Source organism: Panonychus citri, unplaced genomic scaffold (genome assembly GCF_014898815.1).
Source record: "Panonychus citri isolate SS breed McGregor unplaced genomic scaffold, ASM1489881v1 Contig00007, whole genome shotgun sequence".
Lineage (NCBI taxonomy): Eukaryota > Metazoa > Arthropoda > Arachnida > Trombidiformes > Tetranychidae > Panonychus > Panonychus citri.
Window position 1 is genome coordinate 1 of NW_026515412.1, and position 115,287 is coordinate 115,287.

Below are 115,287 nucleotides of genomic sequence, written 5' to 3' on the forward strand. Positions count from 1 at the left end.
ATGAATTGTCGGTCTCCCCTTTTTAGTTGGACGAAGTACTTATGGACCATCTCTTGTCTGATATGGACAAACGTTCAGCTCGTGTGGATGATTAGGGAGCATTTGAAAGATGCGGTGGCCTCAAGCAGCGGCATTTCCTTGGCCTGCAATCGGTCGGTTGAAGAGATTAAGTAAAATGCTAAAGAGGAAATGTCATCATCTCCTTGTGGATTTCGATCTGTCTCATTTTGATTTTCCGAGAGATGAATTATCATCGTTGGTTCTTACTCGAATTACATTCAGATGAACTGTCACTTCAATCGTTTCCATCACCACCAGAGTCATTTAATTGATGAAATGTTCATGATCTGAGAATTTCAATCACAAAAATTAAATAGAAACAATGTGATTGATTAAATATCATATTCGAAAAGAATTTATTGATTATTTAAATCGGCATAGAATTGGACTCAAGTTTCCTTTATAAATTTTTCTTTTATTCTTTCAAGTCAATTCTTTGACCTCGAGATTGAGTTTTGAGCTTTTTCTTTAAGTTTAAACAAACAATTTGTTTAAATGTTGCCTTGGATTGTTGTAAAATATTCTTTGATCAATTAATTTTATAAACTCGATTAGATTTGGATTTCATTATCAATATTAATAATAATAGTTCATTATACAAATTTTATTATTTTGCTTTCGAGTTAAATTTGCCCGTATGATCAATTTAGGCTCGGCCTGAGAGATGATGATTTCAAGTGGAAAGTTTGTGCGAGTAAAGGAATAGTAGATTGTGTTATATAAAAATCGATGAGCAGTTAAATGTGATTACATGAATGAATTAAAATAAGTCTCATCGTGTAAACAAATAGATTTCATTTAACTTTACTTATCGAGTGGGTTGTTAACTTTATCGCATGCACTTCCTTAAATCCTGTACAGAGCTACTTTGATGTTCCTCACACACGCGTTGGTGTTTTAATTAGACATCGTCATCGTCATCATTTTCAGTCCATTCTTCATCACTTGTATCTGAACCGCTCAGTTTACGTTTTTTACTTGTTTCATATTCTTCCTCCTCTTCGTCTGATGTAAACTCCTTGTAACTGACACGTTTTCTAGCTGCGGTTCTAGTTCGAGATCGTCCACCAGCTTCATATTCACTGTCATCAGAATCAACGACAAAATCGTCTCGTCGATATCCTCCTTTTTTACTTCCTCTGACACGTCTACCTTTAGATTTTTTTGATATTCTAAACTTTTTCCAAGAGCCGTTACTTTCTTCTTCTTCTTCGTCTAAAGATTCTTCCAAAGTTTCTTCCGACGCATCTTCTACTTCGGTATCAGATCCACCTTTGAAAGATTCGTCCGAATCGTCCTCTGAAGGAGCTTCCAGGTCGTTTAAACGTCGTTTTTTCGCTTGTCTTCTTACTTTTTTTCGCTTCTGAGGCTCAAAGTCAGAATCTTCATCAACCACCTCTTCTTCCTTTTCTTCTTCATTGTTAACTGGTTCTGCTTTCTCATCCACTTCAGGTTGCACGAGATCTTCTGATTTTGAGTCTACTTCATTTTCGATATTAAATTGTTCTGGTTCCATTTCGTTCTCCTTTTCTTCAGCTTCTTGTTGTTTCAAGGCTTGTTCGATCGTAGCCATATCTTTACCTCTTGATTGACCGAAAGGTACATCTTGTGGCACTTCATCGTAACCTTCATCTTGGATAGCTGAATTAATCATTGCATCGTACTCAGTAAATTGATAACTGATCTTTTTACGACTTCTAGCTGATCGTAATAATAAATATTCACTTTCGTCACTTTCTCCATCTGACTCATTATCACTTCTTTCCATATCAGATTCTTCATCAGAAAATCGTTTAGAATATTTTTTAACCGGTTTTTCTTCGTATTCTCTTTCTTCAGTCGATTTCCTGTGGTTTTCAACGGGCTTGGGTTTGAAAAGTTGGTTCAGACTAAGTTCTACTTGTTTCAATCGTTGTTTACGCATCTCTTCAAGTTCCTTCTTTTCGAGAGCCTTTGATAAAACTTCAAAGCGCTCTTGTAGTTTTTCAATTAATAGTTTCTGTTAAAATTAAATGATGAAAAAAAAACGTTAGAAAATACAAAAATTGATATAAATTTTGGTCACTTACATTTTCACATGGTGGACAAAACCAATCCCCTTCAGGAATTGACATTAGTGGAGGCCTAAGGCATGCAGTATGGAAACCGACGTCACATTTGTCACAAAGAAGAATCTATAAAAACGAGATCATTACAAAGGTAAGTCTTAATGTAATTAAATAGCTGAAATAGTGATTTGGTCAAAAATACGATAACTAACCCAATCTGGATGGTCATATTTGCCACAACGTTGACAAGGTGTATCATCATTAATCTCTTCTGATTCACTACTTGACTCTTGGTCGGGAGCTTTTTCTTTGACTGTAAAAAAGGTAAACAAACATTACGATTAAAATAAAGTCTTGATTAAAAAGCTAGACCATTAAAATTTTAAATAGAAAATCCATCTCTTGGGTTTAGATTTACCTTTTTTAGCTGTTCTTGCTCTTTTGAGAATAATTGGTTCAGCATCAGGCTCAGGTTCTTCGCAAGCGAATTCGTCTTCATTTTCATCAAATTGGAGTATTTCGTCTTCTTCTTCTTCTATCTCTTCTTCCTCTTCCTCTTCACTCGGCTCACTCGAAGAGTCGGCACTATCCCATGGACAGCCTTTCTTTCCGGGGATTCCTTTCTTCTTCTTTTTTCTTTTTTTCTTAGATCGATTTTTTTCGGAAACTTGATCACTTTCACTCGAACTTTCTTCAGTATTGTAACTGCTTTTTCGAGAGTCTTTACTTTTGAAGCTATCACAGCTATTTTCCTGAGATTTAACTTTATTTGCTTGCATTTTCTTTGCCATTTCTTCTAGATGTTGTTGTTCCCGCTTCACTTTCTCAGCGAGTTCAGCATTTTTCTTCTCCTGAAGCGCTTGTATCCTACGACTTTGACGTTTGATTGGTTGTGGCGATGGAGATCTTTCGGCATTTTCGATAATTTGAAGCTCTGGAATTGAGACCCTACGACCTCTACCCCTACCAGCTCCTCCCCTCCCTCTACCACTTTGAGGTTTTGCTTCAATTGGAACTTGTACTTCGGTTGCATTTTGACTCTCTGATTCAGATTTTTCGTCAAAACTTCGATTATTTTGGTTTTGTGTTTTTCTTCCTCCTCTTCTTGATTTTCTTCCTCTTTTTTTACTAGAAAATGTCGATCTTGATGGTGTTAAATCTTCATCTTCACTTTGCTCCTTGTTTCCTGATTCTTGTCCATTAGATGCTTCAATTAAATTTGTGGATGGCGAAGACTCGAGTAAATTGATTGGCTTTTGTTCATCAAGATCTTCATTTGTATATTTTGATGAGATAGGTTGTTGGAAGCTCGAACAAACTTGATCTAAGAGTTGATTGCATAAATCTGTTATATCTTGAAGGTTCACTTCCAAATGCTTTTTTTGTGATGAGAATTGATCTTTAGTTGATATTTTGTCTAAAAGGTTATTGAGAACTGTATGAACTTCGGAGTCGATTTCAGCGGGGGCACTTGATTTTTGGAAGTTAATGTCTGGTAAGAAAAGTTTAGGAAGTTGATGACTTTGCTGTTTACAATCTTGACCGATTGATTTTAAATCAATTTTAGAAAGATTATCATTTTCTGATTCACTTTTCACGATGCACTGGGTGGGATGATGATTATCATGAGATAATGTCACTTCATCTTTAATGTAATCAGTTAATTCACTAGAGTTTTCACTTTTCAATTCTTCAGTGGGAATAAGCTTTTGGTCGAATGAGAAAGTGGACCTTTCTTTTTCATATTGTTCATCTTTTATACTGTTGATTGGAAAAATTAAATTGCTATCATCATTTTCTCTTGTATGCTCGCTCGTTGGTGTAGAATCTTTAAGTTGGTCAAGAGTTTGTGTTTGTAGGCTTGAGATTAAAAACTCGAGATCAACTTTATTTCTGAAGAAAAAAAAGAAAAGAAAAGAAAAATAAATTAATGGTTCCAATTAAACATCAAAAGCTATTCAAACTTACTTGCAAATAAGAATCCAAGACTTTTCATCATCCGGCTCTTCGCGGTAAAGTCTTAAACAAAATTCAGAATCAAGTTGAAACCAATATTGGTTACCATGAATATCCCTTCCTATGGGAGCCAAACGGAGAGATTGAGCTTCCATAGCATTGATACCGGTTTTAAATTTGGCATTGTAATCAAATTGAGCTTCAAGGAGATTCTAAAATAACGAGTAACAGTGAAACAGTAGGTATAAAAATTTTGTCACATAAATTGTCAGATAACCAAATTAAAGAGACGAAAAAAGGCTTAAAATCTCACCTTGAAAGCAGCGAGTCTGATACCGAGATTGACATTTTTGTATCCATATCTTTCGAGTTCCCAAGCATCGACATTAGAATATTCTGAGATAAATTTAACTAATGCTCTTTCCCATTTGTCCCGTTGAATATATTTACGTCTTTTTCTGAGAAGTTTAATGTGTAACTCGACTAATTCTTCTGGAGCTGTAAAGAGATGATAAAAAAAAGAGAATAATTAATAAATAACGTAATGATACTTTCCATGTATTGAAAGAAAAATGACAGGAGAAAATAATTTGAAGAAATAAACAACATGTATAAGTCCCAGAGAATATGTAATAATAAACACACAAGAGAATGAGAAATGCATCAAGAGTTATTAACTTACTTTTCTCATTGGTTTCTAACATAGATTTTAATTGGGCTATGTCCAAATGTAGATCAAGAGATGAACCAAATTGTTCAATGAATGAACAAATAACTGCAAAATTAGGATCACTTTCACAGATTGGTATCTCAGTGGTATCAAGTTTACTCTCCACTTGTTCCAATTTGACAGGAGAATTCATGTCTACATCAACACAAGCCATGATTGTTTAACGAAAAATAAAAAATAAGATTTACAATTGACAGATGAAAGATGACAGCTAATTAAATTAAAATGATGGTGATGATCATGAACACAGGGTTAACTTGAAAAAATTCACTTTATCACCTCTCTCTCTCTCTCTCTCTCTCTCTTTCTCTTGTTTTCTTTAATCTCTGGGTCAGGGGTTGGTATTGATAAATAAATTGCGAGATCTTTTTCTTTGCCCCTTGGAGAAAATTTTATATACACAAGGTGACGGGTTTTCTTTTAGTCGCCAAAAAAAGCCAAATTCTCGGTGGTAACTCTAGAGACACTTGAATAATTCACAATGTAAAAGAAAAAACTGTGAATTTATTCTGCCGACAAACAAAAAAAAAACATGAGAGAAGAAAGAAAAATGTAAAAAAAGAAAGATAGAGAAAGAGAGCAAATGAATTAAATGAAAGGTAAAAGGAAAGTAAAAAGAAAGAGAGAAAGAGAGACAGAGAAACACAAACAATAAATCCTTTTATTTTTTGGATAAAACTCTTTGATTCTTTAAACTGCTAACAGACGAAAAGAAATTAATTGTCCAATGATCATTGATAATGAGTAAATTGTTCATATTGTCAGGATAAAATTTAAAATAGATCAATACAATTAATGAGTAATAAAAAATGATAAAAATTTTCTTTCCACTTTTAGAATACAAATTTTATTTAGAAGAAATAATTTTCTCTTTGAGAAAAATACGTCATCAGCCAATTAGAATTCATCATAATATGGAAGCGCCTTTTTCGAATTGAGAGAAGAGAATAAAATTCAAATTCTATTGATAATTTTTCTTTTCTTTTTTGTCCTCAAATCCAATTAATTCTCAAACAATTTGTCATCTCTAATCTTGTAATTCTTTAATTAATTGACAAATATTGAAATTCTCTTCTTCTTAATTGTGACCACCCAATCATTTAGATTATTTTCTCTTCTTTCACTCCAATAATCAGCTGATAATCTTTAAAATAATCTCAACGTGTTTGCTTTTTTTTGATTGTCTTTTTTTTTGCTTGTTAATTGTTGATTGTTTTTTTTAATTATTTATTCATTTTGTTAATTGTTTTCTCTAATTGTTTGTTTTCTGCATTTTGCTTTTATTCTTGTTGCACTTGGACTTGTTTCTGTTTGGTTGTTGTGTTAATCTTTTTAACGTTGTGTTGAAACCTCATTGTAATGGCTTCTGATGCAATTAGGGTTTATCGTCATGCCTATTTGAAAAGTGCTGAGATCGTTGATACTGAATATAATTTACTAATCCATGTACAACCTTTACACCATTTAATCGCCTCTCTATGTGGCTCTCACCTTATCTGGAAGGTGGAAACACTATTACCCACCCTTACCCGGCATCCGAGGATGAGTCAGGATCACGTTTTCCATATAATCTGTTGCCTTATGTCAACCGAAATGAGTTACAATCTATTTAAACTAAATGACATTTGGTCTTTTCTATTGAAAAATTTTTTCCAATCCTGTTGTATTAAATATGAAATTCTAGCCGATTTCATGACCAACCTTATTGGCAATGGTTTCTACAAGGAGGCCAAAAGTGAATACAATTCAGTTTGGGCAAAAAGGACCATGACTTATGTAACCGAAGACATTTTTGAACAAATTGCCAACTCTTGTGTGGCTCTTTGTGATTATATGGTTTGTGTTGATGAATTAAGCTCTTCATATCAACCATCACAACAAAATTACATGATTTTGGATCAAGTTGTTAACATTTGGAAAACAATTCTAAAAAACAAACCCGGTCCTTTAGATTTTTTAATTCCTCGTATTCTTGACATTTATATTCATAATAATGAGATTGATGAAGCTCTCGAATGTCTAATTGCCTACAAAGATCTTAACAGTGACAATTTAAACGCTTATATTTACATATTCAAGTTCTTAGGTTTGTATTTGTTTTTTTTTCCTGTTTTTCTCTTCTCGAAATGTTTCTAATTCATCTTGTCTTTTCTTATTTCTTCCATTTACAGTAAAATATAAAAAAGCCGATCCAAAATCAGAGAAAATTATTGAGGATTGTTTTCATAAAGTTGCTCAACTTTCACCTTGTTCACCTTTAATCATTGAAATGTTGGATTACTGTAAAGTTGGTTCTCGTTATACTTGTACTATCCTCATGGAATTTGTTGATTTCTTTCATAACAAAGAAAATCTTGAAGCATGGAAAAAGTTGTGTATTCACCTTGAAAGATTGGACATTTTGGAATGGGATACAATCAAAGAGTCTTACAAATCAATTTATTCGAGTTATTGGCCTGAATATCATTGGAAATCACTTGAATCTCGAGAATCATCTGAGTTATTAGAATGGAAAGAAAAAGTTTATCAAATGTTAGTCAGTAAACCGAAAAATCTAAAGCATAGAAAAAATTCTTTCAAAGTACCATTTCGTCAGAAGAAAATTAAATACGAAGAAAAAAGATAATTTAAAGACAATCAAGGTATGAAATTAAATTTTCTATCAAACAAATTCGCTCACAATTTGTTCATCTTCTAATCAGAAATAGAGGATTTGCAAATCAATTCTAATTTGCATGCATCTTAAAATTACTAATTAATGACTCAAAAAATTTCTTTGCTAATTGTTTTTCTCTCTATTCATCTCTTTAGCATCCAATCGACAATCTACAAACTGTAACAGTTTAACTGTTACTTCAAGTTGGACTTACAAAACTTATCGCTCAGGTTACCTGTTTGTTTCCCTCATTTTAACCATGGTAACTGAGTGACCGGGAAATGTCAACATATCACCACCTTCAAAGGAGGAGGAGGAGGAAAGAGACAGAGAGAGGAGTCGATAGACTCGGAAGTAATACAGAGAATAGCCAAAGGTGGGATTATTAAAATAATCATTCTAATAACAGGAACACAGAGAAAATAGAAAGAGAGAGAGAGAGAGAGAAAAGAAAGAAATTGGAGGTGGACAAGGAAGAAATAACAGAATTGGTGGCAATAAATAGGGAGAAAAAAGAAAACTGATTTACCTGTAATTTACCTGATAGTCCATTCTAAATGTGAATAACCCTTATCGTTTTCTTATATTCTTCAAGTGATTATTTTTTTTTCTTCTTTCATCATTATCATCATAAACATCAGAATAATATATTCATCTATTGATATATCATCTACATGCACACTCACAAATACGAGCCAAAGGTGGAAAAGAATAGAGATTTTTTTTTTCTTTTTCTCCCTTTTCTTTTTTCTACTCTTTCAATATTTTTTTCATCTCTTTCTCTCCCTCTCTCTCTCTCTTTCGTGTTGCTCACTCTCACAAAATATATTACCTTTTGTTTATAGATATTTTATCTAACTCAATTCAATAATTCAATTCGTCTTATTTTCCTTTACCAGATTTGATTACCTCTTGATCGGTGGATTTTGTTTCTCTCTTATTGTTCAACCAATTCTGGTCTCAATCAAAGTTTTTTAGTTGATTTATTTTGTAATTCGCGTGGTAATTACTTAATTTAATCAATTTCCTTTTTTTTTGTGCATCGTTCACCAAGCGGATTAATCAGTTACAAAGAATTGGTGAAACTTTCTCAATATTCTTAAAGTGAAACTTTTTGTTCTTGATTTAACTTTTAATTTTGATTCATTGTTTGCTACTCGGATTTAATCACACAAATGGGTTGTGGAGCAGCAAAAGCCACTCAAACATCAGAAGGACCTCAAAATAGTATCAATGAAAAGAACAAAATTCTGGACTCAATAGCCCAAGAAGACAATAATAATAAAGTATCCGATCGACCACCAACTCCAGGTAACAGTGAGTTAAATTTTTCAACTTTTCTATCGAATTAGATTTGGTCCGTTTTTGATTGTATTGTCTTTTGTTTTGTTCTAGTGCCCAAACCAGTTGCATTCGAGATACCAATCGATCCATCGGTGACCGATGGCGGCGGAGATGAAGAATCAATTGTTAAGAAACATCCACCAAAACGATTGGCACGATTAGAGGAGCAAAGGGCTTCGATTCCGACAGTTGATGATATTAAAGAAAAAATAGCGAAAGCGGAAGAAAGGAGACAAGAAATAATAGAGGAAAAAGTTGCTAAAGCTCGAGCTGTTCAGGCCAAAGCTCAAGGAGAAAAGGTAAATGACCGAAATTATAATATATTGATGAAATTTGTAATTTAATTAACTAATTGTTTCCATCTTACAGTCTAGTCAAAAAAGTAGCAGTAGTGATGATACAACAGGTTCCAATAGTAATAAGAGTGAGGACAAAAAAACTACTGATGAATCAAAAGACAAAGCCAAAGAAAGTGATGGAAATACTAATGATACCAATAATAATGACACAATTAACAGTAACAATTCAAATTCAGTTGATAAAAACAGCACCAATGGTAAGGATAAAGTGGAAACCAAAAGCAACGATTCTAAAAGTGATGATAAATCTAATGACAGTTCATCAAAAGAAGCAACATCAATTAAGGATAAAGTCGATTCTTGAAGAGAAATCAAAAACAATCAATTGATTCTTGAGCTCTCGGACAAACAATTTCAATCAACTAATATACTTAATCAAGGATTATTACAATTATTATTATCAATATTATTAATACCTTAAATTGATCAATCATTTTCATTGTGTACAGTATTTGAACAGTTTTTTTCATCTCCTAACCAAGTCAATTGCCTCCTTTTGAACATTAACCCCAACTACTAATTAATTATAATAATTACGACATTTTTAAACTTCCAAGTAATTTAAAATATCATGTTGATAACTATGAACTCCCAGGAATCAGGATAAACTTTTATTATAATTAGACAATAATGTCTCTTGAATGTGCGTGAGACAAATATCATCAACATTAATGATGATGTTTATGATAACCATAAACGAGACAAAATTGATGACAACAATCAACGAATTTCAAGCGAAAAAAAATCAAATTTAATCGTAACAATTAAACGAAAATAAAACTCCCTTTGTAATCTCATACTAAAAATTTTTTCCATTCTTGTCCTATTAAAATAATCATTTCTTTTTTTTTCCACAAAAGAATTAACTCTTTTTCTAGACAATCAATTACTTACAGATAATTAAGCAATCCATTGACAATTTAAATGTCTTCTTACAGTTAATCACAATCAATAATCGAGAGAAAAAAATTCGATTCTCTTTGTTTGTTTTCCATTTTTTTTTCCAAGAACTTAAATCATTAAGGTTTTTGTTTCTCTCTCACTCGCTCATTGATTAGTGAGAAATCAAATTTAATCATTGGTTAATTTTCTCAATGAAATTGGTCACCATTTCCTACTAATTAGAATAACTAACCAAATGATCAATTGATCAGAAAAAGTAATCACAGTTAAAGGGATTGATTGAGATGGAAAAAGGTAACAATCGGACAATAGCGTTGGGGAACAATTTAAGTTACTAACAAGACTTTTGATTGATTTCTCATCTAATGATTAACATTAACAATCGATTTTTTTTTCTCTCTCTTCATCATCAATTGATATTATTTATCAATGGAAATATAATATACATTTGATTGTTGATAATCTATTCAGTTAACTTCTTATATTTCTTTCTCACTCTCAGTTAATCAATTCTGTGGACATTTTTCTCGGAAGGAGAAAATATTATTTTATCGTAATAATTTATTCGTAATAATAATGATTAGAATAAAAAAAATATTATCAATCGATATGAAAGATTTTACCTTTTATTTAAATTGATCCAATTTGTTGGCCAACAATTTAGATACAGAGCACATTTTAAATATTAACAATATACTTGCTTTTTGATCAAAAATATTGACAAGTAATTGCTTTAATCCAACATTAATAGGAACAAATTAATTATGATTGTTTGGATGTTAACATTGATTAGATTTGGTTGTTGTTTTCAGTTAATTTAGGATTTATATGAATTACAGGAAGTATATATGTTTTATCAAAATTGGAAGTTTAAATTGTACACAAATTTTATTGACTCAATTGTAGACAATTAGTTAATAAGTTAGATGAGTGGTTAAAGATTGGTCTTGGGTTGTGATTGATGATGAGGGAGATTCAATCAAATTTGATTACGATCAACTCGATAGCTGGTTATTGGTGTGATTGTGATTGTGATGAGGTGATGAAAATTAAAAGTTTTGATGGTGTTTTTAACTAATACAATAAATCATTTGGATAATATATTCAACAGGAGCATCTTTGTTCAGATGGGAATAAATTTATCAATTAAATTAATGGGAAATGATTAGAGGGAGATGTTAATTGTTCAGGGTGATTTCCATGGGACTAATTTGCCGTCCATCCAGCGTTTACATGGTGCCTCTTCAAACCACCATTCAGATAAATGATCCCACGTTTTAGTTGATTGTTTGGGTTGATTGAGAGCTGAACAAATTTTACAACCATAATGAGAGTATGTTTGATAATGATATCGTTTCCAATTAAAGTAAACATCATATTCCTCTGGAGTTTGAATCAAATGGACCAGATAATCAGCCAATTTGGCTGGGGAATCGTAAGAAAGAGCATCAATATAAGAATTAGGTGGTGCTATTCGAGAGTAATCAGCACCACCGAAAACAATTGGTACAATTGGATAGTTCAAGATTGAGAAAAATTTCTCTGTTACATAATCGGGACACAATGAATTCTCAAAGGAAAGGTAGAAATAATATTTTTGGCTCAAAGTATCGTAACATTGATCGGACATTTTCGGCAAACAGGTAAGGTTACCACAGGTTCCAAAGATATCAACGCGTATGTATTTCTTAAGCTCATCTACATAAGATTCGCGATTTGAAGGTGTTTTACAATTTGAGACAAACCAGGCGACCTTTCCAGGTCGATAATGGTTAATGGATAACTCGGGTTTCACCGATTCGAGCGGAAGGAAAACTGGAGATAACGAAAAGTCCGAATCGAGGCGATAGGTAACAGTCCAGTTAATCAACCCATTGAGAGCGGCTACTGGTTGGAAGACGGTGTGAGACGGTGATTCGTGATTAAGATAAATCCATCGCTGTTGAGGATCTCTGGTTCCTGTTGGTAAATCAGAGGTTTTTATATCTGCTGAATGAAACATCAGAGCATCAGCTTCATGATAAGAATCACGATTAGATGTGAATTGGCAATTAGTGTAATCACAATTAGACTGCCAGTTTTGGATGTAATCCTTGGTTTGGAAGAAATCAGTCCAAAGAATTATCGTAAATTCCTTTGATTTGGAAGCCAATTTAGCTTTTTCACCAATTTCGAGCTCATTTTCTAGTCTAATTTGTGGTTTACTTTCTGGTCCAATTTCTGGTTCAATTTCTGGTTTAATATCTGGTTTGTTTTCCTGGAGGTTTACCTTAGGTAACTCTACTGGTTTCTCATTGGTTTCCTTGGATTCAGATTTCTTTTCATCAATGAAACCATCTTGTAAAATTTGGGAAACATTTAGTTGATCAATTACAATTGAAGATTGATCAGATTGGTGGATTAATGATTTATCCTCATCATGGACAACTAAATCCTCTTCCATTTGACTCTGAATGGGTTCATCGGGTATAACTGGTTCTCCTTTGCTTATTTCTTTCATGTTATTGTTATTATTTTGATCATCAACAACATCTTCAACTACCATTGGATTTTCACTGCTTTTCAATTCTAATGGTTCGGAAATGAGAGATGCAGGTAATTGGGGAATAAGATTTGTCCGTTGGAAGATGAATTGAATCAAGATGAATATTGTTATCACGAGAATGGACATTGCCAGTAAGATCTTTGATCTTTTCTTACTCATTATGATTATTTCAATATGGAGACACAGTGAGATAGGAAACAGAGGAAAATAATTTAGATGAATCAACCCAATCAGAGGTAATTAGAGGCACTTCTAAGGGTCACCAGTCGATGAGAGTGGGAATTACACCTGAGGAAATTGTTAACTGTCCATTAATTAAATCACATGGAAAATAAGTAACACAAAACAACGTAAATTGATGATAGACAATCGAGAACTTGTTTACATTGATGGTTGAGAAGAGGAAAAAGTTACAGCTGATCAAGACCTTTGTTCATTTCAATCTGAATGTGAGAATAGATTAATTGAAGAAACTGTTTAATTGTTCAACTTGATTATCCGATATTTACATGTGAACAATGTGGATGTTTAATTAGTTTAGTTTGTTTAATTTTCTATTGGAAAATTTTTATTATTTGTAACTGTTAATGATACGCATCAAGTGTGGCACTTTCAATCTTGAACTTTCACCTTGATTTTGGACTTGGATTAGTCTTTAAACCTGCTAATTAAATACAAATCGAATATGATAATTAACTGAATTACTATTGAAATTTTTCTCATGAGTAATTTGGCTGATTCACTAAATGAAATTCTTAGATCCTTAAGGAATCGAATCGAAAACGAAATTTGAGTGTCTTCGAATCCTTAGTAAGTTTTTCGATCTATTAACTTGCGAAAACTGTTCAAGTTTTTTGTATCGACTGTTAATTGTTCAATTCGATTAGATTACAATCAAAATAGTTCTTTTATTCTTTTAATTTTTCCAAAAGAGTACATTAATTGTAACGAACAGAGAAGGAAAATATTTAATTAGGATAATTTGATTGTCGACGAGATCTTTTTCCGTCTTCTTTTTAATGAAAAAAAAAGTTCTGAGTGTTGAAAGAGATAAAGAAAACCGGAAGAGTGAGAAGGTGAGGAAGTAAACAGGAAACAGATAATTAGACAAGATGAATTAAAACCTGAGTATTATGAGTGAGAATCAAGAGTTTTTATCAAATGGTCAATAAGTTTATCCATGGTATCCACCTGATCGTGAACCACCACCATAACCTCCTCGTGATCCACCATGACCACCACCGTAACCTCCTCGAGAACCTCCACCGTATCCACCTCTGGATCCACCACCGTGTCCACCACCGTAACCACCTCGAGATCCACCTCCGTATCCACCTCGAGAACCACCTCGGTGTCCACCACCATAACCTCCTCTAGATCCACCACCGTGTCCGCCACCATATCCACCTCGTGAGCCACCATAAGCTAAGTAAAAAAAAAGATTAAAACAAAGAGAAAATTAAAATTTAAATGGAAACAATTTAGAACAATTAACTAATCACTTACATCGAGACTCAGCGGCTTGAAGAGTATCCTCTTCACCGTAAACTGAGGCGACGGTTAACATGACGATAAGAGCACAGGCGATGATAAAAGTCTTCATGGTTGATTAGGAATAGAAATTGATTTCTCAAAATTAAGAATAGAATTAAATTGTTCAAGTTAACTGTTGATGGTTAGAATTGAATCTGATGAATTTCAACTGAATTTCAATCTCTTTTTATACTAAATCCAAAGTCTATTAATCTTTTCTCACCCTCGTCATCAATTCTCTCTCACTCACTCACTCACACTCTCTCTCTCTCCCCTTCGCACCATTGGAGATAAAAATGAACGAAATCAACAATTAGAATTGAATTGCGACCCTGATTCATCCTAATTAACTCCCGCCTATTTGTCCTCTCTTTCTAATTCTCTTTCTTTTCTTCCAATTTCACCTTATTCCAGTTCTCCCTTCCTCTTATCTTCATCATTCTCATCCTTTTGATTGTTCATTGAATTAATTTTTCGTTGCTGTAATTATCATATATTAACATTGGTGAGAATCACTGATTAGCTTGAGAACTAAAGAAACAAGGAAACATTTTTAAGAGAGTTAATCATCAATAATTAACTAATTGTCTTGAACCATTAAACCTGTTTACTAATTTTACCAATAACTTATATTTGTTTTCTATTGTTGATTAATTCATTTTTTTTCTTTTTCTCTTTAGAACTTTTTTCTTCTTAATATCTTCTTTTCTGGTTTTACCTCTCTCTCTCTCTCTCTCTCTCTCTCTCTCTCTCTCTCTCTCTCTCTCTCTCTCTCTCTCTCTCTAATTTCTTCCTTGGTCAGTTGATTGCTTCTTATTAAATTCAATTACGATAAATCGGACAAGGTAATTTTTCGCAATACTTTTAAATCGTGATGATTTATTTTTAATTATCCTCAAGCCCTTTAATCATCATCATCGAAAAAGGTAACTTCATATTTACACTTCGATAACAAATTAGGCCTCCAAATCTTTGTGTTCACATTTAAATCTTCATCTCAATTGACTATTTGTTGTCCAAAACTCATTAGAGTTAATTGTTCTATGGAATATCTAATCATCTTCGATTTTTTCGATTTCATCGGTCCTTCGATTAACAAACTTCGCCTACATCCCAACAACACCAACGCCGTTACTTGACCAGTTGAGAGAATCAAATTAACAATGGAAAATAATGACGATCATCTCTCGAACTGTCCAAGGTCAAATCAAGATATTCTTCAATAGTCCTTAATCAACAATTAATCAGCAATTAAGCTTTCAAGATGATTTTAGTTATCATTTCTTTCGCCTTCTTACAACATTAACTTAATTTCAATGACATTCGACTATTTATTTACCTATTGCTACCTTTAAATAGCTTCTTTTCATTTGGTCAACAATTGGAAATGATTAATAATCGAATCGAAAATTTTCAACTGACCTTTACATTCATTATTATCGGCAATTTAATTGAATTTTAATCGACATTGATTTGGATGGTCAGTTTCTCTTTCAGTAAACTTTTGACCATTTGTTTTGTTTTCCATGTCAAACTTAGTGAAAGTTTTTTCTTTCATTATTATAAAGACAATTAATGTTGATTTGATCGGGAAAAAAAGTGGCCTCATCAAAGTTTTACCATTGAATAAAACGATGCTAATGATTTAACTACAAATAGAAGACGATTGTTATGTTATAATCAACATCATTAACCCAAAGTAATCAAAACAATCAAAGGACAATCAGGTAATATAATAATTGTTACTTTCTTAGATTGAAATTCATTAATACAAAAAAAAGATACAAAGATTATAAATCAAGATAATTACAACAACAACAATTAGCGAGAGTTAAAACCTTGGACAGGAAAACTATTCCTTAAATTGGTCAACCCTTGAAATAGAAACTAAATTAAACTACAATTAACTAATCAAGATGAAAAGGAAAGAGAGAGAAGATTAAAATGATAAACAATAGTGTTACAATTAAGGAGAAATATTCTTTTCTCTTTTTTGATTGTTATTAACTTAAATTTTCTGTTAATTTCGATTAGTAACAACAAAATGACCACTAATTATGACCACTCAATTTGTATTTTTCTTTACAATTTAAAGTTTCATCTGAAAAGTGAAAGTAAACAATTTCGGCCAAGGTTGATGCTAAAAACTCACCTTCACTTTTGCTGATTCAATTGTTGTTATTTTGATGATAATTAACTTGTCTGGACCAATCAAATTAACTAAAATCAAATAACGAACAATATATTATCTTGTTAATGATTAATCAAAGATTAGTTGATTTATCCGAAATTAACAATTGATTGGAAGAAGAAATGAAAAGTTAACAAATTGTTAAAATTTTCACTTTTTCGAAAATTTGATTTTTTTTTCTCGTTCGTTTCGTGTTTCAATTCATTGCCATTGGAATTAACAATTAATCAATTGCTTCTAATCGAACTATATTTATATTCTTATACGATATTATCGTCATATAACTGATGTAATCAATTTAATCTTTTAATTACTTTATTCTTCCTACCTTGTTAACTATTTGATTACTTTGATTATCTTTTGCTACTTCCTTGAAGACCTAATCAATTGAACTTGATTGCAAGATCATCATCGTTTTATTATTATTAATTTTTTTATCGTTCATTCATATATATGGTTAATTTTTTGTTTCTCTTAATTGTAAACACTAAATGAAGGTCGATTGAGAAAAAAAAACAACGACGATAATATAAATTTTATATGAAGAGCGATTAAATTGTTTATAACAATTAACAGAAACAAGAAATTTACTTTATAACAAGTAATTTGTCATATGAATAAAAAAAAAATATTAACAACTTATTCAAATCAACATGATGATAATTTAAATAATTAAATATTTGTTCTTGACCAAATTGAATTGAAAGTTTTCATTTCAAAACAATCAAATTAATCAAATTTGAGTAATTTCTTAATCCTCGAGATGATTTCATGTTAAAGACTATGAATTAACCTCCTCATTTAATTCAATAGGCAATTATTCATGAAAAGAGATTCAATTAAGTTCAGGATTATCATGTTGATGATTAACGATTAAGAACTTGTTTATATTGATGATTGAGAAGAGGAAAAAGTTACAGCTGATCATTGGACCTTTGTTCATTTCAATTTGAATGTGCGAATAGATTAATTGAAGAAACTGTTTGATTGTTCAATTTGATTGTCCGATATTTGCATGTGAACGATATGGATGTTTAATTAGTTTGATTTGTACTTTGTTCATATGGAAAATTGTTATTGTTAACCTGCTAATGGATTTGCATGAATTGTGACACTTTTAATCTTGATCTCGATTGTGGGTCGATATTTTTTCGTATTATTAACAGGAATCTTTTCCAATGCATCTAAAGTATCAAATCCATCAATTACTCTGAAAGAGATCATCAAAATGATTAGTAAATTGTTTGTTAGTGTTGCGTGACATTTACTGATATGGTAAAGGGTAATACTCACTTTCCAAATATTGTGTACTTCATATCGAGATGTGATTGTTTATCATAAGTGATAAAGAATTGAGATGCATTTGAATTCGGTCCACTATTGGCCATGGAAACGATTCCACGAACATTATGAGTAAGTGAATCAACTAATTCATCTTCAAATTTTCCTCCCCAAATAGATGTTCCTCCTTTACCAGAATTCGTTGGGTCACCAGTTTGAACCATGAAACCTTTGATATTTCTATGGAAAAGACAATTATTGTAATAATCAGAAGCACAAAGGGCCAAAAAATTCTGAAAAAGAACAACGAAAAAAAAAACAAAAACAATTAATGTTATTTAAGAAAAGTAAACAAACCGAATCAACAGAAAAACAATAACATCAGAAATCATTGATTCTAAAAACAAAAAGAAAACAAAGAAACCATTTCAAAATTACCTCACATGTTTTCGGGCAAAGGTCACAGAACAGTTCGATCTTTAAATCACCCAAATCGGTGTGAATTGTCACCGCCATAAAAATAGAAACAAATTAAAATAATTAACAATCAACCCAAAGAAAGTTAAACAACATCAAGAGCAGAAAAAATTATCAGTGAAAATAAGCAAATGTTATTTTCACAAAAGTCGCTATTCAAATAGACTTTGTTTTGGTTCAAAAATGTGAGAATTTGTTTTCCAACAATCAGTTAATTGTAATTTTATTTCGTTTTTAACACAATTTACTATTAATTTAACCGGTGAACATTTACCTTTACTAATTTAATGTAAGTATTTTGATTTTTAAAGTCGATCAAAACTCTAATTTCATTAAATCTTTTTGTTCTCTGTTTTTTTTTGTTCTCATCTCAGTTTGACTTGTAAAAGTCAGTAATTAGTTAATCGTAATGTCTGATACTGGCAATAATCCAAGTCGTTCTAGGAAAATATTCAATGTAGCTTTAACTCTTATACAACCACCCGAACCTCGATTCGACAAAGAATGGCCGAAAAAACCACCTTTCTGGCAAATCTATGGAACTCCGGTCACTAAGATTTATTGGAAAATGATCCTAGGGTTTGGTGCTTTTTCTGCTTTTCTGATGGGTGCAACGGCTTATATTCAACCCAAGGTTAGCTTAGGAATTTTCGATCGATATTTTCTTCCGGAAATGTTTTACACTGGTGAGCAAAAGGAAAAATGGATTGAACAACAATATGAAAGGTTAGCTTTTCCGCCGATAACATATGATTCCTACACTCGAGATGGATCATTCGAAGAGACCACAAAACAATATCGAGAAAGATTGGAATCTCTAGACACAGCCTTGAATTCACAGAAAGTTTTCCGATCCGCTGCTTTATAAATTGATAAAATTGTTCTAGAAACTGTTAATTCTTATGTATAATAATACTATAATTAGTCTTGTAAGCATCTTGATAAATAATCACATGGAAAATTGTTCAATCATTTGAATAGCCATTCAGTTGATTTTACAATGAAAATCAACATTTTATTATTTTTCTGTTTATTGTATCAAATTACAATACATTTAAAGTAAATTACTTTCGTTTTCTCACTGAAAATGAACACAATACAAAACAATAATTACTCTAATAGATTAATTGTTGTCCCATAGAAAATACATTTCAATTAATTGTAACAGAAAACGAAAAAGCGTCTATTACAATTGATAATTAGCGCAATTTAATCGTATAATAAGAGTTGCAATTAGTTTAAGTTCAGTAACTTGTTTTTTTTTTTGCTTAACGAAAAGAAACCAAATCAATCATGATTCTTAACAATTAATTTTACGCAAAATTAAACTCCAAGATTTTAAAATTAATTCACAATTTGAGGCAAATAAAAGTAGATTAGTTTTCCTTATAACTGTTGACATAGCGATTAGATTATGATCAATGAAGAAATGAGATGATAACGATTAAATTTTGTATCGATAATCATTGATTATGAGCAGATTTTGTGATTATAAGAAATATTGACAATCCAATCAATCCAATTGATTAGCATTAATTACATAGATGATCCAGAAAGACGAGAACGATAAATGTTACACTTTGGCGTTAATCTTAATCCATCCTATTGAAACTTTTCAAATCCACTGAAAAAACTGCTTCCTGCAAACTGAATTAACAAAGAGGAAAAGGAAAAACAATTGATTAGTTGAAGATTAATTAGAGAAAATTAAAAGTTACGTCATTGTATTGATTGATTGTTGATAAAAAAAAGGATTTAGTGTCAATCTACTAGAGAGACAAAATTTCAAGTGGATCAATAGGAATGAGAAGATGAAGAAAAGGGTTTCCTTTCGTAAAAAGAAAGAGATTATCTTCCTCTTAGGATGATGAGAATGATGATATTTACTGAAAGGATGTGGAGCATGATTCCTGAAAATTCATCTTCTAGTGCGTGGGTTTTATTTCCTCCTCTTATCTTCATCTCTCTCTCTCTATTTTCCACCCTCAATGTTATTTCCTTCATCGCCCTTTGAATATCTGAACTTTAGATTATAACGGTTTCATTTATCATTAGATTATCATGGAAAAATCAGTTGAAACCTTGACTTTACTTGGAAATTAAATTGTTGTTGTTACTCGTTCAATGTCAATTGTTATGAGACAGAGAGAGAGAGAGAGAGAGAGAGAGAGAGACAGGGAGAGATTGAGTTCTCATGGTGGTAGAAATCATTAGGAATCATAATCACAATTCTAATCATTTGGTTTTCCACCATAAATCATTGATCTTCATGGTGATAAGACTTGATGATTGTCCATCATCATGAATAGTTGATTGTTTATGTTTAACATGATCATTAAAACGGAAACTGTATCTTTTTCCGTTCTATTATTATTTACCCACCGCCCAAGAAATTAACCATCGATAATCAAAACTAAATCAATGATCAAAACTAAATTAGGTTATTCAACTGTGAACACAAACAAATTATTCAAATATAAATCAATCCTGATGCTTATATGATGATGATGAATATAAGACAAGTAAATCATTGGAGATTACAATATAAATAAACAGAATATAAGTTTGAACTAAAAACTACAATCAGAATGAAACAATTAAGCTAAATTTTACAATTACAACAACAAACCGCTAAAGTAAATAAACAGAAACGATAATTATAATAATCACTTGAAAGTAAACCAAATTTAGATAGAGATGAAAATATAATCAGATTAAAGTAAATGAAAGATAATTATTGACTCATGAACCATAATAATCAATAGACAATCAAACAGGGGACCTAATCATAAATCATCATATTAACCATAAATCCATAATTAATATTAAACCAACTGATCAATGATGATGACATGGGATGTAATTTATTTATCTGTTTATCGTTGATGTAAAAATCAATAGTTAATGTCAACAATATGTTCAACTCAGATTATTGATTAGCTTTCATGTCTCAACAATCAACACATAAACATCACTCACAGATTGTTAATTGTTAACACAATTTATCTCAATGAACCATCAAAATGAATTAATAGTAAACAGCAACATTGTCAACAATCAACGAGAGATTGTCATGTACTTACTTTATAAAGAAGAATATGATCAAAAGACGATTGGACATTCGTTAGGTGCTTTTTGGCCAATTTTTTGAGATCTCGAAAAACCCGATTGACTGATAATGAGGCGGATGAATATTTGGCTCGTTTCGATTTCGACAAATCTTGTTTGAATTCTCGTCTTAATCGGGCGATTCTTTCCTTTTCCTTGTCTCGATTATCCTTTTTCACCTTAGCAATTATATCAGCATCGATATTCAGATTGGGCTGGTAATTGTAATAGTAATTAGAGTAAACAGTTGATGTAGAATTCAAATGTTTCTTAACCACATCCTTAGAGTCTAAAGGTAACATTTTCCTTTTTTTTTGTGTCGAATTTTCGATTTTAAAAACGAAACAATTAACTCGCAAAAGAGGCTGAAAAAAGCTTAACGTAAAGGGAAATCACAACAAACACTCAGTCGGTTTGTTTATCAATTCTTACCCGGAAAGTATATAAAGATGAACACAATATCGAAAACACAATTAGAACTCAGAATGACAACAATTTTGTTAGAATATCGATTTAAATCTACAAACACTTACAAACGAACAAAATTAAATCTTTCATTCATCATCTTCCATTCACATCACCTTAGTCTTTTCTATTCTCTAGTGAAAATAAGCATCTCATCGACTCACCGGCCTCTTGCTCTCTCTCTCTTCTCATTCTCTCTCTCTCTCTCTCTCTTTGAGTCGTCTCTCTTTCTTTTCTTACAGAGAATATCATTTTCTCTCTTTTCTCCCGCTTTCTCTCTTGTTCCACCACCACCCTCCCTGTCTCCATCTTCCACCCCACCTCTTCCTCTCAAATTCAACGGACTTTTTAAGGCTAACCCAAGATTCAAACTGAAGAGAAACCAAAATCCGTTGAATTGTCTGGTAACCAATATGTTCATTATTTATTATCAACTAACCTTTTAAATTTTAACTCCAACTGACAAACTGAATTTAAATTGTTCACCATCAATAACAACAACAAACATTGTAAATTATTATTATTACGTAAATATCACTAATCATTTTCATTGATAATTATCACTGAATTGATTTCATTTCTTTTATTTCATGATATTATTAAGTGTCAACTGATTCTTGATACTAACCAGATGAAATCAATTGTTTATTATCACATCAAACTAATATCAACATTTAACAAATTGACATTGATTATTAGATTAAATGATGAAAAGATTATATTCACGACAATTAAAATGACACAAAACAAATTAATAAATCACAGTGTTGATTAAACGACCAAAGGAAATAAAATAATTGTTCCCACAAAAAAAGTTGACATTTAAATTTTCAATTCTTGTTAGTTTATTTTAATTGTGATCCATTTTTTGTGGGTACAATTATCTTAACCCTGATTGATCTAGATAACAATTAGATGAATTTCACAATTAACTGATATTCACAGAGGAAAGAAACACAATCAACTAATCATTTAAGAATAAAAAAACTCTTTTTAAATTGTTAACCAGAATCTTCATTGATACTGCTCATTGGTTTCTCTTTTCATTTCTCAGTTAATTGTTGTAATTATTTCCATAACTGTTAATCATCTCTTTTTCTCTTCCTAATTGTGATAATTAAGGTGAATTTTCACTCCTAAATGATACTAAACTAAACTATTAAAGTACAATTTAGCTCAACTCAATTTAATTAACAAACATGTACGAAACAGTTAAGATGTTGGATTGTCTCGCAAGGGTGGAAATTAATTTTTCCCATTAAACCATTAATTAACCATTTGAACACCTTAATAGAGTCTCAACTAATCAATCAACTTAAACAATTACCAAGTTAGTATTTTAATCAATAGAATCACTAATCAATAGAGATCATCTGAATCTATCAATAATCATTCACCATCTAAATGATAGGAAGATTGTTTTAAATTTTAAAAATCAGTACAATTGAAAATGAAATGATTACTTTTTATTGATTATCGGTTCATCATCGGAACAATTAACAGATTGGTCTAATGAAAAGATTCTTATTGAAGAATTAGTTGGAATGGTATTTTAGTTGCATCTTTTCAATGGTAAACAACTTTGTTTCTTTTGTCGGGTTAAAGTGACCTAAAGGACCAGTTTACAATGACCAATGTCCATTGAGAATTGGCCTTACCTTACCAGAATCTTCCAGAATGAACCGATTTGAAATTAAGAATCTCTTGTGAAATTTCATAGTAACAATTAGAATCAATTGCAGTTACAGTGATACGATTATCATTGTTACTGAATAAATTAGAGATCCTTTGAACATAATCATGATTCAATTAACTTTTAGCTAATCAATTTTAACTAATACAATTGTATTGGTTTATCCATCTTGTTTGTTACCTTAATAAGCTTGATAAGCTTAATTAGCGTTTCAAAGCTCGAAAATGAGATCATCGCTCAGACCGATGGCTTTAATTAGCTACTATGATTCCAATTAATTGGCCCAATATAAAAAGAGAGACACTTTCCAAGATTGGTCAGTTTAATTTTCTATCACTTTCAATCCAATAAAACTATCAAATTATAATTTCAACACTTGTAATTAGCCATCATGTCCAATCCTAAATTTCATGTCGATATGATATTTATTCGTGAAAAGTATACCGATGAATTACTTTCCAAGGTACCACCGGTTAGATTGTACCGATTAATGGATCTGTTTCTGGTGAGTGTTTACTTAATTTTTCGTGTCATCAGTAAATTCTAAATAGTCAATCGTTTCTTTTATTTGTGTTATTAGGTACAAGGGAAAAAGTGTCTCAAAGAATTCATGAATCCAGAGACTGGTCAAGCATTTATGAAGCTGACCCCTAGTTATGATATAACTATTAACACCGGTAAGGGATTGGCTCCGACGGATCTCACTTTTGGCCGATTGACCTGTTTACTTGGAGAAATCAATCGTCGGGCTTTCATAGAGTAAGTAAATTAACCAAATGAAACAAATTAATAACATTTAATGTGAACATTAATTAATCGAATTTTTTTTCTCTTTTTAATATTTAAATCTCTTTAGGAATGGGAATTGTCTCTCAACCAGCTTATCCAAGTATGTGAAACCGGTGGAGGACATACAAACGTTTTTCAAATCGTTTCTCCACCATGGTGTCCATTTCTCTTGGGACTTGGAGGACAATAACGCACCGGTTAATCAATACATTTACTTGGCCATAAAAACGTTGGACCTGATCTTTGTCAACATTGACCGAGCCAAGACAAACCAACCGTTTCTTTCTCGGGCCTCAATGTTGCACATCATCCCAAGTGATAAAAAGACATGGTCTCTAGACCTAATTAAATACATTGGTGTTGACCGGTTAAGTGATTTTGAAAAGGCCCACAGGAAATTAATCAAACAAAAATTGGAGTTGATCCAATTTAATGTGGCCGATTTAAAAATCACCGGTAAAGTTATCTACATTTAGATAACCTAAGTCATAACACCAATTGTATAAAAATAAAAACGTTTTAAGACCGGTATTAAATAAAAATGTTTCAACCGGTAAAATAATAAAAATTTAATCAATTATTTCATTTAAATATTAACCAAAGACGTTAAGAAATTAACAATTAACAGAAGCCTCCATCTATGAGATCTTTTTATTACCAAAATTTGTTTCCAAGAGAAACAGAAAAAGTGATTTTGTTTATTTACTTTTCAACTGATGTCGATTCTTAATTGTTACCGGTTTCCATTAATCTCTTTCTTAGTTGTTGTTATTTAATTTTAAATTTTTTGGTCATTACTTTAAATGGAAACTTCATGTTTAGACGATTTAACTCAGATTAGCTCTTCAAGCATCGTAAGTATAAACACATTTACTATTGTAATGATTCAATTACAGATTTCAATGGGAATTCAAATTTAATTTAATGATTTTCATCGTTAAACTGTCGCTCGGTAATCTCAAGTTGATTTGGATCAATTTTCCTCATTGATTTTTCTGCTCTTTTGCTTATTTAATCTGTATTTGGATTTTCTATTCTCTTTCTCTATTTAGATGTCTTGACTTCAACAATGGTAATGGTCAGTCCAACTCTTGGAACTACATGTATTAATAGATGATCCGATTTTTTGGTCTTATATTCTGGTCACAAATTCAAGGTTACAAAAACAATTTATCCAATCGGAAAAGATTTGTAATCTTTCCTGTGCCCTCATCACTTAATCAACCTTGATGGATTTACCCTCATCTCCACAAATATCAAGTTCATTTCATTGAACATCGACTTCAAAGGAAATCATTTTTTTCTATCATTTAAATTATTCCAATTATCAGTATTAATGTCAATCGGATTGCGATTAGCGTCACGATTGCTTCTCTTTTTCAAGAAACGCTTAATTTCACTATGGAGCGTTCCTGTAACGAGAGTTTCCCGTTTTTGGTACATCACAAAATTGACCTTGAAGAGTTTATTTTATAATCATCATTTGGACTTTGGTTATGCTGCTGATACCCTTTTGGAACCAATTTTCTGGTTCGTTGATCATTTCACCTCTTCCTTGGGACCTTTTTTCGTTAGTATGGTCATCATTTTCTTAACAATTTTCGTGGTCATCGCTTATGCAATTGGTTTACCTTGGTGGTGGAATCAGAGTGTACCCGTTACTCTATTAGCTTTAACCATTGGAAATTATTTATTAGTCAATGTCATTTTCCATTATTACATGGCATTAACTACTCCTCCTGGTCAACCACCTCATGTAAGATTTACCTTAATGGAAAATATTGAATTTTTCTATTCTAAATTAACTCTTCTAATAACTTACAGGATCGTTTACTTATTGAAGTCGTTTCGATATGTAAAAAGTGTATGACACCAAAGCCTCCACGAACTCATCATTGTTCAGTCTGTGATAAATGTATTCTTAAGATGGACCATCACTGTCCATGGCTCAACAATTGTATTGGTCATTTTAACCATCGATTCTTTTTCTCTTTCTGCTTTTTTACTTGGCTTGGGACTATTTTCGTTATGATTTTCGGTTCTTTCATCGCATATGAACATTTCTTTCTAACAACTGATGATCATCTCGATGTTTCAATAGAAAAGGTAATTTTTATCATGCTAACTATCTTTATGATCATTTAATTACAACGTTAATGTTTTACTCCTTAATAATTAATCTCTTCTCATTTGTCTCAGACCAAAATCTCTAAGGAAATAACTAAAGATTCCTTATTGGATTCGGTGATAAATAATTTGGCTTCCATGAAAAATGGAGCAATCATATTTGAATTGCTTCTTACTGTTGGTGTTTTTCTCGCTATCGGTGCTCTTGGTGGTTGGCACGCTAAATTAATCACGAGAGGAGAGACTTGTGTGGAAACTTACATTAATAAAAAGGAGAAGGAGAAATCACTTAAACAGAATACAAAGTTTATCAATCCCTACGACAAAGGTCCCAGAGAAAATTGGAAAATATTTCTTGGTCTAAATAGATCGGACATAAGTATTAGACACATTCTATTACCATCTAAACATTTACCATTGGATGATGGACTTCGGTCACATTAACGGAAAAATCAACTTTACGATTCAATTAATTGTGCCATCAATTCACAAGAAAACAAATCTACATGTATAATCAAACCTTTCACATGCCCAATACTTGGCTGTTTTTTATGTAATCAAGTTAATTTTATATAAGTTTATTCTTCTTCCATATTAAATAAAGTTCATGGATTAACAAATTATACCGTGACTTTTTTACTCCAACACGATTTCAATCTAATTTAATCAAATTTAATTTCATTAGAGTAGAAAGACATCACTAATCTGTTAATTGTAAATACAATGTATCATTTTCTAGTCTATTTCTCTTTTCCATCTTTTTCCATCTCTTTACAGCTCCAGAAGAATTAGTCGAGTTACACATTAAACTTCTCAGAAAAAGACGTAAATATATTCAACGGGACAAATGGGAAAGAGCATTAGTTAAATTTATCTCAGAATATTCTAATGTCGATGCTTAAGAACTCGAAAGATATGGATACAAAAATGTCAATCTCGGTATCAGACTCGCTGCTTTCAAGGTGAGATTTTAAGCCTTTTTCGTCTCTTTAATTTGGTTATCTGACAATTTATGTGACAAAATTTTTATACCTACTGTTTCACTGTTACTCGTTATTTTAGAATCTCCTTGAAGCTCAATTTGATTACAATGCCAAATTTAAAACCGGTATCAATGCTATGGAAGCTCAATCTCTCCGTTTGGCTCCCATAGGAAGGGATATTCATGGTAACCAATATTGGTTTCAACTTGATTCTGAATTTTGTTTAAGACTTTACCGCGAAGAGCCGGATGATGAAAAGTCTTGGATTCTTATTTGCAAGTAAGTTTGAATAGCTTTTGATGTTTAATTGGAACCATTAATTTATTATTCTTTTCTTTTCTTTTTTCTTTTTCTTCAGAAACAAAGTTGATCTCGAGTTTTTAATCTCAAGCCTACAAACACAAACTCTTGACCAACTTAAAGATTCTGCACCAACGGCCGATACGGAGCATAAGGTCCACTTTCTCATTCGACCATAAGCTTATTCCCATTGAAGAATTGAATTGAATTTAACCGATTAAATTAAAGATGAAGTGACATTATCTCATGATAATCATCATTGCCCTCAGTACATCGAGAAAAGAACAGCAATGGACATTCGAAAATACTAAACTGAAAATAAGAACCAAAGATGCAATAGATAATCCAGATAATAGAAAAATTGAAGGAGTAACAAGATAATGGAGAGTTATGGGCTCAAATGAAGGGTCGATTTCGAATTCTCTATTAATACATGAAAATGGTGGTTTGTCGATTTTCAAGCATCTAAATCTGATTTTGTACATAATTCGATTATATATAAGTCCAGCTTCGAAGCTTTGATAGCTTCGATCAGTTATAATTTTGTTTATTATCGGCTGATTTTTTTTATTTATTAGAAAAATCGATTTTGATTTGTATAATGGGCTATTAGATATATGATATGATATAGAGTGTATCTAAAGATCCATCCAAACAGCCAGAATTTTTAACTATTTCCAGAGATGGTTGGTGGTTTATTTCGACCGCTTGGTCAAGCTGCGAAACAGATATTTTTTTCTCAATAGAATCCAGGGTGATTAATTTAGGTGAAAGTTCCCTCGCAGTTGGATGGGGGTCGTTTTGTAAATCGGATAAGCATAGAGAAGTTTCTGGAGCGAAAGGTTTATAATCGTACTTGATAATATCCTCAAGTGTCTCTAATTTCAAGTAATTTATTTGAGCTACTAATCCAGTTTTCAATGACGATGATAATAGTGTACCAAACAATAACAATGAGATCATGAAAAGAACCGAAACTTGAAATGATCCTGGAATGAGAATCAGCGGATTGAAATTCTGAAGCAAAATACATTCGATCTGCATCCAGATAACATCAATAATATTGGTTGATGGTGTTTTTTGTTTAATGGCCAAGACGAAAATAAATGGGAAAATACTGAAAAGGGACAATAATGATAACCAGAACCATGGACCAAATTCAAATATAAATCCAAAGAAAGTTGAATAATCGACATTGACTTTCAATTTATTCTTGTAACCCAAATAACAACCATCTTCACCATCCGTCGAAGCCGTTGTCAAATTAATACCAACACAGTCCAAAGTACTTAAAGGTGTTGGTAAGATAAAATCGACATCACCCACTTGAAGATTGTGTATCGTTTGAGTACATATTCCGTTGTCTGAACATTTAGATCCGATTCGACTATCGATAGGTATATATGTTAAATGAATCTTATTGAAAATAGATGCTAATATCTCTAAAACGTAAGGAGCAAAAATACCTTCAATTGTATTAGATTTTGTTAGATACCAATATGGAATATAATCCCAAGAACCGACTCTTATCGTAACGTTCATAATTGTAATCGATTGTCAATCAATATTATAATAGCACTGGATAGTAACTCAACGATAAAAACTTAAAAACTCAAAATCTGTTAAGAATTACTTTTAATACATGTATTTTTTAAATTTCATTCTAAAAAATGATAACATCAAAGCGTCGATTGTCAAAGCTATTTGATCAATGTAAGTTCGTATGTATATTTTGTCTTCGTGGGTCCATCTCTCAATTCATTAGGTATATTTAATGAATATTGTGTATTAAATTTTGGAATAATATATCAAGTGGATTCATTAATTTTATAGTTTATAAATATATTATTTTATATTTTAATTTTCGTAAGTAATTAACTAATAGTTTTTACTTTGATTGATAAATTGATAATATCATTTGTCATTAAATATACAAAATTTGCTTGATACTCTCCATAAATTATTCAACTCGCTATCGGTTTTGACAACTTAAATCGTTTCACTAGTCAAAAGTAGAGATTTTCATATCTCAAAGTAATTATAATTATTAATACTTTGGAATCAATATATTAATATTAATATCAATATTTTAAATATTGATCTTGATAAACTATGAAGGGTAAATAGGTAAATGTTTTGCCAATAGTTAATGTAAGAAATCTTTATATTAATTTCAAATTGGCGATGTTGATTATATACACTCATAATCTTTGACTCGAAATCCAAAAATGAAAATTCAGATTGCCATTCTCTAGGTAATCAATTTCACTTATTATTTCATATATTTTGATTGACCTGAGGTCAATCAAGTCGATTTTAGCCAATTTAAAAGGTCCGATTTTGACCAAAATCGTCAAAAATTAAGTTAATTAATTCAACAATTAAAAAAATTTTAATTGACGCACTAATTGTTGATTATCATTGTTGATAGTCGACTTAATCATTTAGTCAAAAAAATTAAATTAAAATCTTTTAGAATCATTGAGATGATTAAAATCAAAGATTCGATAATCAAAAACGGACACTAATTATTACTCAACCTAATAATTAACATTACATAGCGATCAACTCGTCAAAAGTTTAAGGACGAAAGGCTTTTTGGGTCTAACTTTTTGGTGAAAGGGTCAATTTTATTTTTTTTGGATAGTCCATTGTTCAAGGTTATACAAAAATACGAATTTAAGGTTCGATTTATCATTATTTCGTTTTTTGGCCTTAAAAATGACCCTCAACAGGAAAAAATCAACAAAAATCTAATGCATAACTTTGAACATTCGAAAATATTAAACTGAAAACCATAATTAAAGATGCAATAGATAATCCAGATAGTAGAAAAATGAATGGAGTAACCAGATAATGGAATGTTATTGGCTCGAATGAAGGGTCGATTTCGAAGTCTCTATTCATGCATGAGAATGGTACTTTGTCGATTTTCAAGCATCTCAATCTGATTTTGTACATGATTCGATTATATATAAGTCCAGCTTCGAAACTTTGATAGCTTCGATTGATTATAATTTTGTTGATTGTTGGTTCGTTATTCTTGTTTATCAAAAACTAGATCTCGATTTGTAGACCGGCCAGTTAGATATGTGGAATGGTTCATGATTTTTTGCTAAGAGTTCGTTCAAACAGCCAAAACTTTTCACTACTCCAAGTGCAGGTTGATAGTTTATCTCAACAGATTGATCTTCTCTTGGCATCACATAGGTTTTCTCAAAAGAGTCTAAAAGTGTCACTTTAGACAAAATTTTGCGCGCCATTGGAGATTTATCGTTCTGAATATCAGGTAAACATTGAGAAATTTCTTGTATGAGTGGTTTATAACCATACTTGATAATGTCTTCAAATGTCTCTAATTTCAAGTAATTTATTTGAGCTACTAAACCAGTTTTCAATGACGATGATAATAGTGTACCAAATAATAACAATGAGAACATGAAAAGAACCGAAACTTGAAATGATCCTGGAATGAAAATCAGCGGATTGAAATTCTGAAACAAAATACATTCGATTTGCATCCAGATAACATCAAAAATATTGATTGATTGTGTTTTGCTTTTAATTGCCAAAAACAAACTGATTGGAAAAATACCAAGAAGAAACAATAATGATAACCAGAACCATGGACCAAATTCAAATATGAATCCAAAGAAAGTTGAATAATCGACATTGACTTTCAATTTCTTCTTGTAACCCAAATAACAACCATCTTCACCATCCGTCGAAGCCGTTGTCAAATTAATACCAACACAGTCCAAAGTACTTAAAGGTGTTGGTAAGATAAAATCGACATCACCAACTTGAAGATTGTGTATCGCTTGGGTACATATTCCGTTGGCTGGACATTTAGATCCTATTCGACTATCTATCGCTACAAATGTCAGATTGATCCCATTCAAAGTTGACGATAACGTCTCTAAAACGAAAGGTGCTAGAATACCTTTAATGGTATTAGATTTCGTCAAGTACCAATAAGGCTTATAATCCCAAGCACCGACTCTTATTGTAAAGACCATTGTAATATTTTCGAAATAATATTATTGTATCTTTGAATCTAATGTCAGTGGTAAAAGTTATTAAGTGAATGTGATTGTCTTTTTCTATCTGTAGATATTTTTTCCATGGGCTCATCTTCCAAGTCATTAAAAACTAATCTATCGATATAACAAATCTCAGAATATGTATCATGCACGAAATTGATTGTATTTAGAAAATATAGGGAAATATTTTTGCACTCTAGTTGATGAATTTATTATTTTTTGGCTACTATCAAGCTCTTACATGGATACATTGTACTAATTAGAAGTTTAAAACTTTAATATACCAAATCAAATGTAATGATATTGATAAACTTTTAGCTGAATAGCCATGCGAACTTACAAAATTTATTTAGGATCTTATTCATTAGTTACAAAACATTAGCTGTATCATTAAAGTTCTTATCAAATTAATTCTGAGAAACTAAAATGGTAATTATCAATACCCTTCCTTTCATAGAGTAATTTTATGAATGTTGATGATGATCCCAATTAGAATTGGTGTCTATAATCTTTCGCAGTTTTGGTCACTATCAAATTACAATAGTATTGAAGGTCCATTGTCTCCTTACCTTCTAGAGATATTATCATCAACGTTCAATGGTCTTAATCTGACATTCGTACCAATCCAAGATGCAATTGGAGGTAAATGTTTCACAAATGGTTCATGTACGAAATCTTTACATTACCTTCAAATTGGTGATGTCGATTATATACTCGCAACATCTCTTAGTGATTTAGACAGTATTGGTATTAATTTGACATCTGCATCAATCGCAGATGAAGCTGGATGTTATTTAGGACATAAAAAGGAGCTAAAATTTAACACTATTCACTCGACATTTTTTGACTTTGTATCTGTATTTGGTCCTTGGTTCTGGTTAACGATATTCTTTCTGATGAGTATCCTAATAAGTATCCTTTACTTTAAGACCAAGCGATCATCCCCATCAATACATATTAGAGACATTTTATGGTCACATTTCGAGCTAATTTCCTGTCAAAATTTAAACTCAACGATTTCATCTCTCAATTCATCTCAATCCCTTTCGCTTATTCTATTTACAATTCTTTTAACTATTGGAATATTTTTTTCTTGTTCATTAAAAACTGATCTAGTAAATTATGTGGATTATTTGCAATTAGAGACACTCGAAGATATTATAAAATATGATTATAATCCTTTTGTCCAAGACACATCTCAATGCTTGATAGAGATTCGAAATGACCCGCGTCAGATATCTCGCACGATCTCAGAAAAATTGTCTGTTTTTAAATGGGACCAAGATAATCATATATATAATTATATCTCGCAGAAAAAGTTTGTAGAGATAAACTTCAGACCGATTCTAGAACTAACTAAAAGCTACATTTGCGTGTCTCAAAGTAAAGATCAACAAAAAGAGCCATATGATGTATCTGATGTTTCGATGTTCAAATCCATTTATATTTTCCTAATCAACAAACAAAAACGTAAAAGTTTTAGTCGAATTATATTTCGACGGAGCTATCGTGCATTTGAAGGAGGTCTTATGTACAATCGAATCGTATATCAAGTACGAATGAAATGTTTTGATCTTCATCGAGCACCTTTAACATGTTTGAATCATGAAAACCAAGTCCAAACTTTAGTCACACCGATAGAATTGAGTTATCATTCAATTTCATTCATTTTTCTGTTATCAGGTATGTTCATCTCGTTCGGTGTCATGTTGTTCGATATTTAGTAAATATAATCATTCTTCTAGATTATCTAAAAGTGATGGATTAACAGGAATTCTAATTGCTTTCATTGGTTTTTTACTTTCACAATTTCATCTCGCGAATGATTGAAGAGAATACAAGTGCATCAAATCATCATCATGTTTAATCATTTATTTTATTAATTGTACACAATTCCCATCATATGACAAGTCCGACAATGTAATCTATTATTGTCAGTGACTCTCAGCTTTCAAGCGTTTTATGAAACAAATCTGTTAATATAACGTAATTACCCTGTACATTAAAGTGTGAAGGAAAAACTTTATTACAATTGTAAAATCAGAAACAAGAAAAACAGAATACAAAGTTTATCAATCCCTACGACAAAGGTCCCAGAGAAAATTGGAAAATATTTCTTGGTCTAAATAGATCGGACATAAGTATTAGACACATTCTATTACCATCTAAACATTTACCACTGGATGATGGACTTCGATCACATTAACGGAAAAATCAACTTTACGATTCAATTAATTGTGCCATCAATTGACAAGAAAACAAATCTACATGTATACCCGGGAATAAAAAAAGCCCATTAAACGCAAGTTAAATGCTTTAATGCAAACGCCATAATTATTCATGTTTTGAATGTAATTAATAGCATAAAATATTGGTAAATAGCATCAAAATTTAGTTGAATATGTCAATATTTGATGTTTCACGCGTAGATTTCTTCAGATTTCGTGTTTTCAGTAATGACCAGATAAATAAAATAAGTGTGAATATGTACGGAAAAAGTGAGTCGGAGCATTTAAAAACTTTAATTCATGCATGAAAATTAATTTCAATTTTCTGAATTTGAGTCGAATTAATCATATTTCATCAAAATAAGCATGATTTCATTGCAAGAATATTTAAAATAAATGGTCAAAACAAGAGAATCATGGTTGGTATTGCTTAAACTTTTTTAATTTGAAAATAAAGAAAATTTTAGACTTGTAACATAAATGAAACTTAACATTTATACTCTTATTGCGGTATTTTTGCACATATCGTAGATGAAGAGGATACGTTTAGTTAATGTTTGATATAATAATAATTAGTTTTGAAGTTGTAAATGAATAAAAAAATTGGATATTTGATAATTTTTGATATGAATGATGAATTTCATGTATGAAAAATATTTGTTGATTGGATTTCATGTAAGAATTGGATATGAAATATTTGAAAATTAACATTTTGAACTTTGCAGATAAATTTTTGGATAGAGATCATGTATGGAAATGTTTTAGGATTAGATTTCATGAGAGAATTTTAAATTTGAGGGATTAGGTGTTAACATTTTGTACTCTGGATTCAGAATGAACAGTTATTATCATATATGGCGCTTGTATTATTCAGGTGATGGTTCTTTTGATAGCAGTGAAATCATCATCTGATTCTGGATCTGGCATGTTGTTTATGCATATAGTTGCGGCTGACAATGGCAGATCTGATAAACTTTGATCTTTCATGGATGAATGATACTTGCTAACGTATTTTACTTGAGTTTGATCCAAATTTATCGTCATTGGTATTCCAAGTTCACGCTGCTTTTGAGCTAAGAGCTCGCGCTGAGCTTTAAGTCTCAACTCTTCTTCTAAAAGTTCTTTCTGTTTTCTTGTATGTTCAGCTCTTTCAAAAGCTTTCCGCTGATTTTCATCCATGATAGTGCCACTTTCAGTTTGTCTTTGTTTTTCTTGTTCATCTTGTTTTTCTTTTTCACATCTTTTCTCTTCTTGTAGTTTCTTTTCCTCTTCATCCTTTTGCCTCTTTTTATGCTCTTTTTGCAGTTTTCGCATATTTTCTTCCTCTTCTTTTTCTTTTCTTTCTTTTTCCCTGGACCGCTCTTCACTTGTAGATACTTGGTTTTGCACCTCACTTTCACTTTTATCTTCATTTTCATCCATGACGAAGTTTGTTTCATTTATGGGAAGATCTAAATCCCATGGTGATCTGATATCTCTGGTAGCCTGGTTGATAGCGTCTTGTACGAACCATTTCCAATTGTTTCCGTCAAGAAACTTTCTTGTAAACACTTTCAAACAGTCTGAAAAAGAAAAACAAGTGAGAATCATGTATGCAAATCGAATGATAGCGAAATTTACCTCTGAGCCGCTGTTCTTCATATTGTGGTAACTCATTACATCTATCTTTTTTCCTGTTTGTTGTTTTCGGGCCAACTAAATAGCGAGAAATAAAGTTTCTACTCCATAACAATCGGCCGATTTCAGTTGCAAGTTTACGTGGCTTTACAATGGAACCAAAATAAATATCTTTCAACTTTGACAATCTTTCCTTGGTCAGGTCATTTACTTTGAAATTTCTGACAGTTTTTCTCCACTGTTCATGCATGGAAAAACAATATTATTAGTTTGTTGCCTGACTTTCATGCGTGAAAACTACTTACCCCATCATTTTCACGTTTCTTTTTGATTGCCTCTACAATTTCATCTTCTGCGATTTTCTTTGAATCTTTTGGCATTTTTTCTTCTTTTACGTTTTTTCCTAACTTTTTCTCGATTTTTTCAACTGATTTCAATATTTTATACATGATTTTTCTGTTTTGTGATAGTTCTTTGAGTATCTGGTCATCTGAATTGGTATCTTTTTTCCTACTTTTGCTTTTCGAAACACTTTCATCTATGAAAAATGAATGAGAAAAAAAAGAATTACGAATTGACCATAAATTTTGAAAACATACCTGAATCATAATCTGAAGATGAGGACGCAATTGAATAAGTAGACGGAGAACTCTCTGAATCTAATAAAAGAATCATGATTAATAAAAAAAAGTAAAATTCAGGCAACAAATGAATAAAATTTACCTGATGATAATTGCTCTGTTTCCAACTTCCGCTTCTTTGCATGAGATACTTTTGCATTTTTAACTTTTGCCATTTTAAACTGATATTCACGAATGTTTTGAACAAGATTGTCACAAATTAACAAAAATACTATCACAATTTTATTGTTGACAAAACTAATTAACAAATTTAATAAATGAATTTATAATTAAACAAAATAAATCAATATGAAAATGGCGACTTCCGATTTCTTTTGATTGATTTCAAGAAAGGAACACATGTTTTTTGCGCATGCTTAGTAGTGATATTGATCTGCGCATGACTGATAAACATACATGAATAATTCATTCATGTATGATAATAAAGAAAGTAAGGTTATTCCGATATTAACGCCAATACATGGATGAAATTAACCAGTTCATATTTTCATCCATGAGTTTTCAATTTATTACTGATTTTCATTCAAAAAATCATCGTTGACATCGGAATCGTTTGTGGTTTTTGTCTTAGTGACTTTTTGTATCTTTCGTTTCTCGTCAATTGGTTAACAACATCACGTACCAACACTCTCCAGATCGCGTTTTCGTTATATTTATTTGTAATTTTCTTCAGAATATCTATGAATCATGCAATTATTATTAGTTTCAGTCATGAACTAGCGTTGATTTAGTTAAACATTTACCTCTTAGCTTAGTTTCCTCTTCATTTGGAATATATTGATTTCTTTCATGCGTGTGTGATGATCTTAACACTGGACCGAGTAAATGTTTAGAACGATATTCCTCGTCCCAAAGTAATTCGGCAATTTTCCTTGGAGGTCCTGTTGCATTGTGTGGCAAATCGCATAGAAACTGTCTGATTTTGGTCATTTTTTCATCATCAACACCATTCACTGTGAATGTTCTGGTACTTCTGACCCACTTATGAAAGAAAGAAAACTTTATTTTCCATGGATGAAATTGTATCTACTTACTTGTCGATCAGATCTCCGTTTCATGATCTTTTCTTCTATGAGTTTTTCCATTTCTTTTTTCCCCTGGCGACTATCATGAATGTTAGTTGTACTTGATTGAAAATTCACAGATCCATCATTCATAACTCTATCAAGCTTTTCATTAACAAACTCGAGTGTTTTGGTGTTTTCACTTATTTTTTTTGAAATCTCAGTCATGAAACGTAAAATTTCATTCATGAAATTTGGGTCACTCTGGGTTTGTTGTTGGGTTATTCCTTGACTACGAAGTTCACGGATGTCATCAATAAGGCGCTTTCCTTAATATATATAAGAACATTATAAAAAACAAATATTGGTGATAAAAACAATGATACTCACTTTGTCGTGGAATCGATACATTAGATGACTGAGAACTTTCAGTGTCAGAATCTTGTATGAAAATAAAAAGACAACGGTTACATTCATGTAATTAACATTATAAAACTTATCTCACCTATTAAAGAGGGCTGTTTCCGTTTCCGTCTTTGCATTATTAGATTAAATTCAACACAATCAAGTCAATTTTTCACTCAAAAATCAATTTATTTTAATGTTTATGTTAAATTATCTCAACTGGAAATTAAATTCAAGATCCGTTTAAGATAATTTTATCTCAGTGTTTATCAAACTCTTATCAAAATGTCCAGTTATGATAAGAGATACAAATTTTTAAAGTTTTTTCGAGATTCCATGCATGAATCATCTTCTGACAGTGAAAACTCAGTGCAAGAAAATGACTACCAGGAAGATTTATCATTTAATTGTGCAAGTTCAGACCATGATCATGAATGTAATTCATTATTTGATGATGAAGTTGAATTAAATGAGACACCTGTCAACGAATTGAAAGATAAAGTCGTTTATGTGACAATTATGAAAATATTAATGACTTCAGGATTATCAGCTAAAAAACGTGAAACTATTTATCAACTAATACGCTTCGTTGAGAAATCACAAATGGAAAAAGAATTACCGAAAACATTCAAAAAGTTACGCAAAGTTATAGATGTGGAGCCAATGGATTACTTGTGTAAGAAATTTTGCTCAAAGGAAAATGACTTCATAGAAAATGATGAAGATTCATGTATGGAAACACATGGTGATTTATTCGTTTTCAATATGAAAAAAACTTTAGAGCTCCTTCTCAGAAGAAATTATGAAATTCTACAGAGTGTTTCATGTATGAAACAACCATTTACCCAATCTGATTTCTATCGAAAGCTATGGTCTGACTTTGAGGAAGATGTTGATTTTAAAGTAACACTTATCATCAACAATGATGATGCACGATTAACTAAATCAACTAAGACGTTCATCACACCTTTGTCTTTTCAATTGGCTGAACTTCCAATGAAACATAGATGTAACTCAAGAAACATTGGTCTTTCTGCTTTCTGGTGTGGCGAAGCTAAAATTTCACATGAACAACTTTGGCAACACGGTTTCATGCATGAATTGCAAGGTTTATTAGACAGAGTTAATCATTTCATGTACGAGCAATTAGAGTACACATATGCAGTAAAAGTGGGCCTGATAGTAATGGATAGTGTAGCGAAAGCCAAATCGCTAAATATAAAACAATTCAATGGCTTTTTTGGCTGTCCATATTGCTTTGAGCCTGGAAAGACTGTCATAATCAATGATAGATCACGTAAACATGTTTATCCATATAAAGATCCGTCTGAATTCATTATGAGAACTCATGATTCATACATGACTAATGCAAGAAAAGCGGTTAGACATAATCGTCCAGTTAAAGGAATCAAAGGCCCTACAATCCTTACGCGAGTAATTGACTTGCCATCCCAGGTACCCATCGATTGGATGCACTGTGTTTTACTAGGAGTTTTTAAGCAACTTCTATCAACCAAGCCGTTCTGCGACAAAAAAGTAATTGAAAACACTTCGAGAAAACTCAAAAGTATAAATTTCCCGCATGATTTTAAGCGAAAACCTGATACCTTGTATGAATTGAAGCTGTTTAAAGCAAGTGTGTTCAAAATATGGCTTTTTCTCTTACCACCATTGTTCAAACATGAATTATCGTCCGAATATTTAATTCTCTTATTGACTCTTTCAGTTGGAGTAAAAACACTTTGCAAAGAAAGAGTCAATCTGCATGATATCAGGCTTTCTCACACACTTCTCAATGCTTACATTTTGACACACCAAGAAGTCTTTTCACTTTCATCTATGAATCCCAATCTTCATTTCTTGCAACATTTATCATCCATGGCTGCAGAATTAGGGCCAATCACAAATTTTTCTGCGTTTCCATTTGAAGGATTCATATATGAATTGAAAAAACCAATAAATGGGACTAGAGGATTCGGTCAACAAATAGTAAATGCATATATAGATCAGAAGCAAAGAGAACATTTTGATTCATACATGGAATTTAACAGTAGCAAAATTCCAGAAAGTCTTCATAGAAGAATCACAGGTTATTCATGTTTGATAGATGAATTGACTCAATATACAGAAAATGATCAAATGAGGATAAGACTGCTGAATTCGAGAGATATTTCACCTACACAAAGTAATATCTATTATACCACGAGTAGATTAAGGTATAAAAATTGTGTTTATCATGCTCGAGATTACAAGAAAAAAAGAAAATCAGCTAGTTTTATTGTATCTTTCACGGATGAACATGATCAAAAACAGTTTGGAACAATCGAAAAATTTATCATTTCTGATAATGATTCAATTAACCTCAGTGACTGCTTTGCTATTGTGAAAACATACAAAAAACATAAGCGACCGAGTTTAACAACATCTGAAAATCCATCGTCCGCTCTATTAACTTCAATTATCCCTACATTGTCAGACATGTACCCTCTTGTTTCTTCTCAAGAAATTACCAATGTAATACATGTTTGCCAAATTAATTGTAAAATCATTTTAATTCCAGTCACTGATCAGCCGAATAATTTTTGGGTGTCAGAAATCGATTTCAATTTTGAGCATAATTAAAAGCTACTTCTCATTCATGAATTCCAAGTTTTCCTTGAACTATTTTACCTTCAACGCGTATGTGTAAGCTTGAAAATTGTACATTTCTATTCTTTTTCATATATGAATTTCTACAGAATTGTGAGGAAAAATACATGAAAGATTGAAAAATTTTCAAAGCATTAAACTCAATTCAAATCCCGTTTCATATTATGTATCAAGCATTCAGAAATGTGTCTTAATACGTTAATATTCAAACGGCGTTTAATGTGACTTTCTGTTACCCGGGTAATCAAACCTTTCACATGCCCAATACTTGGCTGTTTAATTTTGTATAAGTTAATAATTCTTCCAGATTACAAATAAAATTCATAGATTAACAGGTCGAGTTATTTTCATCTCTTTACAGCTCCAGAAGAAATGTTCGAGTTACACATTAAACTTTTCAGAAAAAGACATAATAAATTCAACGGGACAAATGGGAAAGAGAATTAGTTAAATTTATCTCAGAATATTCTAATGTCCATGCTATGGAAGCTCAATCTCTCCGTTTGGCTCCCATAGGAAGGGATATTCATGGTAACCAATATTGGTTTCAACTTGATTCTGAATTTTGTTTAAGACTTTACCGCGAAGAGCCGGATGATGAAAAGTCTTGGATTCTTATTTGCAAGTAAGTTTGAATAGCTCTCGGTGTTTAATTGTAACCATTAATTTATTTTTCTTTTCTTTTGTTTTCTTCAGAACCAAAGTTGATCTCGAGTTTTTAATCTCAAGCCTACAAACACAAACTCTTGACCAACTTAAAGATTCTGTACCAACGAGCGCTACGGAGCATACAAGAGAAAATGATGATAGAAATTTCATTTTTCCAATCAACAGTATAAAAGATGAACAATATGAAAAAGAAAGGTCCACTTTCTCATTCGACCAAAATTCCCACTGAAGAATTGAAAAGTGAAAACTCTAGTGAATTAACTGATTACATTAGAGATGAAGTGACATTATCTCATGATAATCATCATTGCACCCAAAGCATCGTGAAAAGTTAATCATTCGAAAATATTAAGCTGAAAATCAGAACCAAAGATGCAATAGATAATCCAGATAATAGAAAAATTGAAGGAGTAACAAGATAATGGAAAGTTATTGGCTCGAACGAAGGGTCGATTTCGAATTCTCTATTCATACATGAGAATGGTAGCTTGTCGATTTTCAAGCATCCCAGTCTGATTTTGTACATAATTGGATTAAATATAAGTCCAGCTTCGAAACTTTGATAGCTTCGATCAGTTATAATCTTGTTTATTGTCGGCTGATTTTGCTTATTTATTAGAAAAATCGATTTTGATTTGTATATTGGGCTATCAGATATATGGTATGATATAGAATGTGTGTCAAAAGATCAATCCAAACAACCCGTCATTTTAACTGCTTCTAAAGCTGGTCGGTAGTTTATTTCGACCGCTTGGTCGAGCTGTGAAACAGAAAATGTTTTCTCAAGTGAATCCAGAATGGTTAATTTAGATGAAATTTCCCTTGCACTTGGATGAGGATCGTTTTGTGTATCGGATAAACATTGAGAAGTTTCTTGAACAAAAGGTTTATAATCGTACTTGATAATATCCTCAAATGTCTCTAATTTCAAATAATCTATTTGAGCTACTAATCCGGTTTTCAATGATGATGATAGTAATATACCACACAATAACAATGAGAACATGAAAAGAGCCGAAACTTGAAATGATCCTGGAATGAGAATCAGCGGATTGAAATTCTGAAGCAAAATACATTCGATCTGCATCCAGATAACATCAATAATATTGGTTGATTGTGTTTTGTGTTTAATGGTCAAGACGAAAATAAATGGGAAAATACTGAAGAGGGACAATAATGATAACCAGAACCATGGACCAAATTCAAATATAAATCCAAAGAAAGTTGAATAATCGACATTGACTTTCAATTTCTTCTTGTAGCCCAAATAACAACCATCTTCAATTTCAATAGCAGCGGTGGTCAGGTTAGTACCAATACTGTCCAAAGCGCTCAAAGGTGTTGGTAAGATAAAATCGACATCACCAACTTGAAGATTGTGTATCGCTTGAGTACATATTCCGTTGTCTGAACATTTAGATCCGATTCGACTATCGATAGGTACATATGTTTGATGAATCTTATGTAAAATGGATGCTACCATCTCTAAAACGTAAGGAGCAAAAATACCTTCAATTGTATTAGATTTTGTTAGATACCAATAAGGAATATAATCCCAAGCACCGACTCTTATCGTAACGTTCATAATTGTAATCGATTCTAAATCAATATTAGAACTGGATAGTAGCGCAAAACTATTCACCTTAGTAATTTTAAAGTTTCATTCTAAATCACGTTAATATCAAAGTGACGACAATCAAAGCTATTTCAGTAATGTATTGATGCTATCAATAGTTTAGTTGAAAGTTCGTATTTATTATTAATACATTTTGTCTTCCAAATTACATTTTTATTCGTGGGTCCATCTCTTAGGTCATTAAGAAATATTTTATAAATTAATTTTTGGAATATATCATTCAAGTTTTCAACTGGATTGTATTCATTAATCTTATTTAGAGTAATTAACTAATAGTTTTGTACTTAGATTGATAAATTGATAGTATCATTTGTCATCAAATGTCCAAAATTTGATTGATATTCTCCATATATTATTCAGTTTCGGTTATATCGGTTTTGATAACTTATATTGTATCACTATTAGTGATTCACTAATCAAAAGTAGCAACTATCAAAGTAATTAAATATTGATCTTGATAAACTTTTATTTAGCTAAAAGTTTGTTATAGTGCGAAAGAAACTTGCTAATTAGAAATTTTGTAATTAACTAGTATTAAAAAAATTAGATGAATCAATCAGTATTGTATCAATTTTTCATTCAATAAATTTAGAAAACGAGATATAGTAAGTGTCATTAAATTTTAACAAGTTAAGTGGTATGAGTTTAATTAAAAAGATTTTCTAATGATTCCACTTAGAATTGATGTTTACAATAATGCGAAATTTTTGACATTATCCAATTCAAACACTATTAACGGTTCTGCGGCTCCTTATCTTCTAGAGATATTATCATCAACGTTCAATGGACTAAATATGACATTCGTACCAATCCAAGATCCAATTGGAGGTAAATGTTTCGCCAATGGTTCATGTACAAAATCTTTACATTACCTTCAAATTGGTGATGTCGATTATATACTCGCAACATCTCTTAATGATTTGGATAGTATTGGTACTAATTTGACATCTGCATCAATCGCAGATGAAGCTGGATGTTATTTAGGACATAAAAAGGAGCTAAAATTTAACACTATTCACTCGACATTTTTTGACTTTGTATCTGTATTTGGTCCTTGGTTCTGGTTAACGATATTCTTTCTGATGAGTATCCTAATAAGTATCCTTTACTTCAAGACCAAGCGATCATCCCCATCAATACATATTAGTGAAATTTTATGGTCACATTTCGAGCTAATTTCCTGTCAAAATTTAAACTCAACGATTTCATCTCTCAATTTATCTCAATCCCTTTCGCTTATTCTATTTACAATTCTTTTAACTATTGGAATATTTTTTTCTTGTTCATTAAAAACTGATCTAGTAAATTATGTTGATTATTTACAATTAGAGACACTTGAAGATATTATAAGATATGATTATAATCCTTTTGTCCAAGAAATATCTCAATGAAGGAATGAAATTCAAAACGACCAGCATCAAATCTCTCGCACGATCTCAGAAAAATTATCTGTTTTCAAATGGGAAGATAAAAGCATATCTGACTTGTATCGATACATTAATAATAGTATTTCCCGGAAAAGGTTAGTGGAATTAAACTTCCAACCGATTTTAAAAATAGTTAAAAATTATGGTTGCAAACATGGGAGCAAATATGAACTAGCTGAGCCATATGATATATCTCAAGTCCCTTTGTTCAAATCAAGATATATTTTCCTGATCAACAAACCGAAACGGCCAAGCATCAGTCGAATGATATTTCAACGGAGCTATCGTGCATTTGAAGGAGGTCTTATGTACAATCGGATCGTCTATCAAGTAAGATTGAAATGCTTTGGTCTTCATCGAGCACCTTTAACATGTTTGAATCATGAAAACCAAGTCCAAACTTTAGTCAATTGAAATTGAGTTATCACTCAATTTCATTCCTTTTTCTATTATCAGGTATATTCATCTCGTTTGGTGTCATGTTGTTCAATATTCAGTAAATATAATTATTCTTCTAGATTATCTAAAAGTCTTGGATTAACAGGAATTCTAATTGCTTTCATTGGTTCTTTACTCTCACAATTTCATCTCTCGAATGATTGAAGAGAATACAAGTGCATCGAATCATCATCATGTTTACTTGTGTTTATTTGATCAATTGTACATAATTCCCATAATATGACAAGTCCAACAATCTAACCTATTCTTGTCAATGACTTGATTTTGGAAACAAATCTGTTAATATAACGTGCTCGCCCTGTACATTGAAATGTCAAGGAGAAACTTTATTAAAATCAGAAATCGATTTTGATTGAAATTAACTTTTTGGGACTAAGAATCAATAGAAGATCTTTGAATGCAACTGAGCCTAGAACTTGAATTAACTCGCGTCCAAGATTGATGACCTTTTGTTTGGCGATTTTAGGTCTGACACCTTTCTTTCGGTTAACTACTCCATCGGAAGGAGCCGGTTGTTTGTAAATGTAGACATGATTATTTGAATCAACAATGAAAGAATAATCAAAATCAAGTGAACAGTTAAAAAATCTTTTCGATTCCTTGGAAGCTTGAACATAACCCAAGGCTGAAAATGTAGCGATATGTTCAATATGAAATCGAGATCCTTTAACCTTTGGTTGCCAAATACAAGCATCAACATCATGTCGCAGTGAGAAACAGGGTAATAAACGATTGTCCAGTTTACGACTAAATAACCATTGATGTCCAGTAAGATAAGATTGATGAGTGATAATATGTCGATGACAATTAATACGGTAAAGAGTTAAATCTTCAGCAACTTCATCACATTGTTCATTACCAAAGATTGAAGGAATATCACTTGATTCATTTATCTCGGAGTAGCGAACAATCAATGAATTCAACCCTTCTAACGTTCTTAATTGTTCACTTTCAATTGGTAAATGAGATCCTTGTTCTTTTCCTTTAAACAGCTGATCCCAAATTTGATTCTTATTCTTTTTGATTAGATATATTTCGATAATGGGAATGTCATCTTTCCTCAATCTTTCATATTTCCAGCAACTTAATTCTTTGTCGATTTGTGCCCAAAGAGTTTCCTTAAAGACTGTTTCTCCTTTTACTCGAATTTCAATCTCATCGATTCCCAAAGTAACTTCTATGTGTTTCACTTGAATATCCAGAGGAAATTTGAAATTAACTGTTAACTCTTTTTCATCCTGAAAATAGAAATAAATATTTTCTCTCTCATCGTCTTTGTCCATCTCATCTTGACCATCACAATTTGCTGCTGGTTTATCAAGAGAGTCAAATGTTAATCGGAATGGATTTGGAGATACAATTGTCATGAACAATACTCCATTTTTATCAGTATCAACACCGATATATGATGGGTAAGATGGTCCAGTTAATTGTTGAAATCTCTCAATTGTCCAGTTTGATGATCCATTTGTGTCCATCTTTTGATTAGCTAAATGTAAACAATTCAATCGACATTCAAATTTTTCTTGATCATTTTTTTCAACTGTAAGGATAATCACTTTCAATTTATCTGAATCATCTCTTGAATGGAAATTACTGTCAATTAATTTAGCAGGACAAGTTAATTGTTTGGCTAATTGATCTCCATTCTTCCAGCATAATCCAAATGAAGCTTCATGGGACAAATTGATTGTTTTAACAACAGTCCAATTGTGAGCCTGTATTTGTCGGTGGCCAGTGGAAACAATCAACAAGGATAAATGTCCATCAGCTTGACCAACAGTTGAGCTTAAATGAGAAGCACAATTAAAATACCAATCAATAAACTAAACCATCTTAATTAACTTACCATGTAGAAACCAGAATCAAAACAAACTCTTCAGATGGGAATGATAATGTTACCATACATTCATTGGCTTGGTAATTGTTGGTTGGTACTTTGAATACACAAACCGGTGGATTAATCAAATTACTCGATTGATCAATTTCAACACTTAAGACATTAAGTTGATTGTCAACATAATAACACTCTGATTGTAGACCATTAAAAGGATCAGTGAACAAACAATTGAAATCATTTGAAAAAGCGGAAAAATGGAGGAAACTGTAAAGTTGTTTATCGGGTAAAGTAAATTCACTGGCAGAATTTGGCAAATCAATAGATTGTTGATTAACCTCTTGATTAGCTAAATAGTAAGTCTCAAATTTTGGGTCAATTAAAGCCCTGTTAACATCTAATTTAATTGTTTCTGTCATGATGATGATTAGATGGAAACATTAACAGTTAACTTTGTTAAACAAAGTTTGTTTACTAAATTCAAACAGAAAAATCTAGTTACCAAGGCAACCGAGTAGAAATTGTTTCTAATTTAAATTTTGATTGTGACGCTTCATTTTCCTTTAATTGTTGAAAAGTTTTCACAATTCATCCAATCTGAATTGGCTCAGAATTCAATTTTCACCGATATCATGATATGGACGTTTGTAGTTATATAATAGAAAATGAAAACAAAGTAATTTCAACGAGCAAAGTTTAACTTTATTATTGAAAATTTACTCTGATTACACTTAAAGTATCAGAATATCAATTACATGTAATTTGATTAACTGTTTATCATCGAGAATATCAAACGGGTGCAATGGTTGGTGCTTGTGTTAGTTTACAATCGCCTCGGGTGATTTCAACTTGGTTATTTAGTGGTACTAAGATTCTGTAAGTACATTCCTCTGGAATTGTCTGTTAACAATTAAATTGAGTCAAATAAAATAAATTTTGTGATGAACATTTTGTTTAATTAGGTAGATAATTAACTTACGTTTGCTGATAAATTACAAGTTTTTCCGGTAATATTGGACTTGGCACAATCGGTGAAACCAACGATAAAAGTGATCTCATAATTAGATCCAGCGACAACTTGAGCTTGAGCATTTTGAATTCTAACTAATTTCTTATAATTAGCGCTGTTGGAAATTTGATTGTGATATTCAACAGCCTTGGAGGTTAAATTAACTACCTGAGGATCATCTATAGACACGGGGAAGAAACCACCGGGCACAAAACAATTGGCTGCACCAATAAGACACAAAGCGATAATGATAATATTTTTCATTCTAAATGAATAAAGTTTCAACAAAGAGTATAAGTTAATTGTTACTAGTAAATTGATTGATAATTAAGTAGCTTTTGGTAATATTAACAGGTAAATATAAAGGGTTTACTTTATCAGTCAATCAGTGAGTTTTGCGTTTAGTAAACTCTTATTGCGATATTATAACGAGAGAGTTTTGTTTGTCTCGTCAATCATAAAGGTAAATTACCTTGATTAATTAACCTTGATTAACTAATCATCGATGGTAACACATCAAGTATTGGAAATTTCAAGTGATCGGATGATCAATTAAGACGAAACCAAACAGTTTTTACACTTGAAAACATATCGAATTGATAATTATTGTCAACAACTATTATTAATAGTATCATGTTGTTGATTCTTTATTAAATTATCACCATTGACTCAAAAATGTTTGTTAGTCATTCTAGTCTCGTTATTGCTATTCAGAAAAGAAAATAAAACTTATTTAAACATGCATCTTGGAATGAAAGATGAATGATTATTACTCAATTCTTAGCCTTTTCGAACCTTTCTGAATGACAATGATGCATAAGATAAACACTTAGATTAAGGATAAAAAACGACGGATAAATTATACTGTCTCAATTACTATGAGACTCGAGATATTAAATATACGAGTTAATGAATATGAGCAATTCTCAGTTGTGTTTTTGAGAGGTCAAGGTAATTGAGAATCTCGAGAACGGGTTTTCAACAAAAAGAAACTGAAAGTCAATGTCGATTATTCAAATTTCTTTGCGTTCAAATCTGAATTTTGTACTGGTAATTTTTCCTTCCCTCAGTATTTTCGTCTTTACAGTCAAACAACAGTTACCATGTTGATGTGTGAAGGAAGACAAAGAAGACAAATAAATAAAGGAGACACTTCGAGCTTTGTCTGAGGAATAATTCTGATTACAGAACAATTAGAAAAATACAGGGCTATTCAACTATCACTCGGCAACCATGATCCCTAGAAACTCAAAACTTGAATGAAATGCTCGATTGAAAGACCGAGGGCCTTGATCCAAGATCATTGAAATCATTTAGTTCCTGGATTATTATATTAATATTGTTGGTTTTAGTTGGAAAAACACAATTAAATCTAATTAAAACTGTTAATCAAATTAACTCTTCTTCTTGTTATAAGAAGGAAACACTCAGATCTAAACAAAGAAAATGAAAAATACACTAAGAGATGTTATCTCTTCAATTGTCATCAACTAAAGACAAGGTTTATTAGTTTGGGTTCGGTTTAAATACTGTGGATTGGTCGTTACAAAGATTTGAATCAAATGACCCAATTGGTCAATATTTGGGTTTGGTTATTTTTGGCGGTTGAAAGTGTTGTTTGTGTGTGTGTACGTGAGAGAGATGAGAGGAGATGAAGAGAAAGAAGATAAGATGAGAGAGAGTAACGTGAGTGACAGTTTGGGGCACAAAAGAAAAGAATAAGTAAAATGGTAAAACTTAGTTTACCCTTTGTCGGTCAGCTAATGGGCAGGGATGGTCATTAGTTGGTTGATCATCTCAATAATTATTGGTAATTATAATAATAATAATAATATAAAATAATAATTAGGTTAGAAAGAAAGAGATGAAAGTAATTAAGAAAAAATGATTAACTTAATTGTTGGGAATCGACCAAATGTTAAGGCTCATATCTCAGAGACTAATCAACTCATATTAATGATTAGTATGTTGGTCGATTCTATGTTTAATTGTCTTTCTAACGATACCCTATTCATGTCTTAATTGTAATGATTTCATCAAAATTATCGTGTGTGCGAAAAGTTTACTTGAAGCTAAATTATTAATGAAAATTTAAGGTTTTTGGTTAATTGCTCGAGAACCAAATGATCAATCAATTATCTTAATATACGAATCGATTGCAATTAATGAGCTCTACAAGATGATTACATTACAACAAGTGAAAAGCTAATGGGCGCGAAAAGATGGCGACAAACTAATGAGTTCCCATGTTAAGTGAATGGGAGAAAATCGAAAAGTTAAAAACGTTTAAATTAATATAATAAACGATTAAATTGTTAATAATTAAGCTTAAATAAGCGCGAATTAAGCTTATATAACCAACACTTCCCCTTGCACCAAACGTAACTCAATTAATATTTAAAAAGTCACAACACTTTCTTAATGAAGGTGAACACAAACACTTTGTTAGCATATCAGCAGGTTGTTTATCGGTGGGGATGAACTGAACTTTTATCTCTCCTCTTTCCTGATGATCTCTGATGAAGTGGTAACGGACATCGATGTGTTTGGTCCTCTTATGAAAAACTGAATTTTTTGTTAATTTGATTGCTCCTTGGTTGTCACTCATTATCTTTACTGGAGAATCAATTGGAACTTTTAACTCTTTCATTAATTGACGATACCAAATAACGTCTTTAAGACAATCAGCGATAGCAACATATTCAGCTTCGGTTGTCGACTGAGCGACACTTCGTTGTAACCTCGAAGCCCATGAAATTGGTGAGTTGCCAAGAGTAACACAAAAACCAGAGGTCGACTTCCTGGTATCAATATCGGCGGCATAATCAGCATCACAGTAGCCAATTAACTGTAAATTTGAAGTCGTGGCTGAATAGGTTATCCCACAATTAATTGTTCCTTTTAAATAACGAAAAATTCGTTTGATTGCTTTCCAGTGACTTTCGTCGTAGCAGCAATTAAATTGGCTCGATTTATTTACCATGAATGTAATATCTGGTCGACTGATGATCGACAAGTACAAGAGAGCACCAACAGCTTCTTGATATGGAAAATTAGTATCAGGTGGTTGATTTGATGATGATAGTTTATGATTAGTATCACCTGGTGTTGATAACGGTTTACACTGATCCATTTTGAATCTTTTTAAAAGATCATTAATGTAACTTGATTGTTTAATCTTAATTGTTGATTTATCATCACTCTGATGTATTTCCATCCCAACGAAAACTTTAGGGGGATGAACTTTAACTTCAAAAGTTTCTTTTAGTTTATTAATTAACCTTGTTAATTGTTGTTGATTATTACTCGCAATCAAACCATCGTCAACATATACAACACAAATTGTTATTCCATCATTAAAATTAACAAAGCAACATTTATCAGCATCACATTGGTGAAAATTTAAGGTTTTGAAGAAATTGTTTACCTTCTCGTTCCACTGACGAGGTGCTTGTTTTAAGCCGTAAAGACCTTTTTTCAATTTTAAAACTCGATTGGTTCCATCTTCGAATCCGGGTGGTTGAGCCATGTAAATTTCTTCATTTAATTCACCATAAAGAAAAGCTGTTTTAATATCGAACTGCAGTAGCTCCATTTTATAAGCAGTAGCAATTGCTAGAATAGCTCGAATCGTATCATAACGAGCAACGGGACTAAAAGTTTCGAAGTAATCGATTCCCGCCTTTTGCGAAAAACCTTTGGCTACAAGTCGAGCCTTGTAATGGTCAACTGTACCGTCCAAATTTCTTTTAATACGATAAACCCAACGACATGATATTGATCTTTTCCCTTCAGGTAAATCCATTAACTCATAAGTATCGTTGCTTTTAATTGAAGACATTTCATCTTTCATCGCATTTATCCAATCAACATTATCAGGTGAATTAATTGCTTCTTCATAATTAACAGGTTCACAATTAGTAACTATTGATTGAAATACAACATTTTTTATCCAATCATTTAAGTCAACATCATCAGGTGGATGTTCATAAATTTCAGTTGTTTCACTACAATTATCATCAAAATCAATTTCTTTTTCATTTTCATCAATTGAACACTTTTCTTCCAGATCAATTGGTTCATCATCAACAATTTCATCTATCATTTTCTCAGCATCATAATCATCATCTATGAATTTAATATTAGCTGTAACATTAACTTTGTTTGTTACAGGGTCATAGACACGGAAATTGTTACTCGTTTTAGTGTAACCAACGAAGATACACTTTTTGGCTTTCGGATCCCACTTCTTCCGGAAACTATCGGGAATTTTGATCCAACAGATACTACCAAAGGGTCGAAGGTGAGTAAATTTTGCTTTTTCTTTTGTGAACATTTCAAGGGGAGTCAATTTGCGTTGACCTTTACTCGGAATCATATTCAGCACATATACAGCAGTAGCCATTGCTTCTGCCCAAAGGAATTTAGGTAAGTTATTAGCTAACAACATTGATCTAGCTAATTCGGTGATAGTTCGATTCTCTCTCTCAATACGACCATTTTGTTCTGGTGTATAAGGTGCACTCAGCTCATGTGTAATATTATTATTGTTAAATAAAATTTTTACTCTAGAATCGATAAACTCTTTACCATTATCAGTTCTGATAATCTTCACCTTGTTTCCAGTCATTTTCTGTGAAGTTTTCAAATGAATCAGATTTAAATCGTTGAAAATAAACACCTCTAAATGAACTTCGTTCATCTTTAATAACTAATGCTAATTTACTTCCATTCAGTGATGGTTCACTCATTGGTCCCTGTAAATCACAATGTAAAGCTTGACCAACTTCAACCTCTCTCGGTGTTACCGATTTAAATGATTTCTTAATCATCTTACCCTTAATACAACCTTCACAGGTAAACTCACTTGGCTCATAATCCAACTTAATCTTCGGTAAGATTCCATCTTTCGACATTTGGATTATCTTATAAACATTAACATGAGCTAACTTCTTATGCCAAGAACTCAAAGTATCAACTTTGGCAACATTAACAACATTTTCATCAATTTCTCTTAATTTAATCATCAATTTAAAAGTATTACCAAATTTCTGAGCAACAATTACGATCTTATCAGTTTTAATATCGAAAATTACTGTTGATTTTGGGGTTGATTTCAAACCGAAACCTTTAGTTACAGTTTGTCCCCATGAAAACAAATTGAAGTTCCCAAGTTTAGGAACAAACAAAACGTTTTCTAATTTACATGGAATCCATTGTAATCCATTATAACAATCAACTAACACATCACCTTTCGCTTGTCAATTGAATTGGTTCATCTAAATAACTAAAATTAGTTAAGCAATTAATATTACCGGTAAGGTGATAAGAAGACCCGGTATCGAGAAGCCACTGATCACAATTAACTTTTTCTTCCTTAATTGTTAAAGAAAAATTATCACTCTTTTCATTTGAATCTTCATCAACTTTTTCATTAACATTATTAGCATAATAAGATCTGTTAGATTTACCTTGATTGTTACAATTATTATTACTTTGATTGTTGTTGTAATTGTTGTTGCTATTGAACTTGTTGAAATGTTTCTTGTGGTGATTTTGTTTTTGATTATTATTATTATTATTAACTGAACTGTTCATGTTGTTACCGTTGTTACTATTGCTACTATTATCATTAGTATTATTATTCTGGTTGAAATTATTTCTGTTTCTATTTCGTCGACATCTATTGGCTAGATGATTTTTACCACCACAAATGTAACATCTCTTACCATGAAACTTTCTATTCATATTTTTACTCACAAGAGCTTCACCATGTTTTGGTTCATTTTCATTTTGATTTCTTTTCTCATTGATCATTAATTGAGTTTTCAAATTACCTAAAGTAATTTTTTGACCTGCAGTAATCGCTATTTCAATAGCTTGTCTGAATGATTGGAAACAATTGGGAAGATCATCTAAAACTTTAACCATGAGCGAGTTATCATCAACATTAATTCCTAAATCTTTCATCTGTTTAACTGTTGATTCGAGTTCAGCAAAATAACCACTAACTGAATGTGCCGAAGTAAATCTGAGATCGGTCAACTTACGTCTTATCCTCCATTCCTTGTGTTGTTGTCCGTTGTTCACGATGATTGACGATGTTATTATACATCTCAGAAGATGAGGCACAATTAATGATGAGATTCACATGTTCTTTATCAATCGAGTTGATGATGAGCATTCTCGCTAAAGCATCACTTGTATTCCAATCAGCTATTGCCTTGTTTCTTTTAGCGACTTCAGTTGCTCTTTCAGTTGAAGCTTCTTCGGCGGTGAAGGCAACTGGACGAACATCAGCTCCATTAACAATGTTCCATACATTTTTAGCCTGAAGAACGGCTTGTATATATGCCTTCCAGTGAAGGTAATTATCATTAGAAAGTTTAATTGAAAGTAGTTCAGAAGAATCAATCATGATGCTTATTGATGTTCAATTGTTACAACTTGTTGATCAAGAAAAATGGAAATTTTTATTTTTAATAATATTAATATGTTAATTCAGTTGTTGGTTGATTGAAAGAGACACAAAAAAAAACACCACAAACACAAAGAAAAACAATCGTTACAAACACAACAAATTGTTGGTAATTTTTATTTGAGAGAAAGAGAGAAAAAGAGACAAACAGAAAATTCAATCAAATCAAATTTGTTGTTTCAAATATCAGTAGAGAAACAGGAAGGTGACTGAGCCCATAACCTGTTGGTTTTAGTTGGAAAAACACAATTAAATCTAATTAAAACTGTTAATCAAATTAACTCTTCTTCTTGTTATAAGAAGGAAACACTCAGATCTAAACAAAGAAAATGAAAAATACACTAAGAGATGTTATCTCTTCAATTGTCATCAACTAAAGACAAGGTTTATTAGTTTGGGTTCGGTTTAAATACTGTGGATTGGTCGTTACAAAGATTTGAATCAAATGACCCAATTGGTCAATATTTGGGTTTGGTTATTTTTGGCGGTTGAAAGTGTTGTTTGTGTGTGTGTACGTGAGAGAGATGAGAGGAGATGAAGAGAAAGAAGATAAGATGAGAGAGAGTAACGTGAGTGACAGTTTGGGGCATAAAAGAAAAGAATAAGGAAAATGGTAAAACTTGGTTTACCCTTTGTCGGTCAACTAATGGGCAGGGATGGTCATTAGTTGGTTGATCATCTCAATAATTATTGATAATAATGGTAATAATAATAATATAAAATAATAATTAGCATAGAAAGAAAGAGATGAAAGTAATTAAGAAAAAATGATTAACTTAATTGTTGGGAATCGACCAAATGTTAAGGCTCATATCTCAGAGACTAATCAACTCATATTAATGATTAGTATGTTGGTCGATTCTATGTTTAATTGTCTTTCTAACGATATCCTATTCATGTCTTAATTGTAATGATTTCATCAAAATTATCATGTGTGCGAAAAGTTTACTTGAAGCTAAATTATTAATGAAAATTTAAGGTTTTTGGTTAATTGCTCGAGAACCAAATGATCAATCAATTATCTTAATATACGAATCGATTGCAATTAATGAGCTCTACAAGATGATAGCATTACAACCAGTGAAAAGCTAATGGGCGCGAAAAGATGGCGACAAACTAATGAGTTCCCATGTTAAGTGAATGGGAGAAAATCGAAAAGTTAAAAACGTTTGAATAAATATAATAAACGATTAAATTGTTAATAATTAAGCTTAAATAAGCGCGAATTAAGCTTATATAACCAACAAATATTAAATTGAAATTCACTTTTCAGTATTTTCAAAATAAGTTTTTTTCTCAACAACTTAATCACAATTCTCCGCAATTAATTGCTTTTTTTCAAAGTTATACAGGGCATTTCAGCAAGTTTTTCTTGAATTACTTTTTGTTTTTGAGTGTTCAGACCGCAGACTCGAGTAATGGTAGTTTCGGCCATACTCAATTGTCATATTAAAATATCAAGGTCATTTGATGGTCACAATCGATTCAATTTAATCTTTCACGGTGGGTTGGCCTCAGGTCAACGGTAATTGATTTAATTAGCACCGAACGATTTTCGTAACGTTATTAACCAACTTTACTTAACTACATTAACTTAAAACTTGAAACAATTAAAAATTAACACCAATTTATTACCGGTTTTATTAACAGTTTACAATTAAGGTAACTTATTAACATTGTCTATCAGACTAATTAACTAACTCTAACTATCATTTAGACTGAATTTTTATTCATCTCTATTCATTTTATCAGCAACATGGATCAGAGAAAAAAACAAAGTACTTGAGACGTTTGCTGATCAAGGTAAATTGTACCTTGATCAGCAATGATGCTGAAAGATGATAATTTCTCAACATTCCCCGAACGTTATTATAAACAGCCACTGTTTATCAACTCCTAGGTCCAAGTTCGCCCAAATTAATTGCGGTGCTGGGCATGTTTGGGGCACCGAAATGACCCAAACTTCCCCCTATTAGGGTTGAATCGGTTCACGGTGTTGGCCACATTGAACGGAACTAAGGAGGAGTCCCGTAGATTGAGCCCATTCAATCGCCTCCTCCTTAGAACGCAGCACTTGCTGCTCGAGCCAGGTCCTGCTCCACGCAGACATGATGAGAGAATGAGAGAATGAGAGAATGAGAGAATGAGAGATTGAGAGATTGAGAGAATAAGAGAATGAGAGATTGAGAGAAACAACACAAACAAGAAGACTTGATTGAATGAGAAATAATGGTAAATGCACTGACTTAAGTACTATTAGAAAAGACTCACTCAAGGTGCTCCCTCATGTATATGTGCTGCCATCTGGTTCAATATGTTGAGGAACTAATAACTTGAGTGCAAATTTCAAATGTAGTAGTCATTACAAAGTTGTACATTATGTATGAGAGTCATAGATAAACACCTCTGCAGGCTGAGGGGGCGGAAAATTTTTTTGCCCTGCCCCACCCACTTCGAGGGGGCGGCGCTGCACGCGGCCATCAGCCGTCAGCTTATTGGTCAGCAGAGTCCAACCCTACCTCCTCGTGGTTCTGGCTGGATAAAGCTAACAGGGCTCTGGCAATCTATTTTCAACGAAAAATTTAACTTTGAATAATGTTGACCAAAATGACCCTGACCCATTTTCTGACCTTGAAATAAATTCTGATCAATTTTGAACCAAATGTGTGCATCCAATCTGTGCATATGTGTAAAACTAAATTTTTGCTATTTTCAACCCATTATAAATGCCGTTGGAAAAACGGGATATGCCTGAAAGTTCATATATAACATCCGCACAGTCCATTCTATATGTCAAAAAAATTTCATAAGCTAGGTACCTCCCACTTCCATAAAAAATCAATTTCCGAGAAGTTTAAACTGCCCATAGACCTCTTAAGGATTTTATGTTTTTAAATGCTAATAACTCCGCCCACAGAAGTTTTCGCTAAAAAACCCTCAACATGTATATAGACCTACATAAGGCCTACCTCCAGAAAAAATTTCAAGACAATCTGAGTAGGGGGCTGTAGTAAAGAATAGCCGAGTTAATTGATATTGCCTTAGTCTCCGATGTTCCCATATCACAGTATGGTCAAAACGGACTATCGAACCAACGGGTCCAACTCTCTTTCGACTGCTCTCCTTAAACGACCATTGATCTCGGTTGATGGTTCTATTAGCTGTATCATTTCGTTAATTGTATTGCGGGAACCACAAGCTAACGGGCAATTAACAGTGGTAGTTGGCGAAATCTATTGTTGATAACATTCATGGCATACGATGAACTTACAAGATGATCGATGGTGGGCGTAAGGTTCATAGGCAAAATAGAAGCAGAGGTTACATGTACAGGGCTATTCAGCTTTTTTACCGATGTTTTTTGTGATTCGTCCGCTGTAAGAAAATGACACCGTAGGCATTGTTTAAGTCCGATATCAACAGTAAAAACAATACCATTTAGACCGACAGCGACGTAACCAACAATAAAGTAAGTGTGTGAACTAAACATAATTGAAGCGCTCGACGCTACGATTTACATGGCCATTGAGGTCATTTAACGAATGGAACGTTCGAAGGTCATTTTAAGGTCGTGGTGAGCAAATCAAATCACACATTGTCTCTCAGTAGGGGCAAAGCATACCACTCTGGCACAATTTCTCTTTGTCTCTTCCCCTTTTTACCCTTTCTTTTTCTACTCTTTCTCTTTCTTTCCAAATTTCTTTCCCCCCTTTTTCTCTTTTTGCACGGTTTAATTTTCTCTTCTTTTCCCTAAACGATATCCCCTCAATGCCCGAATCCTGCATTTACTTATGATAGTTTAATGATTATTTTAATGACCATTTCACCTATTTTTCGCTATAATGTTATTGTATAAATTAAGGTGACCTTTTTTCAAACCAATATACATTTAATTGAGGGAGCAATTAAATATAAAAGACTCAATTTTTTCTCTCATTCATTATTAAACTTCCTTTTTGAAAGTTGATTTCAATTCTAAATTGATTGCAGCTTTTGTAAGTGTACTTTTAAAGAATCACAGCATCAAGTTTTGTATAATTTTCCGTGTGTCTGTTATTTTCATCATCATCACAGTTTATATGTCATATTCATATTTAGAAACAATAATCCAAGTTTTTACCACCACCACCATCATCACATTATTTGTGTCATATTCTTATTTAGAAACAATAATCTAAGTTTTTATCGACATCATAATCATCTTAGGATCAAGAAGAAAAAGTAAGTTTTGGTCTTTGAATGATCATTTCTCTCTCTCTCTCTCTTGTGTTTTTTCTCTCCCTTCAGTCTCTTTTAGTCTCTTTGAGTCTCTTTGAGTTTATTTCCTCTCTCTCTTTTGTGTTTTTTTCTCTCTCTCTTTTTTAAAATCTTTCTCTCTCTCTTCAGTCTCTTTTACTCTCTTGAGTCTCTTTGATTAGGTGGGTTAATTGTCTGTCTATTGTTTAATGAATCTATTTTCCGGTGGAAGTGCTAACCGTTTTGTTATCTTGAGAACAAAGCTAATGATTAATTATGGTTATTGAATTAATTTTATTATTATTTGTTAAACTTCCTAAATTGATTAATTAACCTTTTATAATTTGTGAGAAAAATGATAATGAGGTGCAATAAGAAATGGAATAGAATTGTCTATAAGTCTGACTACCTGGCTTTGACAATAAAGATGCAAACTAATCATTATCGATAAATATATGGACGGAAATTCACTATTTAATTAATATTTAAGACTTTTATTTCACTTTTTTCCGTGTCCTTAAAATGACCGAAAATCGGCCATTTTATTGTTGAAGAGGGAGAAAAACTTCTCTCTCAAATTTTGCATGATCATCTTCATCATCAACAAAACAACCAATAGGATAGACCAGGTACCATGTGCGAGGTGATACCTGGTAATGTACATTTAAAACTGGTTGTAACTAGTTTGTTGCATTTCGTCCGGGGTACTTGAAAAGATCAACGTCCACGTTGATTTACAATTTACTAGAATTATTATAATTAATTAAGGATTAGTTACATTAAATATTGACTATTAAAATATGAAAATTGTTAGTAATTAATGATGTCCATCCTGGAATTCCGATAGCCAATGTGGAATGTTCTGTCCGTTTTTGACCATCTCTCGTTATCGATAAATATATATTAATAATAATAAAATTAATATTAAAGAGATATTAATCGAAAAATTTGGCAAAACTTTTTTTCCCCACCACAATTAAAGTTTTTATGATTAAATTGAAGCAAATTGAAGTTTACATCAGTTTACGCGTCAGAAGCGAACATAATCTTTATTAAGTGCTATTTTTTAATAGTTTTCATATTCTGATTTAGAAACTTCATTTTAACCGTTGTTTCAAGTATTTTTGGATACAGTGTAGTTATATTTTGTAAATTGATCAGGAATTGTATCCATGAATGCCCATACCCGATAATTGTTTTCATTTGATCCATCCATTGCATCCTCCAACAGTCTGATAGGGCTCGATGCCTCTTGAGATATTCGCCAAATTTAGCTCCAAATAAAATTACTCGCCTTTCATTTTGTCCGATCGCAGCTTTCTTCTGAATTACAAGATTAGTAGCCTCTTCTTGGGTATCTATTGGTCGATCATCGAAAACAAGCAACTCATCATTTACATCAACAAGGCTCTCTTTTATTTTTTCCAATATTTTCTCGAGTGATCCCTCATTTCAATTATCAGGCTCATCCTCAGGTTCAGAACCACTCGAAGATGATGAAAGTAAAGATGAAGACGAAGACGAATGTGAGGACGAAGAGAGGCTGGGTAAAAATACTGATTCGCTATCACTTTCATTCGATGATTCTTCCGATCGCATCTCTTCATCAACGATTAACGGTCCTTCAACTAAAGGGTCAGGAACGGGTTCAATGGGTTGGATGTCTACAATAACTGGGTCATCAGACGACGTTACCTCATTTTGTGGGTCCAGGTGCTTCCTCTGGTGGTAATCCATAGAATTATCAACATCTTCGTTCACAATCACAGGTGCAGCTTCATTGTCAATTATTGGTTGGTTGAACAATTGTCTCTCTATTTCTGAACTGATTCTGAACCCATTAACATAATACCCAATATTATTGATGATGTATTGCCGAATGTTTTCACGGTATTGGTAGGGTAGTTGTTGTAACAATTGTAAAAAAGGAACCGAACAAAAAAGAGTCGTTTGGGTCGATGTTGATCATGATGATGAGGTTAATGATAATTTATAATCAATAAATCACTATTGTAATAACTAATGACGGTGAATGTTGTAGAAGTATGTAAAATTTTCAAACTATTAAGCTCAGCCCATGTCAGATTTTGAATGCGCACAAGATCGCCAGCATGTCACTTTTACTATAAGCTATTACAAGGTATTGGTTAAAGTTTAAAATCAATTAATTTTTTGCACCGTTATTTGACATTGTCTCTGTAAAAAATTACATCGAAAAGACCTTTTTTTCTAAATTGAATAACTTTTAATTTTGGGTTTTCTGCTGTCATTTCTGCTGTCGTACATTAATCAATCATAAATTTTACAAAGATTGCTAAATTATCATTTTTCTAGAACCTACAGTTACGAAAATACAAGGGTATAGGTTTTTAATTGTTAAGAGTAGCCAACACCCTTTCGATGTATCGATTTTCAATTAATTGCTTTTTTTGAAGTTTTACAGGGGATTTTACAATGCTTTTATTGAATTTATTAGTTGTTTGTGAGTGTTCAGACCCAAGTTATGGTAGTTAAAGTCATACTGAATTGTCATATTTAAATATCAAGGTCATTCCGGTCATTTCGTTAGAATACGTTTTCAAGTTGATTTGATGGTCACACTAGATTTAAATGAAAATCAACATGTACCTAAATCACAAGATTTACGAGCAAATTAATGAAAATTGAATGAAAAGGATCGTGCCTCAAAAACGCAATATCTCAGCGACTAAAACGTCCAAAAGTTGTAAACTCGTGAGGAGCCACAAGATTGCTAGTTAATTAGATTGTGACCATCAAATGACCTTGAAAAAGTATCTTTACAAAATTGCCGGAATGACTTTGGTATTTTTTTCATTATGAATTTCACTTGGATGGTTCTTAGGTTTTCCGCCAATCGCCAATCGACAAAATGCACATTGGCAATTCTATTGAGCTCAGTTCAGAAAAACTCGTTTCACGAACCAATTTTTATGCTTCATATTCAAACTGCATCCAGCAAATAAAAAGATTCTATTTGCTCGAAACTGATAGAGCTGAAGTATCTTTTGAGGGTTACGAATTTCCTTTATTAGAAAAATTTGTAAAATCTCATCGTCTTTAGTCTGAGTGATGGATGAAAATTGAAGGCAAAATCTAGTTTCACATTCTTTATCAGAAAGAATCTTTGGGTCACCATACCGATGGATATCACGACTTTCAACCCGAAGAATTAGATTTTGTTCTCTCTTGAGAACAAAACTACATTTAGGGCTGAAGATTGAGTGATAGTGAACAATGTCTTTATAACGAAGATGAGTTGAAACTTGTAAATTATTTGAATTATCAAAACGGGAAAATCCGTCTAACAGCATTCAACCAAGTCCCGTCAGTCAAGTCAATATAGGCCATCATTTTGTGTAGCTCCAGCTTGATAAAGCGATGAGTGTGATAAAGTTTTAAACAGCTGAGCATCTTCGATGGCTAATTCTTCATAACCGGTAAGAAATTTTTATTAGTCTCGAGAAAAAAGACAAATAATATAAGTTTAATTTGAAGTTTTATTCAAAAAAGTGTTTTGTAAATTAACTTTTCTCTTCATCGACTCAATAAAATTGGAGTGATTTTCCCAATTTTTCATGATCAATTTGAGATGATTACTTTTGACGAACCAAATTTTTACATAAGTAAATTCGTTGCAATCAACAAGACATTCAATCTAGTTGGATTGAAAATGACCGAGGATACAGAAGGCTTATTGCCCTTGAATTCACCTTTTGTAGATCTTGCCTTTTAGATTATCAGAATTTGCACAACTTCGAGTGTCCCGCGAGATGTGGGTTAGCCTTAAACCGCAGCTATCTACGACATAGCGGTCGAATTTGAACAAATACATTTAGAAAATTGATGGTTCAATGTCCAGATAAAGAATGCAATCAGATTATGACGAAGATACATGGTTAACGTCCAAAGAACGCATCATTCTCATGTACAGAAGTAAGGATTAACGTGAAAAAATTTTTGGAATTGGGTGAATAGATCAAAAGCCTATTGATTTATAGTAATCTAGAACGGCCTCAGCTATAGTCATACATAATGTAACAGGTTCGATTCGAGAATGAACAATATCGAGAACAGTTTAACTTATACTTAAGTTTTAAACGAAACTTTTATTGTTGATTAACTTTAAACTTTGTTCGAAAACTTTTATAACTTTACTTTAATTTTATTGATTAACTTGATTGTTGATTGGATAAGTTTAGCACAAAGAGAGAGAGAGAAAGAGAGAGAGAAAGTCAACTTCTTCACGGAAGTTGTTCTTTTTCTGGTCGAGGATTGGAACTTAATGATTATTTTGATTTTTTGATTTTCTTTTATATATTTTTTTTGTAAGAGAAGGAAGAGAAGAAAAAGAAAGAGAAGGAGAAAGAGAGATGATAAATTTTTATCATCATCATCAATTAACTTTTATTGTTTTCATGGTAAAAAACCTTACCTTAAACCTTAAAACATTATTACTTCCGTTATTACGGGAAGTAATAATCGTTTAATAGTAATAAATTTTATTACACATAAGATTGCAAAAAAGAGGTCAACGATCCCTAACGGTATTATAAACAACATAAAAATTGTATTCAGTCTCAGTACAGTAAACCACTTTGATGGTTAAAACTTTAATCAAGAGCAGACTGAAAATCGTAATTTGCGTTGGAAGTTCAAATGTTTGATGTATCAAAAGATATAAATCAACGTAACTAAGTATTTCTTGATCGATTAGTGATTCGTGTGCAGATTGAATCATAAAAGATCTATGTCTCAAGGGGAATTGCCATAAACTACTGAACAAAATCAATATTATTTACGTGTTGACAGGAACCAGCCAAGGTACTTGGGTGAGGCGTAGTGGAAGAGTTCAGGAAAGAGAATCGGCTAAGATGAAAACGATGGGAAAGGCTATCACTATAATGGATAATAGGATAGATGGTTCGGATTCAGACTCAAGTTATGATTTGGCTGGAACACCGGGAATAGTACCTTCTCCAAGTCAACAACAAGGCAGATCTTCAGGGTTTCTTGTAAATTCCGATTATGAAGGGGTTTTCGAGGAAGAATTTGGAACTAGCCGTGGAGGTGATAGGGATAATTGTAATAACGGTAATAATGGCGATGGTGATAACAATAATCATGATGATGGTAATGATGGTGGCGATAATGGCGGAAGTGATAGTGGTAGTAGTCGGAGTGATGAAAGAGAAACTCATAGTGATACTTCCACTGAGAATAATGAGGAATGGACTCTACCAATTGTATCAGGGAAAAGACGAAAAGAAAAAAAAAGAAGACGAAATTCAAAAACTGTAGTGGTACAACGAGTAGAGGTAGCTAATGCTCTAATGCAGAGTTGTCCTGTCGATACACCAAATTACGTCCGTTTTCCAGATGGAAGAGTAAGGAAAGGAATAACCTATGGTCGAACAGCCGCATTTTAGGATAGATTTACGAATGGTAAAGATTTGGCGGATATGCAAGAGATGACATTAGATGAACAGAATAAATAGATTAAAGAATCGACAGCCAACAAGGAAGGTTTAACTTTGATTGAGCAAGAAAAGGAAGCACAGGAATATTTGGATTCTCATCCGATTTTATATGAGTGTGTCTATTGTGGAACAAGGGACGAGTCCTTAAAATATCTTAAACAGCATGTATTTGGTCGTAGGAGATCTGCGAAAGATAAGTATTAGAAAAACGCTTGTGGTGTTTGATGTGCTGATCTAAATCCAAGTGCAATCGCTGTCACGAGTTGGCTCCTTTAAAACTTGGCCAGGTTCGAATTTCACTATTCTTGGTTTCTTCCAACCATGCTTGTAGGTCATGCCCTAAGAAACAACCGATTTTGTTGAATCGATCATCATCACTCCAATCAGACTATGTTGTTTTATTTTCGAAAGTAGATAACCACTCATGAACATTCATGAATGGTGGACCTACAAACGGATGAATTTGTATGGGAGTTTGGAAGGTTCGGTTCATTGTCTTGGTAAAGTCTTCTAAAGTGTACGAAATCTGATTATTTTCACTCATTGTTGAAAATGCGGATCCCACCTCTGCCACCAATTGTAACGTAAAAAAATACTTGATGAGAGATTTAATTAAACTTAAAACAAAATAATCGATAAAGCACAAATAGAAATAAACTGAAACCAAACTTTCGCTCAAACAAACTGTTTTGATGTATTTTCACTCTGACCACTCTTTCTTCCTTTCTCTCTTTTATCCTAAAAACTGGACAAAGGAAGGGGGAGGGAACTTGCGTTTAAGGTCATGACAGATGGTTACTCGGATAAAGGTCATAATTTAACATTAGGGTCTGACAATAAATTATCATAAAACTTGACAGGTCTGACTTAAATGAGAGTAATTTATGAGGTTAATCTGCATCTTTGTGCTCTCTATTTTACCTTATTTTATATTCTTAAAGTTAAAATGACTTAACCTTAATCTCAATTCCGAATGCTCATCCATTTACTTTTCTTGACAACATTAAGTTTAATTACTAAATTTTATACCTTTTCCCAGGCCTTACATCTCTCTCCACCTTGTAAACTAACTGAAGTCCCTTTCAGACGATTGATTTTCTTAAGTCTAAACGTAAATCTGCCAATTAATTGTAGGGTCTGACACTGATACTGGATTCATACTTGTTCTCTGAAAGTGAAAGTCAACTTCAGTTGCATAATAATGCCCAATTTTCATAACCAGAAGACATCTCTTACGTTCAATTACGACTAACAATTGATTTCTAACATTTCCATTGATTTACCATTACAACCTGTTTTAATTTCGCACACTTTTCAAATTAGTTACAACTTTCATCAATAGGTGGCGCCACTTATGTAGTCAACCTCTGGCCACAGGTCACTTCCATTTCCTGAGTTGTTTCTCTGAATATTGTTTGTTATTTATTTCTTGTGTTTTTTCTTACAGGGTGAGCAAGAAAGAACTCCGAACGTTTGTTTTCGAATAGCTTCGAAATGGTAACAATAATTATTGTTATTTTTTCTTCATTCTCTTATAAAAATGTTGAGAAATAATTGGGAAAAGTTTCAAAATGTTCGCTTTTGTTTTGATTAAGATATTAGAGTTTGAATTCAAGTTTATTTAATTCTCGGGCTAAAAGCAGTAATTCGCTTGACAATCACAAAATTCTTACAAAGCAGGTTGAGACGTTTATTTTTGTTTATTCCGATATATCAAAGAAAGGGCTAAAAATTTGCTATAGCAAAATCTTTAAATGACTATTGATAGCTAAAATGACATTTGCTAAATTTGGGTAGAAATTTTAAATTTTGAGAAAAATAGTAACAATGAAAGTTTCTGGTGGAATCCCGCTGGACAAATCAAATACAACAATACACAGATATAATGAACGAAAAAAATACATATAAAAGTAACCTATGTAAAAATTATCAAGAAAATTGAGAAAATCAAAATTTTTCAGTAAAACTCACTGTCCACCCGCTACAAGAAATTTTTTCATATTCTACACATTTATCAATTTAAGTTAGAGGTACTTGCAACTTTCTACAATCTTATTTTCGTAAACTAGTTCTTTGTTGAAAAGATATTTAGCAACAAACGCTCGGAGTTCTTTCTTGCTCACCCTGTATTTCTTTTTATTAAATTCAATCAATATGTCTTATATTTCCAAAATGGTGAACAATCTGATTGATTGTATTGAATGCGAAGAACTTTCCGAACCAACTATACCCATTAAACGTTTATCTTCTGAAAGCTACAATAATTGTTTGTCTCAAATCAATGAATTTTCGACAGCATGGATATACTTGGCTTTGGAATAAAATCCAAGAGAACAAAGGTTTTAGTATTTGGGTTGGTTTCGATGCCACCAAGGACGATTTAAGATGCAGATTTTGCGGAAAAGTGATTAACTTCCGAGAAACCAAGCGTTGGCAAAATCTCGCTGAGCATCTAGCATATAATCATGCCGAGAAAATTTAAATTCCAGCGAAATGAACGCCAAAGCTACTAAAGCTGGCTTCGAAAATTTTTATTGTTAATTTAAACAATAAAATAATTTTTTGAATAAGATTTAATTAGATTTGTTTCCCAATTTATTTCCTTTAACCTTTTTCTTGTCCAGGTGATTCTTTATTATGATCCAAATAGATATCGATATTGGATCCCGATATCAATACGGATCCGGATCCTGGCTATTTTAACTAAAAGATACTGTAACCAACTAAACTGGTAAACTGGTTACCACACCCGATCCTTTTGTACAACCAGGTACCACCTCTCACGTGGTACCTGGTTTATTCTATTGGTTCATTTTGATGAAGATGAAGAAGATGAGGGAGAAGAAAATCTCCCTAACCACTAATATAATGGCCGATTTTCGGCCATTTTCTTCATGGATTTGTCGGGGTTTAGTTCACCCAATGCTTTTAATAAATTTATATCTTAAAAAGTAAAGTTTACGTGTCAGTTATTGGAGGTCCCACCGAGATGCTCTTTGTGTGATTAATTTAATTCTTATAAAAGTGATCTAATATCAGTGATATTTACTAAATATATATATCAGTAAAAAGTGACTGTTTTACAAAAGTGAAAACATATCAGTTAAAAACTAATATAAGTGAAAATTGACATCTGCACAATTGTAAAAGTGACTAGAAAAGTGTGAAATGTCGGAAAAAAAATAAGAAGCTAGTAAATGATAGAAATTGACTTAATAACTAGAATATTGTGATCCAGTAAAAACTGGTAAAGTGACAAAAAATTAGACAACTATTCAAATTATTTTCAATTCATTTAATGTGGAATTGGTTGATCCAGCCTTACATTCTCACCGACAAAACAAAGGACGTAGAGTTTTACTCACCACCTTACGGTTCCTTATTTGTTGATTAATTTTACCCCGATTATTAATTGTCATTTAAATAAAATAAATTGAATATTAAATTAAATCAATAAAACAATAATACACAGGAAAAGGAGAACTTCCTCAACCTAAAAATCAATACCAAAAGGGACCACATTGGAAGGATAAAGATAAGTTTCGTTTTATATACATTTTGTCTCATTTGAAGTTTGATTTAGTTTTAACTTTTAGACCATATAAATGGTTGTAACAAGTATTATATATGAACTTTTCACCTAATTGCAAATTGGGTATTCAGGTGCTTGACATGGTTAAGTTGATAAAGTGAAGTTAACAACTAAATAATATGAACAATTGAAATAATCATAGTAAATTTAACAATAATTACACACGCAACGTGAACTAAAAAAACTATTATCACGAATTGCCACGTAAATAGTAACGATTTTGCAATTTCAACCTAAATTCAAAACTATTGTCAATGATCCAAAATTGGTTAAGTCAAGATTTTGAATAGAGAGTGTGAGAGAATTGATTTGATTGCAATTAAAATTCAATTATAAATAATTCTCAGCAGTAATACTTGATCGAATAAGACCAATTACGACTTTCTTTTCCATTCGCTCGGGACTAAAATACATTAGTCATCAATGACTCATTGAGGTGAGCCATAGTTACCTGTATTTGAATGAAGTAGTGACTGAAAATCTATAAATCATTTGGTATAATAGATTGCACCTTTTTGAATTAACTTTAACCCCAAATTAATGAGATTCTTTCAAGTGAAACGAATGAAATCAAAATCATTGAACCACCTAACAATTATCTTTAACAATTGAAACTTTTTCAAACTAAAACTATACAATAGAAATTATTGAATCGCCTAATTATTACCTACAACAATTGAAGTTCTTTCAAATGAAAAAAAAATCGAATCATTGAACTAAAACAATAATTAACTTCAACAATTGAGTGAAAAGAATTGAGTCATTTAACCAACACCAGAATCACCTTTAACAATTGAATTGAAAAGAACAACAATTGAAAGCACTCAACCATAATTTAAGGTAAAATTATTGAACCTTTTGAACTAAATTGCATGTAATAACAATTGAAAGCACTCAAACATAGTTAAAGGTAAAATTATTGAACCTTTTGAACTTAATTGCATGTAATAACAATTGAAAGCACTCGACCATAATTTAGGTAAAAACATTGTGTTCTGCTAATTAACCATTATCTATTAATTACAATTAAATAAGTAACCAATTAAATATAATCATCACTATACTCAATTGAAAAGATTTAACTTCTTTCTCAATCAAATACAATTAACTTGGTCAACGATTGAATAGAACTAAATTCAAGTCTCTTTCTTCTCTCTCTTTCTAATTAGAGCCTCTCTCTTTTAATCTTAAGTCTCTTTCTTCTCTCTCTTTCTAATTAGAGCCTCTATCTTTTAATCTTAAGTCTCTTTCTTCTCTCTCTTTCTAATTAGAGCCTCTATCTTTTAATCTTAAGTCTCTTTCTTCTCTCTCTTTTTAATTAGAGCCTCTCTCTTTTAATCTTAAGTCTCTTTCTTCTCTCTCTTCTGAATTAGAGCCTCTATCTTTAATGTTGAGTCTCTTTCTTCTCTCTCTTTTAAATTTTAAATCTCTTTCTTTTCTATCTTTTAAATTTAAGCCTCTCTCTTCTTATTTTAAGTCCCTTTCTTCTCTCTCTTTTAATTTTAAATCTCCTTCTTTGCTATCTTTTAAATTCAAATCTCTTTCTTCTCTTTCTTTTACTCTTTGTCTTATGTTAAGTCAGTGTGTCCCTTTAATCAATTTTAATCATGTGTAAAACATTCTGCTTATTTTTTTGTTTAATTATTATCTTTTGGTGATATGAACAATAATGATCATTATTTAAATATAGAGGAACAAGAAGATAACCAATCAATACTAGGAATTCATTTTAGAGAATCTACAATCAAAATATTACAACTATTAAGTTTTCTCTCTCCATTAGTTATATTACTAATTTGGTTTAGTAATATAACCTAACTAGTGGTAGTTAGAAATTAAATCACCTATGATTATCGTTGATACCTTGCCGTCAGGAATTGAGGCCATCATTGGACAAAATATTCTAGAAAAAGGAAAATTTTTCATTGATTGTAAACGAAGAAAATTAATCATTCCATTGAACCCAAAGGAAAAATTCGAAAACATAGATTTAAATTTCAAAGCAAATGCAAAGCAATTAACCACATCATCAATCGTCTCATCTAATTATGACTCGAATCAAATACAATCATCATCAAATACTCAATTAACCACAAGAAGTGACTATTCATCAACAATTAGTTTATCTTCATTATTTTCAGTCTCCGGTGATGGGGAAGAAAATTTAGTTGATGAAGAAATTTATATTAATAATATAATTTATGACTTAAAACTTGAAGTGAACAGTGAAATTCAACCAACAACACGAAACAAATTAAATGAATTAATAACTAAATATCGAGTGGTTTTCGCTGCCACATCCAAAGAATTAGGATTCTCTAATGTTTATGCTCATTCAATCGATACTGGAAATCATCCTCCAATATCTCAAAAACCTTATAGAATGTCAGATTTAAAAAGAAAAGTAGCAGAAACTTCAATTAATGAATTAATAGATGATGGAATTGTTATCCCATCCTGCTCACCATGGTCATCACCAATTGTATAAGTATCAAAAAAGGGAACCACAGAGATGAGATTGTGTGTAGATTATCGAAAATTAAATGAGATAACCGTTAAGGATAAATTTCCATTGCCTAACATTCAAGATTATCTTGACAGTTTAAGAGGAATGAAATTCTATTCATTATTAGATTTAAGATCAGGTTATCATCAGATGGCAATGGACCCAAAGGACCAACCAAAAACAGCTTTTGTCACTCCAAGTGGATTATATGAATACACTAGATTACCCTTTGGATTAGCAAATGGACCCTCATCATTTATGAGAATGATGACAATTGTTCTGAGTGGATTAATTTATAATACTTGCTTAGTTTTTATTGATGATCTATTAATTTATTCAGAAAATGAAGAGGAACATTTAGGTAAATTAGAGTTAATATTTACGAGACTCCAGAATGCATGGTTAACTTTAAAACCTAATAAATGCTCATTTTTGAAGAAGAAAATTCTATTCTTAGGACATGTGATTAGTGAGAATGGTCAACAAGTTGACCCAGAGAAAATAATAAAAGTTCAACAATTTCCTACTCCCAGGACAGTAAGAGATATAAAATCTTTTGTTGCTTTATGCTCCTATTATCGAATATTCATAAAAGATTTCGCTAACATCGCCTGACCTCTCACTAACTTAACAAGAAAAGATTTACCTTTTGATTGGGGGCCCGAACAAGAGAACGCTTTTAATGAATTAAAATTTAAATTAACAACACCGCCCGTTCTAGCCCGTTATGATCCAGACAAACAAACTCAATTGAGAGTTGACGCCTCAAGTTACGGCCTGGGGGCGATTCTATTACAAAAAGATGAGAATGGTTACCACCCCGTCGGATTCGCCTCCCGAATATTAAGAGGAGCCGAGTTACACTACCCAGTGTCTGATAAAGAATGCTTGGCCATAGTTTGGGCAGTACAAAAATTCCAAGTCTATTTAGAGGGAATTAAATTTGAAGTAGTAACTGACCATTGTGCTTTATGCCACATTCATTCAAAAAAAGTCCTCCCCGCTCGCTTACAACGATATGCAATGGCGCTCCAATCATTTGACTTTACAGTTAAATATAAATCAGGTAAAACTCACGCTGATGCCGATTGTTTATCACGATATCCAGTTGATGATATTGTTTTTGATAATTAAAAAGATGAATGTGAAGAATTGTTCACATTATTAGTTAACCAAGTTATTGAAGAAAAAATGAATTTAGTTGATGAACAACGAAGAGATCAACGAATCATCAAAATAATTGAGCAATTAGAAAACTTTTCTCATTTAGATTCCAAAGAAAGGAAATTAATTTCTAAATATAGAATCCAAGAGAATCTATTATACCGTTTAACAATTAACCATTATGGAGAGAGTTGGAATATAGTTATTCCTAAGAGATTAATTAAACAAATTTTGCAAGAATATCATGATTCGATCTTGTCCGGTCGCCCAGGGATCTTTTCTACTTACAATAAAATTAAACAACATTATTGGTGGCCACAGATGAGTAGAGATGTAACAAATTACGTTCGAAGTTGTCTAATCTGTCAAATGGATAAAAGAGGAAGTGGAACCTTAGAAGCTCCATTAAAATCAATAATTGTTAATAATGCATTCGAGAAAATTGGAATCGATTTAATTGGTCCCTTCCCAACATCTAAGAAAAATAATCATATTATAGTATGTACCGATTACTTTACACGACGGGTAGAGGTTGCAGCAATCAAAGATATGACCGCTGAATCAACAGCGACTTTTCTAATTAACTCGATCTTCCTCAGACATGGTTGCCCCAGAACAATTGTCTCAGATCAAGCTAGAAATTTTATTTCTTCAGTGGTTGATCAAATTAGAGTTTTCTTCCAAAGTAAATGGTCATTTTCAACCGCATATCATCCAGCAACAAATGGCCTAACAGAAAAGGTCAATCAAACATTATGTTCAATGTTAACTCATTATTGTAAAAAAGAAAACACTCAAAAGTGGAGTGAATTAATCCCGGTGCTGGGATTCGCTTATAACTCGAGTGTAAATCAGTCTACGAAAGCCTCTCCTTTTTATTTACTATATGGTCGTCAACCAACCTTACCCATTGATATTATAATTAACAACCAGACATTTAAACAATTACCATCTAATTTAAAATCAACAATCAAAAAATGGCCTGAGATTTATGATCAAGCAAAACTTTACTCATTGAACTCAAAAGAAAATCAAAAAATGCAACATGATCGGAAGAAATTACGAACCTATCAAGTAGGAGATGAAGTAATGTACAAGCAATTTCAGGGACCAAAGAAACTAAAGCAAAAATTCAAAGGACCATATAAAGTGATAGAAAAACAAGGAGGAACCACTTATAAAATAATACGAACCGATAAAAAGGAAAAAATGAGACGAGCCCATAGTAATCAACTCACACAACATACATTTTTACGAGATACCACTAATCAAATATTTCAAGCAGATGCATTTACATTATATAATAAAAATAATACACACACTTGTAAAGTTACATATAAAGGTCCAGAATACGTATTAGTCAACATCACCGATTATCGATTCTGTGAGATTAGCGAGAAGGACTTGAAAGGTCATAACCCTATTTTTAAGAAAGTATCGAATTGTAAAGAAAACTTGAAGAAAATTGAACTTTGGAAGAATGAAGTTTGTTTCAGCAATAGCCCAAATTTTACCACATACGCAGAAACGATTCAAGTTAAACAAATGGGAGAGCAGTATTTAATACATTGTGCAGGACACCCAATTACTTTATATAGTAATATTAAATATATTTGTCCAAATAATGTGATAAGATTATCAAAATATACTAATTTTACTATCGACGACCTAGAATATACAGTTCAAAAGTTCCAAATTCACAGTCAAGGTTCACCGGTATCAGAACATACACATGCAATCAATTTACGATTAACTCAACCATCGGCTAAAGAATTACAAATTGAACCACTTGATTTCACATTAATCGATGAAGCTCAAGAGAAAATTGAGACAAGTATCAATCACCTTAAAATCAATTGGAAAATGAATGTACCAATGTGGATTTGGATACTTATTAGTATTACCATCAGCTTCTTGTGTTGTGTTATTGGTTGTAGATTAATCCCTTATCCAAAAAGATCAATCAACTCTGTGATAGTTAATAGAGAAAATAAGGAAAATAAGGACATTATTATACCTTTACATCAGCGTTATTAATAAAATCAATGCTCCGGTGCTGGGGCAGGTTTTTGAATTTCTCCGGTGATGGAGATAAAATTGACTAAATATAAATGTTCTTTACACCCGGTGATTGGGTTTTCAAGGTTCTAATGATAAAATTTTAATTAACTCGGTGATTGGGTATTAAAATTCGGACTTATGATAAAATTTCGATTAACCCGGTGATGGGTAATTTAATACTTATTATTCAAAACTCCGGTGATTTGGGGTCTATGAATAATTGAAATTTTCTTCTTTCTTCTCTTTCTTTTACAATTAGGATGGAAGACGATTGGATAACACAAACGCTCCTCCACACCCAAAGCTACTCGCTTTCCAAAAGAAAATGGAAAATTTAAAAAGCAATAATGGTCCTGGTCTATTCATTTCATCAAAACATAGAAAACGAACCAACAACACAACAAAACAATATAATCAAACTTCTATCTTTAGAAAATGTTAATCTTATCACTATTTGCATCAAAATATACCAGTTATTATGGTCATGTGTGGAAACCTGAATTAGTTTCTCCTGAATATGAAATTTGTGGTACTCCAAAAGAAATGAACAAATATACAAAATTAACAGTTACTACAGATCATCCAGATAAATTAAAAATTGCTCACCATAATCTTCTCCAATATACAAAAAGATTAAATGAACAAAACAGTAGAAATTCTAAAAAATCCAACTTTTCGAGTTACCTGAAAAACATTGTTCATTATGCTTCCGACTAAATCATTCAAAAATACATTGCAATCATTGTTCTTATTGTAGTGAACTTGATCACCTTAGAAAAGATTGTAATGAACTTCCATTTAGAACGATACCAAGTCCTAAAATCAATGTTAATGTGGTCACAACAAAAAAGGTAAAAAATTCGTACGTTAAAGAAAGACGAAGACTACAACGACGAGAGTTAAGAGCTGCATATGGAAATAAACCATGGTGGAAAAACATAAATAATCCAATAACTGAAGATTTGGAAAAGTATGTTCCAATTGGACCAAGAAAAAACAAGAAAGAGACATTAGCTTTAGACATTGAAGGTGATGGACATGGTGGCGTAGTGTTCACTTATCTGGATGGTTTGGTAATGTAATACGGATTCAAACAGTTTATTACGCACAAGTAAAAAATGATAGAGTAATTAATCCATTAACTAGAGTCACTGGGTTACAAATTAATGATTTAACAAATGGTTTAAGTTTGGACGAAGTCTCAATGCAAGTGGCCGAAATATCAAGAGGAAGAAGATTACCCAGGGAAAAGATGATCTATTGAAATTACAATTAAATCCTGAACGACTTAAAGTATATAATATCCAACATGTAGACCTACAAGATCTTTGGCCTGGTAAACAACCAATTGGATTAGTGTCTTTAGATAAATTTCTATTTCATGATCATCAAAAATTAAGAAGAGAAGACACTTCTCATGTAACAATCGGCCACTCACCTGAAAGAGACGCACGAGTAACGTTAAAAGCTTACATACAACTTTTAAAACTCAAGAAGAAAAATATTAATATTCCAACAGCTGAAGTAGTACGTAAAATGGTAAAAAACGGTCAAACATTACAAGATTGGATAGAACACGAACAAGATGAAATAATTCTGTTAGACTAAAATCTATCTTATTATATTTTATATAAATTTTTATACTTTGTAAATAATGTCCGGTGCTGAGCAATTTTATATTAATCAGTTAACTAATAATTGTAAATCAACGAGGACGTTGATCTTTTCTATGTACCCCTGAAGAACTGTAACCAACTAAACTGGTAAACTGGTTACCACACCCGATCCTTTTGTACAACCAGGTACCACCTCTCACGTGGTACCTGGTTTATTCTATTGGTTCATTTTGATGAAGATGAAGAAGATGAGGGAGAAGAAAATCTCCCTAACCACTAATATAATGGCCGATTTTCGGCCATTTTCTTCATGGATTTGTCGGGGTTTAGTTCACCCAATGCTTTTAATAAATTTATATCTTAAATAGTAAAGTTTACGTGTCAATACCTATTTTCACGAAATGTATTATTTTTACAGAAAATTGATTAAATTCATGGTCTGACTATTGATTAATGGTTATTTCGGTGTTTTAATACCAAATAAAATTAATTAAATTAAATTAAGGATATATAATTGATTTTAACGTGAAAAGAATTAAAGGGTGTTAAGGATAAAGTGTATAGAATAGGAGGAGCTTCTTCTTAATTTTATCAGGTAAACAAAAGAGATAATCACAATTAAATTGATTCCCAATTGGTCTCTGGTCAAATATCTTTAAATTATCTTTAAATTATCTCCTGATTGTCTTCTGTTTACCTGATAAAATTAAGAAGAAGCTCCTCCTATTCTAAACACTTTATCCTTAACACCCTTTAATTCTTGTAAGGAAGGTTGTGAAGCAATGAACGTTAATCATTTAGTTAAATGTGAAAATCATAGAATTGACAAGTGGGAGATTAATGAGAACAATTGGCAAAACATTAGACAATTAATAAGAAACGTATCAAAATATTCAAAACAAAGCTCGCAGAAACTCATCACCACGAATGCCCAACCCAAACCTTCATTGATCATATCAAAGTCAAACTTTACTTGTTCACTTTTATCGTGATTAAATTTGTTTCTTATTTATATAAATCTTATAAAAAATCACCTAATTCAATCTTCAGTTTCGATTCAATTACTTTTCTATTGATTCAAATATTCACCATGAAATTTTTATGATTATACTATATAGTTATATAACCAATCCAAGTTCAAGGACAATCACTTTTTTTTGAGCTTTCAATCTATCGATTGAATTTAATTAGTGAATTTTGATTACATGTAAGAATCTCGAAAATTGAATTGAAAAAATAGTATTCCCACCAATTCAGTAAACCGAAGAAAATGTTTCATGATAACAAACGAAGATAAAATCTGTTTCTTATGAGGATATTCCGAAATCGTCAGAGTTTTATAACAAGATGAAGGTGTGGCGATGATTGCGGTTAAATTGACCGTTAAAATATCTTGTAAACTCGTAACTGGCTCATGTTTATCGGTCACTGTTAGGTCAGTATGAAAACCAGCCGAGTAAATGGTTCGGAGTGACAACAATGAGATAATAATAAAACCAATGATAAATTTTTGTCTAAACTTGGTGACACTTGGGAGTAAACCATTGAAAACAATTGCAATCATTTGATAATAAATTTCTGTATAGCAATTAACTGAATTTAAAGGGTTCTCATTTAGTTTTCTTACCATTTTCAATAGAAAGGTAAAAAGTATCATCAATAAAAGTGCTGAGAGAGGGTCAACCTCAGCTATATTGGTTAAACAATCAAATTGGCTGATCTTTAAATTAGATTCGTAGTGAGTTAAAAATATACACGAGGTTTCAATCAATGTTGATTTATCAAAATAACTAAAAACTAGTAACCATGCTTACTGTAATATTGAGAAATCTCGTTAATTGTTTTTTATTTTTTTGTTTTTTTGAAGAGAATATTTTTATATTTTTATAATGCATGAGCAATGACTATTGCAAATTTAACCCAAAGCGTTCATATCTGAATTTTGTACTGGTAATTTTTCCTTCCCTCAGTATTTTCGTCTTTACTATCAAACAACAGTTACCATGTTGATGTGTGAAGGAAGACAAAGAAGACAAATAAATGAAGGAGACACTTCGAGCTTTGTCTGAGGAATAATTCTGATTACAGAACAATTAGAAAAATACAGGGCTATTCAACTATTACTCGGCAACCATGATCCCTAGAAACTCAAAACTTGAATGAAATGCTCGATTGAAAGACCAAGGGCCTTGATCCAAGATCATTGAAATTCACTTCCCAGTATTTTCAAAATAAGTTTTTTCTCAACAACTTAATCACAATTCTGGGCAATTAATTGCTTTTTTTCAAAGTTATAGATTAAACTTATCAAATACTATTTATGTTTCCCTGTAAATAGATTCATCAAACATTTTACTTTGATATTTCAATTCAAAGTAATTGAATCTAGAAGTCGATATTGTTGTTAATTATTAAGGATCAATCAAACTAATTAAATATTAATTGAGACTTGAATTTTCAGTAGAATGACGTTAATCACCATTTAAGTTTTATTAATATCGTCGTAATCTTCTCATTTTATTAATTATCTGATCAGTAATTAAATGGAAATGACAAAAGACCTTTCAATCAACTAATGAGATTGATAAATATCACAAAAGCGTCTAACTCGAGAAAAGTGATTCTCTAAATTGAAATGAGTGAAATTCGAGTTGGCGTTTTTGATAATTCTCATTTTTGGATTTATTATAATTCTAAGACTGTTCTAGGGACAACGGCAGAATATTTCCTTGAAATATTATCATCGACTTTCAATGGACTAAATATGACTTTTGTACCTATCGAAGATCCAATTGGAGCCAAATGTTTCTCTAATGGCTCATGTACGAAATCATTGTACGATCTTCAGATTGGTAATATTGATTACATTCTACCAACAGCTCTAAGTGATCTGAACAGTACTGGAATTAATTTGACCACTGCCTCGATAGCCGCTGAAGATGGTTGTAATTTAGGCTATAAGAAAAAGCTTAAGGTCAATGTCGCGTACTCGACATTTGTTGACTTTGTATTTGTATTCGGTCCTTGGTTCTGGTTAACAATATTCTTTCTGGTGAATATTTTATCTTTTATCCTTTACATAACAAATAAAAGTTATTCAAGATCTTCAATCAATAAGATGGAAATTATTTGGATACAAATCAAACTACTTTCGAATCAAAACTTTAATCGATCACTGATTAGTTCTAATAAAATTCTGTTGGCCGTCTTTATGTTAACTTCACTTTCAACGATAATTATATTTTCAACTTCGTTAAAAACTGATCTCATCTCTAACGTCGAGAGTCTTAAACTGGAAACTTTAGAAGATATTTTAAAATATAACTATAAACCTCTTGTTCAAGAGAATTCACCCTGTATGTTTCGAATTCAAAATGATAATCTACCAATTTCTCGCCGAATTTCGGAAAAGTTAACAATTTTCCGGTGGGGAAGTCAAAATACTGAGGAGTTTTATAAATTCGCCCAACTAAAACAATACGCAGAGATAAACTTCACTCCAATAATGGAAATTTTCAAAAGTTATGATTGTACTTTAGATCGTGGTGATCATTGGACTGAGCCATATGATATATCAATAGTTCCAATGTTCAAATCACAGTATAGCTTTCTAATCAATAAGATAAATCGACAAAATATTAGTAAAATTATATTCAATCGAAGTTATAAAGCATTCGAAGCTGGACTTATGTATAGTCGGATAGTTTATCGAATACGATTGAAATGTTTTGGTCTTCTACGAGCACCTTTTTCATGTATGAATCGAATAGACGAAACTCGTGTCTCATTCGTAGCAATCACATTCAGTTACCTTCTTATTCCATTCATTACTCTGCTATCAGGAATTTCAATTGCCTCTTCCATTGTAATAGGTGATTTCATTAATTTCTCTCTGAATTCAATTTAAACATAGACTCTGTCATCTTACTATTATAATAATATATTCTAGTAGTTTATTAGAATATTCTTGCTACTTTGTAACTGAAATAATACAAAAATCAACCATGAGAAAATATGACAAATTCATGAAAAATATTTTGAAATCAGCATAAAAAGTTGTCTCAGAAAAAATTCACAAAAAATTTTTTCCGCCATGGGCAGATTTTGATGTGCCCCTTTCAAATTGAACGCGAATTAAAATGAACTAAAGACAAACTTATGGCATCTCAATTTATTTAATATATGACATACATAGTTATTGATTGAATAAACAAATTTGTCTATATCTTTCTGACCATTTGCTTGCAGGAATTGAAACTCAACCGGAAACTACTTGTTCAGACAAGTGTAACTCTAACTTAGCTATTTAGATGAAACAAGTTTTTCCTCCAGTTTTCAATGTTTTTTCAGCGTTTTTGTCAAAATTCTGAGATTCGGAGAAAGAATTTACAAGTTCGAACTTGGTATATTTTTGGTATGAGCAAAGCTAGCTGCTCCGAAAGTTGAGGTCAGCTGACAAAAACACGCCTTAACATGAAAAAGCTACTGTTAAGGCTATAATTGAAAATTATTAATTTGAATAAACGGGAAGTGTCGCTGATGACAAAGAAGGAATGACTTCAGTCAAGATGCAATGTGAGCCAGATAAAATCAACTAAGCAAAAGCGATAGCTGGGATAGCTAAAAACTGAGGTTGCCGTTCCCATACCTTTGCATCAAATGAAGTTGCCTGTTAAACAGGCCCTGTTTATTGTGGGTTATCTGTATATTCATTCATATCATCTATAACATTATCTTATTTGTCTAACTTGAATGTTTCTGATTTAGTTGTAAAATTGCAGTTACAAACTTCATTTCTCCAAAGTTCTATTTTCTTCGAGTTTTCTTTTCAAGCAATTGCACAGTTTTTGAAGATAGGATTACGACCTTTAAAGTCTTAACTCCTTAACTTTACAAAACTGATAGCTCGTTATAATTACTAATCCAATTCCTTGAATTTTAAATTACTTCAATTCAGTTCAACTCTTTATTAAATGTCTATTGATACCAATATTGATAATAAATACGGTGAAAGAATTTTTCAAGAAACTTGGTTAGTTAATTAACTTTGAGTGTAGAGAAGAAACAATTTAATTTTAATGATCCTGATTTAATTTAATTTAACCGCATCTTGGCCGCTCAGTTGCAAGTGGTCACTTATAAGGAATGGCTTCCAATCGTTCTTGGCCCAGATCTTATGAAACATGATTTGAACATTTTATCAACTGGATTTACTCAATATGATCCAACTCGAGATCCGACGATAACGTCAGAATTTAATACAGCCGCATTTAGATTTGGACATGCACTGATTCGTGTGGGTTTCGCTCGAGTCTAATGGGATGGATTCCGAACCATATCGATTGAGGGAACTTTTGTAAACCCTACACTCTAAGAGACGGTACACTTGACTCAACAATTCGTGGTCTGATAGCAACTCCGATAAGCGCATGGGGACCTGGAGTTGATGAGGATGTTAGAACCACCTGTACCAAACTCACTATGATCGATTCGGCGGTTATCTGGTTGCGATAAACATAAAAAGAGGTCGTGATCATGCAATTCCAGGTTACACTTCATCGATTAAACATTGTTACTCGAAAGATATTATCGATTGGTCTAAACTTGATGAATACATGAAACCTATTCAACGATCTTGATACCAGTCAATCTACTCCAACATTAAAGATATTGACACTTTTCTCGGCGGATATTTCAGAGACTCCTATTTCTGGTGCTCTTGTAGATCTAACATTTGCTTGCACAATGGTGGATCAGTTCAGAAATCTCGAATTAGGCGATTGATTTTGGTTCGAGCACTCAGGTCAAGACGGTTCGTTCAGTGAAGGTGAGCCCCAATAATCTAAAATCAACCTTTAATGCTTTTTTTAGGATTATCCTGACGCTTATTTAAGCGAAGGTGATGATGTTGAGGACCAACCTGAGGTTGACACGTGAGTAAAAAAGCATGTAATAAAGGTAGTTTTTATGTTCCAACTTGCTGTAACAACAATTTATCAATGATTAGATAATCAAGAGATTCAAATTTAACATTGATTTGATTGATAAATTGATGTTATCACTTTTGCCTGCGCGAATGATATACAAAAAACATGTAAAACCACCGTCAAACTCATTTTCTCCGACTGTATAATGAAAGATTAATACAAAGATAAAATTGATCATTGATTGTGTTTACAATACAATTTGAGTAATTGAATATTGATGACTATTTAATCATAATCAATGAGAAGATACAATTTATAAATAATTGAAAGTTGTATGGGAATGTAACAATTAAGGATTAACAATCAATTAATTGGAATCGGAGAGTCAATAAACTCATTGATTTGACTAATGGTTTTTTTTCTGAGAGACAATTAGATAGTTAATTGTTTGGCTAACGAAAACAATTTTAAATTTTAAATTTATCAGCATCATCATATTAACATGACCAGAAATGTAATCAACTAAATGTTAACATAATAATAAGGGTAAAAATGAAACTTGTGATGAGAAACTGTTACTATTAAATCAACATAAACATCGAGGAGATAATTTTAATCAATATTGATTTGCGACACTGTTAACAACAATCAAGGTATCAACAGATGTGATTTAATAATCCTTAACCACGATAGAGTTAATTTTAATTTAAAAATGCTCAGTATCATAATAATGATGATTACAATATCATCACAGATACGAATACGTGATTACGCATTGATTAATTTACCTGATTAGAAGGTAAAATTAATGAATGAAACCAAATTATCATTCGATTCTGTGCATTTATTAAAGAACACTCTGCAATAAATTGAACTTTTCGGGCAAGAGTTTAGGCTTTGTACGTTTGTAAGGACACAAAAATGAATTTGATTTTGTGACATGATCAACACTTTTCGAGAAAAGCGCGTTCAAAGTTGAAACTTTCGATCGGTTTTTCGTAACAACGATGCTCTTTGCAGCTATCAAATTTTTATCACATTAACAACTTTTTTAGTTGCTAAGGGGGAAGGGGGAAAAAAGAGACTCCTCCTTTTACCAAAACATCTTGGACCTTACCAAATATTCCCTTCAGCTTATCTACCAAAAGAGTCAAAAAAGAGTCCAGTTCCATTTTTTGTGAAGTGAACTGCAGTCCAATGTGTTCCTGGTTTATAACTCGGATCTAAATTATAATAAAACTTTTTTGTTTTTTAAATACAATTAGTAAATGGTCACTTGGAAATACTCCGCCAAACCAGAATTGATTGATAGAATTGATTTATAAGTTCCAATTAACATAATATTGATTCAAGAAAGTGTTGAGCTTGATTCAAAACATTCTGATGATTAACATGAAATGAAAAGTAATTCAACTCAATTAGAACTGATTTATAAGTTTCAATCAACATAATATTGATTCAAGAGATTCAATAGATTCATCCAGAATATGGTTATGATTAACATGAATTCAAATGCTATTCAAATTTGGATGGAATTTATATAAATGTTCTTTTCTTTCTACTCAAAGAATCATTTTTTCGTTGGCAATTTTAATTGAAAAATCAATTTCAAGTTGATAGTCTTGTCTGCAAAATTATTTAATCATATTCAAATTATTTTCATTTAGTCATACAATTCAGTTTTCATGTTATATTTTTTGTTTCATTAAGTCCATTTAGTATATACTTTTTGGAGATGAGCAATGAATTTGGGAATGTCGTCTCAGTAAAATTCTAAACCAGAACTCGAGGCTTCCACTTGGCCATTCTTGAACCAGAACTTTCGAATTTTACAAACTTTACCACCACAATGTGAACGATCAGTAAAAAATACTAGATTGTCCGACATGATGAATTTGTTGTCTTGATGACTACTGTCTGATGTTGTTATAGTTCGATTTCCTGGTACATTTGTGAGATCAAGTTTAATTGGCTCCCAATCCAGTTTTCTTTTCTTTGATTCAGTTTCATTATTCAGCTCATTTCGAGAAGAACAAGATGGAACCATTGAATTCCCAGATACTGATTCCGATTCAACTTATAACTCGTCTTCACTTAGATTCAACTCTTGAACTTCAGGTTCTTTAATGGGTTCGGACTTTTTTCGAGCAACTTTTTTCATCACTTCATGTACAGGGCTATTCAACTTCAACATTCAAACCTATCTAGAGGTCATTTGAAGGTTTTTTTGAAAAGAAGAGCAAAAAATTGGTCCATGGTCCAAGTTTCAATTAATAATTCAAAATCATTGGCGGTGTACCACGATTTATGTCAATTTTCCAAACCACTGCTTATTTCATTCAAATCAATGGCTCTCCGTTATTTGAACTGATATTGACACCAAAACTTCAGTGATGGGATAACTTTCTGTTATCCCAATTGAATGACCTCAATGACCTTGAAACTTTTTATGCGAAGTCCTTCAGTCCCGATATGTATCCGTACGAGGTTTGATCTTTTTAAACTCATTGGTTCTTGACTTATAACTAAAAATATGCGTAAAATGAAGTTGAATAGCCCTGTATATTCATCACTGGTATTTCTAAAGCGGCTGTTTTTTTGACAGTTTTCACTTTCTTTACTGTTGTATTCAGATTGATTATTCTGATGGAAATGAATGAAAATAAACAACAAAAAGAGAAATCAAATAAACAATTAATAAAATAACTATTATCACCAAAATAAACCAAACAAAGTTTAAACTATCAACGATGTTTAAAGTTTGAAACTTGAAACTTGAATGATTTAGTTTCAATCACTCGACCATCTTTTATACGATTTTTTAAATTGTATAATCAAGATATAATGTAAATGTTTTAGTTTTAAAATGTATCATTTGAACTGAATATAATTAATAATAATTACAAATACATGTAATTAAAAGTGTCAAATAATTATCCACATATTCTCTTTCTGCTTCATAATTATTATACAGCAGCTCGTACCACTTACGTGATTTAAAAAATAAACTGTGCATATCACTGATAAAAGTATCATGAACTGAATGCTCTAGCTCATTTTCAGATTCAGTGAACCTGAAAATGAGCTAGAGCATGCAGTTTTATACTACTTGCGCCGGGGAATGGAATGAGACTTATTTTCTGACCTTTAATAGTAACGGGTAACATCTTTGTTCAAACACTTTTTCGAGCTGATCAACAGTTTTGCTAGAAATTGGAGCCGATCTTGTAAATATTAAGTCAGACGTAGTAGTAAAACTACACAAATGAGGCCACTTTTTTCCGTTTTCTCTTTCTCATCTTTTTCTTTGGCTGGACTTATGTCCGCACGTTTAGAGACTTGAAATTTTTCGTAAATATAGCTCATGTCAAACTACATATTATGTGCGAGTTTTTATATGCAGAAAGATCTAGTTCCTGAGATACAGGGCTTCAAAGTTAAAATTTGCCATAGAGCTCTATGGGTAAAAATGAAGTTTTCTTTATGCATACTAATGCATTTTACCTCTTGATTTTTGTATCTGTTATACTTAGTGGTATGAAGTACTATCATGAAAAAAATTAAGACTCTAGCTACTACGGGGTGAGTACTTATAGTGTGTTCTTTTTGAGACTTTATTCATTTTACTTTATTTTTTACTATAATTAATGAACCACTGCATATAGAAGTACTAAATTTGGTTGAACATCAATTCAAGGTCACACACAATGCTGTCAAAATCATCTCAAGGTCAAATCACGGTAAATGTTCTATTATGCTTTTCACAGGTAGAAACACGTATAATACGCTCCCTGTAGACGAGAATGATGTGGTTGGAGTATATGAAAACGGGTGAACGATGAATAACTATATGCAAATATAAATGACGTAGCCATGCACAATCAGATTCATGATTTATCATTCCAGTACCTTCATACGGTGTACATGTGCATTACGCCTATGTATTTGGATGGGTTCTAGCATAGCAAAAATACACAGAAAAATAATGCATATAGATTACAAAATGTCCTCAGAATAACCTTGACATTCCAAGTCTCTAAACGTGCGGACCTAATCCGAAGTCTTACCAAGAATTTTTGTCTCAGAGAAAACTCGAAGTATTTCCCATCTGTTGAACGGACAAGAGAAGATATCGGTAGAGATATAAATGTTTCATCATCCAATTCTTGAACCTGCACAGCATCACTATATCGATGTAAATCGCCTTCGACCCGCATCAAATTCGGCTCCTTTTTCAGTACTAAGCTGCAAGAGGGACTGAAGCTAGCGTGGAGAGCGACAATATCTTAGTCCAAAAATTCGAATGAAACTTGCAGTCCACAGCAAGAACACTGCAAGTAATCATCGTCTTTAAAACGAAAGAATCCATCTTTGACGGCATCAAACCACCTTTCGTTCAAGTCGATACAGGACATCATTCTAATCAACTCTTGTTTAATTATTGAATAGGTTCAACCACAACCAGTCATCTTAGAACCCTTTTCAATCGCGGTTGATCTTTAAGATAAAAGAGAAAAAAATGGATTAAAGCATAATTTTATTAAAAATCATTAATTGGTTTTCAGCTTTTTGTCTCATCATCTTGAGATAGGCTGAATGTAGTTTACAATTTTTCATGATTAGTTTTAAATGGTTACATTTTAAACACCAAAGTTTAACATCATTGAAATTATAACAATTTGCAGAACAAGTGATTATTTTCGTTGACAAATGTGAAAAAACACTTTGATCATCGGTAATAATAAATTTCGACATTGACAAACGATTGGTTTTGTCTTAATTTTTTTTGTTCAATACAAATGTTTTTTTAAAGCTGGAGTCCATGATTGGAGCTAAAGGACCCTTACCTTTTGAGACCTTATTGGTTGAAATGGTAGTTGAAATAATTTTCATCTAAAATCAAATAAAATTTGTTTAAGGAAATTTGATGAATTTTAGCCTGGTGGTCAATTCTCACTCCTTGGAGTGAGCTAAAAACTTTCTTTTGTTGAACTTGATAGAAGATGTTAAAACATCAAAAGAAATGATTGCTTTTTTTTGTTTCAAGATCAAGTAAATACACTATTGCAAGAAAGTCACTTGATCAGATGTCGAAGTCGGCGCAATTCAAGGGCCCTTGGTTGATTGAAGTTTGATAGGGATTTGTAGGGGTTCAAGTTTGAGGGAATTCAAGTAGGAAACCGAAATTTACCTTGAGTGAAAAATTAATGTTAAAGTTGAACAACAAATTGTACTGGAACAAAAACTTAAACTAAAACTGAAAATTAGACTGATGATGAAACGGCGATGAAACGAACAAAGATTTAACTTAATCTTTTTGGGTTGTGAAAGATTTGAAGACTGATGAAAATTCACTTGAATGCTCTTCCATTTATATACGATCGTCTTTCCTTAGCTCCCTCGCTTGTGTCCTTCAGTGAAGCTGATGATAGCAGTGCCTCAAGTAATTTCATAAACAATGATTACTTTAATTGTTGTTGGCTTCTTGATTACTTTTTCAAGAACACTTTTAATCACATCCATGCACTTGACTACAAAGAATAACGTGTTGAGTAAACTAATTATCTATTCTTTTTAAAGTGCATTTAAGTAAAATGCTTATAGTAGGGCCTCAAGTAATCTCATGGATAATGATTTTTTAATTATTATGAGACTCTCAATTGTTCTTCCAAGAACGTTTTTAATTACATTCACTTGCATAATAAAGTATGTATTTTAAATAAGATAATTATCTTGGCCTCTCAGTGTGTCCTTCATTGAGACAATGCATAGTAGAACTTCACGTTATTTTCATAAATAATGATTATGTTAATTACAAGGCATTTCACCAAGTTTCGAACAAGTTTTTTTAATAACTTTTTTGTTTTTGAGTGTTCAGACCCCAGACTCGAATTATGGTAGTTTAGCCCATACTCAATTGTCATATTGAAATATCAAGGTCATTCTGAGCATTTTGTTGGAATCTTTTTCAAGGTTATTTGATGGTCACAACCTAATTAATCAGCAATCGTGAGGCTCCTTACGATTTTGCAACTTTCGAACATTTTATGTTGCTGAGATATTGCGTTTTTGAGGCACAATCCTTTTCATTCACCTCTTATTAGTTTCTCGCAACAAAGAGCATGAGAGTCGTAAAATCTTTGTGATTTAGGTGCATGGTGATTTTTTAATGTGAATCGATTTTGACCATCAAATGACCTTGAGTATGGCCTAAACTACCATAACTCGAGTCTGGGGTCTGAACACTCAAAAACAAAAAAGTTATTCAAGAAAAAGTTGTTGGAGACTTGGTGAAATGCCCTGTAATACAACATTAACTACCGGTGTGATTAAATTGTCTCTTCGACGGTTCATGAAGATTCTTACTGCAGAGATTGGTGGTGTCCTTGCCCTTCTCCTATTAATCCTCAGCGATGAAACGTTAAACGATGTCATTGAACTTGATGGTGATGTGCTCATAGGTGATTCATCTGGATCATTTATGGGATCATCATTCCCTGAGTCACTTGAGTCAATAATAAAAACATGTTCGTCTGAATCGAGTTCAACATCAATTGGCTCATCTGGAATAAGTTAATCAATTGTAACCAATGCAGGTGAAGGATCATAAGGTGGTGGTGTATATCTCATTGCTGATTCTTGGTATGGTGGAGGTGATGAAGGGAACGGGATTTCAGTAACTTGTTGTATTCCTGATGGTCCTGGAGTTTGATTGTCTAAGTCCTGAGGCTGTGATTGCTGTGGTCGGTGACTTGTATTATCTTCCGGAAGGACAAAGTTTCCAAAGACAGTTGCAAATGATTGTATGTTAGATTCATGGTTCAATAATTGTTGATCGGCAGGTGTATCCGAGTTGAGCGAAAAGATCGCCTGAACCAATACTGTAAACTGCACTTGTGTTAAAAAAATTTTATTCATGGTGATGGACTTGAGAAACATAGATAAATTTAAGATTTACAGTTGAAGTAACGTATACTAATAACTTGATTCCTAACCTATCCAATTCAGAAACTAACCTGCTACAACTGACGGAATTCAGTGAAATCTTCAACGTGGAGAGCGGTAAATATGAACGGAGGGTAATTAGTCAATTCATTCTGTGTATGTCGAAGAGACTTGAGATTGGTATCATTGGATAGCTCATCAAATGTAGATCAACTGATATTACTATCAATGTAATATCTCAACAAACAGGCTCCGCCTCCCAAGTTCAGTCTGACGGAACCTAAATTTAATCAACTTGTACTTATCATAGAGACACGATGTTGGTAACACTGTATAGGAAATTGAATGGGAACAACTGGTTATACTATCAAAGCCCTCATGACCCTGCTGTCGCTCAAAATAAAAGCAATTAAAACACATTACTTATTCTTTCTCCTTCTTAATAATTACTTTATAATTAGAATCATTTCAAGAGTCATTTTCTCACGATCAAAGTATGAGGCAGAACTTGATTTATTCTTATATTTCAACCGTTAGCAATTATTCGATCTAATCACCATCTTAATAATTGTTGAATTTCATGCCAGTTAAATGTGCACCTTGAATTTGAATTCACCTGCAATTAACAGGCCCAGATAATTTTTATACTACGTATGTAATGATACTTTGAGTACATGAATGATGATGAAATGTTCTTGAAAAAGTAATCAAGAGATTATACAGGGTAATCCAACTATTTTTACCGATGTTTTTTAGGATTTTCAATACAACTGAGAGTCAGAGAGACACGAGACTTGAGTGTTATGAGTTTGAGCGATACTCAACTGTTATATCGAAAGATCAAGTTCATTCACGTTAAAATGTCATATGAAGGTGATACAGGTATTTTCCACATTTTCCAACTCTGTCAAATGAATTTAGAGATGGTCGCTGTCACAGATCTTGAGATATTACAGTTCAATTGAATAACTGTTAAAAACCTTCTATTCAAGAAATTTCACGTGTATAGTGGAGCTCAAAGAAACTTCAAAACTTGTCAGTAGTATCTCTGAATATTCTGTTTAGTTAAATTACCTTCAGATGACATTGATAAAATTGTTTATCCATCTGGTCGATGTTGTTAAAACATCTTCAGGTGGCCATCCTCTCAAAGTCCCTTTTACGATGATAACGCTGATAAAGTGAATCACTTGATTAACTTGAAGAAATCAAATTTATAAAATATAATTAACAAAATGGTTAGTAAGCAAAATGAAATACGAGACAATTGACTAATTGAAATGGACAAAGTCTTGACATGAGAAAAGAGAGTAATTGATTTAAAGGTTACATAAAGAACAAAAGAAAATGAGTAATTAAATGTAATGTCAACTTGAACGAAAGATTTACTGTTAATAATGAAAATGGTTAGGATTTTATATCTAAATTGTGTTAGTCATTTGATTAAATGTAGCCAATGGCTTTAATTTGCTATTTTGCAATCAAAATGGGGGCTAACTCTTTCTCATCACACAATATGAATGTCAGACTTGACCAGAAGACTGCACAGAATTGAAGCGCTCGATCTAACGACTTTCGAGGTCATTTTCCGAAGATAGCGCTCAAAGGTCAATTTAAGGTCTTCGTGTGAAATATTAGACGTGAAAAACGATAATCCACTCTTCTTTTCATTAAATTTCAACACTTAATCTTTATAATCCATCATTGCCTTTGGCAAATATATTGGATACATTCAAACTCTTTTGATTCTGCGCTTTTAATCTTAACCTTAGCGATAATAAACTTATTGCAGCATCCAGATACCATTAAGATTATTCTTGATCATAGGGTCTATTAAAGAATTTAAGATATTGTCATTGAGGTAGTCTTAAGTACCAAAAGTAATAATTTATAGAAATCTGATTTCTGATGCGATCTCCTTCATTTGACCTCATCTTTATCTCCATCTCCATCCTCATTTTAATCTAAATTTAACTTACGGCAACATTCAGTTGCCAACATAGCGAAATGTCAAAGCTAGAAAGATATTATTCTGATTGTTTTATAACTTTGTTTCTTTCTGATAATAACAAATAACATATAAATTTATAAATTATATATTATATGATTATAATATAACTGACTCATGTTTATCGGTCACTGTTAGGTCAGTATGAAAACCAGCCTTAAACACCACGTTCAAGCTGAGATAATTTTGATTTTATTAATTCTTCAAGTACAAACAATTCACAATAAAATTTGTTTAACTAAAGAGATTATGTCTGCAAGATTTAATCGCATGAGTGAGTGTATTTTATATTAATAATACATGTCTCTTGATATACTACTACTTTTTAGCTCAATTTTTGACGCTAAAATATTCGTATAACATGATAAATGTAACAGTTAAAGATCCATAAAGCAGAATAGCGAAAGGAACATGAAGATAGCTCAAGTTGATTGGAACAACAGAAGCTTTGGTTGTTAAAACACCTTCCATACATGATATCGGTGCTTTTTCAAGAGAGAAACATTTCAATCGTATTTTATTAATCACTCGACTGAACATAAGTCCAGCTTCAAATGAACGATAGCTTCGATTGAATACGATTTTACTTGATTTCGGGCGATTATTCTTATTCACCATTAATCCAGATAATGATTTAAAAATCGGGTTCACTGAATTATCAAATGGTTCACTAGCTTCTTCTTTTCGGGCTATAAGACAGCCCAAACTTTTATGTAGATGAAAAAGTGGCTTATAATTAACTTCGACCAATCGATCACGCCGAGAGTATTGGTAAATATCTTTAAGAGTGAAATTTTTCAACTCGAGAACAGTTAATCGTGATTCGGCTCTACGAATTACAGGGTGATTGCTATTTTGAAATTCAGATAAACATTGACAAGTTTCTGGAACAAAAAGTTTATAATCGTATTTCAAAATGTCCATGAGATTATTAAGTTTAAGATAATTTATATTAGATACAAGACCAGTGGTCAATGAGCCCGATAATAATCTACCTGCTAAAAATAAGGACAATATTGTGAACGCCAAAACCAATCGATTTGAACCAGTAGAAAATGAATTTTGTGATAAGATGTACTCAAAAAGATACCAAAAAATATCTGAAAAGTAATTAGAAGGCTCTTGGTGTTTGATAATCAAGACAAGAAGAACCAAAAGTCCGGTAAATATAAGAGATAATGTCAAGCAAAACCAAGGTTCGAACACAAATAAGAAACCAAAAAAAGTTGAATAATCCACGTTTACTTTGAGTTTCTTCTTGTAACCTAAATAACATTCATCTTCCGTTGAAACTGAAGCCGTGGTTAAATTCACACCAACACTCATCAAGTTTCTGTACGAAGTTGGCATGAAAAAGTCGATACTTCCAGATTGAAGGTCAGCAAGTCCACCAGTACATGTGCGATTGGATAAACATAACGATGTTATATGACTTGCAGAAGGAATGAAAGTAAAATTTGCTAGTAGGTCATTGAATATTGAAGACAAAATGGCCGTTGCAAATGGACTCAAAGATCCACCAAGCGTATTTCGGCTTTTTATATACCAAAAAGGTGGATATTCCCAAGTTCCACCCCGTATCGATATCATGTTTAACATCAAAGAAACGAACGAAGTTCAATCAATGGGCACATTTTTTTCACCTTAGTCATCTAGTCGATTAACTCCTTTTGAATCAAATTGAATCACAGTTTACTGAGAAAATGAAATAACTGAAACGTATCAAAACTGATAGATGTATATTGTAGCTATAGATACGAGCTCAAGCTGTGATTGAAAGTCGATGAATTAATGTTGAAAGTTCCATGACTTTATATAATTATTGAAATTCAAACTAAGATTTCAAATCGACCAGAATTTAATTGAAAATGGAGTAAAGTTTCGTTCACGAATCCAATAACGTGTAACTGCTTATTTTCATAATTACTTCGAATCGATCGAGTTTAATAATGATGACCATCGAGTAGTTTATGGTTGGAATTGTCAATCAATTGTAAATTCAAACTTGAAAAGTTTGATTAACTAATTAGCATTCTAATCACAAAAGAAAATTAATCAAATATTCTGATTGGACATTTGCATAAAATTACAAAAAAAAATAGTTTTGATTTTGCAACAAAATTCAACTCAACAACTTTTGTAACAGCTAAATCATTAATAAATTTAATTCAATTAAATTTCTTAATTAGTATCATAGTACATGTTGGCTTACGTGTGATAATTAAATCCTATCACTAATATACTAACAAATATCACATTAATGTATTTCATTCTCAAGGTTTGGCAATGAAACCTCATATGTTTCTACTGAAAATTCATAATGAACTGTTTCCGATTCACCAAATTCAGTCTTCAGTTTCGATCCAATTAACTTTCTATTGATTCAAATGTTCACCATGAAATTTTTATGAGTTATAACGAACCCAAGTTCAAGGACAATCACTGTTTCCCTTGAGCTTTCAATCTATCGATTGAATGCAATTAGTAAATTCTAATTACATGTAAGAATCTTGAAAATTGAATTGAAAAAAAAGTATTCCCACCAAGATACGACGAATACAATGAATTGAGCATAGGCAGTCAAAGGTTATGGCTTTGGGTCGATTTGAATATCCGTGAGAATTAAATAAAATATTAATAATTTGTTTTAGGATTTTACTTTATTCACAATTGTAACTTTTGACTTGAGAAATGGGATTTCATATTCTATGATGAAGATAATTAATGCGAAAAATTGGCTAACAATTAGAAGAACCAGTAAAAGTCCATAGTTTTGTTGAACTAATGGAGTGAATTTAATTTGGTCGTAATTTTTACCAACCTCAAGTTTACATTTTCGTTTGAAATTTTCAGATTTACTTGGATAATATCTGTCATAAGCTTTGAAGTAAATGTAACTTTCAAGCCAAGAATATAATCGTCGAGTGATCAAATTTTTAACCATCGTTTCAAGATTATTATTGATTATTGTTACACCAATTGATTTGTCAAAGTTTGAAGTCTTCTCATAAATTCGTGGTTCCATATATTTGATACAAGAACTTTGACTTTTCCGATAGACTAACAGGTCTTCTTTTACCTTATCCAATTCCCAATCAGGTCCAAGGTAAACAAAGTCTGATTCAAATCCTTGGATCAATTCAGTAAACCGAAGAAAATGTTTCATGATAACAAACGAAGATAAAATCTGTTTCTTATGAGGATATTCCGAAATCGTCAGAGTTTTATAACAAGATGAAGGTGTGGCGATGATTGCGGTTAAATTGACCGTTAAAATATCTTGTAAACTCGTAACTGGCTCATGTTTATCGGTCACTGTTAGGTCAGTATGAAAACCAGCCGAGTAAATGGTTCGGAGTGACAACAATGAGATAATAATAAAACCAATGATAAATTTTTGTCTAAACTTGGTGACACTTGGGAGTAAACCATTGAAAACAATTGCAATCATTTGATAATAAATTTCTGTATAGCAATTAACTGAATTTAAAGTGTTCTCATTTAGTTTTCTTACCATTTTCAATAGAAAGGTAAAAAGTATCATCAATAAAAGTGCTGAGAGAGGGTCAACCTCAGCCATATTGGTTAAACAATCAAGTTGGCTGATCTTTAAATTAGATTCGTAGTGAGTTAAAAATATACACGAGGTTTCAACCAATGTTGTAGCAATTGATAAATTGGGGTAAACAGAATCAAGTAAATTTAAATCTTGGGTCAAAAAATAAACTGACCCTTTACCTGATTGTAAATACTGAGCTCCACCAAAACAGGAACCATTGAGACATCCTGATTGAGATTTACCAACATCGATCCAGGTAATATTAACATCAGAGAATAGGTCAAGTGATCGACGACGGAAAACTGGAGCTAAAGTACCGATCACCGAGTTCGTAGCATTATCAACAGAATAGGCTGGTGCCCGTGAAGGTAGCAAAAGTTTTACATTCATTTTTTTGTTCCTTGGAAAAAGATTTGATTGTTAAACTGAACTATCGACAATGAATTTGATAACATTTTTCAATTCTCAATTCTTGATCTGGGAATATCTTGAAATAAATGTTACTTAAATGATCTGAATATTAATCAAATTGTTAAAAAATGGTGATTTTAATTTTAGATTAATAATAACCATTTTCTTGTGGTCAATCAATACACATAATGATAGTAACTTTGACATTTGTTTTTCAATTTGCATTTTAACTGGAAAATCATTAGTTAGCCATGTTTTTTGGTTTCCAATTCACTTGAATAATTTAATTCTTGCAAAGATAAATTAGGGAATCAGGCAACTTTTAACTAGTTTGCTTTTTCGGTTGATAATCCATAGCGAACACGTTTGTGAACTTTACCTCGATGGTCAATTCCCAAGACGAATGAGAAACTGCCTCTACTCCAGTTTTATCTGAATTTGTTGGTAGTCGATGAAATTAGTTCGTACCTAGTAAAAGTATATTTCTATCAACTGATCATTGTTTCCAATTATCCGTTCAATTGTAACGATAACTAGTGCAATTGCATAGCCAAAAATCAGAATCATGAAAGGAGTTTGCAGATAAATGGATGATATTGGAATGAAAACAACTTTATTTTCGACTTTTCCTTCGGTACAAGCTGTAGAAATATCGGACAAGCCATAACAATTGAGAAAACTTTTGAGAACATATCGATTTGTGATTAGAACACCTTCATAAGCTGAATAAGTCCGTCTCATTATAATCGCTTGAATTTCTGGCGACGATCTTGTATTCATAAAGTAACCTGTCGAGTCTTTGAACAATGAATTTTCTGAAATTTCATAAGGTTCAGATTCTTCCTCTTTTCGTGCAGTAAGACAACCGATACTTTTGTACGCAATGAACGCAACTTTCGAGAGGATTGTAGCCTTTTTATCTTGTCGAGAATACGAATAAATTTCATTGATCGATTTTCCCACCAACGAGTAAGTTATTGATCGAGAGGCAACTTGCCTGGATAAAAGGTCAGTTCCATCTTTAAGCTTGTGTCGGCAGTTACTATTCTCGTGTATAATTGCTTGATAATCGTGCTTGATTAAATCACTTAGAGTCTCTATTTTAACATAATCCTGATTAGATACTAGGCCAGTTTTGAGGGAGCTCGATAAAAGTTTTCCGCTGAATATAAGAGGTAAAATCATCAAGATGAGAGGTAATCTATTTAAAATGGACCAAACTGTATTGTAATTTTGACCTAACAAGTATCCAAAAAGGTTCCAATAGATGTCGATTATGTCCATTGAAGGTTGTTGATGTTTAATGAGTGAACATAAAATAACAGAGAAACCCGGAAGCAGAAATGATAATATTAACCAGAAATATTGATCAAACGAAAGTATGAGACCGGAAAAGGATGAATAGTGTAAACTGGGTGATAACTTTTTCTTATATGTAAGGTAACATTGACCTTCCCAAAGGGACGTGGTTGTTGTTAAATTGATTCCAATTGATTCAAGTTGAGCATAAGATGTCGGGCTAACGAAATCAACTAGACCATTTTGTAGGTAACCCAATGTTGTGGTACAAAGTCCGTCGCTTGAACAAGCGGTTGAATTGGCATTTTTATTGAGACAAATGTTATATTCACTTTGTTCAATACGTTCATTACGGTTTCCATTGCGAACGGGGCCAAAAAACCGCCAAGAGTATTTGGACTTGTCACATAAAAACCCGGAGGATTGTTATGAATTCCAACTCGAATCGTTGTCATTTCCGTGAAAAACAATTTCGACACAATCGTGATTTAAACCATGGAAACAATTAAACTTGGTTTTGTTGGTTGATCGTTTAACCAAATTGATCTGGATTTTTTTTCTTCTTGATCTTATTTCTCCATCTAAATCAATTGTGGGAGTTAAACTGAATTCAATTAACCCAAAATATTCAAATGATTTGAATTAACATGAGTAATTTATTCAATAACCATTAGGTAACTTTTTTTTTATCATTTAACTTTCTTGAGAAAAAAATTGTTACAATTACTGTTACTATTAATATTGGAAAAATAAATTACAGCTCAACAATTAAACTTTCGAACCCTCGTGTCCAAATGTCCATTCGACCTTCGAAGGTCATCTAATGCTGATAACCTTCAATATCCATTTATGATAATTTCTTCAGATACATTGATCAATATATTCAATTGATGGATAAAAAAAGAGATAAATTTTTACAATTAAAATAAAATATTATTTTAATTTGATGATTGTTTTCATCAAAAAAAAAAAACATTGCACAATTAAATTATTAATGAATTTGATTAACAATTGATAGGTTTGTTTTTATATTGTTTAGTAGGAACAATTAGCAGAGAAAGATATGAATAGTTTAAGGAATGGATTAATTGTGAAAATAATTTTTCAACCTTAATTAATGGCATTTTTGAAGCATGATTGGTAATTGTAGTTGGACTTTGACTGTGTCTTTTGTGGGTTAGTTAATTTAAAATTGATACAATTGATCACAGATCTTGTTATATTGCGGCTCTTAGAGATATTTAAAACGGTTAATTAAAATTTTAAAATAGTTATTCGCGTGTTGATTTGTTGATAAAGGGATTGTAATGTTTTAAAAATTAAACATTTTTTCAATCAGCTGATTGGAGACAATTAAACACTCAAGGTAATTGATATCTTTTGGCCAAAAGTTTTAAAGTCCGATTAGGAATCAAACGGTCATCAGTGAAAGGATCATTGGTCATTGGACTTGTATTGTTACCATTTTCCACCCATTCAGTGATCGCGGTTCTTTCATAAGTGTAACCATCTAAATCAATAATCAAGAAATATCGTGAGTTAAATTTGATTTGAGTTTTTCATTGAAAATTTACCTGAAGCTACAACAGGATCTTTCATTAGTTCATGAGTTATTGGACAGAATAATTCATCAGGCATTGATATATCGTCTTCATTTGCAAAGTGTTGCCATAAAGGATTTCGTAAGGCTTGGACTCCTCGCAAGATTTTATTTCGATGACCCAAAGTTGCTGTAGGGAAAAACAAACCAGAAATAAAATTAATTATTTGATGAACATTAAGTGTCAAATGTGATCGTTTACTCAACTAATTTTCAACATTGTCAACAGGACATCATGCGAAAGGTGAAGAAGTTCAGTTCCGTCAATTTCGTTAGTCTTAAAAACTTCACTATACTGAGATAGATTGAGCGTTTCAAGCCACTGGTTGACTTGTTCAACTGACCAACGAGAAACCAGGTTGGCATTGGTACCTAAACTGAAAGAAGCACCTCTTATACGATTGGGATAAGTTGTTTCAGGAGATTCATCATTATCATCGGTGGATGGAGTATCAAGATAAGCACTCAGATTCCAAATGATTACAGTTTTATCATTTGATCCAGTTGCCAAGAGACTATTATTAGCAGAAAAAGCACAACAAGTTACATATCGATTGTGACCTTCAAGACGACGAATTATAGTCCCAGACTCAATAGACCAAATGATTATCGTTTTGTCTCCAGCACTAGAAAATATTACAATCAAAGAAACAAACAAGAAGAAAAAAATTAATATCTAATCGCTAATCAATATCTAATGGTTTCCAGACATTCATCATTAAAATCAAACGAAAAATATTACGATTGATCAAGTAATTGAAATCAATGGGCTATGATTTTGTTTTGATTGTAACGATTTTAACTGCTAATTTATATATATATTTAAAGCACATACGCTGATGCAAGAAGTGTACCATCGTTTGAAAAACGACAACAATAAACGTTACCACTGTGACCTGAAAGACTGTGGTAAAGGACAATTGAACATTTTGATCCACCCTTAACACGCCACAATTTAACTAAATCGTCGTTACCACAAGAAGCGAGCAGATAGTAGCTTTGTAATGGACCATTCGTGGCTGGAAAATTAGATTAAGAGCAGAAAGAGAAACAATTAAGAGATTTTCAATGGACCAATATAGCAAAATAATGAATAGAAAGATATTATTATTTATTAATATGCAATAAAGATATTTATTAATATTAATAATTAGATTTATGGAATATCAAAGTCATGCAACGTAACAATTGTATCCAAGTGTAAAAGTAACAGGGAGAAAAGGAGACGCCTGATTAGTAGCAATTAAAATTTCGCCTATTTAATAGAAATCGATCAATAATCAATTAGATTTCCTATCTTTCTATTTGAATTGTTTAGAAAATAATTGAGAAAATTCTGTGAAAATAAAATATTGATTTCTTTTTTTTCACTAGTCAATTGATAGTTTTGTTGTGTTAATGATTGAAGAGAAATTTTTGATTGATTGATTAATTGATTTCTTTTCAGTTTTTGATATTGATTAAAGGGGAAAAGGAGGTGAGAAGGGGAGAAAATTGTAATTTAAATGTTATAATGATGATAACATTCAACATTAGTGACAATTAATGGGTAAGATGAGAAATCGATTGATAAAAATTACATATTTCCTAAAGTTCCAAGGACTATTTTGTTTGTACGTGTTTTGAGTTTTATATTAGTTATTGTACTTTGAATTAGTTATTTTGGATCAATTTGCATTATGAGAATAAGATTAAAGTTTAAAAAACTAATGGTTAATGGCATTAATTGGATAGGGAGAGAGAGAGAGAGAGAGAGAGAGTGAAGTATCTACAAAGGTAAATGTGCAAATAAAATCAATACCTTCCACGGACTCACCGTTAACCTCGTACTGAGGATTGAAATCAGATGAGACTACACCCAAATCATGAGCTTCCGAAATAGTTAATAAACATTTACCATGACCATGACGTGCATCCCACATTTTTAATTCACCTGAGGTTGCACCAGAAATCAGGTAAGCTGAATCGGGTGAAAAGGCACAAGTAGTGACCATTGCTTCATGTCCGGTTAATGATCTTACCAAAGATCGAGTACTAATATCCCAAAGGCAGATCTTTTCATCATCACCAGCGGTCACCAAGATAGCTGAAGAAGGTGAGAAACAGCAAACTCTTATTGCACAATTGGTTGGATTAAGAAGCCGAACAACTTGATCACCAGTCTATGAGGATTAAAAAAGATTAAGCGATAATTTTTACATCTAAATAATATGAATTACATGTAGTATTAAATGATCAATGATTCTATTGTTACCTGTGAATTCCATAGGATGAGATAACCATCCGTTGAAACTGAGGCCAAAATTGTACCGAAAGGTGAAAATCGTACACAATTTACTCCATAATTGTGACCATTTAAAGGTGATTTTAATGGGGATTCTGTACACTCTTCGAAATATCCATCATCTTTACATTTCCAGAATCTAATGGATTTGTCATTAGATGATGAGACGACAATTTTATTCCCATTAAAGTCAACCCATGTAACATCCGATGTGTGACCTTCCAAGGTTTGAAATCTGTCAATCGAAGCCATATCTCAATCTCGATATGGTGTAGATTAATTAACAATCTATCCAATCAATTATTGACAGTAAATGTGAATCTGTAAACAACAGGAAACAAAAAAAAACAAAAGGTAAATAAAAAAATAAATCAACAAGATGATAATTAGAGAAGAAAAAATCATATTTTTTATATCCCATAATTTACCAAGTAAACATGATAGAGAAACAAAAATCAACTTACCCCGAATCAAATCACTTATTATGATCAAGATTACCTTTGATAATTGAAACAGAGCCGGACAAGGTAACAATCAAGCTGAATTAAATCAACAATAACATCAATTAAAACCATCTGATCAAAAATCAGAAAAATCATACAAATTGTTGATTCTCTGGACCAACAAATGAACGAAACATAAAATCACAATCGATTCAATTCAACCCCAACAAGTGAAAATTAAATTGCTAATAAAATATAATCGAAAGGTAAAGAGACGAAAACCAAACAATCAAAGTTCCAAAATAATAATAATATTAACCATAAAAAAAGAAGATTGAAATCATCAGATTTGTTTACATTCACAGAGAATAAAAAAATTGACTAACATGCGTCATGCAAGAATTAACAGATTATCATCCAAAACGAAAATCAAACCAACAGATAACCAGGAACAAAATTAAGACGAAGAATAAAAATAAAATCAATTGGTTTCTCTCAAAGTAATTGAGATTAAATTGTCAACAATTAGAAAGCAAAATTATGGAACAACAAAAAAACGAAAACAATTTTGATTCTCAAAAACGAAAATTGTTCCCAAAGAGTTGGTACAGTTTTCGACTCGGAGATGGAGCCACTGGCGGCGAAAATTCGGTTCTCCTCAAGGCTGAAAGGCTCCAATTTCTGTTTCCAAGCTGAAGAGAAAAGTGAATTTTAGTTGGTTAGCAACAAGAAAACAACCCTGAGTTTGGTAACCAAAACGTTGTCTTGGTTGTCTTCGGTAATCAGGCAACAAGGATGATCGACCCCCAAGACACATTCAAAAAAAATCCGGACGAAGAGGATAACAATTTAACTACAATCTATTATACTACTGATCCATATACTTCGATTACCTGTTTTGATAATAATTCAACGGTCATCTATTCACAAGTTACTGGTGCCAATACTGGAGGTGATACCGAGACAAATTCTGGTGGAATTGCTGTTGTTTCATCAGCTCCTATTGGTACAGTTACTGCTCCATCCAATTTTCAAATTCAAAATGTTCGTGATACGGATATTGTTCATGTAAGTTTCCAATTTAATTCCTATTCTCTTTTCGCAGATTTAGGATTTCAAATTTTCATTCTCTTCAAATTCTGGTTTCTTCTTGTTCTCTTTTTTTCCCTTTCAAATTTCACTTTTGTCCCATTTTTCTTCTCCTTCTTATGTTCTGCCATCTTCTTATATTCTCTTGTTTATCATTTTCTGTGTGTCCCGTTCTCACAGTTCTCCCATTGGTTTGTTCATTTCTTTGCCTCAACTTTTCTCCATATCTATTATAATAGTTCTCTTCTTTCATCTATTATTACCTATGACCGACCTACCCTGTTTATTTATTTTCTTATCTCTTTTAATCAATGTTAGTGATTGTGACTGTTTATATGCTACATTATATATTTGACTGTGTGTCCCTTTTTTTCATTATCTTTTTTCTCTATCTTCTTCCCTTGTCTTGCTCTCTAATCTGAGACTCCCTCCTCTCTGTCTCTGTTTAATTAGTTTTAATGTCTTTTTCTATTAATTACTATTTTTTCTCTGTAAAATACAGGTTAGATGGCTTATAGAAAACTATGAAACTGCTGAGGGTATTTCACTACCTCGATCTACACTTTACTCTCATTATCAAACCCATTGTTCACAACAAGGAATTGAGCCTGTAAATGCAGCTTCATTTGGTAAACTTATTCGATCGGTTTTTGTTGGTTTAAGGACTAGACGTTTAGGTACAAGAGGAAACTCAAAGTATCATTATTATGGTATCAGAGTTAAACCAGGATCTCCATTGGCGCGTATCACCGATAGTAGTTCAGTGAGCAGTCCAGATTCTGGTCAACCATCTGCTAAACGTCATAAAACAGTTCATTCTGATGGAGGTAACAGTAGTAGCGGGGGTGGTGGTGGAGGTAATGGTAATGGTGGTAGTGGTGGTGGAACAGAGTCAATCAAGGATAACAATGTTGTGACAACAAATGAAAATCACCAGGCAACCTTAACAGCAACATCCCCAGAATTGTTACAAAGTTACCTAGGAGATCCTAAGTCAATCTTAGCCAATGTTTGGCCGGAAGAGCCTGTTCCTTGTAATGATGCAGAAACACCAAGTGCTCTAGCAACCCGATTTGCTGCTGCTTATAGGAAACACTATGAACAAGTGATCAATGCGATTGGAAATTTAAACTTCACTCTTATCGAGGGATTATGGAAATCATTCTGGCAGGCTGATGGATCATCATCAAAGGGAGCAGGTAGTAACAGTGAAAATGAGAGCAACAATAGTACCACAATCAACACCAACAACAAGAACAATAAGACGCCTGGATTAACATTGGAACAATTACATCAGCTTACATCTAGTCCCGGTATCGAAGCTGAAAATGACCAAGAACCTCTTGCCTCTCTCAGCGAATGGATATTGCAAACAGACTATACACTGTACAATTCACTTATTTCAGCATTATTACTTCCCAATCTATTGAAACCTATTCCTCAACAATTGACCCAACAGATTCGCAACTTTGCCAAAAATATACACAATTGGATGGGCACAGCGCTTGTCGGTTATGATGGTTCATTTGTCACCTCGAAATTAGCCGCTGTCGGAGCTTTCAGCCATACTTTACGTCGATATACCTCATTGAATCATCTCTCCTCTGCAGCCCAAGCAGTTTTACAAAACCAACAACAAATACAACAAATGATCAGTGACCTGAACCGTGTTGACTTTAAAAATGTCCAAGAACAGGCATCGTGGGTCTGTCAATGTGATGATTCAATTGTTGACCAGATAGAACAAAGTTTTAAAATTCTTTTACAAGAACCAAACCCATTTGACCGATGGGGATTATGGTGCGAACAAGTTTTAGATACATGCCTTCGAGATAATGATGTTCGTTCTGCGACTCAATTCTTTTTTAAATGGGGATTTTACAGCTCCCTGGTTATGAGAGATCTTACTCTTCGTTCTGCCTCCTCATTTGGATCATTCCATTTGATTCGATTGCTTTTTGACGAATATATATTTTATTTGATCGAACACAGAGTTGCTCAAGCTACAGGTAAAACACCACTTCAAGTGTTGGGTGAAGTTCGGATGACAATGGTTAAATCAAAGGACAACAATACCACCAACACAACAACTTCAACCAACACTAATACTAATAATAGTAACAGTACCAACACAAATCAACACTCGAGTTGATTGATAAGCTGACACACTTTCCTCGTAAATTAAACACCGACAACAACAAAAAAACGATTTTTAGACCTTTTGTTTCCAAAGAGCACCAAAAATATATATTCAAAAAAAACTCTAAGCTAATAATCACAAAGCGAAAACACCAACACTTAAAATTTAAAATCCACTAAAATGTTGCATCATAAAGGAAAAATCATTTTATTTCGATGTAAATCGAGAACCAATTGTCTGTAAACCTTTAATATGTTAACTAAACAATTAATAAATTCATCTATTTCTTGCTTGTGCTATAATTTAAATGTTCTTATTGATTGGTTACCATTTTAATTGCGAACATGAGCAAAATGGAAGAATTTGTTTTCTCAATTAAAACCGTTTACTAGAATATGATATGAATCCGATGGAGAACAATTTTTAAAAAGAAAATTCAATAATCATTGGTTTTAATGTTTAATAACTGATGAGGTCTTAAGTGTTGAATGTGTGTGTTTGTGAGTTGATGAAAAGAAAAATATAAACTGGGATGAGGATGAGAAAAGGTTGAGAAGAGAAAAGGAGGGAAAATTGGGGGAAAAACAATTGAAAATTTAGAGAGAATGATAAATGGAAATGAATTTGTTTTCTCTTGAATCCATTTTTTTATTTGTCCTTTAATCTTTTTCGGCCTTTTCATCGTTATTAGCTGTGTGCCATGTTAAACGCTCTTCATAAAATTTGATCACAACTTGTGGACATCTAACGTTCGCTGTCGCTGCAGTGACGAGATCGGCATCTTCAGAATCCTTCCTGTTAAGGGTGAAAATAGAATAGAAAAGAGAAGAGAAGGAGAAGGAGAGAGAGAGAGAAAAAAGCGAAATTAGGCTTAATTAGATTGCAAGGATTAATGCTGAGGGTGACTCATAAGTCAACAATTTATTTAGCATGAGTAATTACTGGGATAAGTAGAGGAACAAAAAAAAGAAAGATATAATATAATATTTTTCTTTTTCGCAAACAAGAATGTGTGACATTAGTGCTCTATAAAAGGCAAGAATGATGGACAGAAACAGGTAAAGGGCCTAAGCCCACAGTAATTTGCCTAAGTAATATGCAAGGCATGAGACAACTAACCATTTAATTAAGAACATGAGCTCTCCTGAAGCATCAGTTGCACCAATGATCTTTTGAGGTTCAAGACCACGATCCCATCCTCGAGGTTTATCTTCATCAGCTTTTTTCTTTTTCTTATCACCATCAACTGAAGCTGATTTTCTTTTCTTATCATCCCCAGCAACAGATCCACCGGTTCCTCCTGAGCCTCCTTTTTTCTCATTCTTTTTTCTTTTCCTGTCTTCTTCAAATTCACTGATCAAATCAGGACAGTCAAGATTTTCCACCGGTTCCCACGTGTTATCACTTTCCGAGTAACCTTTCCATTTTAAGAAATATTCAACTCTTCCACCGCGCGTCCTTTTGTCCAATATTTTCTCCACAATATACTCCTCCTCTTCTTCTTCAGGAGCCGCGGTTTTTTTAGTTTCCTCTGTGTCACTCATATTGCTAGAAGATGTTACTGTTTTGATAGTAATGGTGATGGAATAATAATTAAAAAAAATTAAGACAAAAAGAAAAGGTAAGGAAAGGAAAGAGAGAGAGAGAAAGAGAGGGAGTGTGAAAGAGAGTCAAGAAACAAAAGAAGGTTGAGAAACTAACAAAATGGTCACAAGATAGAAAGTGAAATGATTGAGAGAGAGACAGATTATCAATTCAACGGTAAATTGGGATGTTAATCAAAAAGAGAGACACAAAATGGAGACAATTAAACAAATATCAATAGAATTACAATTAAGATTAATTCAACAAGCCAACAACCAGAATTTAAAATAAGAGACTCAATTAGAAAATATCTGATCTCAAGATATTCGAAACTAACGCCATCTCTTGTTGGAGAATGGAAACTTTCCTCGTTCTTTATGTAAACAAAGCGCCAATTTTATTCCCTTAATTGTTCCCACTAATCAGTGATAATCTGTTGCCAATTAAATGGCTGTTGATTGGAAAATCCATTGTTTTCGGTTAACTTTAACCATTACCCAAGTTTAAGGTGAATTTTGATGATGATCATTAAGACAACTGACTCGTTGAAATAACAACAGTTCATAATTAATCATTTTGATTTAGCTGATCAGTTTTTTTTTTCTGATAAAAGTTAATCAATTTTATTATTTGTTTTTTAGTTTATTTGGACAATTTAAAGTAGTGTAGTAAATTGTTTGTAGTAAGTTTGTTTTTTATTTCCACTTTAACTCTGATCGCTTTTCCTCAAGTCCATTAATCTTTTTTAATCTCATAGAGATAATTTTTTTTATTTACTCCAGTTTAGTTTTCATTTATTTTTCGTTTCTTGTTTCACTAATTATTTTTGTACAAATAAAAGCTCACAAGAAGATTAGATATTTTTTTCAATTATCTTCTCGAGAAAAACAAATTCCCGGTTTTTTTTTCAATCTCTCTTAAAGTTTCCCGGTTCAGAATTTAGATTCTCAATGATAAGAGAAAACATCGAGCGCCATCTGTTTACGAAAATCAAAACGAACCTTCAGTTTGTCTCTTTGTTTCATTTCGCGCTCTTTTTATTTCCGCTCAATGGAAATGACATTTTTTGGGTTCTAATTTTCATCGAATTTATTTTGAACAATCGATGACAATCCAATGCTTCCAACTGAATTTGAGTATTCGAAAATTAATAAACCTTCAACTTGGAGAGAGAAATGAAAAGAAAACTCAGTCGCAACAAGTTTCTCGAAACTGGAAGACAAAAAGATCGATATGTCGTCATCGACAATTCGGTGACGACATCTATGGGTTTTCTCATCTATTTTTTTAGGATCAAATTCGAAGATAAAAGAACTTGCACATTCGAACATTAGAACTTTTTCTTTTGTTTATTTTCATTCTTCTGGTTTGCTTCATTTTCTCGTCTTTTTATCGATTGATCGGTTTTTTTTTGTTTTGATGAAACTTTTTGTTAGAAAAAAGTTTATGTGTATCAAATATTCGTCTCGGAAATGATTAACCATTTAAACGATTTGGATCATTTTAATTGTATAATTATGTTGGTCTAGATTATTACATGAGAGAGACTCCATTGTTTCCAAGTGGTTCATCTTTCCAATAATCTAAATCAACACTGGGAGATAATTGTGAACAAGGTAAACGAGGATTAAGATCTGAGGGTTGGATTAGTGCCATTGATTGACTTTGTTCAATATTATTATTGTCACAATGAATTCGAGCATAAGTTACATTCCTAATAGAAGTTAATTGATCTGATTGTTGAGAGAAAATTAAAAGAAAAAAAAATGAAAAGTTAAACTCGATGAATTTTTAGTTTTACGATTAATATTATCGTTACTTACCCAAAGTGAACGATGAAGGTTGACCTGAATTCTCATACCAAAAGCGATCAGAAAATTTGAGTCTTCTAAATGTTTCGGTTATTATACAAGCCGCTGTGGGTCCAACATTCATTCCTGATGGACGAGGTTCCAAATTCAAGCCGACAACAAGATCAATATCATCAACGGAAGAGTATAAAGATTCAACAAGAGGTAAACTTTCAGCGAAAAAGTAATCGCTCAGATCGGTAAAATTAGCCGCTCTCTTAAAGCCACAAGTTTCCCTCCATTCATTATAACTCGCAAGTCCATGATCACGACCCCTTTGAATATCAATACTGAACAAATCAAATCCCCAAGGCTCATCTGATCCATGAGTTCCCGGAGGGAAAAGGTAATTGGTTATCGCTTCGGTGATAATATTATCCGCTGGACAGGTTGGTTGACTTAAAAGTCCATTGATTACCGATTGATAAACAGTCGGTTTCTCATAAAAAACCGATGGATTATAAAATTGAGTTTTCAGAGGGACAATTCGAGTAACACTTAAATTGTTGTCCTTTAATTCAATCTTTTCTGGGATCAATGTGTGTAATCTAAATGCTGCCGAAGCAAATTCCTGGATAATTGCTGGAGAAAGTGTAGCATCATAAAACTCATTGAAACCCGAACGACGAGGATAAAGGTCATACTTTTTCATTAGATTTGAACCTAATCAATTAGAAGCAAAACAATTAGCAGCTAATGAGGAAAAAAAACAGAGAAGTTATCGAAAAACTTACCAATAATTAAAGGTAAGAATTCATTGTAAGTAACATGCTGAAATTCAGCGATGACGATTCTTCTTGTCTCTTGGAAAATATCTTCATCGTTCCAATGAGGATTCAATTGAGCTAATTTACTGGCGATTCTATTGTGCTCTCTTAACCATGTTATATGAGTCGCCATTAATCCCGGTTGCTGATTAACTCGAGAATCACCTCCACCCAAACAATAAGTGTCGTTATTACACATATCCCCTTGTGGAGGTAAAATTTCACCAGCGGCTGAAACTCGAGAGTCCATTAAGCCTCCTTTGCCCGCTCTAAGTTTATCTGAAGCTTCAAATGATGCCCCGTAGATAATTGACCCATCGAGCCAAGGAGTTAAATTGTTAATCTGAGTTCGAGGACCAAGAACACAATTCTCAGGTAAACCAAATGCAGTTCGAGCAAAGTTCAAACACTCAACTGAATATTTAGAATAAAATGGATCATCAAGTGGAATCATTATTGGAAAACAAGATGGATGAAGAAATTCAGCTGATAGAATTTTATTTGTTTTCGAATCACAACAAGTAATTGCTCCTCCATCGGGAAGTGTAGTTCCAACTACCTGAGTTAAATCATGATCAAGGAATTGCCCATAAGCGAGAGCCATAGTATCCAAATTATGATGTTCCATTGGTTTATCTTTAATCAAAGTGGTTGACAAAAGACGAGCCCATGGTAGTTCATTACCTGAGGCACCAAACAGTTTAGGTGCATCAATGGCATCACCATATTGAGGTAAAATCACTCGGCTATAAGGGGTTAGAACTTTACCCCAATAAGGATTATCGATATTGTTACACGAACCATCAATAGGACGATATTTACTATAAGGATTACAAGTGATGTTAACGGTACATTTATCGGGCTCAATGATTTGAATTGATTTTAGAGTTGCAATTTGCTTTGGTTTGGTTAATCCAAGTCTGAGAATTTAATTGAAACAATTAACTAACATGAACCATTTGAGAACATGATAAGAATTAGAACTTACTTTTTCGCCATCGAAAGAGTTAATTGTTGGAGGTAAAGAGCATCGTCACTAATATTTGGTACAATTCCCAGATTTCGTTGGTAAACTTCCTCTCGACTTTGACCTTTAATTCCAGTATCTCGGGTTAATCGAGTTTTCTTGCGTTGTTGATGATGATTGGCTATCTTTTTAATATTCGAAACAATTTGTTCACTTTTTAATTTTGCTTCTTCGATAATTGAATCAAAATCTTTACGAGAAATTTTTCCACCCAAAAGCTTAGGTGATTTCAATAATTCCTCATGATCATCATCCATTGACGGTGAGATAGTCAACACTGATTTTGATCCAGAACTTTTCTCAACTACACGTAAACAAAAAACAATGGTGACAATTAACATCCAAGGCAATTAATTAGTATAATTAGTCAAATTCTTACCACAATTATCCAAAACAATTGGACAACATATTCCAATTTGACCTGAATTGAAACAAACATTTTCAATCAAATCTTTCTCATTATGAGCCGTTAATACAGTTTTACAATCTAAGAATGATGAACAATTAGTCCCTTTTGGACAATTAACCGTTGAATTTATTTTCTCCGCTAATAATTTAGCAATTGAACTCGACGAGATTGGAGTTACAACCAAGAAAACTAAATAGAGAGCAACAATTAAGGATAACAATAAGCCCGAAGGAGACATTTTAATAGCTTGGAAATTAGTGGAAAAAATTAAACCATTCAATCAAATGGGAAACATTAAGTTTACTGTGACAATTAGTTGATTATTATTGTTGCATTGAAAAGTTAATTGTCAATAAATTGGTTAAATTAGATTAATTTCATATATAAACTTGGAATCATTTTTTCCCACTTGATTTTTTCCTCCAGAATCATAGAAATGATTTAGTAAATCATTGTAATCGTTAATTATAATTAACCTTCTAATAACTATTGATATATTTGTATGATTACAACTAATTGTTACTAATTATTATAACTTTGATCAAAGTAATCAAATGTTATAACGAAATCAAAAGGTAAAAAAAATATCAACACGAAAACGTCAACAATTTAGTTACCAAGACAATTGTGATTAATAAGATCGTAAGCTAATTGTTATTGATTTAATAACTTTTCGTATCTGAATCAATCTTACAATTTATCAATAACAATTAGATAGTTTCATTTATTATCAAGTGAATATCCAAAAACAAAAATTTAGTTAGACAAAGTTAATTGTTGTTACCTGGGATTTTAATTGTTACTCTCGTCTAGAACTAGATTTGATTGAACAATCAGTTGATAAAAGTAATTACTTTAATAACAATTAAGGTTATCATAATTAGAGTAATCACATTTTATTGAGATGATGAAAAAATTATTTCGTCAATTTTTTAGGTAATTAATTAATTGTTCACCCAATTTCGTCGACAGTTGATCAACAACAATTAAAGCTCATCTTACAGATGAAACCAGAATTAACTTTGGATTAACAACCAAATACTGATCACAATTCAATCAATGCAATTAGTTTGATTAGTGGATTTATTTACCAAGAAATTGAATCAATCATTAATCATATTAAACTACGATTGATGAATGATTATAATCAACACCAATAAACTTAATCATCATAAATTGTTACTCTTAACTGCCCTTAAGGTGTTACATTCTCATCGGGGAAATTAAATATAATCAATTGGAGAAACTGAATCATTGACAATCAACCGAATCAATTTAAATTGATTGTTATCCATTAATAATGATTACTTTGATATATTAATAGTGAGCATCCATATGCATGAAATTGTCATGTTTCAATTATCACTCATCATTCATAATGATCATCAAGTAACTTTGATTGTTATCATAATAATATAAAGATTTCATGTCATTAGCATACAATTATGATAATCAACTTGATTCAGTTTCCAATATATTATAATAATGTAACTGATTAATAATAATTGAAGTGATTTATTTTTATTGTTTTGTAAAGATCAGACAAAAAAAATATGAACAAGATGATGAAAAACAAAATTAGATCAACTAAATTGCCATTTTATGTATAAATCATTAAGATGATTAAATCTAATCAAAGGAAATTAGTAAACAATTTATCTAAATTATTGATTCAATGAACAATAACCAGTTAATTAGCATGGAAATCCTTAAATCACCAAACTCATAATGGTTAATTACCAATGATTTTCAATCAACGAGATACAATGGACACAATTAACGATAACAATCAATATAAACACTCAATCATCATGTTTTAAAAAAAAGTTCAATATATTGACCAATTATCATGATGACCATTAAATATCATTCTGAAAAGGGTGTGGTCAGTTGAAGTATATGAAAAAGTTGGACAGATATGAATTTGGATCAAGAACTTTTGTTTTTTTTTCAAAAATAAGAATCTTAATTAAAGTGATAATCATGATAATCATCAGGGATAAAAAAGTTCTGGGTGTGAATTATAAGGAATCAAGAAGTTATATTTAACTTGAAGACTTTGAATTTGAATTGTTTTGATAATTATGATTCAGCATAATGATAATGTTCATAGTTCTGTTGGTGAATATTTTTCGTTCATGGAAATCAGATTGTGAGAAGTTGAAATGAATTTGAAATTGGAACTTTTTTTTTTGTCAAAATAATTTTCTTATATTTTTCTTTATTAGAGTAACAACAAATTATTGTGCTTGTCAATTTATCAGGGGAATGTTATATTATCATCACCGTTAATAGACAATAATTCAATTTAATTAGAGATGATAATGGTTAATGATGCTGATGATAATCATGGTAATTGTATTAATAATAATAATCAACTTGGTAATTTGGTCTCACTTAAAGGTGGGAAGAGGAAATAGTTAATTAATTGTTGTTTTCAAGTTCGTGAATTTTTCATATATAATAAAGTGCTTTAAATAAGTGCTTTCTGTTTAGGAATGTTAATTAACAAGTTACAATTAAGATTTTCGATTGAGATTTTGATTCAATGTTCATGTACATTTATTAATACGGTTGTTTAATTGTTTAATTGTTGTTGTTATTGTTGTTTGTTGAGTGTTAATTGTATCTCTGTCCATAATCTGTTGGGTAAATATTAATACAAAGAGATGAACAATTAACTATTTGTTATTTTAATTGTTGGCCAATTGTTGTTTGCATTTTGATTTTAGGCAATTAGGGTGAGCCAGGTCAACCTGATTTAGGGAAGAGATGATTATAAGGATGATAAATGATGATGATGAAGATTAAGATGATGATCAGTTTCATGGTGATTATCATCATCTTAATGGAGAAGCAAAAAAAAGTTCTGACTATGAAAATGATCTGAATATGATCCTTGGTCCTTTTACTCATAAATTGTTTTTTCTTCCTTCGAGTTAATTTAATTCTCATAATCAATTGAGAGAAATAAAGTTGATTGGAATGGAAAAAGTTAATTACTATTAAAAAAAGTAAAACTTAATTAAGATCGGGAGTTAGATTGATGATAATAACTTTTATGTTGATGATGAGATCAATTTCCAATGATAATTGATTGTAACAGGCATAGTAGTTAATTGTGATGATCAGTGGTAAAATTTGCTCTTTTTTACAATTATAACAATTTGATCCGATTATTTTTTTTGTAATATAATATCAATTAGTTACAATTATCCATCTCAATTGGTTGATTGATTTAATTATGATACAATTGAAGGGTAGTTGATTTTTTTACGCTTTTTCTTTGGATGGATTGTCAATCTTATGTTAATTGTTTAAATTAACATTTATTCCCAATCATAATTTAGATGTTAAATCAGGATCTTCATCAGTTGCTCCAGCATCTTGTTCAGCAATTTCTGATTCCATCATGGCTCTCACTTCATCTACTTTACCACCACCACTAATTGTGAATGAAGATATAGATGATTTAACTTGTGATTGATTTAATTGTGAACCTTGAGGTTGAATTATGGTTGAGGTGGGAATGGGAGTTGTCGCGGTGGGAAGAGGTGAACTTGTGACCGGCTCATGAGAAGGTCCAGTTCCTGGTCCGAAAAAGGTTGTTGTGGTTCCACTTCCGATTATGGAACTGTTTCCTTTGGTGGAAAGTGGTGTTAGTGGACTTGGTGATGGACTTCTAGGTCCACCACTGACTTTATTTAGAAAAGATGATTTCAATGACCTTGAACTTTTACCTTGACCAGAATCTTTACCTCTACTTAAGCCAATTCCTTTATCGCTTTGACTTTTCTTTACTCCACTTCCTTTACTCTCATCAGCTGATTTACCTTTACCTCCATTAATTGGAACAGGGGAGAGCATGAATTCTGGTTGATTGGCTGTTAACGGATTGGGTGAGGCCGAATTGCTTTGATAAGCAGAGGACAGGGAGGAGACTTTTTCACTTAATTCACTGGATTTAATCATGAACATGATGATGAGAGAAAAAGTGGAAAAAAAGTTGATAAATTATCAAGAATTTGATAGAGAAGAAAAAAAGTTCGAGCAATTTTTTTTTGATCGAACAAGAAAAAAGTTTTTTTTTTACTCTTTCGAACTGAATTAATTTTTAATCATAATCTGATTTATCATGTTCCCAGTATCATGATTATAAATGATATTAAGGATTTAAACTTCTGATAATACTTTCAAACTGAATTATTGACTAGAGTTAATTAAAGAGTTAATTAGTTAATTAAAGTACTTACGATAGATGATCATCAATTTTATTAACTCGTGAGGATAATTTTTGAATTTCCAGTTTAAGATCAACTCTCATATCGATAAGTGATGCAACAATTTGCTGATAGTCAACATTATTGATACTCTTCGGGTGAAGGACAATCTTGGTATCACCTCCTCCACCTCCACTACCAACACCTTTACCGCCCTCTGATAGGGTGTCATGAGCTCCGATGCCACTTTTACTTGCTGCTACGGCGGCCGCTAAAAGTCCAAGTCCACCACCAGTTCCCGTGGCGGCCATTGTTGTTCCCGTAAGTGGACCCGTTGTTTCAGGTTCTCTTCCTTCTTCAATGGTTTCAGGTCGACCAGAAGAGGTTGGTATTCGAGGCCATTTATTACCCTGTGTAGGTGGACGTATATCTTTGACCACGTGAATATGTTCAGATTTCTTACAGACCAGTTCAGTTCGACGTCCGCCCATATTGTTATCATCATACTCTTTATCCAGAGCACCAAGAGCGGTGTTAATTGAGTTATTATTATTGGTTGCAGCGTTCGCCAAAGCCGCTGCCCATCGGGAAGCCTTAGATGCAGCTGATGATCCTCTTGAATCGGGCATATTATCACCTATTGTCTTATTGCTAATTTCTGAATGAAGACTTCCTAACTCACGGCCACCAATACTACTGCCAATACCACCGACAGAACCACCGAAAATCGCACCGGTTGTACTTGCACTACCAGTTCCACCTCCAGTCTTTTCCGATAAACTTCCCACTCCACTTGGTGGAAAACCTTTCTCTGGATCATTTGAGCCCAAGGAGTTTGCAGTATTGGGAAGAGTAACTGGATTACTTGATGAAGGTCGGGAAAACATTGGAACTGAACTTGTATCGGAAGGTTTTCGAAATTTGGAAAATATTTTACGAACTAAATGATCTTGAGCAAGATCAGGTTGTGGGTCGTGTTTACGACGCTCGGCAAGCTCCATTTCACGTTTAACATCAGCCACTTTACGGAAAATCAACTAAAAAACATAGAGAAAAAAATGAAAACAATTAATTAATTAAATGCATTTGAAAAAATCGTCATTTTCTAATAATCAAAACATCAATAACAATTTACTAAATCTTGAGACAATTTAAATCACTAAATTGGTATTGATATAAACAGAAATCATTTGAATCTAAGACAAAAAATAATATGTAACCTGAAACAATTTTAATCAATAAAATTAATCAATACCATTGATTTTGGGTTAAAATTATTGATGACAATCAAATCATTTGTTAGTAGTTAATGCACAATGATGATTATCATAGTGATTAGATTATGATAATCTCATCAATTAACCTTAAATATTACTAATCTGATTGTTAAGTACACTTTTTATCATTGATTAACTTGCTCAATAAAGACGAAAACAAATCCACTTATAAACTTGATTAAATTAACTAATTAACGGTTATTAGTATTGAAAATCTAATCTTAATCATATTGTACTTTCTGTACGATAGTTAATCGTCCATCTTTAAATGAGATTAAAGTTATCGAGTATCAAGATTAAGGTGAATGTCGAAGGTGATATAAGAGAGAGCGGGTGGATTTCTAAGTGGAGGATCTAATGAGAAAGAGTTTGAAGTGTATTTGACATAGAACTTATCTTCTTTGGCCTCGAAAAGGAAGACAGAGAGAGAGAGAGAGAGAGAAAAGTATAATATTTATCAAGTATTATTCTGTGGAGGGAAGTGGGAGTGGGAAGATAATCTTGTTGATCGATTAGAAGCGGAAAGATGATGAAAGGTAAATGAAGAGTTAAAGAAATGTAATGAACCTTAACTACACAAGAAGAAGCCAAAAGTGACCTGACAATTGTTTCTAATGACCTTAGGGATGGTCAACAGTTTTTATCTTCCCTCTGAGTGTAACATTATCCATATTACGAAATAATATCATCACCATAATAATGTCATCATTTTTATCATTCAAGTTTAATCTTATATACACATGATAATGGCAACAATATAATAATTGTAATGATAATCATGATAATAGGATAAAAGTGATAATCATTACAATTAACTTGATTATCGTAGGGTTTTTTATCTGTTTATATTATTATTTATCCTTGATTGGCAAAGATAAACAAATGTTTTTTGGTAAAAAAATTATCATGAGTATGATCGTTGTTTTGATTGCTAATGATGTTTTTTTGTTGATTAAAAGATGACTAATTAACTTTTTTATTTATTTATGATGATAGTCTACTTACCCGATGTCTTAAATTATATGTTAACATTAAATTGCGAGCAAATGAGTTTGCAAATGAATGATAAAAGTTGAGCACTTCGAGTAATTTGTCTCGTTTAATTGCGTGTAAATCACAATAAGTTAAAGCTCGGACATTGGCACAAGATTGACCAATTGTTGGCTCTTTCCAAAAAGCATCACCAAACACATCACCTTTACCCAATATGGCGACCACTTCATCATCTTGTATCACCTCAAGAGAGCCCGATACAACAAAACAAAGAGTATCAATTGATTCACCTGAATGGTAAAGTAAATCACCAGGAGCCGAGTGATCCATTGAAAAGTACATTGCCAATGCCCTAAGGCAACCATCAGAAGCTAATCTGAAAGCGGGATGTTCATTGAATACCTTTCGATTAAGGTGGACACAAATATCGGCTGTCATATCTTTAGGACAATAGCTTAATACCTTCTTGGTATCAATACCCTTTGACATGGCCCAAGTTGAGACAACATAATCCATTACCCTTTCACTTAGGGCTTTGGGCACTTCATGAAGTTTCATAAATTCCCGGACATTGTTCAGCATATCATGATAACGGGCAGTTGCTGAGGTCATTTGTTGTATAATTGTCGTTACATGACCAAAGATAGTTGCATAAAGTAAGGCTAAAAAAATATAAGAAAAATAGAGAAACAAAAACTTTTGTTTTTAATCAATTTCAACTTTTTGTTTTCTTTTAACATCATTGTGATAATAATAATCTCATGAACCATTGAACTCAAAATCATTTACATGATAATAATATGTTGAGATGCCTGAATAATGATGATGATGATGGTGATACCTTTCCAATGATGTTAATTCAATCAATTTGAATAAAACATTTACCAATAATCAATTGATAATCATCATGATGAAATCATTACGATGCTCAGAAACTAAGAGTATACAAATATATATATATCTGAGTAGACTGTGAATTAATATATTATCAGCTAAGGAAAGGAAAAGTTCAGCAAAAATTCAGTATTCAGGATGGTATAATAGAGGGAATGGTGAATAATAATAGTAGCATGTTAAATGGTATGAAGGTGATGATGATGATGATCGGAATGAAGATGATGAAAGTTATCAT

The 115,287-nt window shown here is 32.1% G+C and overlaps 16 protein-coding genes and 1 long non-coding RNA gene across 24 annotated transcripts; 5 read left to right on the top strand and 12 right to left on the bottom strand.

The window, feature by feature from the left end:
- Positions 1-392: 392 nt before the first annotated feature.
- LOC128388970 (remodeling and spacing factor 1-like) lies at positions 393-5,616 on the bottom strand. Its single transcript, XM_053348455.1, has 7 exons — positions 4,747-5,616; positions 4,378-4,562; positions 4,077-4,276; positions 2,527-4,001; positions 2,321-2,421; positions 2,130-2,234; positions 393-2,059 (listed from the first exon to the last, which is right to left on the bottom strand). Exons 1-7 carry the CDS (start codon positions 4,946-4,948, stop codon positions 962-964), a joined length of 3,366 nt encoding a protein of 1,121 aa, XP_053204430.1. The 5' UTR covers positions 4,949-5,616; the 3' UTR covers positions 393-961.
- Positions 5,617-5,812: 196 nt separating this feature from the next.
- LOC128388978 (GATA zinc finger domain-containing protein 13-like) lies at positions 5,813-10,019 on the top strand. 7 transcript variants are annotated; one of them, XM_053348499.1, is made up of 7 exons: positions 5,936-6,880; positions 6,966-7,436; positions 7,606-7,826; positions 8,350-8,452; positions 8,642-8,767; positions 8,846-9,093; positions 9,164-10,019. In XM_053348499.1, coding segments are annotated over exons 5-7 (543 nt in total). In that variant the 5' UTR covers positions 5,936-6,880; positions 6,966-7,436; positions 7,606-7,826; positions 8,350-8,452; positions 8,642-8,766; the 3' UTR covers positions 9,458-10,019. The 7 variants fall into 7 exon arrangements, 3 of the variants coding, with proteins under 3 accessions (XP_053204467.1, XP_053204457.1, XP_053204474.1); XM_053348492.1 differs by having other exon boundaries at positions 5,933-6,880; positions 8,350-8,761; XM_053348482.1 differs by having other exon boundaries at positions 5,934-6,880; positions 8,350-8,767.
- A 641-nt stretch (positions 10,020-10,660) lies between these two features.
- Positions 10,661-13,248, bottom strand: LOC128389050 (alpha-(1,3)-fucosyltransferase C-like). Its single transcript, XM_053348562.1, has one exon. It carries the CDS (start codon positions 12,758-12,760, stop codon positions 11,243-11,245), a length of 1,518 nt encoding a protein of 505 aa, XP_053204537.1. The 5' UTR covers positions 12,761-13,248; the 3' UTR covers positions 10,661-11,242.
- A 241-nt stretch (positions 13,249-13,489) lies between these two features.
- Positions 13,490-14,302, bottom strand: LOC128389057 (uncharacterized). The gene is made up of 2 exons (XM_053348569.1): positions 14,108-14,302; positions 13,490-14,026 (listed from the first exon to the last, which is right to left on the bottom strand). The coding sequence occupies exons 1-2, from the start codon at positions 14,202-14,204 to the stop codon at positions 13,776-13,778; spliced, it is 348 nt and encodes a 115-aa protein (XP_053204544.1). The 5' UTR covers positions 14,205-14,302; the 3' UTR covers positions 13,490-13,775.
- Positions 14,303-17,191: 2,889 nt separating this feature from the next.
- LOC128389020 (peptidyl-prolyl cis-trans isomerase-like 3) lies at positions 17,192-18,203 on the bottom strand. Its single transcript, XM_053348531.1, has 3 exons — positions 18,045-18,203; positions 17,619-17,899; positions 17,192-17,535 (listed from the first exon to the last, which is right to left on the bottom strand). The coding sequence occupies exons 1-3, from the start codon at positions 18,120-18,122 to the stop codon at positions 17,406-17,408; spliced, it is 489 nt and encodes a 162-aa protein (XP_053204506.1). The 5' UTR covers positions 18,123-18,203; the 3' UTR covers positions 17,192-17,405.
- Positions 18,204-18,211: 8 nt separating this feature from the next.
- LOC128389030 (uncharacterized) lies at positions 18,212-19,094 on the top strand. The gene is made up of 2 exons (XM_053348541.1): positions 18,212-18,372; positions 18,458-19,094. The coding sequence occupies exon 2, from the start codon at positions 18,493-18,495 to the stop codon at positions 18,949-18,951; it is 459 nt and encodes a 152-aa protein (XP_053204516.1). The 5' UTR covers positions 18,212-18,372; positions 18,458-18,492; the 3' UTR covers positions 18,952-19,094.
- LOC128389041 (uncharacterized) lies at positions 19,045-21,941 on the bottom strand. The gene is made up of 2 exons (XM_053348553.1): positions 21,167-21,941; positions 19,045-19,730 (listed from the first exon to the last, which is right to left on the bottom strand). The coding sequence occupies exons 1-2, from the start codon at positions 21,491-21,493 to the stop codon at positions 19,686-19,688; spliced, it is 372 nt and encodes a 123-aa protein (XP_053204528.1). The 5' UTR covers positions 21,494-21,941; the 3' UTR covers positions 19,045-19,685.
- Positions 21,942-24,829: 2,888 nt separating this feature from the next.
- LOC128389009 (palmitoyltransferase ZDHHC16-like) lies at positions 24,830-26,888 on the top strand. Its single transcript, XM_053348520.1, has 4 exons — positions 24,830-24,992; positions 25,191-25,894; positions 25,963-26,244; positions 26,338-26,888. Exons 2-4 carry the CDS (start codon positions 25,475-25,477, stop codon positions 26,707-26,709), a joined length of 1,074 nt encoding a protein of 357 aa, XP_053204495.1. The 5' UTR covers positions 24,830-24,992; positions 25,191-25,474; the 3' UTR covers positions 26,710-26,888.
- A 160-nt stretch (positions 26,889-27,048) lies between these two features.
- Positions 27,049-27,744, top strand: LOC128389003 (uncharacterized). The gene is made up of 3 exons (XR_008325387.1): positions 27,049-27,227; positions 27,328-27,527; positions 27,607-27,744. It is a non-coding gene; the product is annotated as an uncharacterized LOC128389003 (long non-coding RNA).
- Positions 27,745-34,401: 6,657 nt separating this feature from the next.
- On the bottom strand, positions 34,402-36,287 carry LOC128388961 (DNA ligase 1-like). The gene is made up of 5 exons (XM_053348442.1): positions 36,160-36,287; positions 36,036-36,095; positions 35,742-35,974; positions 35,440-35,674; positions 34,402-35,381 (listed from the first exon to the last, which is right to left on the bottom strand). The coding sequence occupies exons 1-5, from the start codon at positions 36,230-36,232 to the stop codon at positions 34,690-34,692; spliced, it is 1,293 nt and encodes a 430-aa protein (XP_053204417.1). The 5' UTR covers positions 36,233-36,287; the 3' UTR covers positions 34,402-34,689.
- An 8,318-nt stretch (positions 36,288-44,605) lies between these two features.
- LOC128389066 (nudC domain-containing protein 1-like) lies at positions 44,606-47,595 on the bottom strand. Its single transcript, XM_053348577.1, has 3 exons — positions 47,143-47,595; positions 46,176-47,063; positions 44,606-46,114 (listed from the first exon to the last, which is right to left on the bottom strand). Exons 2-3 carry the CDS (start codon positions 46,580-46,582, stop codon positions 44,662-44,664), a joined length of 1,860 nt encoding a protein of 619 aa, XP_053204552.1. The 5' UTR covers positions 46,583-47,063; positions 47,143-47,595; the 3' UTR covers positions 44,606-44,661.
- LOC128389074 (cystatin-like) lies at positions 46,953-47,436 on the bottom strand. The gene is made up of 2 exons (XM_053348587.1): positions 47,143-47,436; positions 46,953-47,063 (listed from the first exon to the last, which is right to left on the bottom strand). Exons 1-2 carry the CDS (start codon positions 47,434-47,436, stop codon positions 46,953-46,955), a joined length of 405 nt encoding a protein of 134 aa, XP_053204562.1.
- A 47,510-nt stretch (positions 47,596-95,105) lies between the features above and the next one.
- Positions 95,106-99,359, bottom strand: LOC128389120 (WD repeat, SAM and U-box domain-containing protein 1-like). Of its 2 annotated transcripts, none has more exons than XM_053348651.1 (7): positions 98,821-99,359; positions 98,327-98,677; positions 97,889-98,234; positions 96,908-97,091; positions 96,280-96,698; positions 96,047-96,202; positions 95,106-95,982 (listed from the first exon to the last, which is right to left on the bottom strand). In XM_053348651.1, the coding sequence occupies exons 2-7, from the start codon at positions 98,606-98,608 to the stop codon at positions 95,834-95,836; spliced, it is 1,536 nt and encodes a 511-aa protein (XP_053204626.1). In that variant the 5' UTR covers positions 98,609-98,677; positions 98,821-99,359; the 3' UTR covers positions 95,106-95,833. The 2 variants fall into 2 exon arrangements, with proteins under 2 accessions (XP_053204626.1, XP_053204620.1); XM_053348645.1 differs by having other exon boundaries at positions 97,874-98,234; positions 98,821-99,356.
- A 114-nt stretch (positions 99,360-99,473) lies between these two features.
- Positions 99,474-102,330, top strand: LOC128389109 (DNA-binding protein RFX2-like). Its single transcript, XM_053348634.1, has 2 exons — positions 99,474-99,867; positions 100,391-102,330. The coding sequence occupies exons 1-2, from the start codon at positions 99,595-99,597 to the stop codon at positions 102,038-102,040; spliced, it is 1,923 nt and encodes a 640-aa protein (XP_053204609.1). The 5' UTR covers positions 99,474-99,594; the 3' UTR covers positions 102,041-102,330.
- A 133-nt stretch (positions 102,331-102,463) lies between these two features.
- Positions 102,464-103,883, bottom strand: LOC128389131 (chromobox protein homolog 1-like). The gene is made up of 2 exons (XM_053348665.1): positions 103,148-103,883; positions 102,464-102,823 (listed from the first exon to the last, which is right to left on the bottom strand). Exons 1-2 carry the CDS (start codon positions 103,570-103,572, stop codon positions 102,688-102,690), a joined length of 561 nt encoding a protein of 186 aa, XP_053204640.1. The 5' UTR covers positions 103,573-103,883; the 3' UTR covers positions 102,464-102,687.
- Positions 103,884-105,088: 1,205 nt separating this feature from the next.
- On the bottom strand, positions 105,089-108,036 carry LOC128389099 (peroxidase-like). Its single transcript, XM_053348623.1, has 5 exons — positions 107,636-108,036; positions 107,218-107,560; positions 106,197-107,149; positions 105,436-106,125; positions 105,089-105,345 (listed from the first exon to the last, which is right to left on the bottom strand). The coding sequence occupies exons 1-5, from the start codon at positions 107,901-107,903 to the stop codon at positions 105,146-105,148; spliced, it is 2,454 nt and encodes an 817-aa protein (XP_053204598.1). The 5' UTR covers positions 107,904-108,036; the 3' UTR covers positions 105,089-105,145.
- A 2,167-nt stretch (positions 108,037-110,203) lies between these two features.
- On the bottom strand, positions 110,204-114,833 carry LOC128389091 (potassium voltage-gated channel protein eag-like; the record flags this gene model as incomplete). Its single annotated transcript, XM_053348610.1, has 3 exons — positions 110,204-111,623; positions 111,919-112,922; positions 114,168-114,833. Coding segments are annotated over 3 exons (2,289 nt in total), but the record flags the coding sequence as incomplete, so codon positions are not given.
- Between the last annotated feature and the right edge of the window lie 454 nt (positions 114,834-115,287).

Bases quoted from the DNA above. Each gene is read 5' to 3' on its own strand.
- LOC128389030 (XM_053348541.1), top strand. From the start codon at position 18,493: ATGTCTGATACTGGCAATAATCCAAGTCGTTCTAGGAAAATATTCAAT.
- LOC128388970 (XM_053348455.1), bottom strand. From the start codon at position 4,948: ATGGCTTGTGTTGATGTAGACATGAATTCTCCTGTCAAATTGGAACAA. The intron at 4,002-4,076 runs GTAAGTTTGAAT...TTTTTTCTTCAG, and splicing joins TCTTGGATTCTTATTTGCAA to AAATAAAGTTGATCTCGAGT. The intron at 2,235-2,320 runs GTTAGTTATCGT...TCGTTTTTATAG, and splicing joins AATATGACCATCCAGATTGG to ATTCTTCTTTGTGACAAATG.
- LOC128389057 (XM_053348569.1), bottom strand. From the start codon at position 14,204: ATGAAGACTTTTATCATCGCCTGTGCTCTTATCGTCATGTTAACCGTC. The intron at 14,027-14,107 runs GTAAGTGATTAG...TTTTTTACTTAG, and splicing joins TCAAGCCGCTGAGTCTCGAT to CTTATGGTGGCTCACGAGGT.
- LOC128389009 (XM_053348520.1), top strand. From the start codon at position 25,475: ATGTCAATCGGATTGCGATTAGCGTCACGATTGCTTCTCTTTTTCAAG. The intron at 25,895-25,962 runs GTAAGATTTACC...AATAACTTACAG, and splicing joins CTCCTGGTCAACCACCTCAT to GATCGTTTACTTATTGAAGT. The intron at 26,245-26,337 runs GTAATTTTTATC...CATTTGTCTCAG, and splicing joins TCGATGTTTCAATAGAAAAG to ACCAAAATCTCTAAGGAAAT.
- LOC128389074 (XM_053348587.1), bottom strand. From the start codon at position 47,436: ATGAAAAATATTATCATTATCGCTTTGTGTCTTATTGGTGCAGCCAAT. The intron at 47,064-47,142 runs GTAAGTTAATTA...AATTGTTAACAG, and splicing joins CTTGTAATTTATCAGCAAAC to ACAATTCCAGAGGAATGTAC.
- LOC128389120 (XM_053348645.1), bottom strand. From the start codon at position 98,608: ATGGCTTCGATTGACAGATTTCAAACCTTGGAAGGTCACACATCGGAT. The intron at 96,203-96,279 runs GTTGAGTAAACG...TTTTCCCTACAG, and splicing joins GTTGACAATGTTGAAAATTA to CAACTTTGGGTCATCGAAAT. The intron at 95,983-96,046 runs GTAAATTTTCAA...TTATTGATTTAG, and splicing joins AGATCCTGTTGTAGCTTCAG to ATGGTTACACTTATGAAAGA.
- LOC128388961 (XM_053348442.1), bottom strand. From the start codon at position 36,232: ATGGCAAAAGTTAAAAATGCAAAAGTATCTCATGCAAAGAAGCGGAAG. The intron at 36,096-36,159 runs GTAAATTTTATT...TTCTTTTATTAG, and splicing joins AACAGAGCAATTATCATCAG to ATTCAGAGAGTTCTCCGTCT. The intron at 35,675-35,741 runs GTAAGTAGTTTT...ATGCATGAACAG, and splicing joins AGAAACGTGAAAATGATGGG to TGGAGAAAAACTGTCAGAAA.
- LOC128389020 (XM_053348531.1), bottom strand. From the start codon at position 18,122: ATGGCGGTGACAATTCACACCGATTTGGGTGATTTAAAGATCGAACTG. The intron at 17,900-18,044 runs GTAATTTTGAAA...GTTCTTTTTCAG, and splicing joins TTTGCCCGAAAACATGTGAG to AATTTTTTGGCCCTTTGTGC. The intron at 17,536-17,618 runs GTGAGTATTACC...GATCTCTTTCAG, and splicing joins AAGTACACAATATTTGGAAA to AGTAATTGATGGATTTGATA.
- LOC128389109 (XM_053348634.1), top strand. From the start codon at position 99,595: ATGATCGACCCCCAAGACACATTCAAAAAAAATCCGGACGAAGAGGAT. The intron at 99,868-100,390 runs GTAAGTTTCCAA...TGTAAAATACAG, and splicing joins GTGATACGGATATTGTTCAT to GTTAGATGGCTTATAGAAAA.
- LOC128389050 (XM_053348562.1), bottom strand. From the start codon at position 12,760: ATGAGTAAGAAAAGATCAAAGATCTTACTGGCAATGTCCATTCTCGTG.
- LOC128389099 (XM_053348623.1), bottom strand. From the start codon at position 107,903: ATGTCTCCTTCGGGCTTATTGTTATCCTTAATTGTTGCTCTCTATTTA. The intron at 107,150-107,217 runs GTAAGTTCTAAT...TTAAATTCTCAG, and splicing joins ACTCTTTCGATGGCGAAAAA to ACTTGGATTAACCAAACCAA. The intron at 105,346-105,435 runs GTAAGTAACGAT...CTCAACAATCAG, and splicing joins ACCTTCATCGTTCACTTTGG to ATCAATTAACTTCTATTAGG.
- LOC128389131 (XM_053348665.1), bottom strand. From the start codon at position 103,572: ATGAGTGACACAGAGGAAACTAAAAAAACCGCGGCTCCTGAAGAAGAA. The intron at 102,824-103,147 runs GTTAGTTGTCTC...CACCCTTAACAG, and splicing joins CTCATGTTCTTAATTAAATG to GAAGGATTCTGAAGATGCCG.
- LOC128389041 (XM_053348553.1), bottom strand. From the start codon at position 21,493: ATGTTACCTTTAGACTCTAAGGATGTGGTTAAGAAACATTTGAATTCT. The intron at 19,731-21,166 runs GTAAGTACATGA...TTGTTAATTCAG, and splicing joins ATCATATTCTTCTTTATAAA to TTTGCAGGAAGCAGTTTTTT.
- LOC128389066 (XM_053348577.1), bottom strand. From the start codon at position 46,582: ATGACAGAAACAATTAAATTAGATGTTAACAGGGCTTTAATTGACCCA. The intron at 46,115-46,175 runs GTAAGTTAATTA...TTCTCATTTAAG, and splicing joins TTGATTCTGGTTTCTACATG to CTCAACTGTTGGTCAAGCTG.
- LOC128388978 (XM_053348482.1), top strand. From the start codon at position 8,626: ATGGGTTGTGGAGCAGCAAAAGCCACTCAAACATCAGAAGGACCTCAA. The intron at 8,768-8,845 runs GTGAGTTAAATT...GTTTTGTTCTAG, and splicing joins ACCACCAACTCCAGGTAACA to TGCCCAAACCAGTTGCATTC. The intron at 9,094-9,163 runs GTAAATGACCGA...TCCATCTTACAG, and splicing joins CCAAAGCTCAAGGAGAAAAG to TCTAGTCAAAAAAGTAGCAG.